The following is a 130,240-nucleotide window of genomic DNA, read 5'->3' on the forward strand; positions in this document are numbered from 1 at the left end:
ATCACTACTTCATCAATACACAGATCTGCAGTAGACGTACACAATCACTACTTCATGAATACACAGATCTGCAGTAGACGTAAGCAATCACTACTTCATGAATACACAGATCTGCAGTAGACGTAAGCAATCACTACTTCATGAATACAGATCTGCAGTAAATGTACGCAATCACTACTTCATGAATACACAGATCTGCAGTAGACGTAAGCAATCACTACTTCATCAATACAGATGTAAGCATCATTATAGATGTAAGCAATGTATCAATACACGTACTACTTCATCAATACACATATCAGCATTATATGTAAGCAACCACTACTTCATCAATGCACAGATCTGCAGCAGACGTAAGCAATTACTACTTCATCAATACACAGATCTACAGTATGCTTAAGCAATCTCTACTTCATCAATACACAGATCAGTAGTAGACGTAAGCAATCACTACTTCCATCAATATACAGATCTGCAGCAGACGTAAGCAATCACCATTTCATCAATACACAGATCTGCAGTAGACGCACGCAATCACTGCTTCATCAATACACAGATCTACAGTAGACGTAAGCAATTACTACTTCATCAATACACTGATCTGCAGTAGACGTACACAATCACTACTTCATCAATACACAGATCTGCAGCAGACGTACGCAATCACTACTTCATCAATACACAGATCTGCAGTAGACGTACACAATCACTACTTCATGAATACACAGATCTGCAGTAGACGTAAGCAATCACTACTTCATGAATACACAGATCTGCAGTAGACGTAAGCAATCACTACTTCATGAATACAGATCTGCAGTAAATGTACGCAATCACTACTTCATGAATACACAGATCTGCAGTAGACGTAAGCAATCACTACTTCATCAATACAGATGTAAGCATCATTATAGATGTAAGCAATGTATCAATACACGTACTACTTCATCAATACACATATCAGCATTATATGTAAGCAACCACTACTTCATCAATGCACAGATCTGCAGCAGACGAAGCAATTACTACTTCATCAATACACAGATCTACAGTATGCTTAAGCAATCTCTACTTCATCAATACACAGATCAGTAGTAGACGTAAGCAATCACTACTTCCATCAATATACAGATCTGCAGCAGACGTAAGCAATCACCATTTCATCAATACACAGATCTGCAGTAGACGTAAGCAATCACTACTTCATCAATACACAGATCTGCAGCAGACGTAAGCAATCACTACTTCATCAATACACAAATCTACAGTAGACGTAAGCAATCACTACATTTGTACGTCATCAATAAAGATTTCTGTGGCGGACGTAAGCAATCACTGCTTCATCAATACACAAATCTGCAATATATGTAAGCAATCACTACAATGCACAGGTCAGCAGTAGACGTGAGCAATCACTACTTCATCAATACACAGATATACAGTAGACGTGAGCAATCACTACACAGATCTACAGTAGATTTAAGCAATCACCAATTGATGAAATCATTAATTGATGAAATCTCAACTTCATCAATACACAGATCAGTACACTCTCATTTTGTAATTCCCTTCTCGAGTGTTTTTGTCCCGTAACTATTCGTTTTGATTAAATAAACTGTGGTTCATTTTGATATCTCGTAGTTATTTTAACAAGTGCCTATTCACATTGACAAGATCGGGAACTCATTTATTGACAAGATTACCCCGGGAAGATTACCCAATTAGTTTTGAGGATTCTGTTATATCCCGCTCGGACAAGACAAACTATTCAAACTCGATTTTTTTTTGGTCATTTCTGACAAGAATCTATTAATTTTTTTAAACGACAAAGCAATCTTATCAATTATGATGAATTTCTTGTCATTTTGATGAGAATATCGGATTCATAAAATACACATTATTTTTCAGACAAGCGCCCACAAATCCTATTACCTCAATTTTCAAGTTGGGGTGCAACATTCCTTCTCATGAGGTGCAATTTTATAACATATCTCACATCTGTATTTTACTGGTGTTGTCAGAAAAATAATGGTTTCTTTAGATCAGTGTTGATGGGTGGAGTGGGCATGAGATTGAGGCTGTCATTTTAGTCACCCACTTTTGAGGATTTACAAATTGACATATCAGATCCTACTGTCTGTCCAATTAACCAAAGCTGCCGAAAAACATCCAGAACGCATCACAAATGTTCCAAAATATGACCAATGCCAACACCTCAATGTTGATGGGTAAAGTGGGGCATAAGATTGATGCTGTCATTCTGGTCACCCACCAGTAAGGATTTGTGTCCTAACAAATTGACATCCTAGTAAACCTGTCTGAGGATCAGATAATATCACATTCAACACATAATAAAGAGACTTTTGACACACAATATTGACAGAAAACAGTTTATACCATTTAATATCTGCAAATTACAAGAATTAGAATTACTACATCGATCCACTAAGTCATCAAAATAGTGTCTACTTTGGCCCACTGAGTGTAAATACATACAGAGTGACACATACTAGTAAATACTACAAAGTACATGGCATGTATTCTTGAAGGATTCAGGTGTTTTCTTTCTTTGTTTGTCAGTTTGTTTGTTTGTTTGTTTGTCAGGCAGTCAAGTGGGAACAACTTTCCGCCCACAAAGCTGGTCTGACAAGTTATTTGAAACTATCTTCCGTAAAGATACAATTCCATCAGTCTGAATTATGATTATAAAACAGACATAAAATTGTTAAATTGACATTAACTTGTCACAACTTAAGATATATATATGTACTGCTGATAGCATGACAGGATAACACATATCAGAATATAATTGACCACTATTAAAGTAAAAAGTAAAAACCAATCAAACATTGGATAATATTTCAGTTCTAGTTCATAATAGTCACCATGCTGCTCAGACTGTACATTCATGAATGAAATCATATAATTAGCATGCAATTTTTATCTTGTATATATACAAAATATTGGAAAATACTGCTTAAAGATAAAATATAAGAAAATATTGCACATTTTCAAGAATATACCAGTCGTATCAATTGGCTGGATAATGACAGAGGCCAAACAGCGGATATACAATGGAGCAGGTTAGTCAGATTTTTTATATAATATTGCTTCTCATTTTGTAGTTTTACTTTTTGTTTTTACTATTTGTTTTTCTTGACTTGAGATAAAATCAGAGTGCCCTGCCTGCAATATTATTATGCAAGATATATATGACAACTCTCATAAAACCGAACAAGTAGATTATGTGACTCTGTGCACAATCTTCCTCATGAACATTACAGGATTATCTTGTCAAATTATTTTTATGCAACATTACCATAAATCATTGAATTTTCCCCAATTTAAATATTTTTGGAGTACATTATCCTGGGATACCAGCACACTGATTACATTACAATCAGTCTGTTCACTAACAAACTTAAACATGAAATGATATCAAAACAAAGAAAGTCAGGTCTCTTGTTTTAAATTTATGTGACAATTATGATAATTCTTCCAACTATTGTTAACTTCCATCATCTACAGCTTCTACAATCTGCTTGTCAAAATTCTGATGTCCAATTTCGAGACAATTTGCTGTGCTTCAAGAATACATGTCCAATTAATTAAGGGGTTCCTGACATGTTAGTGCATTATTAATGCCAATATGCAAGTGTTGTAGGACGTTGTATAATGATGATTTCATCACCATTTCAGTGGATAGATCCATGATGCAATGGACCACTGCATCTTGGATATATGTGACCTGCTGTTCCCACAAAATGAGCGTAAAGTCACAAGTTGGAAGTTCCGAGATGTTCCAACTGTTGAGTTGATGTTCTGTTTGCAAACACCTGCATTGGCAGTGACATGTCCTTTGTAATTAGGGACAGATCATTGAATACAGAGTACAGCATATTATCTCCCCATTCACAAAGGACATCGCACTAACTACAGGTGCCTTCAAACAAAGAATGGCAACTCAACTATTGGAAGGTCTATAAACCACCAAGTTGCGATTTTTTACGCTCATTTTGTGGTAACAGGTCGCATACCTGAATCAACTGATATGATACACATACCTACACACACTGTAATCATTCAAAACCAACACAAAGTTAAGATGAGTTGAGGGACCTTGCAATCAGCTGAGGTACTTACAACACACAAACTCTTTGTGAAAATTGTCTTTGGTTGCACTATTTTCTGAAGTTGGGCAAGAAAATAACAGAGTCCTTGTATTGATTGCAAAGACTACAACTCATCAACAGTGTTGCAAAATGGTTCCTGCTAAAGCTTGGCACTTAACACACATTGTGTGTTATTGTGAAGTTGATGTTTGCATTTAGTACATTTCATATCCACATGAAAAAGCATGTCACAGTACCCCTTGTTTTTCTATCTATGGTTGATTGAGGGCTTTACTAGTTACGTACAAAGAGCTGATCAAATTCATTTCACGACTTATTAGTACACTTTACCTACGCAAGGGATTGTGATCAGAAAATTGAGGGGTGGGAGGAATTTGCATTTTAATATATGGTTCTGAGGAGTTAGGATGCACAGGTCAGTAATCACATCTATTGTTAACCCTCAGTTATTGTTAACTCAGTGGATAAATCCCAATGTCAATTTTTTACATTGGCAAGACAGTGAGTGACCTATCTGCGCATATACCGCAAACATTCGCCTAATGCCACTATAGGCTCCCTTGACATAACTGGAATTTTAGACACAAACTAAAAGTGCCCTCCCATATTCCCACCAGCAAATAAGGGCACATACCCTTGTTGAGATTTTTAGAGGAGGTAGCTCATTATTTGCACATGAAATTTACCCTAAGGCAAAGGAGCCCAGGTGAGCCATTAGGGGAATGTAGTTTAAGGTATACCAGGAAAGTTGAAAAGAAGGAGGAAGAACGGAATTATATCCTTGAGATAATCCCGTGAGGTTATCCTGTCGCACCTATTCATAGTCCTTTATTCTCAAGTAGTTACACATCTACTTGAAAGTAGCCTTTGATGTGATGTGTGTTGCCGATCACGGTTGATTAATTTTCACTCCAGAATTGAAACCATATCCAATGTTTCTATAGATAATTCCTTGAAAGTATGACACGTGTGTGTTAAGTACCTGATGTTGCTCTGCAGGGATACCACACGTGGATACTATAAGAAAGAAATGTAGTTTTGTAAAGATTCCAAAAAATCCGCCCATTTTGGAACATATATTAATTATTTAGGAGAGTGTTTTAGGATTTTGTTAGAAACGGATGATTTTTGATCATCTATATTTTATTGTTTTAATGTATTTTCCTGTCATTTCCTGCAAACCTAATAAAGATATTTTGATAATTGAAAATAGTCTGTATCATAAATCGTAGAGGTTGAAAGCGTAACCAAGCGTGCAAAATTATTATTTGCCATGGAACTTCGGTCATATTTTATTTGAAATAAACTGGATGTTAGGATCTGCATGCATGGTATGCATAGTATTGATGGTATACAGACACTGACCTTTCCCTAAAACTAGTAAGCAGCAACTTGTGTATCACACGCGTCATGGGTTCGAACCCTTTTGTTGTATTTTATTGTTAAAACCTAAATAGCGTGATTGCTTTTGAATGAGCGGCAACACACATATTTTGTTTGAGGATAGCTGGATCTATCTCCTTTCTTTACATCTTCTCTGGGTATACAGAATAGTATAAATGAGCCAATGAGAACCAATGTTTGGAAACTTTGGATTCAATAGAGCAGACAGGATACATAAATACCCAAACTAGAATTTGGATTGATAAGATTATGAAAATTATTTTGATCCCTGTTACTGGCATTGCTGGGGAGATGATGGGGAGATGCCACTGAAGAGAGTTACACTTAATGTGACCTTATGGATTATGTTTATGAAAACATGGAAGGTCAGATTGTTGACATGGAGGTCACTGAACTGTGCATACTATGATTGGACTATTTGCTGAAGTAGATACAGGGTGTCAGTCACAATGACATATTTCAGTGGTCAGCTTGATTTTGACACTCTATACTTTTTAATCTACATGTACTTGATTCAAAATGGCTTCTCCAGCAAAATATGATCCAATAATCTCAACCTCAGTGACAAAATTCATCACTCTGCACATCACCACTATAATTCTTAAGATATTGCCATTTCATGACAAATTATTATAAAAACACACATGGCCAGCAAGTCACTTCATAGGAGTCACTTCATAGGTGTGTATCAGGTCAATGAACTTTGTCTCTTGGAGGAGATTAACAACGACTCCATCAGAGTCAGAGTTATTACAGCACTAGTGTAGGAATTGTGATTAAAACTAACTTAATCAACAACAACATTGGTTCTACAATAGCAACTGCTTGCTTAAATAACAAATAATACACAATTGCTTAAAATAATTGATACATAAAAGTACCAACTGATTGAGGTAAAATATTCACAAATCAATGATAATAAGTATAAAATCATTTATCAATGATTGACACAAAAACATAAGGTAGGTAGTAAATAGAACACCAGCATGGAATATATAGAACCTTGGCATAAAGGAAGAGAGATTAATTCAAAATGAGTGAGTGCGTAGAATAGCCTTCCTGCGTGAACAATCTACTATATTTTTACCTTGCGATTTCTACTGAATTTCCATCACCATTTGATTATACATATACTTGACTTTACCAATAACTAATTGTTTATAGAAATGAGTTCTAAAAGGTTGTAGAGAAAAATAGAAGATGGCAGTTGATATATACTACAGACCTGGATAAAGGGAATCTATTGAGTCATTTTATTAGTTTTCATTTTTTATATACTTTTTTGGTTGTTTTGGTCGATTTTTAATTATTAGGAGGCTTACAGTTATGCACAATGATATGATAATTATCATAAGGGATTACAAAATTCATAATTTTACAATCTGAATTTTTACAAGACATTTTTATTTTATACACATTAGTCCATTTTTTATGTGGGGCCTCAAATTGAACCTTGTGGTACTCCCCATGCATTTGTACAATAATTGTACTTGGCAACACAAAATACCTAGTCTTTCCAAATATTCTTCTTTTTAACAGCGAAGATATAGAATGTGCATGATACAGAGCATTATTTATATCACAAAAATACAAATGTTGACAATTTATAGTTGAAAGCATCCTGATATCAACGTATAACAGGAAATACCTTAAAGCATTTTGTGGGAAAGTATCTAAATTTATCAACTGTTTTCATGATTTATCATGAATTATCAATATGATCATTTCTGACAGCTTTCATCCTGACCATTTTGCTAACACTAGTATTCAATTTATAATAGTGCAACAGAGTGCTTATCTACAGTGCTTGATTAGTATCAACAATTTTGTTATACTGTACTTGTTTATTCCTCGGTTAAAAGAATGGGATGTTCAACATGCACCTTATGATCCAGGTCTGGACCAGGTCCACATGGACTATTATGATTCAGAATACAAAGCCCTGTGAGCCATAACACTTGAAGATTTGCTAAGCAAATGGGAGATGTAGCATTTTATCTTGCAGTTAAACTGTATTAAAAGTGAAAGGGCTGATGCATCAAGGATTACATCAAACTGATGTGATGTTGTAAAAGTTGATATTACACTTTTCTTAGCTTGGCCTTTCTGATCTTTGCGGTACATCACCTTTTGGCATGCATCAGAACATTTCAATAGCTTCTTTCAAATGTTATGCACACATTGCGCACCTTCAAATCTGTTAACAATATGCACAGGTGGGATATATCGTAATGAAATGGTGCAAAAACTATGAAACAATGTGGACGAATATCACATAGATATTTATAATAATAATTATAATAACATAGTTTTCATTCACAAACACAAAGTGAGGATTATTAAGTGTGTATGGGTGTTGCACGCATTGATTAGTCCAACTAACAAGCTTGCTGTTGAGTTATACCAATGCACTAAGTTTACAATATACGCCTATGCAGAATTGGGACCATAACAAGATTCCTTTGACGGGACTATTACAACAACTATACTGTTGACAAGTTTTACTACATCCATTAATACATCTACTTCAGATTTTTTATTGAATTTGATACTTTTTATTGACTATTTATATAATTTTATAATAATATCAATAAGAGACTACACACCAACAAAGTTTACAAAATGCACTTCTTAATTCAGTAAAATAATCATTACCTCATTGTAAAGGAATGACTGTATCCTGCAGAGCAGGACTGTAAAAATCGGTTCAACCGTACCCCACCCAGCTTCCATTATAATACACTGATAAGACAAGAAAACATTGTATATTACAATAGCCTATTGTTTCTATATCAATTATAACAAGAAAGCATCATATAAATGCTAATAGACTTGACATGCGATATCTTGTATATACAAAAGTTTATGTAATAGCATAAGATATTTGTTGAAGCAAGGCTTTTTAAAGTCGGCTGTTTTAGGGCCAGCCGTGATTACACATGCATATTAAAAAATCAGTGTTGATCTATGCTACTATAGGGTGCATGCATGAGTGTGAGTTGCACCACTGTGTACGTACAAGATGGTATTAAAGCCTAACATTCGTTGTTGGGATTTTGAGTACATTATGTATATCTAATTAATAAATCAAAGATCCACCCGTCCCTTCCCACATGAAAACACTAGTGATATTCAAAATCTTACCACATAAACACCATAACATGAAAATACAGTTATATAACATTTAGTTTATTTCAAATGCCACAATATGCACCCGGCATTTTAAATTCTTTGTACATGAACATTAAAAAATCAAAAACAAAAACAACACAAGTACATGCTAATTTTATGAGCAGCTGGGGAGATCAAATGATTTTCTTTCCCAAATTTCATACAAAATGAGCAAATCATGAATATTTACAGCTTTTAATGATTGCCTTAGTGCACTTGTTTGATGTGACAAATATAGTTTTCATAAAACAGCGTTAATGATTATATCGCTACACTTGTGTGTGATGAATTATTTCCCAATCAAATACACACATCATTTATTTACTTGTACTTATAAAAGCAATTTTTTTGTAGTAAACCTTGTTTGTGTGTTTCAATTATGTAATGTTTTTTTCTGTGAATTTGTGACATGTCAGTCACATAGATGTTTGGCCACTCAGTGATATCACTACGCCACTATCTAATTTAAATACTTCTCAAACATACATTATTTAGTTTATAATGCAGAACACTTTAAGAAAAAAATAAAGCAAATAGTACTATAAAGAAAATACAATAAGAAAATATCAATTTTTGAGTAAATTAAGCATCATGAGCATTAAGAACAATCTTTAAAGAAATGGCAAGACAAAAGATTAAATAGTATATATAATACAGCGCAAAAATCTTTGGTAAAATATACGGCCAACGCTACAATAAACATACTCAAAGCAGAACATAAACTGCTTAGCAGGCAATATGCATTAGTTTATACCCTCAAATATACGGTATATAATAAAACAAAAAGCAAAATAAAACAAGCAAAATTCAGTTTTATTGCATAACATACATTGTTCTCTTGTCATGGGGACATGGTAAAATAAATTAAACATGGTCTTGATTGCTTTGGTACAAAATCTTTTCAGTTTTGGTTATATTTAAGTCCAATTTCACAATATAGAAAGCTACTATTACCGTAACAAGCTCTCTGGATTTCATATACTCAATTTCAGTTAAATGTGGAAGCAAAACAACTGCTAAAGATTACCAATTAGACGTACAAAAAAACCAATGGAATGAAATTATTGTGAAAGACTTTAAAATGATTGATATGGTAAAGAGACTATGTCTGGCTCAATGTATGGTTCTTTCTAACATTAATATGCCAAATTACAATGTGGTTGCAATTTAAATAGTAATCAAATTTAATGTGTATTTTAGGACCACTTTATTTTTTACTGCTAAGTGATACCATTATACTGTCAAGCAACAAGAAGGGTACGAAATAACTTGATTCCCACGATAACCTTAACTAACTGACATGAGGTTCACAATGTCTTTGACCAGCCACTTCTTACGATTCCAAACGTGAAACTAACTAGAAGTATTATGTACATAACACTTATGATGATATTGCACATTGCATGAAGAGAATTGGTAATGTTATGTTGAAAGAGGCTGGCCCAATACGTTGCAAACTATAATAACCTAAGAAGCTTGCAAGCAAAGAAATCAAATTATATTAAAGCAATATCTATTCATAACATTTAGAGAGCAGAACAGAGAGGATTTGGTGGATATGGGACTTCACCTAGCCAACTCTACAATGCCGGCATGCCCACACAATTTGCCATCTAAATCCACCCATCCCATCCTCTGGTTCCGTCCCAAATTGTCAATATTAATGCACGGGTGCTGTATAGACAACATTACATTAGAAATCTACATGGAGAAATGAGGGTTGAAAATGAACAACACTACAAAATTGTGAAATTTTGTCACTATACCAAGAGATGTGATTGGCTTTTGTTTTGACGCAGTGTTTGAAACATTTTTAATATAGTTAATACAACACTTGAGGGATAGAAGTGATCATGACTAGGCCAGTTGCACCAGTAATTTGTTGTTGAATTGTGTAAGAGCAGAGCAGCTTTTCACATGTGTGTACTGGTTCAGTCTACACTAGTTCAGATATCTACAATCTCTCAATTCCTTGTATTGCCTTTGGGTTCTCCTTGACTATGCTAACTACATCAAAACTAGCCAAACTATGACCATATTTTGGTAAGTGCTCTTGAGAATGTCCCTCAAAAATTATTGTTAGAAAACAAAAATCTCCAAATTACGAGGTAGTGGTGTTTTTCAGAAGGTTAAAAGGCTAACTATTAAGCAGGTTCCTAATAAAGCATACAGTGTGGCAAATGCCTCGCTCGCAAGCTGTGATGACAAACATCTACAAATGAGTGCAGGCCTAGCCTTAATATATGTCATTATGTGTACCCCTGTCAAACAAGCCTATAACCCTGGTAAAGATACAGAAAACATGTCCATCAAACATAAACACTCCATATACAATCAAACAGATGTTCACCAAACACTTGACATGTATACAACTTTATACACAGCTGATGGACACCTCATTCATATTCCATCATAATTCTATTAATATAAGCCTGCTGCCTTCCAGAAGGTTCACACTGGAACCTGATTATCCAGCTCCTTGATTCCTATCAATCAAGCTATAGATCTCATAGCAGTAAGCCTGTTCATCATCTTTGGAGTACCTTCGTAGTTGGCCTCAAAGCTTCCCACCATGGGTCCTCTACAGCTCCAAGTTTCAGCATGAATTTGTAAAACATAGTTTTCATAAAGGCCTATAGCTATTATTAAATTACAACACTTTCGAAGAAACAAGCAGTAGACCTTTTTGGTATACCGTTACCGAGCGTTCAACATACATAGTACTAATGTCCGCATAACAATGTCCGCATAGTTAGGGATACATTCCCAAAGGCTTTCAGGATATACCAAAAAGGTAAACTCCATGTAGTCCACTGATTCATGTTGTTTTTGTTACCCTGTTTGAATGACCTCCGGTATGTGACCTTTGACATACAAGTCAAATATGAGATCATGATTCAATAGAAATTTCTAATCTGCATGAAAGTAATATTTTACAAAACAATATTTGCAATATAAGATGTAATGATATGATTACTTCATTTTAAAACCATTTGTATAAAATGGCTCACACCTTCAGTATCACTTACAACTTTGCAGGCCTCTAAATGCAAAACAAGTAAAGCACAGACTATTAGAACAAATTACTTCTGTGGTAGGACAGCAAGAAGCTGCTATAAAGGATCTCATTATGATGACAAAAAGCAGGTTGCTTTAAAGTCATAATCACATTGTTACTCCAATACATATCTTTCTATTCAGTAAGAGACTACATAGCATTTATTTTTCAAACCAAACCAAACAATACTAACCCTGTATTGCCTTCTTAACCTTTTTCCCAAAATATACAAATCAACCTTTTCCCAACGGTTTTTCTTAATCAAGTTTAACATAGGTGGTAAAGTTTCATAATCTACTACTTAAAACAATTAAAAAATACTGTACAAAGGATAATACTACAGTTGTTAAGGATTCAATTTGAATTTTGTGACACTGAAATGCCTTGATCAGTATCAGCGACTGGGCTTTTAAAGGCTATCATATGAAAATATCATTGAATAGTATTCTTCACTTCACAATGCAATTATTTTTTAGTTCCAAGCATAATTTTCAGGCAAACATTCTAAACAGCACTACCAATTTATTTCATTATTTAAGTCAACAAAATAAAGAAAGAGTTGCTGTGATTGAGCTTTTTATTACAATATTTTGTTCTTACTATAATGTATTTACTTGTTTATAGTATAATTAGATATAATTTATGTTGGCACTTAAAATAAGACATCTCAATTACCTTCCGTATAATTTCTTTAAATAAAACAACAACTTTTTATTGTTTAAAATTTGGCATAACCATTTGTTTTGTACAACTTTTCGTAATACAAAAATGTATTTTCACATTTTTTCCATACATTTTAATTTCCAATGCCTAACACACATACCACATCTGCCTAACAGCTACCAAAGCTTCTATTATACATTGTTTTTTGTAATATTGAATACAACTGTGGCATTGTCAAACAAAAGCTTCTGATTTTCATCATTTATTTTTCTCAATCTTACAGCCTATAGATTTGAACTTCCTTGGTTTAATATGCCTATCCAAATATAAATATCATAATCTTGCTTGAACAGTATTCACAGCTTTTGCAGTTGTGCTATACAGGTGGCCTACCATATGGGCAGTGTTAACGTTGGACATAATTACAAAAACCTAACCAAAATAAAGGTACTCTATATACACACTATACAGCTATAACTGAGAATGACAGCTATTGATAGATATCTGAAGTAAAGCTACAAAATATATTTCCACTGAGGTATAGAAGAGAGACAGGAAGAAAAAAAATAGCAAATGATTGTTTTAGTTCCTTGGTTATGAGATATAAAAATGAACCAACTTCATTTTGTGATCAATTTTTTCAATTTGGGGATCGTTTAACCCATAAAGATTTATTGACTACTGAACTTAGTCTGCAATGTTCAACATATTCCATTCAGCTCAATATAACTTTATATTTTTACATGTTAACAAAGCAAACATGCTGTTAAAATTGTCTTTTCCCCTCATTTTCTCTAAACCTTTCTCTGATATATTTTCTATTTAAATTCATTGTTAAAAGTGGAAAGAATACTGTTTCTGCTTAATACTGTGGCTGGAAAAAATTCTACATAATTTACACATATAGGACTTTTTCAAAAATAAAAGTAACCTCTGTAGTGCTTTCTGATCCCTTTCTATCCATTCATGGGTTCATTTAAAGATATACATGTATACACTGTTTTAAAGCATTCTTTCTTTTGAAAATAAAATCAATTTGAGCTATACGCAACTTTACACATAGGCCACAGCTTACCGATTGTTATTTTAGATCCGAAATTGTTTTTGTAGGGTATTAATGCAAATTTTAAAACAGCACAAAATGTGATTTTGCAAATGTACAATGAAATTGAAACTATTCTAATAACCACACTAAAGTTTGTCTTTCAAATGAAAATAATAGCAAGTGTTCTTTGAGAGTCTTGTCTTATTACCATCTATTATAAATCCAACTTTTCTTATACAGTTATCAGGCTCACTAATTAAATTGAAAATAAAAAGATTGTCAAACAGCAAGATGACCTAGGCCTGTATAAGAACCACAGAATTGTGTATGCAAATTCAAATATTAGATTAATAGCCTATAAAGTGCAGTAAGAGTACATGACAATAAGCGTATCGGAATTATATATTACTATATTTGTCTTTTTTATCTTTCTTTTATTTTTTAGAAGAAATAGTGACATACTAGATACAAATTTAAAATTAGAAACATACCAAGATAAAGAGTTTTCTTCTTTTATTACAATAAACAGTTTCTACTTTGTTGTGTACTCATACCAAGTAGAACCCTGTACTCTATTCATGAATATGCAACTCTAGAGTATCAACTTATACCCATGATTATGTGAAAGTCTGTCCGAGTAATACAGATTTAGTTACTCATGTGTCACGACTATTACAAGTTGTACTCATGTGTAAATGTTTACGTTTGAGATTGTAACAACAACATCTTTACAGATTGTAGAGAAATGTCACTACTTTTGAGTATACATGTATATAAATCAGTATGATCTAGAGTCAATGTGAGTATGAGTATGTCATACTCTGGAGTATGTCACACATTGTAAAATTTTTTTCTATATCTTGGTATGTTTCTATAAGACAACACATTTGTAATATCAGTTGAAACCATATAGTATGCCATGAAATATATAATAGTATTTACATAAGACCCACCATCTTGTTGTGTACAATGTAATGCTATCATTTAACCCACACAATATTTCCATTTAATCTTATTTTCAATTTGAAGAAACCAGTGACTCTTGCTTTGTGCAAAGCACTGATTAACAAATTGAATAAAGTCAACTGTCCAACTTTTGAAATGCATGTGTAAATAACACATCAGTCATTCCCACACATCATCTAGTTATGTTGCTTATGTAGTCCTGCAAGTAGACCAACGACCACTCTAGCATGTACAACCTGAATAGACCTTAAATTCCACAACATTTAACACAGTTAACATTACACCTGAGTTGCCCAGAGAAACACTACATCTATATTAATTTTTTTTTAATATTTTGCATTTTATTTTACAGAGAGATGTTTTACCAATACGCAAAATAAAGCTAGTCACAAATCCGCTGTTATCAATAGTTTCATTACAATTGATGAATATTCATTACAAATGATGAATATTTTAACATTCTTTGGAAAAAGAAATCATATGATGGATACACAGGGAGAACCATTTCCCATGGTTTCAACATCTAGCTAGTATATTCACCAAAATAGTGTTCGATTTTTGGTTTACTTTAAGCATTTCCAATATATGGTATCTATAAAGAAAAGAATTAGGGCTTCTAATGCTCAAAAGCTGGATTTTACAAATATTGGAAATGTGTAAAGTAATTTTCTTTTGTTTTAATATACATGTGCAGATTGACTGTACAAGGCTTTAGGATATGAAGTGTATATACATATTTCAATTGTTGTGTTTTGCATACATGTACATTGGCCTGCATGCTCATGGACCTTGTGGAAAATTTGATCTGAAAATGCTCTGCACTTGTATCAAACAGCAGTATCAGTGATGCTTATTTTATATTCTTTTGTGCCTAGCTTTCAGACAATTGCTGCCTAGAATCATATTATGATGCCGCCAGTACAACCAAGGGTTTCTTGGCAACTTGCTAGTTGCCCACCAATAGTACCTAGTTACATCAAGGGCCATTCCACAGTGTGTGTAACCAATAGTATGTCACCTCTCTTGTACATGAAGTAAGATACACAGTATTTAATATGTCAAAGTCAGTACTTCGTGTCTTGTACTTGGCATGCAAGTTTTAGGATTCTTATGACTTGCTTCAAGTACGAGCAAGAAGATTTTTAAAAGTGTACCTACTCTGTCTCAAAACCCTGGAATGGCCACATCTCAACTTTCTGATTTGAACATTTTGATATTCTTATCTCAAATATTGTATGATGCTCTTTCGTCCAATTTCATCAGATGGTGCATCTTCATTGACAGTAGGATTCAAAACCTTCATAAGAGCCAAGTCTCACAGATCCAGATGGTTTGCACTGGAAATATGATTTATGTACCCGGTAGAAGACACTCCATTACTGATTTCATAGCTCCATCTAATTCGGTTTAGAAGAACATACATACAATACTGTCTTACCATCGTTATCTTTTTACAGGCTATCTTGTTGAGATTCATGCTTGTGACAACACAGTTTGCACTCATTGGCCTTAATATCCGCCCTGGCAATTAAGCTGCTTTTGGTACTTATGAATAACAGTCATTATCATTACCCGTATATAAATTAATAGATTCACAAGGCAGCTACAAACTGGCCGTACATCGGTGGTGTTTTTTCCCATCTAACAAGATGATTACTTGCCAATAAATACTGCAGCTACTATGTGAATCAAGTTATTGACTGTTTGTGTGTTTTCCAAGGTTTTCATTCCCCAAACCTGAGTAGCCTTAGTCAAGCCCTTCACACTCTACTTCTTCACATCTTACAATATGCCGGTAAAATCAAGGCTTGGCACAAGGCTAACTCTTCATACACTAAACTTACCAGAATCGGAGGAAATACATCTGAAAAACAAATTGTGAATTAGTATCACAAAGTTACTAACATTCTTCTCGTGATTCTGGACATTCCATAACCATAACAGGTCAAGGTACAGTTGTATTTTATAGTGCAACAAATCTTATAAATTGAATGATTCAAAATGGGCATATTCTTGCAACACTAAGTCACAATATACCATTCCAAGAGTTCAGCTACATACTTTACTTATATTGCAGGCATATATACAATTTTTGTCTTTCATCACAAAGCTTATATTCACAATGGTATATATTACAAAGAGAACTAAATAATCACTGCATGCCTATATATAGCCTCAATACCAAATGCCAAAGTTCTGAAAACCTGTATAAAATAAACCCCTACCACCAACAGTCAATCCCATTCTGGGTATGACATTACGTGCCCTTAGCTTGCTCAATTTAAGGCCAATCACAAACTAACCAATACAGTTGTTTAGGCAGTGGGTACTGGGACACATATGAGGCTGGCAGTGCTTATTTCATTACTCAGGGTGATCCAAAATGTCATGAACAGATAGGGTTTAAAAAATAATCTTACACTGCTCGAGGTCTTAAGAACAAAATTGCAATTTGAAATTTAATATCATACACAAGTAAGAATATAGAGTCAGAACCAATTGTGCAAGTGTTTTTACCTTACGAGAAAAGTTTTTCTCATCAAAAAGTTTCTCTTCATATCAATTTGTACATCAAAACAATTTGCAATGACTAGAAGTTATGAAATAGAAACACTGATTGATAAGGACTCTTTATACTTAAACAGACCTCAATAAAATACACAGGTCTAGCTTGCTATTAAACCTAACTATGGCTACAAATTGTATGGTAGTACCCTATGTATACATGACACATAAAAAGGCTTCACAATAGATCTACAGAGCGCCTATACCTTAGTGTACCAATGAGAAGAGGATCATGGAAAGTATGGTAACCAGTGATAGGGATAGTACACTTGCTCTATCCTTGCCAGAGCCATCTGCAAGAGAAAAGTAAAACAAAACCACATTATATAGTGACACTTCCTAAACATCATGAACACAAGGTTATAATGTGACTGGAAAGGAACAAATCAAAAGATTGGACAAGTCCTAGAAACAAAATTCCATTAGAAATGAAGGGAGGGAGATACAATGCTCTTATACATCAATGTTATTTTGACCCACTTACTGTTTTGTTACATACACTAGGTAGGCTACATGTAATGTTTACAGGACTTCACCAATCTTTTGAGTGGTTCCATGATCAATCATTACAAATGGAGATGAAAATTCCACATTGACAAATTTTAAGTTGTGGAAGTTTCACCTCTTTATTGCACTTTGCAGGGGCTATTATACAGTTGAGTCCATACACCCCCTATGGAAGACAAAGGCTTCCACCACACACCCCTGTGTGAGAGATTAAGGTCATGTCCTCCACATGGTGGTGTATGGATTTCAACTGGAATAGCTAGTGGTTTAGGCTTTGAAGCAAAATGTATCTCATCTTTGACTTGTCAGAAAGATCAATTGAGACTTGTGCATAAAACACTACTGCTAATACTACTGATCTGCATTAAGGGCAGTGCAAGCAAGTAAAGGAATGTGTGCAATCAGTCTTTTTTCAGTAGTAGGGTTTAAGAGGGAACTTTTTCCAGGGTGAGGATATCAGATACTAAAGAGTTGATGGAAGTTTGGATGCTTTTTTTTTTTTTTGGAGGGAGGGGGTCCTATCCTAGGCTATGATATTAAACTTTGCCTTGTATCTATTTATGACATCAATTTCTTCTACAAAACATGTAACATCAAGCAAGAGTCAGGGATAACTTGTAAGCAAGGGGCAACTTTGTTGTTAAAACTTGCATCTGGTTAATCTATGCTAAAATACAGCCTATGGTGTTAAAATAATATAGGTATATTCAAAATTACCAATGTTTTAATCAAGACCTGTTTCTGATGCTTCTTGTTTTGATAACTTCTCTATACACATCCAAGTATGACAGCAAATGGTTCACTGTTACAAGTGCCCACAAGGGGCACAGGGGTGGGGTGGGGCATGCCGCGCACAGTGTTATGAAAGTCAAAAGGTACATGAGTGGAAGACATTAATCAAACTACCAAAAACATTGCAGGTGAGAGCACAATAGTGAAGTGTTGAAGTCACAACTTAGTGAGTCAAAAGGTGTTTATATAGTATTTGGCATAAGTCAAGAATACCCTCCACAGTCCACACTCTTGTGTTTTTGGGTTAACGTTTTGGTTAAGGATTTGAATAAGGGGCTTAGGTCATGTCAAGGTAAGGGTCAAGATGTATGGTTAGGGTAAGTGACATTGTTTAGGTGTACAGGCTATTGCATATGGGTGTTACACAAATATTTGTTATATTGATCACTTTACAGGAATAGCAATATAATTGAAGTGATGCACTGCTGGTGTCATTACTTTAAATGACAAGACCTTCTCAGACTAAACCCAATAGCCCCAAATACAAATATCTATGGCTTTGATGAAAGGTTATATATGATTCATTGCTATCTGACATAGATCAAGGGATCTGGCCTGCAACCTGTATATCTCTCTTAAGTCTCTTTTGACTCGGTGATCAATTCAATAACAACAATTATTCATGTAAACAATTGCAAGATATCACAACTGAATACATTAATTAGAACCATCTCATTTCAAATCAAACACATGATGACATTTTATCACCAGTTTTGATAATTACTTGTATCCCATTATGCTTTAGGATTGAAACTATAATACATCATAATTAAAATTTACAATGATATGGTTTCAATTCTGATGCTGTGTTTTACAGAGGATGGGCACACAATCAATAGACCATTACGGTAATTGCTGAAATCTAGCCTTTGCCAATTTAACCCTAAAAAGTAATTCTCACGTTTCATAATACGATGCACCGCCAGCGGTTGCTTTTGCAAGTCCAACTTTTGACCACCGGAGTCGACATCGCCATTCTAAGCCATCATTGTATTTTTACGCAAGTGCGATAATAATAATGTTAAAAACAGCTCCACAAAGGATTCCCATGGATCTACTATAATAATTGTAAATTGTTGTTTTAATGTGCATTCGCTTATATTGACATTTAAAACGCTAATAGCATACTGATATTGTGTTGTATTTGTATTATGCGGGCTATGTCTACATTTTCCCGGCATTTTCCCATGATGCACTGCGTATTTTGGCCTTGGTAAAGTAATCGCCTTCCGCTGGCGGCGCATCGTATTATGCAACGCGAGAATTGTCCATGTGTACATGGTTACTGCGCAGTTCAATGTGCCAAATCATGGGGCAGCGACAATCTACATGTATGCATCGATTTGCAAAGGATTCAGGCAATTACCAAACAGGTCAATTGATGGCAAGGTAGCAGCCATGCTATTCTGAAATGTGGTATTTGTGCTAATTCGCTTGTCTTGTGTGGTGCACCAGTGATTGAGTCATAGAGGGATATACAGACAACCATAGCTAAACCCTTGATATGGGCAGAGTGTAAAATGAACTGCTGACAATTCAAAGATGGGATTTACATCTTGCTTCTATGCCTACAACATAAAATAGAATGAAATAACCACAGTGAACAAGTTCAACCATTTATTTTAAAAACATAAAAAGTGTCAAGAAATGTCATATGGTTGGTCCAAAAACAAACAAAAACCCTTTCATGAATATGATAGCTGTAACCATGATAAAAAACAATTTAAAAACAATGATGATAAACATAAACCCATTAAGAGAGATTAAATTTTACACACCATTGTTTAAAATCAGACCTGGGACCAAAATTATTTTATTTTATGTTAATATATAGTTTCTTGTAATAAGTAAAGAATTATGTTTTTCCAATAACTACAGAATTTATTTAGCCCCTATTCTTAATTTGCCAATTTATTTAGCCCCTATTCTTAAGTTGCCATCAAATGAATAAACCGTAATGTTTAAAAAAAGCGCATCAAATGAAACAAACTGCATACACACTTAAACCTAAATTGTATATACCACCACACAAATTGAACTATGCATTTTTGTGGATGTGGGGTGGGTATGTGTGTGCAGGGGTGAATTTGACTGTTTCAGGGGTTGTGTGTTAAATTGCAGAGTAAAAAACTATCCAGGCAGTATGTATACCCATGACAAATCAATAATACAATGTGGCATTCGGAGATATAAAAAATATATTTGAACGAAAATACAAACCAAGAAATATTCATGTTATAATGAAGAAAACTGATTGGTTTAAATATAATTACTTTATTCATTCATGAAAAAATTTGTTTGCAGGCAATAATATGCTAACAACAAACTTTGGGTATCTACAAAGCTGCCAGTAAGATGTTAGTAATTTGATGTTTCATGTCATAAATGCATGATTAAGTGGCTTTCATATAATTATATTCTCAGATATTAAAGTTTCATAAAAAGATTGTATTTAAAGATTCATCTATCCTATTTTATTTTCAACAACATTCAAATTTCATTAATATATCTGACTTCAAAACATAAAAACAAAAGTTCATGCACGGCAATGAAAAGAGAACATTTTTTATCAGTCATTGCAATTAGCATCTCATCATTCATCAAAAATGCTGCACAATATTAGTCAAATAAGCTTAAACATCAAATCATTATTTTAATATATACACTATGCAAAATACTCTTATTTACAACAAAGAAAAATAACTTGTAAACATTTTGGATTTATTTTTGTTCAATAACGTTCCTGACCATTTGAAACCTGTTAAAAACGATGTAAAAATACAATAAATCACATTCACCACCACCATATTAATAAACAGATAAAAACAAGCAAGTTTTCAATTATACTTTTAAATTAAATTAAATAATCAAATAATAGTAAAGGCCAAAAATAAATAAAAACATAATATTAATAATACTAACGCAAACTAAAAATATGGGTCAAAACTAAGAAAAAATAAAGTAAAAACTAAAAACTGAACTGATATAGGAGGGATAGGATTGAAGAAAATTGAGATATTTCCTGTAATACATCATTCTTGTTATTTAATTAGTTCACCTGTAAAGCAAATATTCCTTGACACTACATATATTATATTTACATATATTATATTTACATATATTATATTTACATATATTATATTTACATATATTATATTTACATATATTGTATTTAGGGGATTCTAAAATACAGGGGAAATCATATGATAGCAATTAAAACATCTAAAACTCACCGAAAATGAGACAAATAAACCCAAGGCCTTTTTTAAATAAATTGTTACTAAATATGTGGGTATACACAAATAACGAGGTAATTGCGGAATAAGGGGCACCACTCTTTATTTATTTACCAATCCTAGTACTAACCCTTATACTAACTCTATCCCTAAATTCTTACACTATCCTAACCTTAAACCCTAACTTGGAGAGTGGAATATATAAATATAAATATAAATTAATATTCATAATTTGTGACCAATTTCAAAGTAGTAGGCCTATAATTATTACACACATGGATGTTTTGTAAAAGTTCACATGAGATCAAATCAACCAAAAAATAAATAATAATGCCATATGAAAAACCAATACTACAAAACTAATCAAATGATTAAAGCCATATTGGAACATTTCCATAAAAATAGATTTGAATTTCTTTTTGATTTACTGTCAGATATGTCCCCTTTTAATTTTGAGCCTAACAACTGAGGTCAATCAAAGAAAACTGAAATTTACTACCAGCGCCAATGTGTGTTATTCCGTCGGTCGTGCTATGGTAAGATCCTTTGATGTGTCTGTATGATTGTTTTGCACGCCATGTACGTACAGGAGTATGCACTGTGTTATGAACATCGCATCCATTTTCAATTAACATTTCCATCATAATAAAAAAACATCTTATTAAGATGGTTTATTCAAAATCTCGGATTTTGATAAAACTACAGTCTTGATATTTGCATGGTATCTTAGTTTACTGAAGTACATTACAATTGTGTAAAAAACAGAATTTTAAACAATATTGAAGGCGTTCTCCATCAGCAAATGTTACAATATGGCTTTAATGGGATGATAATGGACAATGCTTTTTAAACTTAATTTGTAATACTTTCTAGTGCCACAGATGGGCAGAATCCAGAAAGCTTCAAGCATATAGGGTTGCACACAAACACTCACTAACTGCTGCACAGGTTTGTTGCCACTTTCATCAGATCTATCAATTTCAATTTTGCAATTGCCTGGTTCAAGCTAAAACAATTAGTGGTTGACAGATTATTCTCAACACTGATTGCAATTTCAACAACTCTTCCTATACCTTTGTACAGGAGCCAAGCGTTGTTAATCGGTAATGAATCCACAGTTCAGTAGCGTATATGTGATGCAAAGTTACACATACGCATTACGTGTGAGCGCGTATACTTTGTCATACCTGGAACTTATGCATAAACACCACAGAATTCTGTGGTAAACACTGCAAGTTGAAGTCAATAAATATTGCCACTTTATTCTTTAGTTTTACTGCTGATATCCCGCTGATATCAACAGAGAAATCACCAACCTTCTTGTATAAGGTTGAGTGGCAATGACAAATGGAAATTCTGAATGAAAGAATTAGATAACACGCTAAAGATTGTCTAATTTGCATGATTCTTTCATTCAGAATTTCTGTTTGTTTGCAAGTAGTTGAAATTGAGTGCAGCCAACTATAAAAAAGTACAACCTGAATGTCATGACAATGATACACAGACAACATGGAATATTTTATGCCCTCAGGAAAAGAGTACTATTTGATGTCACCTTGGGCCAATAGCCTCTCAAGGCAGTATATATTTGTATAATAAGCCTTTTGCAATTCCAGAACAGAGTGCACTGTGGGTAATATCCATGAAATAAATTGGAGATAAACACGGCGACTCATGCCGTATATATTCAACGTAAGTGAACTTTGCACTTTTAACAAATGCTACCTCTTGTGTTTTTCACATTCTTTGGTCCAAGTGTCTTCTCAATACTTGCATATACTAGCAAAGTATTGATTGTGATTGTTTCAAATGGCTAATCTTGTAAAAGACATGGAAAATCACAGTGGATTCCCTTTGAGTCGCAATTCATTCACACGGCGGTCAATGGGAGAGATTGTTTCTGTTTATCTCTCGTCGAAGAACTGTGTGATGATGTCTGAGCATGCGCAGTTGCAAATTGTGAAAGGGCTTATTATAAATGGGGTGCAGCTAGAGTCCAAATGAATGATATGGACAAATTTAAGAGTTGAAAAAATAAAATAATATCTGAAATATATAGAAGTGAAAGATGAAGTGGCAACAAGCTGGTGGCAAATTGTTCAAGGTCATACTACTTTGGATGAATAAGTTTTCCAATTGCAATGGGAGGCTTGATCTACATGCTAAATCTAATATCAGCAAGTTATCTTGACACAGGCCCGGCAGTCAGTGTTTTGCCATAGGTATCAAAATTGAAGGTACTATACTGTAGGTACCGGTACTTCAGACATGGAATTTGAAAATTTCTGCTGAACAAAGACAAATCATAATATTTTTACCCAATAGCAAATGTGATAAGATTGAATTAAAATGGGATGCTGTACTTATCACTCTGAACATTTAAATTGCCCCTCCCATTCACCCCACATAGGACATGACCTCAGATAAACTTTCTGTATACTAATCTACTGTTTGCAATTACTAGGGGTGGTACACAAGAACACATGTATTATCTACAGGTTAAATACATTTCCCTCCCTTGACAATGGTATTTGATTCCCCGTTTTGTTCAATATTGGGAAAATGAGTTTAACATAATACATCTACATTACATTCAACACTTTTGTACTTTTGTTTTGCAGACACAATTTTTTATAACAATTGGAATGTCCTACATATACGTACTGTTGCAGCTGCCATCACTCGTGCCACCTATAATCAGACCGCAAAAGACAGTGACCGCGAAAGACGGTGACCGCGAAAGACGGGTGACCGCTAGTTAGTAGTAATTACTCAATCACTTGGTGCCTCAAGCATAGCAAATTTCTTATTGACTGTCATAATACATGTCACCAAGTGCTGCAGACAATGTCCATTTCCAGCAATTCACATCTTGTGTAAATCATTCAACTGATTTAGATTATACTGTCCCTGGCTTGGTGACAAAATGATCATCTACATGTAGTCCTAATGGAAGCCACTCATTCCCAACTCAATTACTGTCCCTGGCTTGGTGACAAAATGATCATCTGGGCCTAATAGGAGTCACTCATTCCCCAACTGATTCATACTGTTCTGGCATAGACAAAATGTTATCTGGTCCTAATAAGAGCTACCCATTTACCAACTGAATCAAAACCTACCCCTGGCTTGGTGACAAAATGTCATCTGGTCCAAATGGGAGCTACCCATATACCAACTGAATCATATACTACCCCTCGCTTGGTGACAAAATGTTCATTTGGTCCTAGTGGGAGCTACTGACATTCCCCAAATGAATCGTATACTGCCCCTGCAAAAATGCTCATGCACCTGGTCCTAGTGGGAGCTACTCATCATATGCTACCCTTGGCATGGTGACAAAATGCTCATATGGTCTTAGTGGGAGATACTCTTTCCCCAACTGAATCATATACTGCCCCTAGCTTGGAGACAAAATGGTCACCTGGTCCTAGTGGGAGCTACCCATTCCCCAACTGGATCATATACTGCCCTTGGCTTGGTGACAAAATGTTCATCTGTTCCAAATGGGAGCTATCCATTCTCCAACTGAATCATATACTGCCCCTGCAAAATGGTCACCTGGTCCTAGTGGGAGCTACTCATTCCTCAACTAAATCATATGCTACCCTTGGCTTGGTGACACAATGCTCATCTGGTCCTAGTAGGAGCTACTCATTTCCCAACTGAATCATATACTGCCCCTAGCTTGGAGACAAAATGATCACCTGGTCCTAGTGGGAGCTACTGATTCCCCAACTGAATCATATACTACCCCTGGTTTGGTGACAAATGGTCATCTGGTCCAAATGGAAGCTACCCATTCCCCAACTGAATCATGTACTGCCCCTGCAAAAATGGTCACCTAGTCCTAGTGGCAGCTACTCATTCCTCAACTAAAGCATATGCTACCCCTGGCTTCGTGGACAAAATGCTCATCTGGTCTTAGTGGGAGATACTCTTTCCCCAACTGAATCATATACTGCCCTTGGCTTGGTGACAAAATGTCATCTGGTCCAATAAATAAGAGCTGTCCATTCCCCAACTGAATCATATACTGCTCCTAGCTTGGTGACAAAAATAATAATCATCTGGTCCTAATGGGAGCTACTCATTTCCCAACTAAATCATAAGCTACCCTTGGCTTGGTGACAAAATGCTCATCTGGCCCTTATAGGAGTCACTTATTCCCCAACCGATCATATACCTCCACATCAAAGGTCCTAACTTACAGTAAGGTATATTGCAAAGGACTACTTGGATAAACTTGATGGACAACAGGTATATGATACAAGTATACAATATTGTTTTGTCAGTGGAATGGGACTTTTAAAGAGGTTTGTTTTCCCTAAATATTTTTAAAATGTTCCTCCTTCAAAATGGGGGCAATGAAAACAGCCTTCCAAAGAATGGTAAAAGGTTCAATATTTTATTTCCTTTAATCCGGACCTAATCAGTTGAAAGAAGACCATTTCTGCAACTCTGACCTGAGTTTTACCAAGAGGAACATGCATCACAATCTGCTACATTGTCTTCTTAGATACACTGGTATTTGTTGAATTGTCATCAAACTTAACCAAAGAAATCACAATTCCTTGGACTAGTTTGATGAGAAATCAATAAATAATAGGCTAGAAAATTAACGGTCCTGATAAACATCTTCAAGTGTCTATTGAACCATTATTTTCATTTAATAAACAGTGATACAAAAACTGTGTCTTTCAAAACAAAAGCATTAAAGTACATTTATTTTATTTACACAACTTTTATGTACAACTTACATTACAAGACACATACATGTATATATACATGAATCAATTAGTGAAATGTGTTAAAACATAGAGTGATAAGGTACAGCCACAAACACAGCCTGCTGGTTTTATGCACAGTGATTGCAAACAGCACCAACAGAAAATAACAGGACATTGTGTAAACAGCAACTTAAATTAGCGAAGAAAACACTGTCAAACTTAAAAGTTCAAAAACTTTTAAAATGTGGACATTGCAAGATCAATTTTCAATATTTGGCAAGCTTTGTTTCTGTCTATAATTGCAAAATGCTATCATTACAGAGAAAGTATCAATTTAAACTCTTGCAGTGCATTTGTGTTGTGTTTTAACTATTTCCCATAATTCAGCATAAGCTTGTAAAGAAAAGTGCCTTGTTATTGTTAGTCCAACCAATCGATCTAAGAGGGGCCCAGAGAAAGACTCACACTTACAATATGTTTCCACCCTGTATTTTGACCCCCTAAGAATCTTCACATTTGATAAGGCCCTTGAATTTTCAAACAAATTCTGAACATACAAAAAATTTAAAGGTAATATTATACTATGTTCCACAAAGACAAGTAGGTAGTGGCGGGGAAGGGTCGTACTAACATGTTAAAATTTCACATTTGGTCAGACTGTTAAACAAAACCTACAAACACAACTAACTATTTTGACTTGTAGGACAATCCATCCACCAACCTAGTATACCACAGTGGCATACATACTCCCACCCTCCACTCCCATTGCATGTGAATTTAGTATGATAATCACAATTTCAAGTCTCTTCTATGGTCCCAAGACCCCTCCCTTCCATCAGCTGCCTGAAGCAAACTCCATGTAAGTGGGAGTTACCCCACCCCCTTAAAAATATTGCGTATGCCACTGCCCCATCATAACCCACCAAGTCTAACTTGCTGATGTTAATATGGGAATTAGTATCGGCACTCACTAGCATAGTGGAGAATCATCAAAACAAAAAACATCCATTTATTTTAGTTTTCATACTAATCAAAATATTGTCTATATCTTCAACAAACAAATTCAAAACAGTTAATAAAAAGGAAATAATGAACTAAAACAGATAGTTGATAGAAAAATCACTGATAATAATAGTATATAATGCACATGAAATTTGGACATGCAGTTACTGAGGCCGGACATACCCTCTGTATCTTGTGTATCTTTCACGGGCATCTTTGTCTTATATGTCACTGTTCGGGTGTGGTAGCTAGAGACATGGTTAATAAGGCAATACAATGTAAGAGTTGAATTAACAACATGGTTGCAGTCAAATCAAATGTTATGCTATCAAATTGAACACAATCGCAATGAACTTTGATAATTAGTTTAGTTCACAGCAACTGCTTTTTATCAAGGATTGATATATCTTTAGTTTTCCTCACAAATGCATATGCAAGGGGATTATTAAACCAAATTTACTTAGCATCTTGTTCTGATTCATTTCTAGATTATAATTTTTCCAATGTCCACCATGCATTTATGACAAAAATCTTGGAAGTTTAATACACATTTATGAAATCATTTGTAAACATATTTCCTGAATTGAAAACAAAATCCATCTCTCTTTTGTTTACAAATTAAAAGTTAAAACCAAAATAAAATTAAAGAAGCATCTTTACTGGACAATTCTATTAGATACACATAGCAGAAAAAATAGAACAAAATGTGCACGCACATTTGTAATAAATAGCAGGGTCTACAGAGACGATTTAAGCACTATAGAGGCTAGATAGAGCCAATGGTTCATGGAGCTAAAAGCAACTAATTGGGTTTTTTGAAACAATATGCAATTTGAAATCTGCTTTATATTGTCCATTTAAAGGAACTAATTTGCAAGAAAATACTACTGAATTCTATGGAGTTGTAAAATAACATGCAATATTCCCTTACTTTATGATCTAATGTGTAACAACATTTGTGTATCTACTTTGGGTGATTCTAAATATCATTTCTACACAAGTAAATATCAACCTGAAAATAATTAGATTAATTGATCATTACTCAATGGTTGATTAGTAATTGAATAGGTGTCAACATAACATTGTTTTGGATTACAAATTGTGGTTTCTTCTTTTGAATTTTTGTCACTGTTTTAATTTAATTCTTTCCACTTACCAATTACTTCTCTTTCACCAACTGTGAATAAAAGACACAAAACAAACACAAGTCCAATATTAACAAGAAATTAAGCTCCAAGTCAAATTTATGACTTTTTTGTCAAGTTTTCAAGTGTCAAATTAGACATTTGAAATTTTGGAAAAAAAGTTTGTGTGACTGTTTACAAATGGTAAACAGTATTGAGGCAAATTGCCAAAATACAAATGTTTTTGTAGCAATAGGTGCTCTCCTAAATCTTATGGAACAAGATATTATTAAAGCTTTTTATTGTGTGTGTAATACCACAGTTAACTTATTTCATGTAATCTTTGAACTCAAGTACCCAGATGGCCATACCACCCACTTTTCTCCCTAAAATGGGCTATTCCAGTTGAAATCCATAAACCCCTATGGAAGAAATGACACACAGAGGGTGTGAATATCAAATGGGGTTACCTGTATGGGCAACTCATTTGAAATATGCACCCCTCGTGTGGGAGATTAACATCATGTCTGCCAGAGGAGGTGTGTGGATTTCAGCTAGAAAAATCCAATGGTTGTAACTTATTCCGCTCTGGCACAAACTTGCCATTATGACGTGATTGGAAAACACCTTTTGATTTAACCAAGCACAGGCTTCTGTGTTGGGATTCAGCAGCAGCCTATGCTTTATGACAAGTAATGTTGGCAAAGGATTTGCAGCAATCTATCAATTTTTAGCAAAAACTTGCATTGCACTTTCAAGAAGGTGAATCTGAATCGCAGTTCCTTAAGTTTTGCTCAGTTGTAGGAATCACTAAATTTTGACTTATCAACTTTACAAAAGAGAAGTCCATATAACTTTTGTACCATCAATTTCATTATCAGTACAAAAACATATCTTAGCATTGTAAAGGTTGGCCATTAGATAGCTTGTTCAGTCTGTTTCATTTCCATTTTGTTGGTTTGTGGTTCTTTTATGACTGCATTCATCTATATTTAATGATTGAGGAGATTCACTCATGTAACTAAACTTTAGTCCAGCACATGTTCCGTAGTGACGTCTATTTTGACACTTTTTTGCGACTATTTTGCGACTGCGACACAAGGGTGCCAATAAACTGCCCTTGTACACATGCGTCTTATGCTCTGTGTGATTAACTTTGTGTCAGATTGGATACTGCGACCAGCGAAATACACACCTATGTTGCTACAAAACTTGAAAAATGCATCTCTGTTGTCATTCTTTGTTTTTGCTTACTAGATATTTGAGATTGAAATCAATGTCTCAAGTAAACACAATGATTATTGTAAGCACAAAATGTTTGCCTTGGCAAGTTCTCCTTTAATAATTTAAGGGTACTGGTTGAACATTGAGCAAAAAAATGTCGTCATTCTGAGCAACATTGCAAGGTCCTAGAAAAGCTGGGGATTAAATCAGATTTGGAAAATACAGCAATCAGATTCACCTTTCAAAAAATAATAAATATATTTAACATGGTAGCAAGCAGGATTTTACACTTAATTCAACCCATAAAGTGCAAGATCATGCCTAAAATCTCATTTGCATGCAGACAAGGGGTTACCTTAGTTGCACAGATACTATGGTAACAGCTATTTCTAGTTTTCTACAATTTTTATAAGTTCCATTACTGTACAAATGTGGTTTCAAAACTTAGCCACCTGCCAAATACAGCATTAACTCCATGTGCACTACGGTACTAAAAGCTATTTTGATTGGTTACAATGAGGGCTGTAAAATGTATTGAGCCAATGAGAGACATAGACAGAATAGTCATTAGGGCTGAAGGGTGTTAAGCTTAAAATTGCTAAGAGATCTAAAAGCTTTATTTTGATTGGTTACTCATAAGATTGTGTAATGTAATTAACCAATCTGAGGCACTGTAAGAAAAGCAGTAGAGTCCATGGGGTTAAGTGTTAAATATTGTTTTCATATAAATTAATGTCTTTTTTAAAGTTCAAAATGACTGCTTCATTTATTCCACACTTCAGTAAAAAAAGTGTGATATGGTAATAATAGGGCTAAGTTCTAACACCATCTAAAACACTATATACTCATTACAGTTTACTTAAACAAATTGTTGATATGAAATTTAACTTAGGCATGCACACACACACCCCCACACACCTGCATGTTTTCACAAGCCTCCTATACAGCATAATGTGGACTGTGCACTGACATTTCACTATTGAAAGCGTGGACTTTTGTGGTAAGATATGATATTTAACCGCCAAATCGTGGAACTGGTATTACACCTTCCATGGGGGACCTTTACCCCATATGCATTATTACCGTGTCTAGCACCATCTGCACTCTCTTATGACCGTGGATGTTCAGGGTTGCTGGGGGTCCGCACTTTGTGAGTAAAATGTCATAAGGTGGGTCCACATTTGTCTGTGAAAACAAACACTCTGCCACACAAACACCCTCTTCCATACAAACTCTCTCTCATACTGATTGAAAACATCACCAAGATATATTTATGATACTGGAGTATTTACAGATGATTATGTTTGCATAAAATTAAAACGTTTTGAAAAACTATAACTTTATTTTACCATTATATAATAACAAAGATGTCTTTCAAACAGTAAACCTACTTTAACAACAACAGAAATATATGTGTAGTTTTACCTAGATGTACTATGAAGACTTTGACCCATAACCTGTGCATCTACAATGTACATACTTACTTTGCAATGAAATAGTCGCAGCACTGGAGCCTCTTTCGTTTGAAAATTGGCACTTATATTCTCCTGTTCTGTTGCTATTAACTACATTAATGTTGAGAGTAGTATAGGTTGTCTCATCGTATGGGTCCACTTTTTCTGATGGTAATTGGTGGACCACATCAACTTGGTACCCGTCAACATCGCTGCTCAAAAAACAAAATTAGGAAACACATAAATTGAAGAAAATGAACAAAAATAATAGTCATAACCACATGAATTGTAGGCAGTCAAGTTAGCTCAATCATTAAGGCGTTCGACTATGGTGTGAGAGGTTGCGAGTACGAACCCTGGCGGTGCCCTAGTATGCTCTCGTGGAAAAGTTGAGTTAGCTTGAAATTCCCCTGGACAAGGAACTTACTGCTAATTGTCTTGTTGTAACCCGTACAAAACTCGGGGAGCTGATCCTGGTTGCGAAGGTTATTTGTGGAATGTCTAGGGTGTGCGCTCTTGTAGCAGCAAAGTCCCTGATTTGTTGTTAAATGGTTTATGGAATGATGTGATATGCCATAGTGGTCAGCGACAACCTGTAAAGTGTGCTGAGGCTTGTGGATCAATGTCTAGGCGCTGTGCCTGTGCGTAGCGCACTATAAATCACTGGTTGCGAAGGTTATTTGTGGAATGTCTAGGTGTGCGCTCTTGTAGCAGCAAAGTCCCTGATTTGTTGTTAAATGGTTTATGGAATGATGTGGGGCCGTAGTGGTCAGCGACAACCTGTAAAGTGTGCTGAGGCTTGTGGATCAATGTCTAGGCATTGTGCCTGTGCGTAGCGCACTATAAATCACTGCACTTTTTTTTCTTTCTTTTTTTAGGGTTGAACACATGATTATGATGGATTAAAAACTAATGTTGTCTGCAATTATTCATATCTCACATCCATCATAACCAGAAGACCAATTGACCTTTTCAGTAAATCCCATAAGCCTTTGCAGGTAGACCTGTGATGTCGCCATGCCAATATCCAATATCACTCTGCACGCTGCTAAAAGTGTTGTTGGTCATCTTACAGAATTATGTTGATAACGATCAGTTAAAAAATAGAGGCACTTTGCAGATCTAATTTAAAATTTCTAGATCCAAACTGAAGTCTAACTTTTTTGGTTATGGGGTGAGCTCCCAATAACTGGGTTTAAGTAAATACCATGATGGTGGATTTTTTACCTTTTATTAGGAGCATATCAAACAAAAAGATAAACAAATTTATAGGCAATTAATTATGCTCAACAGGATATAAATTACCAAAGCGATCAAGAACTTATGATCTTATTTACCGGTGAGTGACTGTTCCCTACAATTAATTATGCTCAACAGGATATAAATTACCAAAGCGATCAAGAACTTCATGATCTTATTTACCGGTGAGTAACTGTTCCCTAGCAACTTATTTTGATAGTGACAAAGTAGAATTTGATTTGATCGGACAAAGCCCCAAACCAAAATTAGGACACAACTTTGCGAATCTTGACTGCAACTTTCTGAATGAATGCTGTACATGATCAACTGTATAACTATCTCACATGTAACAATATTTTTAATTCATGTCAATCAGGCTTCAGACGTAATCATAGTATTAATACCACTCTATCAGATGTGACAGATCATATATTAATTAACATGAATAATGACAAAGTTACAGGTTCAATCTTTTAGATTTAAAGAAGGCCTTTGATACTGTTAACCATGACCTTCTTATTCAAAAACTTAACTCATATGGTATCAAAGGTAAAGCTCTAATTTGGTTTTGATCTTATCTTAATGGTAGATCTCAAGCTGTAAATATAAATTCTTCTCTATCAAACTTTAAAATTTTGATATTGGTGTTCCACAGGGCTCAATATTGGGACCCTTACTATTTATAATATTTGTGAATTCATTACCAGAGGCCGTAAGTAGTAGTTGTAAGTGTGTAAACTGCACCTATTTACACTACTTTTGGTACTGAATTCGATAGCAACTTTATCAATTTCTGTGTAACAAGGTCACAGTATCACTTACTTAATTAGAACTTCATCTAGGTACCACAAGACATCATTAGTAGACGGCCTTGGGAAAGCCATTGACTTGCATGTTAGTGATGCTGAATCACCATCTGGTATCTTCACTTCTGGATTTTCATCAGTGAGTGCTGTAACTACAGGTTCATCTGAAAGCATAATCATCATCAAATGTCAGTTACAACATAAATGGCCCATTCAGTGATTTGCTCATCCGGACGACCATAAAAATCAGCAAAATTCAGATTTTGGTACCTTCGTCATTTTTATAGATCCTGCTAGTGGTTCAGCCACAAGCTGTGTATTTAAGACAAAATAAGGAATTTACATGATTCTGTAATTTAAATACTGACAGTATATAAATTAGCTACATGTATTTGAATGGGGCTTCAACTTCATCAATACTGCTGTTTTCTTTGTTTTTTGCCAATTTTTTTTCATTTCAAAAATACCAAATGACAATTTGAATGACTTATCCTTCACTTTTAATCAATTTATAAACAATTTCAATTTTTTTAACACTTGAGCTGGGATCACTGAGTGGGCCTTTAAAGAACACTGTATTGTTTGAAATAGTCACCCCCTAATATAATTCACTGATCAAATGCAAAAACCTATGTGACTGGACAGGGTTATATTACAGGGCTCAACTGATTATCGGATCGGAGATCGTATTGGCCCGATATTTGCAATATCAGTATTGGTATCAAGCAGGTCGGAATTGACATTGTCTCCCTTCACAAGGTAGTCATTGAGCGAATGACCTTGATATCTAGCTTTAGCATCATACACCACTCTCACAGGCGTTGTCTTGGAGTCTTTGACAACAGCAAAGTGTGCAAGGAACCACATCTTTCACGGTCTTGTCTTAGTTCCTCTTCTGTTACACAACAAGCCATGCCTCTATCTACCTGATCTATCATCTGTTTAAAGTAGAATTCCCACTCGTTGGGCCGACTAGAGAATTGATTTTCCAAACTCTTCAGATGCTTGACAACATACGTATAGTTATCAGGGAGATCACTTGGTGGTTTCTTCCATGGTAGTTGTATTTCATAGGACATTATCTGAAGTGCTAGGATCATTATTACAGTTTGTTATCCTTAATATGCAAACCACAAACTAATGTTTACCTCTTCATCCATCACATCACTTTTTTTTTCAAATTAACTGTGAATGATCCTAATGATCCTGGCACTTCAGAATAGGTCCAGTGATTTTCCAAACTTGCTGAAAAATTTAAAAAAAAAAAAGAATTGGGGTGTACATGTACTTACAATTCATACGAATAAATGTAGTTTTCTTTTGCTCTGATTTAGCTTTGGGTACACCATTACTAGCAATGCACTCATATTCTCCTCTATCTTCCAGTGTGATAGCTGTTATGTTGAAATGAATGCCTTTCTTGAATTCTCCTTCAATGCCATTTGGTAATCTATTATTTGGTCTTGTATGTCGCCAGCGGATATCTGGTGTTGGACTGCCACTGGCTTTGCATGCAAGAGCAACATACTGCCCAGCTGTGGCTGTTTGTATAGCTGTAATGTTGTATATAGTAGGAGCAGCTGAAAGTAGGAAATAAGAATGTCAAATGATACAAACATTATGGCCTTTTATTATTATCTATTTGCTATTTACAGCAGATGCACTTTCTGTTAAATAATATTTCATTTCATTTCACTAAAAATAATGCAAATAACACTCATACCTTGAGAAATCAATTGTGAAAGGGATGGCAGAAGGTAGGTGGAAGAGAGGAAGCTCTCTTGACCTTGTTAACCTTGACATGAGCTCTTACATGATTGTCATGCTTTAAAATGTGCCAAATTCAGCCCAATTTTGGCAACCCTTGCCCTAATGATCATAAGTAACTGACCTTTAACCCAAAATTCATGTAACCATAATGTTTACCGGGGGCACTCACTAAAAATGGGTGATGGGGATGTGCGGCCACATTGACCGCCATTTTTCAACTCCCACCCAATGACCCCCTTTTTTGTTTCACTGATCTCCCTCTCACCCAATGACCCTCTTTTTTGTTTTCCTGTCACCAAGATCCCTTTTTTGCAAACATTTCGGGAAAATTTCTGATAATCTTTCATTGAATGACCCCATTTTTGTATTATTTTTTTGAATTTTTGAAAATTTTGTATCAAATTTTATATCTTGACCCAAAATTTTTCCAGTCTTACTGTCGAATGACCCCCTTTTTTGATCAGATTTTACCCAGTCTCACGGAAAGACAGACTTTTTTGGGGACCTTCTCACTGAAAGACTCCCCTTTTTCAGTGTCTAGGTGTCTAGGTTCTCACCGAAAGGCCCCTAGTTTGAACTGCTGTCCATACATCCCGTCACCTGGCATGTTTATACCAGAAGTCTCTTTACAGATTGCCAGCCATTTAGCAAAATGAATCTATTGACCACTGTGTAACCTTTGACCCCATGCTTTGTACACATTAGGCGTCATCGATTGGGATACTTCCACCATGGGGCGATTTAAATTTAAAAGATATTATAACAGATAAATGTTGGACTGTATGAGTACTGGTAAACAGTTTGGTTGCATTAGGATTTAAACTATTCACATGAGACCTAATTTGAACCAAAAGTCTTAAAAAATATTATTTTACAAGGTGATCTCAAATGACTTTTGACCTCATTATATGACCTTGAACAGCGGCAATAGATTTGAGTTCTCAGTGCAGTTTGGTTGCAATATAATTTAAGCTGTTCATATGACACCAAATTTTAATCAACAGTCTTGATATTTTACAAGTTGACCACAAATGACCTGCAAATTAGACCCCCAAAAAGTAGCCAGAGTTTCAGACCATGACCCACCTATCCTGAAAATCTGAAGTCAATCTGCCTATCCATTCACGGACGGACATAAAGAACTAAGGAATGGAATTATATGCATAAACAGTGCCTCACGGTGGATGCATAAAAATGATCTCTAAATAACCTAAAGCTATAAGTTTAATAACCCTTATATGACCTTTCACCCCTATCTGTGTACAACTTAATCCACCAGCCATCTACACTGCACATGTAGGCCTACTGTGTTTATGCTTCGTATAGTGACGACTGAATAACTTACAATCTAATCTAATAAAATATTCAATGTGACTTTAGTTGTGCACTATATCGTGACCGACAAGCAGCGCCCGTGTACTGCATCGCTGTATGGCTCCGTTGTGACAAGATCGCACTTTGAAGTTCTAAGAACAACAAACTCGGTCAAAAGGTCAATTTGGACACAACTGCGCATGCTCTATGCCACAGGAATCCTGTTGCAAAATATGTCACTTTTTTTCCACATAGTTTTCTCAGTCGTCAATACAGAAGGTTAACGAATGAGGGCAGCAGTCTATGTACAACTTAGGAGCTTGGGTCAGTACTTCTTGTGGTCAAGTTTGATGGAAGTACAAGTGTCTGTCACTACTAGCATTTTAAACAATTGTTTGACAACAAAAGAATCAGCAGAAGAAACAGATTCAACAGCTCGACAGTATATTAGACTGAGGTACCACCTGATATACATATGTAATAAACAAATAATTTCTGTGAGATTTCATCAAAAATAGGCATGACTGCTGAATGTAGGTCGATCTCTAATAATAGGCCTGCCCAGCACATAGTAGTATGTATCCCTCTAGGTCCGGCACATATACTCCACTCTATAGCATATGTATCCCTCAAATAGGCCCCAGCACATACTCCCTCTATAGCATGTATCCCTCAACATTTGTCGGAGGCATTGTATTTAGTGTTAGCTTTGGATATTTAATTATCTTCTTATTTTTCACCCGATTAAGGGTAGACGAGGTATTGTTGGTCGAAGCAACCTAAAAATCGATTTTCATTATCTATATCAATATATTATTGAAAATTAATGCCTTGATGCTTTGCAAAAGTTCATTCTACCAATCATATACTTTGCAAACTTGCTTAATTTATTGTTGTTAATGAGTTATGTACGTTTTACAAAAGTGTTGTTGTTTCAGCCCTCTTTACAATGTAACTCAAGAACCGCAGCACCTATAAAAGTGTATGTGATATTTTAATTCTTCTACACGCTCGCTATGAATTGACCAATGCAGTTTTTGCCAAAACTCACTACCATTCCTAAGATGCTGTGAAAGTTCTACCAAATCACAACAGTTTAAAATAATTAATAACCTTAAGTCAGGTGGAAAATAATTAAATTTCTAAAGCTAATGTTAAATACGGCGCCTATGCCTAATGAATAGGCTCGGTACATATACTACTCCCCTCTACAGCATGTATCCTAGGCCCAGCACATATCGAGGGCTTAGAGCCAGAACTAGCTATGTCCATTTGTTTTCTCAATTACATGTTACTAATTTCGGCAACAAATGTACGGTTAATTCTGCCCTCCATAATAAATGCAGTTAGACGCAAGTGACCATGCATATACCCAAAAGTCACTCACATTTTCTTATGGAGGGCATAACCGTCCATTTGTTACTGAAATGATCGAGTAACATGTAATTAAGACAACATATGGACATAGCTTAGTTCTGGCTCTAAGCCCTCGATGTACTCCCCTTATAGCACATATCCTTGTAATGATAGGTGCAGCACATACTACTCCGGTACTCCCAGCCCATGTATTCCTTTACAAAATATACATACTTGTAACAAATAATGTGACAGATTCTTTTTCAGATGGATTTAAATTCTGGCAGGAGTAATCTCCTTCATCAGCCAAGTTCAAATTGCGCATCTCTAAAATAAACTGTGTCCTCCCACCAGTTGTCTCTTCTTCTGTCACGCTATATTTGGCTGTGTCAGCCGTGTAGTACTAGCGGCCCAAATGCTAACCCCTCTTTTGGGCCATTCCATAATGGTCCACCAGGTCCAATAGCTGCGGGTGTGTTAACCGTGCATACCAGTGAAATGGAAGCGCCATTGTCCACTCTTATCTGCAAAGAGGAGTAAAAAAAATCATAATTACTGACATTATATGTATAACAGTCCCATAAACCTGTTCAGCTTAAAAGCTGTTAGGTATTCCTATAATGAAATTTCATTATTTCTTATAATCAAATCAAAGTTACTAATAAAGTACCAAGTACTGAAATTGGGACAACAAAAGATTGTTTAAACATGGGGTAATAACACTAATAGGTGGTATTTGAATGCTTTATGCACATGCAACATAGATATGTCATTCCTGGCATTCAGGGAATTAAGGTGTCAAATTATCAAAAACATGACTGTTCTCCAGTGAAGATTTCTAAGCCGGATAACAGAGAGATCCGGATAAAAGAGGTCCAGATAAGAGAGGTTGGACTGTACTATATTATTATTCCAGCATCCAATTTTTACTGTTATGTCTGGTGGTCTTGAAGAACATAGGAATCTGCATTGGGACCATCTGTATGAAATGACTTTTAAGTTCATATCTCAGAGCAGAAAGTTAAAAAATAAAGATGCCCAATTACTTTTTGTTACTTGCTATTTTCAAATTAGTTTCCTTGGTGTTCAATTACCAAGTGCCATTTACATAAAAAATTTTACAAAGCTTCCAGTTAGGTGACGAAAAAAAGAAAACCTGTTCTACGGGCGGACAGACCTTTCAAATAAGGTCGGTCTGGCTTTTTTTTTGTTTTTGAAATGACCCAAAAAAATCACCAAAATCGGTAAATATTTGCAATTTGGGAAAATGCAAAAAAATTTGTTCCTGAAATTGGCGTAATTTGGGTCGGTATTCATTTGTACAGGAAAATTTTATTCCCAATTTGTTCAAAATTTGGGTCGGTCGGGCCTGCAGAACATGGTTTTCTTTGTTCGTCGCCTTAGCTCCTTTTTTTCTAATATAGGCAATTTCTGCATAAATGTCTTTTGAGCATTTTGAAGAAAATTTGGCAACAGTTCTTATCTGCTATTATTTATTCTTTGCTACAAAGCAATAGTTTTTGTTGGAGTCAACCAGCTTTTTTTCTCATTTATATAATTCTCAACGTTTAGTTTCAATTTAAGCAAACTGAAGTGACCAAATCTTATTTTATGTTCACTGAAATATGGTCTACCTATGCCTTCTTTGTAGATATATGTATGTTCACTGAAATATGGTCTACCTATGCCTTCTTTGTAGTACAGATTTACATTATGTCACTGACACCTACAACAAATGGAAGAAGATATTTTTTCACAAGTAAGACCCAATGTTACAATCTTGGAAAATATAAAATTAAAACTACTGCAATACTTTTCATTGATTGTTCCTTCCAATAGGTTTTAGATCACTGGTTCTTTAATTCTAAACCAATTTCACTGACATGACTGATGCAAGTTATAAGCTTACTTACACCATATCATTGATAAATTGGAGGAGGCGTTTATTAGAGGGGAAGCGTTTATTACAGACAATACAGTAATTGTTTTTGTTTACAATATACAGAGCGAACATAACTGGTAGCTTATTCTTTAGCGGTTTGTATTGCCAACATTAGACAGGCGCTGAAATCATTTACTCTCATGGAGTGCTTCTTAAAGCAATGAAAGTCAAAATTGGAATTTACACACATAAACTTGTTTGGAGCACCTAGCACAATCAACTGCGGACATTGTTTAGAATGCATTTTTATGTTATTTCCAATCCAGTAGTACTGTCTGAACTATTAAATAGGCATTTACTGTGCATCCATGGTTACAGATATACCTCATATGGGTGTCCTCGATTGATGGTGTTTACAAACAAAGCACACAAACAGACTTTTAAGTTATTAAAATATTATAATATTTGCAAATAAGCAAATATTAAAATATTTGCTTTGACCTCAGTTTGTCTAAACCCTCACTTTGATGGTGTGTGTATAACCATAAAAAGCACCTTGGTTGCAATCCACACATGCCCCTACACACACACCCCACACGCATATACACCCCCCCCCCCTCAGACACACACCCCCCACATAATATAATAGATATCATACCTGTCCATTTGTGATCTGGCCAGAATTGGATGTAATTTCTATGGAACAGTATACTGCAATGACAAAAACAAGAAATATAACATTAATTTCAAGGAAATTATTTCTGCTAGGAAATAATCATCAAAAGATTAGACTTACCTGCACCCCAAAATTGCAGATTTCTTCCACATTTCAATGAATGTCTGATCAACTGAATTGTAATGTATCAAAAACTGATTTCAACATGAAGCAATATGTGAATTTGACAACAAAAGTGGCTTCCTCTTGTTTGGTTCATGAGCAGTGCACACAAGACGAATACGTCCTCTATTATCGTATGCGAGATATAACGTCCGCAGTTGGTAGGTAAAATTTCATACACACAAAAATATGCGCATGCACTCATTAAAATCTCCATAAATGTGAATGAGCATTATACACATTTCTTGAGATTTTAACAAGTACAAAATGAAACACTTTAAAGCAATAATATGCAATTTGCATTAAAAATAGATTTTTCCCCCAAATATTTTTTCCACAAATTTTATTTTTGGGTTGTACAAATGAGGTAAAACAGAAAATTGCAACTTCAATCCAGCACCTAATCCACATGTGTGTATCAATGCATTGGCGAATAACACCAAGATTCTTACTGTAATTAAAGCATTTTAGGCTTAGTCTTTAATATTTAGTACATCATTGGGGAAAAGTAAAAATCTAGACAAATTTAGGGCGTCGTTGTGAGCAAATCGCACATTAAGATTTTGGTTATGAAGCATAGCAAAACATTTCCTGTACCCTTGCAGATTTCTCCTCATCTAAATAGTATAGCATTTGTTTCACTTTCTCTTCCCTTCTTCCTTTCTGCACATAAATTCTTCCCCACATAGACCATGCAGCATGTCTTACTCACAATGCACTACATTTGAAAAGAGTAGCTGAACATTTCTCACAACAAAGCCTAAGGCTGTCAGCTTGTTCATGGGAATTACATTAGAAAATGTCACAACCTGTTCACCTAAGACTCTATTAGCTTTAAGTAATTCTTTGTGCTACCTATCATGTGATTTCTTTCATGATTAACAACACAGTAGTTTCAGCACTTGCCACATTTTACAACTCATGCATGATTAAATCTCTTTTATGAAAATCCAATTCCACCCTGGTCCACAAATTTTACAATACACCTGTGTCCCTCTCTTAAAGTATCCCATACAAAGATACTCAACAGACCAAAAACTTATATTTCTTTAATTTATTCACAATGATATCAGCCTCCGCCCTTCATGCACACAGTTTATTGATCGCGAAAGCCCGTTTAAAAAATCCGACTATGTACTTTTTAGTAGGCCAAAAATTGGTTTATCTTTACATCTAGAGACCTGTGTTAAAAATGTTAACCGCAATTCAAAGTGAGTAGTCCACTTGGGAAGCTAGCAAACAGAGGGAGTATGGTGACTGAAAAGATCAGATGTGAAAATCTATCAATAAGCCCAATCGCCATTGTAAGTTGTAACTTTCGGCGTTTGAGAGCAGTTTTGGGACACTTTGACCTCTGAAATATCGGGGAATTGCTGTAATTATTATTAATAAATTTATTATTGTCATAAGGTTATCATTAAAAATATTCAAATAATTAATTTATTCAATAATAATGTTTTTTGGGTTTGTTTTCATTCTTTTAAGGGTAGACGAGGCATTGTTGGTCGAAGCGACCTAAAAATCGATTTTCATTATCTAGATCAATATATTATTGAAAATTAACACCTTGATGCTTTGCAAAAGTTCATTCTACAAATCGTATACTTTGCAAACTTGCTTAATTTATTGTTGTTAATAAATTATGTACGTTTTACAAAAGTGTTGTTGTTTCAGACCTCTTTACAACGTAACTCAAGAACCGCAGCACCTATAAAAGTATATCGGTGATATTTTAATTCTTCTACACGCTCGCTATGAATTGAGCAATGCAGTTTTTGCCAAAGCTCACTACCATTCGTAAGATGCTGTGAACTACCAAATCACAACAGTTTAAAATAATTAATAACCTTAAAACATTTTAGATTATATTTTGTACACACAAAAACCATGCAATTTTTCTGAATTTTCCCGATAGGTCAGAGGGCAAAGTGTCCCAAAACTGCAAAAACTGTCCCACAATGCATTGCAAACTTCCAATGCCAATTTGGCTTATTGCACACAAATTAATACAAATCAGAGTTTTATGCTTAAAAGTAATAGCCAGAGTATGCAAAATGGGCAAGTGGACTATATGGAGAAGTCTAGATATGCTCTGGTCTGGTCCAGCAAACCATTTGTTGGCACTTTCATCTCATGTTGGGTACTATACACGAATACCACCATATGAACTGTGGCTCCTAAGCCAAACACTGTATCTGCCATGCTTGAAATATATGATATCCTTGCATCAAAAATGTATGCATCATAGCAACTCAGGGCAAAGGGCATAATTAGGAGAGTCAGGTCGTTGCCATCCCATACCAACAGAGGCCTGGGAGCTGGACATCTTGTATTTATTTAGCAATATTGCATCGTCAGTTTCATCTTACTGCTTTAATACTATGCAATATTCAATTGATTGCAGTATTTTTGTATACTAGGATGGAGGTCAGTAACAGTTGTATATTATGATAATGAGGCTGCACCTGCTTACAGAAAAATTGACTAGATAAATTATCTAAAATTTCAAATGATGATGATCAAGATGACTATAATGGTAGCAAACGATTTGAGTATGTGTTTCCTTGACATCTTACCATTTTGCTTTAGTAGAATTATATAAAAACATGTAGGACAGCATTTCAGATTGTTTTCATCTAATAAACCTGATAAAACTAAACAAATTGCCCATAAATTTAGACTCAAGTGGGGGAAGAAACACGCATTGCTTACTAGAACATACTTTAAAACATGAAATTTGTGCGTTTGCAGTTGATTGTGAAATTTTCATGCACACAAATAGTTTTTCTTCCTAAAGCAAATAATATATATCTCTTTTGGAAGCAGGAATGTGTTACTACTAAATCAGCAAGTTAATTCACTTCATACTTAATTGCTATTTGAAGTCATTAAAAAATCAATAGAATATGACTAAATGTGTTTATCAGATTTAATCCACTTTATTTAAGTAAACATTTGGCAGTACTCTGATTTCATATGGGAGAGAGTGTGAGGAAGTCTCATAAAATTAAAATAGGACACAAGATTATACCAGAGAAGATGAGCTCTGATTATACAAATGGTAGGTAAGTAAATCTGTACCCACTAGAAATAAAGGAGAAAAGGGTATAAAACAACAGAAAGAAGAACAGAAGGAAGAATGAAGGACAGATGAAAGAAAGAAGGAAGGAAGGAAGGAAGGAAGGAAGGAAGGAAGGAAGGAAGGAAGGAAGGAAGGAAGGGTGGAAAGAAAGCAAGCAAGCAAGCAAGCAAGCAAGCAAGCAAGCAAGAAAGAAAGAAAGAAAGAAAGAAAGAAAGAAAGAAAGAAAGAAAGAAAGAAAGAGAGAAAGAAAGAAAGGTCAAGGGAAAGGTAAAGGGAATGAGAAAGAGAGAAAAAGGGAATGAAAAGAAAAAGAAACAACAAAAACAAACAAAGGTGGTGGAACAAGGCAGAAAAGAACAAAAACAAAAGACACATACAAAACACAGCCTATGTCACATATTTGGCAAGAACATTCCTGAAGAGTTGTGCAACCTGTTACCATGTTGCATGTACAGTACATTTTGCACAACAAAATGCACAATATTGTTGGATGGGAACTACCAATACCTGCTGCACTGACACGCACTGTGCACTACTAATTGTGGCTGTTTATCTTTTACCACAACCTGATCACCTGTCACAATTTCAATATTATGATTGCATCAAATCATCTAGGCAAGCAAATAGTACATGTTTTTGTTTTCATAATGCAATCACCCACCCTCCCTGTATATACGATTAACCACTAGCCCTTCATTATATGGGTGTGCGCATATACAAGCACGTAAAATACACACACAGGTCATGTCCAGATGCATTTATTATATCTGCTGTAAGTGACGGAGATGGAGGAGGTAGAGCGTCTCTACGAGTAAGCGGGAGTACATGTACGTACATGTCCACGCTCAATTGCCATACGTGTCCGATGGATGATGCTAAAAGCTAGTGCAGTGCAGCCTGCTGGTTCTCGTATAGTATTGTGATGCAGTCAAGTGCAATGCACAGTGTTGTATTGAATGGGTAGTACCTAGCTCTTACAATGCTAAGTCATAGGTATTGGTATTATATTAGCTTCATGTTGACCACCAGGTTAGATTGAGAAAAATACCATGTTCTGCAGACTAGATCCATGGGAACAGATCATGTACTATACACCTGATCCGTGAACTTGTCTTTTTTAAAGACAAATTCTTGTTGAACTTGTTCTCCATTTTATGTATGAATTATCTTTTCAGTACCCACAATAATTAAACCTTGATAGTTGAAATTTCATGTTAGATGTGAAAGAGAGGAATCAATACAGTCAATGTGAGGTCATTTTCGTGCCATTCATTTCAACATGCTCGTAGACACCTCAAAACTCTATATGAGCCAAGCTTTAATATTCTCAAGACATGCATAATATAACTAATACTTCAAACCCCTTCAAACTATAGAGTCTATATCGAAGGTTGAGAACCAGAAAGCCTCAACTCGTAATGACCAGCTGGCACAAAATGACCATAAAGTTGACAAAATAACTTTCAAACATACTCTAAAATCAAGTCAAACATTAATCGATTATGTATTGCTTTCATAAATTCAAACATTTTTCAACCAATATGATACAAATCGGGATCAGAACAAGCCTACATTATATTTCAATATTATCAAACATTCCAGGTTGATGACTTGCCTCTTGCAAATGTTTATTTCTTTACTCTGTATGGAAGACAAGAAAGCAAAGAAAAAGCCTTAAGGTACTACACATAATTCAATAATATAAATCAAGCAATACCTATATAGTGAGTTAGTAATGGGATTTTTTTACCATTTTGATATTTTGTACTGTAAATGTTTTGCATAAAGAATAGATTTTTTATTATAATACAAAACCAGTTAATTTTCTGAAATCACATTACAATCAGTCCTGTTGCCCATTTAGAGGTGGTAAAAAAGATGTCAATATCTAGAGCCACTAGAGCCTAGAAGTTGGGCAAAAGGGGATGACATTAACAATTGGCAAATCTTTGTTGTTTTATTTTTTAGTTTGTTTATGTTATGCTCTCTCTCACAAAATATTTCTCATATCAAGCAAACATTATAATTTATATATTCTCTCCTGATCTGCAATGTACTTGACAGTAAGCTATTCAAAATTAGGTAGTACATAGGGAATCCTCAGAAGAAATTAAAGAAATTCAATTAGTTGCTACATTGGTCAATCACTTTATTCAGACAGGCCTGTCCTGCATTAAATAGCATTACCATTGACTATTCACTCTGACCTTGCAATTTTGTTATAATGCATTAGAATTGAAAAGATTAAGATAACAAACAAATGTAAAATGGCATAGATTTTCTAATTGGCTTTTAAAACACTGGATCAGCTTTACTTCCAGAAATATTACACATTTTATATTTGTATTATCAGAGATGCAAATGGGTAATTGCTAAATTTACTGAAAATCAAACTGGTATCACCTCCTACGTAAAAAATGTTTTTGCGCTGTTTATGGCGATATATCATCATCCAATCCCAGTTATGTAAAAAACAAAATCCAGTAAGGTATGGAAACTTGTGCATTCCTGTATTATACACGTGGGCCATACACAATTATTGCTACTCAATCAATCTTGTTATTTTAACATGTTTAACTTAGAACTAGAAATACCTTTAATGTAATATTCCAATGAAATGAGAAGCAAACAAAGTGAGAGAAAAGCATCAACAAACTCAGTAATTCTACAAACACCCTCACACAAATCAATCAATTAAAAACATTTTAAATGCACACATTTACTCACTTAATGTCTGAAAAAGTCAAAGAAATATGACTAAATTGAAATACAAGCAAAGTTTTTAAAAAGGGTCACAAAATTATAACCTACAGCAAATTCTACCCCGAAATGTACAAACTGAATAGCCCCAATTGGGTCAAACGTGATATTTATAAGTACATCAAATCTGTAGGTCCTCTTATACAACCACTCAAAGTCACATGCATATTGCATGGCATTTAAATCCCATACTACAAACATTTATTTATGCGTCGTATATATAGAGTTGTTGCTGCTGCCTTGCTGGGTTACTTTTAAAAGCCTTTTAAAATACCTGTTTCATGCATATACCATACATTGAGTTCTACTTTTCACTGAAATTGCCTACGGAATAAACAAATCGTCAATGTTTAAACAAATCGCCTTTTTCTTACGCACACATGTCCAGAATTTTTACCGCTCCCCTCTTACGGACGCTTTATGCGTAACATACAATGGTGAAAATTATGAACAGTCACTTCTTTCTAATTAAGTTTATTTCCTAGTTCATTTATACTTTTGAAGCTCTGAGTTCCAAACCCGGTGGGTTCAGTCTTCACTGACAATGTGTACGCATGATGGTTCCAATTAGGGGTACTTTTCAAGAAATGTCCGCGGAATTTTCGAGGACAAAATTGTTCGCGATTGTCCAAATTAGGGGTGTTTTGGAGCAAAATTGTCCTTGAAATGAAAAATAGGGTGTATTTCTAGGACTTTCGTCCTCGTTTACCGCTATAATTTTTCGTTATTGTCCTCATTTCCCGTGAAATAGGGGGAAAATTCAAAAGCGCCCTTGAAATGGTAAAAATAGGGTATTTATTTCAGAAAATGTCCTTGATTCCTCGTGATAAGGGGGTGAAATGAAAATGCGTCCTCAAAATGATAAAAATAGGGAGGTATTTGGGGCAAATTTTCCTTGATTTCAGCAGTAAAATAGGGGGTAAAATTGCTGCAAATGTCCTCGATTCCCCGTGAAATAGGGGTCATTTTCAAATCCTGGAACGGTCATACGTCCTACCTTTAAATACAAACTGAACCCACCGGGGTTCCAAAATGATGATACCAATATTCATACCCTTTCTTATTTGACCCAATTAGCACACAACACATTCAGCAGGGTCATTTCAAGGGGGTGCATTTATGTCACATGTTCTGAATGTCAAAATTGACATTTCTATGCAAATCAATGCTGTAATTCACGATAATAAAAATAAGAAGTGTAAAGAAATGTCAAGGCCATGGCCATGATCACCACTCATGTCCAGATGGTTTTTTGTGATTTAATAAACACATCTGACCAATTACATGCTAAAAGTACATGTAAAAAGGTAGCAGAAAGGGGGCGCTTAAAGAGATTTAAGTCAGAAAAGTCCACAAGCATGAAATGTTTGTGTGCATGAATATTTCACATTTTGCGAGTGTGGCTGATTTGCGAGATTTTCATGCACAGAGATATTTTTCTTCCGGTAGGCCTATGGGCTCTGGTAGCAACGTTTGCACAGTATTTTTTTTGTGTGGGACATGAGCGCACATCAGACATATCAAATTACATTCTGAAAATATGAGGAATGTCCTTCTGATATCAAATAATTTTGGTATTTTGAAATTTGCGATGTTGAGGAACAAAATTAATATCAATGTTACAATATTTGGTGACATTTTAGTCTCATCCCAAATGAATCCAGAGACATATCAATTGATTTGCCAGGTTTAATCATGGAAAACAGATGATGTCACATATGGCAAACTTATTTCCTAAATTGCATTATGCATTAGACTTTTCCTGTTGAAAAATTCAGTTTTTGAAACTGATATTATAGTTTAGGCAAGTTTGTACTTCATATCATTACAGTCACCTTTCCATTATATTTGTTATCCAAAACAATTGAAATGGATCATAATAATGGTCTTATGAATAGCAATAATATTAGAAGAAATACTACTGTTAAAAAGACTTTATGCACATCAGTAAAGCTTCAGTAAATCTTTGTTCTGATAAATGTACTGGTACAATGTAGAACAAAAATTGTTTAACATGTGCATTACAGTGTACACTGTCCACATAGCATTGGCTGAATTATATTGTATACATATAATTTAAGCACAGGCTACGTAGGACAGTATCATGGTGACCTTCACTCACACAGGCAATTTGTCAATGTGAGTTTGCTATCTACTGAAGATGAAATACTCATTAACCAAATGGCTTCACTTTTGTATTTCTCATGAGGAACATGTTTGAAGGGTTCCACTAATAAGATGTGTGTATATTGGAAGTGACATTGTGGACGATATACTGAAATGGCACATTGACTAAAGCCTTTTCAGTCAGCATGGTCAGTGTTGTTTGATTTGGGTGGGATGTCTGAACCCAAGGTGCAGGGGTATGTCTGCCAATGCAAGCAGCATACACTTTCATGCCCTATTGACCTTTTACAAATGGCAAATGCAAGTATTCTTTTTCTTGAAAAGGGGAGGGGGTATCAAAAAGGACCCTGCCTATATATGAGGTGTAGTGAGTGAGTCACATTACTAGAGGGGTACCAAGTCTTCTCTGACCATTTGACTCCATCAGGTGTGTTGGCCAGTATTTGAACAAGAACAAGAACTTATTAAGGGGGTACTGTCAATATTCAAATTTTCACTCATATCCCCATGCCTGTATGCCTTATACGTAATGATTGCATGCAGATGCTAATAAAGGTGGTACAAGATGCTTATTGGTAACTTTAAGCCAAATACCACATAGATTACAATGTACAATGTCCATGTAATGTATGGCATCTTGTTTTGAAACAAGACTAAGAGATGCAAAAATCCTAAAATGCTATATATTTAGCACTCTAGTAGATGTGACATCAAGCCGAGGATCCAGGGAAAATATGGGGACCAAAAGTGAACCAACATTTTGATGGTGATGGAAACTGACAATCCCCTTACATATATTCTGATTTGCTATCTACTGAAGAAAGCATTCTCAAACCAAACCAAACCACTTCCATATATCTCATCAAGTATGCTACAGCTCTAATACATGCAGCATACTATGGATGCCATAGTGCACCACACTATAAAGTGGTATTTCTATTTCACACCCTGCTTGAAAGCTGTCCAAAATGTATGTATATTTATGTTGCCTATATAATGTTAATATATACATCTTAGATGTGTTGTTAATGTATATGAGTATGAAGATACCCAAAATATGTTGATATATGTCTCTGGTCTCTTTCTTAATCACAAAACTGCTATTCCTACAAGTAATACTACAGTCTTCCACAAATGGTTTCAAACAAATGTGAAACTATTGTTTTTTGAAACAAATGGTGTACACTGTACATGTCATGCACTTATATATGCAAATGATACTCCATGGTGGTTAAGAATACATACATGTTTACATACATGATCAGGCAACACCCAGTGGGCGTATGTCCTGTGCATTATAAGGTTCACAAAAAGTTGATCTATTTTAATCATAACATGTAGATGGGATCCATCAGTTTCAATTTGGGATTCCCGGGGGCACTGCCATTACAAGGTGGACACCATGCTCATGTATGGACATTCAAAATGGACCCTAAACAAGTAATTATCCTTCGATCACAGAATACCCTAAACAAGTATTTTGTCATGTTTTCCCCACCCTAAACAAGTATTTTCAAATCAAGTCTGAAATCATACCCTTTTCAAGTAAGCCTTTGCTGGATGAATTCCTGTTTATGTCGTGGAGAACCACCGTATGTTAGCCTAAGTTCCCAGGTCAATATCGCGCAGAAATATGTAGAGACAGTGAGCGTAGTACCTTCTCCTGTATGGGGATTATCACTAATTTATCAGGGGTCCCGCTATTGCTCAATTGCGACAACTCTCCCAGAGTCGCTGCCTCGCTGGGTTAAAAATAGAATCATAGAATGTAAACAGAAGTCGGGATTGTCACCGAACCGGGTCACCGGCAGTCCGGCACAAAACACGATTAGCTACGATTGATTACGACCAGATTATGTCTCAAATGTTTTATTTTCATGCATAGTAAAATATATACCCTTTAAACACATCCAAGCTGTTGTAAAAGTATACCCTTTTTTCCCGATTTTGGCAATTCTGGCACCCTTTGCACTGTACGCGCGTACATCGCCCATCCGTGAAAAACTACCCTTTTTACGCGTTTTTTTTACACGAGCATGGTGTCCACCTTGTAATGGCAGTGGCCCCCCGGGGGGATTCCAAACATTTCATATACCAATAAGTTTCATATCCCAAGTGTCAAAACATACAGAGTCTATATACTAACAACTTCCCATGTGTATTGGTGTGTGCTTTCATACCAATAACTACTAATATACACAAGAATCTAACATGATTTCCAAAATCACTAATGTAAGAAGTCATTATGGAGAAGTGCTCAATCCTATTTTATGGTTTCGCACATGGTAATTCACCTTATCCTACCTGGATCATACCTCCACTTCACCGTAGTACTAATACCTGAACCCGGGACCTGAACACACCTGACTTACTACACCACTTACAAAGTTGGCCTCTTTATGTTTTTGAAATAACATCATATTCCTTATTTTATAATGATAATGACAATGACCTGATATACATTATAGATATATAGAAATGGACTTGCAACAGAGAGCCCAGAAAGGTTTGACGGATATGATAAAGAGATGTGTATCCCAGGCTCCCAGCCAATGATAACTCATTAAATCTATGCTAGCTTCTTAAATCCTCTGGAGGAATTTACGGAAGATGGTACATCAAGGTATGGCATAACAGTAAAAGCTATATTGTAGGAGCACATCACAGGATATATATCAAGTTGACTGGATTGTCTATTTAACAAATATTGGTCTCAATGCTCACTTTCATACTCACTCTGTTTTTACTAAATTCACAAACCAATTCTATAAATACCAGTATTCTATCTTGGTGCTATCTGAAAAAAAAAAATTCTAATCATTCTACATGTAATATACTGAAGTTAGTCCAACTTGTTTATTCTATATATTACCTGCTAGGATGCTATGATTTTGTAGTACAATGGCAGTTGTTTTTGGCTGCTGCTGTTGTTTTTCTTCATCTCCATGTATGATTTGCTCATTATGCATTCATTCTTTTTAATATTCCATGATCTTATTTCTTGTTAGATTTTTTCTTTCAGGATACACATCTGCCAAATTATGTCACAAAGCCACTGAACCATTTCCCACATGAACACCCCTACACTGCTTCAAACTGACATTTCTTCATACCAAGCCTCTGTATAACATACACTTTAAACATCATCATTGGAAAAGTGTCGGGTTATACTAGACCACTTAGCCGAATTAGAAACATTGGATGAGGGAAGTAAAATATGATACAAATACAATTCAAGAATTAATGTATGTTATGCCTGAATGGCAACACCAAGTACACTTTATTAAACTCTGAAGATTTCATGTTGCAAATTACCTAGCCAGTTCAAAAGGCAAAGACATACTACAGCTGCCACCTAGAGCTGTATTGTGTCAAACAAGACATTTCCTAATAATTGAAAAACAAAATCTAGTATCTTATTTCTTTTGTTTCATTCATTGGGTCTTTTGGCTTCTTTTGTTTGTTTGATTTGTTTTGTCTCTATAAATCAACCATCTTTTGATGATATTGCTTAGTTACACCATTACACACAATTGCTCTTTTCTTGTGCTTCTTGAAGTTCGCAAACATGCACACGCACCAAAAAAAACCCTTCCAAAGTACCCTATTTTCAAATCACACATCCCAACCACAAGACCTGCTTACCTGAGAATACAACCAATGAATTACTACAAACCCGTAAGATCCATATTGGCTACTCTAATTTTTAAGGGGAGAAAATCCAAAAACACACACAAATCCTGACAAACCTGTAAAAAAATTGTCACCCCAGAGCAGCCACAAGCCTCTTCTCGAGATTCTGCAGATCCATTTTTGAACACTCCCATGACAACATATTTCAGCTATGTGACCTGAATATTCAAAATTGGGGCAATGTCTTAATGCTTCATCTGTTAACATCTAATACTACATAATACTGAACATACCAGACACATTCACTGCTGTATTACAGTTTCATACTTTTCTGGAGTCAACGGTTATGCACAATATGAAAACGTTTTTGCCCCGGAAGCAGAGTTTTGGATTGGAACTTGAAAAAACTGAAATCCACAAGTAAGGTTTCAATTATATTAAAATTGTATAAAAATTAACACTATGAAATATCCAGTAAAAAGTATAGGAGTGAATATTAACATTAGAAACATATAGCTCAGTCTTCTGTGTATACTAGTAGAGGGGGACAACATACAAAATCTAAAACATATATATGAGTGCAACCAAAATCCATACTGACAGTAAAATTTTTCTTCAAAATTTATAAATCTTGAAACTATGAAGATGTCTTTTGTCATATCGGGATTATTTAAGATGCATATCTGCTGACATTTGATCACACAGGAAAGGAAATACAGATTTTTATTCCAATGATGACACTCTAGGGGGAAAATCAGGAAATGCTTGTCTGGGACAATACACAAATTTGTAGAAATATGACTGGGCAGGCATCCTGAGTGAAGTGTTAGGAGGTCCTATGGCAAAACAAAATTGGCAAAGAATTGTACCAAGAGAGTTGGCATGGGAGTTATTGTGTAAAGCAAACACAATAATAACAATAGGAACATTTAAAAAAAGTGAGAAAATAAATTGACACTATAGTATTATATTACACTTGGCAACTTGTATTTTGCAAAAAAGAGCAGCTCAAGCAAGTTGTGACAAATGTATGTGTCAGCCAGCTACAGTATATTAAATGCATCCAAAAAACAAAAATTTCCTTTAAGTTGATTTCTTACTAGTGTGGACTGAATTCAGCACGTATACCACATGCATACATTTACATTACATTAAAACACCTTAACACGGTCCACAACATGGCCACACATACTATAAAGTCAACTGAATAATATAGAATACAGGATCCAATGTTTATGCCCTCAACGCATAGTCGCAAATGTCAACTTGCTATAAATATACAAAATTAGTTTTAATGACTACATTAATTTACCAATACTGTTCTAATGACTGTGTTGTGAGGCTAGCTATAGCAGCTTGATTTCAATGTAGGATCAGGTGATATTGAAGAGAAAGATTGATTTGCTATTATCACAATATCAATTATTTATTTTAAGGCCTCTATCGTTATGTTTTAAAAATCAATTCTAGTTACATTTTTGTCTCATGATTTAAAAAAATGCATCCTGAATGTCATTTTGCTAGAAATGAGTTGTTTTATTGTTATAGTTTGTGTGTGCTGTATATTTCTACATTCAAGCACTGCTTTTCTGATCATTGGAGCATTTGTGCAACTATTATTAATTGTGATATTAATGTAAAACATGTCTTTTATTTGCCGAAGGCATGCCAATAAATAGTGTGCATATTTTGCTCGTATTTTTAGAATATTGGTTCCCAAATCTTTCAACACCATTATGTGAACATATCAAATCAGTTCTGCAATGCATTTTATTTTCACATTTACCTCAGCTACATTTGTGCCAATTTCTGGCTCCAACAAATTATTTTATTTTTATTTTTTGTTTGTATCTTTTGTTCTTCAATTCTTGTAGTTGTATAACATTTTAACAACATTGAATAAAATACAATAATAATTAAAATGTATAGACATTACCATACTCCACTGACTAATATAATTTATATTCGAAATATATACCATGATCAAGTTGGCTCAAACTTGTAACTGTACATTTTGTATTACTACTGCCTCACTGTTTCCATTCCTTGCAATACATTTAAGTTCTGCCTTAATATGTGAACAGAAGGAAAGTATATTTTTCAGTGATCTTTCATTAACATTTACACCAATTCCTCACTCAACCATTACATAATATCTAGATTTACACACTCATATTATATGAAATTAAATCAACTGCATTTATAAGCAAGTTGGTTGACTTAATTATGACAATCTGGTTTCCAGGATAAAATAGCAAAGCATTACACAGTTCAATGCAAGGACAATGTTACAGCATCTCAGTATTTACAAGGTTGATCATAGAGCTCAGATGGTTTACAATCCATAACAATATTCAAGACATGGTTTTACCTTGTAAGATTATTTTAAAGTTCTGTTCACGACTAGAGAAGTTATCTAGAGACCCACATGTCCAGAGTTCAAATCCGGTAAAGGACTTGGAAATTCTGAGGCCAAGGTGGAGGGATAAAGCAATTGAGATGAAACTGAAAGGAGGGGGCAATTGTGTAAATGGTATTTTAACCAGAAAACACACATATATAGAAGCATGATGCCAGATACATGTATCTTCATTAACCTGCAATGTCAAAAGAACTGGCTTCTATTATTAACACTACTAAAATCTGGAAAAAAATACGGTTGAAACGTCTCTTGACACCATTTTGATTAATAAATGTAAGAGATTATCTTACATGAGATATTCTGTGTCAATTATAATCAATTTAGCATTTAACTGACGGTGGGATTTGGTTACAACGAGCCATCTGTCACAACCAACTTACAATCTGCACATTCATTAATTTGCTTTGCAATCTGCATGATTAACTTCTTTCTTTTTTAGATCAAATCATATCACAATATTAATATTGGTATATCAATGCTTTTAAAATAACCATACTATTTTGCAGTTTGGGACAAACAAAACAAATGGATGTAATTCTGACAGCCTGTTTAACTGATAAATATTCAATTTTGCTGTTTAAAAACCAGAAGAGTGAGATAAACAAAACGCAGCCAACATATATCGCTGATAAAGATTTTTGTGTTTATAAAAACCCTGTAAGGATAAGCCAAATGCAGAGTAAAGCGATTGCAGACACTATCAAAACGCGATCACAGACTGGTGTTGTTCAAATATGATGCAAACAATATTAATATTTTTCAATATCCATCCAAACACCCTGCCAGCCTCATCTCTATGCAATTATGTATGAGTTAGTGCATTAGGTCAGTGTATCTCCTCAAGACAACCAGCTAATAGCATTCACAAATTCTTCCTCTCTATATCGCTCTTAGGTGGTAACGACTGCACAAGGATTTATTTTTTCCTTTTTCAGGTCTGCAATAAATCCCATCTAAATAAATATAGACCTTGCAGCTGGTGGATGCAAGGGCATAATAATGTGTGTGTGTGACTGTTTGTGGATAATACATATTTGAAGACTATATATCAAACATTGCGATTGCTGCGAAAGAACGAGTAATAAAGATCAAGCAGAAAAGACGCGGGGAAGTAATAATAATGGGAGACAACTGTGAGCAAAATACTGAAATAAACATGATAAAAGTGGGAGATAGAAAAATGAAAAGAGACAATTTGGAGAAAGGAAGTGACATGGAATAACAAGATATAGAGCGATAGTTTCCCTACATAGACCAGACCTATACATAATATGTGACACGATCTGGTCCATGGGGGCCAAAGGCGGCAAATTTGAAACTGAGATAAAGGTAAAAATATGGAGTAAAAAACAATAAAATATATAAGAAAATAGACTTCAAAAAACTTCATAACTTTAGAACCAAGTATGCTAGACCTTTGGTAGTTTCAGTAAATGATAGCCTATTGTATGTATAGTGTAATAATTACAGTAACTCAATTTTCAAAAATGCCTCCTTTGGCCCCCATGGACCAGATCGTGTCACATATACATGTATGATCACTCATTTTTATTTTTGTGGTACTTGCACTGCATCGAGTCAAAAGTACAAAACTTGATGTTCTGCAAAAATGTGCAATTCATTAGTATGGTGTATATGGAGAGTTGAAATCAAGATGGAGAGTATAGATTTTACCAAATCATAGACAGCATTATATTTCACATGTGGATACTGTACGTGAACATGTGACATCAAGTGAGGTCATTTCAACCACTGTAACCAATCAGCACTCAAATGACATCAAAGTGATGTCCCGGTTCACGTACCAGGTACACATGCAAAATTCTAATATGACATCAAAGTGATGTCCCGGTTCACGTACCAGGTACACATGCAAAATTCTAATATGACATCAAAGTGATGTCCCGGTTCACGTACCAGGTACACATGCAAAATTCTAATATGACATCAAAGTGATGTCCCGGTTCACGTACCAGGTACACATGCAAAATACTAATCCTATCTGTGTATATTACATAAGCCTATGTGCACTACTTGTATGTTTGTGATGTCTGTTTGTCTACTCCCTGCAGTGTGTTGCTTATCTTCGAGTTTCGAGTCTCGAGTCAAATTTTCGAGTCTCGAGTTTCGAGTCTCGAGAGTTTTATACTTTGAGTTTGAGTCTTATTTTTCGAGTTTCGAGTCTCATATTTCGAGTTTCGAGTTAAATTTTTCGAGTTTCGAGTCTTATATTTCGAGTTCGAGTCTTGTATTTCGAGTTTGAGTCTTGTAGTTCTAGTTTCGAGTCTCATATTTCTAGTTTTGAGCCTCATATTTCGAGTTTCGAGTCTTATATTTCGAGTTTGAGTATCGAGAGTCAAATTTCGAGTTTCAAGTTTATAATATCGAGTTTGAGTCTCAAATTTCGAATATCGAGTGTCAAATTTTCAGGTTTTGACTTTATAATATCGAGTTTCCAGTAATACAAAAAGTATTTAAACAAACAAAACAAGCAATCACAAAACATATTCACAGACATACATATTAACACACATATTCACAAAAACGGCCATTTTCACGATAATGAAATTCACAACGGACCCTTTCTAATGGACAAATGACATTCAAAACCCACTCATATTATTTCTTGGTCAAAATATTATGAAATGGGTGAGAAATAGCTGATTAAATTCTGCCTCCTAGAGAGTTATAATCGAGACTCGAAATTTAGACCCAATTTCGAGTCTCGTCATTTTAAAGAAAACTGACCTTTTCTAATGGACAAATGACATTTAAAGCCACTCAGAATATTTTTTGGTAAAAAATATTATAAAGTAGGCGAGAAATAACTGATTAAATTTGGCCTCCTAGAGAGTTATAATCGAGACTCGAAATTTAGACCCGATTTGAGTCTCGTCATTTTAAAGAAAACTGACCTTTTCTAATGGACAAATCACATTTAAAAGCCACTCATAATATTTCTTGGTAAAAATTATTATAAAGTAGGCGAGAAATAACTAATTAAATTTGGCCTCCTAGAGAGTTATAATCGAGACTCGAAATTTAGACCCGATTCGAGTCTCGTCATTTTAAAGAAAACTGACCTTTTCTAATGGACAAATGACATTTAAAAGCCACTCATAATATTTCTTGGTAAAAATTATTATAAAGTAGGCGAAAAATAACTAATTAAATTTGGCCTCCTAGAGAGTTATAATCAAGACTCGAAATTTAGACCCAATTTCGAGTCTCGTCTTTTGAAGAAAACTGACCTTTTTAAAGGACAAATGACATTCAAAACCCACTCATATTATTTCTTGGTCAAAATACTATAAAAATGGGTGAGAAATAGCTGATTAAATTCTGCCTCCTAGAGAGTTATAATCGAGACTCGAAATTTATACCCGATTTCGAGTCTCGTCATTTTAAAGAAAACTGACCTTTTCTAATGGACAAATCACATTTAAAAGCCACTCATAATATTTCTTGGTAAAAATTATTATAAAGTAGGCGAAAAATAACTAATTAAATTTGGCCTCCTAGAGAGTTATAATCGAGACTCGAAATTTAGACCCGATTTCGAGTCTCGTCATTTTAAAGAAAACTGACCTTTACTAATGGACAAATGACATCTAAAAGCCACTCATAATATTTCGTGGTAAAAATTATTATAAAGTAGGCGAGAAATAACTAATTAAATTTGGCCTCCTAGAGAGTTATAATCGAGACTCGAAATTTAGACCCGATTTTGAGTCTCGTCATTTTAAAGAAAACTGACCTTTTCTAATGGACAAATGACATTTAAAAGCCACTCATAATATTTCTTGGTAAAAATATTATAAAGTAGGTAGAAATAACTGATTAAATGTTGCCTCCTAGAGAGTTATAATCGAGACTCGAAATTTAGACCCAATTTCGAGTCTCGTCATTTTACAGAAAACGGACCTTTTCTAATGGACAAATGACATTCAAAACCCACTCATAATATTTCTTGGTCAAAATACTATAAAATGGGTCAGAAATAACTAATGAAATTCTGCCTACTAGAGAGTTATAATCGAGACTCGAAATTTAGACACAATTTCGAGTCGCGTTATTTTAAAGAAAACGGAACTTTTAATTTACAAATGTCGTTCAAAAGCCACTCATATTATTTCTTGGTTAAAATACTAGAAAATGGGCGAGAAATAACTTTTTAAATTTTGCCTCCTAGAGCGTTATAATCGAGACTCGAAATTTAGACCCAATTTCGAGTCTCATCGTTTTAAAGAAGACGTACCTTTTCTAATGGACAAATGACATTTAAAAGCTACTCATATTATTCCTTGGTCAGTTTTCTTTAAAATGACGAGACTCAAATCGGTCTAAATTTGAGTCTCGATTATAACTCTCTAGGAGGCCAAATTTAATTAGTTATTTCTCGCCTACTTTATAATAATTTTTACCAAGAAATATTATGAGTGGCTTTTAAATGTCATTTGTCCATTATAAAAGGTCAGTTTTCTTTAAAATGACGAGACTCAAATTGGGTCTAAATTTCGAGTCTCGATTATAACTCTCTAGAAGGCAGAATTTTATTAGTTATTTCTCGCCTACTTTATTATATTTTTTACAAAGAAATATTATGAGTGGCTTTTAAATGTCATTTGTCCATTATAAAAGGTCAGTTTTCTTTAAAATGACGAGACTCAAATTGGGTCTAAATTTCAGTCTCGATTATAACTCCTAGAAGGCAGAATTTCATTAGTTATTTCTGACCCATTTTATAGTATTTTGACCAAGAAATAATATGAGGGGGTTTTGAATGTCAATTTGAATGTCATTTGTCCATTAGAAAAGGTCCGTTTTCTGTAAAATGACGAAACTCGAAATTGGGTCTAAATTTCTAGTCTCGATTATAACTCTCTAGGAGGCAGAATTTAATTAGCTATTTCTCACCCATTTTATAATATTTTGACCAAGAAATAATATGAGTGGGTTTTGAATGTCATTTGTCCTTTAGAAAAGGTCAGTTTTCTGTAAAATGACGAGACTCTAAATTGGGTCTAAATTTCAGTCTTGATTATAACTCTCTAGGAGGCAGAATTTAATCAGCTATTTCTCACCCATTTTATAATATTTTGACCAAGAAATAATATGAGTGGGTTTTGAATGTCATTTGTCCATTAGAAAGGGTCCGCTAGAATTTCATTATCGTGAAAATGCACGCTTTTGTGAATATGTGTGTTAATATGTATGTCTGTGAATATGTTTTGTGATTGCTTGTTTTGTTTGTTTAAATACTTTTTTGTATTACTGGAAACTCGATATTATAAAGTCAAAACCTAAAATTTGACACTCGATATTCGAAATTTGAGACTCAAAACTCGATATTATAAACTTGAAACTCGAAATTTGACTCGATACTCGAAACTCGAAATATAAGACTCGAAACTTCGAAATATGAGGCTCAAAACTCGAAATATGAGACTCGAAACTCGAAATATAAGACTCGAAACTCGAAATACAAGACTCGAAACTCGAAATACAAGACTCGAAACTCGAAATATAAGACTCGAAACTCGAAAAATTAAACTCGAAACTCGAAATATGAGACTCAAACTCGAAATACAAGACTCGAAACTCGAAATATAAGACTCGAAACTCGAAAAATTTAACTTTCGAAACTTCGAAATATGAGACTCGAAACTTCGAAAAATAAGACTCGAAACTCAAGTATAAAACTCGAAACTCGAGACTCGAAACTCGAGACTCGAAAATTTGACTCGAGACTCGAAACTCAAAGATAAGCAACACACCTTCCTGCACACATGCATGGACGATGCGCTTATGAACATGTGAATCCACATACTGCAGATGAGACACCTCCCCAGGCTGCTTGCAATTACCTTTGACTATGAAGAATTCAGGTTTAAAGGACACTATCATTTGGGATTGTCTCAGCAGTATTTACCTAACACCCCATTTATAATACATCTATGTAGCCTGCAGTAGTTTGGTCATGGTTGCATACATACCAATTACCACAGGTTAAAGAGAAGCCAAGAAACATTTGGTTGTTTAGTTTCACAGTGGTTTCACCATTCCATGGTTTCACCCTGTGTGTTCTTTGGCGAGTGACATGAAATCTTTCCAGAGTGCTTTGCTATATAGCGCCTATTTAATAAGATGCCAAAGCCATACTCTTTTTAAAATCACTTGGCAGTCAATAGCCCCTACTCTAGTTATCATGTCCTCATGAGCAAAAAATAAAAGTTTAGTAGAGCTGGACTTGTAGTTCTTCAGGAACAACATGTTTAAGATATAGCAAATTATAATATAAAAACCATCAAGAACCTGAATATAAATGCAATTATTGGTTTCCTTGAATTATTTCCTATCTTTGTAGGCCTATTATCTGCAGGTATTTAGGTAAATGGCTTAACTGAATGTAGAATGTGGTGGGTGCGAATCACTATTGTAGTCAGTTCTGTCTGACAGGCACTCTATTCCAGCATTGCTTGTAGACATCTCTTCTACATCACAATTTACTTATTTCCCTACATTATTTGCAACATTTGTGCCTGCTTGTTCTATCCGTATTCTAATGCATGAACCAAAGAAAATCTTATTTTTAGCATTTTTGCATAAACTTAATGTATGTTACAATTACATATCATTCATTTCATGAATATCCTAACCTCACATCCTATGACTGAAATACAATGATAGTCAATAGTTATGGTAATGAATGCCATATTACACCTATCAAACCACACCACACACACTAACTCCTATCTACTATATAGTTTTACCGCAATGATGGATGACACAGCTTGCAATTATGGCAGGTTATAAATACTCCTAATTAACTATTTAAGAATGCACAGTCTAAAATATCCCTACTGACATCAAAATGTCCATCCTGGTTATCTCCCTCAGCTATTTGAGTTACACAGATTCGCCGTAGTAAAAGAGTGAAAACTAAAACCAAGTCATCAAATTTAAAGGTATAATGTGTAGCTTAGCCTACTGGATTACTATGTAGAATTCAGGTCATCTTCAGTAGATAGCAAGGTGTCTTTAGCTTCAAAATTATTTTTTTCCCTGCAGTTGTGGTATTGACAAGGATCATCTTTCCTTTCCTTCTAATTTATTTATTAATTTTATTATTATTTGTGTTTTTTTTAATACTCAAACTTTTCACATACAAGTAATGCAACCACTTATGGCTACAAACTAGGGAAAGGACAAACAAGTTTTAAAAAACAAAAGATTATCAGTCACATTCTTATATCCCTATTCCATTATTAATTCATTTAATTAATTTTTCATCAACTGGGAAAAGGCAAAATAATAAACATAACAAGTAAAGACCTAAACTTGATCACAAGGTACTGTTAACAACCAAGAAAAAGGTCGCTATACGCGAGGTATGCTCTATCCATGTAGAGTTGTAATTTGCTACATATTGATTGAATCGTTATTTGATGATTTCGGACATTTTCTTTTGGTTATGGAATGAGAGCTGCTAGGAAGAGGAGCATGCTAGCATTCATGTGACGACGCTCAATGTGTACATGCTTCTGTGGATTGAGTGAATGGTAAACATTCACTACAAGCCAAAATGGCAGGCTCATACCCAATGACACAATTCATTGACCTCCATACAACAGCCATAGCTCAAAATTTGACCTCAAGTTGTAGAGTATGATTATAAGTATCCAATATGTTCAAATGCGATTCCATGAATGTACCAACATATTAGGGTTAAAGAACTGGGACTGACAGATGAGCATGTATGAAATCTTGGTGACAGGGGAAATAGAGGCAATGCAAATCTTTCTTAGTGATGATATATACTCGGCTTTTGCAGATGAAATCCATACACCCCTATGGAAGGCATGAACTTATGTTCCACAAAGGATGCGTGAATTTCAAATGGGGTTACCTGAATGGATGATTTCATTTGAAATCTATACCCAATATATGGAAGATTAAGGTAAAGTCTTCCATAGGGGGTGTATAGATTTCAACTAGAATAGATTAAAGGAAATGGTGAGAATTCCTTCTACTCATGCCTGAGTCCTGTGGAAAAAATATGCTCACTTCTCTCATGTGGAATCAGATTTTACATATCTTTGCACACTGGGAGAAGACAAATAGTGAATTCATTACCAAATTAGATGACTAAAAAGACATAACTTTGGCAAGAAATGTACACATGTGTATTGATGATTGGCAAAGTTCATTTGGTAGGAGCATAGCTACATTTTTGAAAGCTATTCGGTATTTCAGTTAACACATAGTTTGAAAAGGGGACAATGAATCAGGTAAAATAGTAAACTTCATGGCATTCTCATGGGGAAAATATTACCAAATTAGATGTAGACACTGGACACACACAACCCCAAGACATTATGGTTCAATTTTCATGATTTTAGGATAAAAAAAGGTGAAAAACTACATGTAGAAAAGGGGTCACTTCAAGACATAGACAACCTAATAAACACATATTTCAACAGGAGACATCAGAAATTACACCAATTATTTGACAACTTCTGAGTTTATACCATCAAATTTTGTATGGTACATGTATGAGTAAACATCTTCTGCTGATGTACCTATAAATCTTGCTATAATTGCCTACACTTGACATAAATTATGCTCTTTAAATAAACCCAATTGTCTCATTATGGTATTAATGTCAATGATAATATATTACATTTCTGATTGTGTGTCATGTTATAATGGTTAACTTTCAGGAGATGAAACAAGCTTTTCTATTGGGAGGCAGATAGCTTTCTTCCAAATAAAAAAAATACAGTATGGTTCCTAATAAATGCCCCGGGGCATTGCATCTTTCAGGGGGCATCTATTAGAGGCAAATTTTCAATGACAAAACATAGGCAAACTACTTACGTGCGCTTATAAATATACCTGGAAATGACAATATATCGCCAGGTGACCTCTGGTTGTACTTCCGTACTTAAACATGCAACTTAAAGGGCATTTCGTGATCCACAGCCTCATCCCCCCACTTTTCTCAAAGAAAGTTGAGATTTTTATATCACTGGAAACCTCTGGCTACATAATGTTTATGTACAAAATATTTCTTGCAGATTAATTCGTTTTGCAAAGATATCGTGAAATTTGAATTTCGTTCTGGTGCACCAGAACGAAATTACAACGCATTGTCTATGGAGCAGTGTAATACACATAATCATGCATAACTCACAAACGCATAAAATCGGAAGCAACTGAAATTTTGGGAATAGGCTTTTTTCGTTTTTATGTACTGAAAAATGTCATAAAAAGAGGATGCTAGGATCACGAAACACTCCTTTAATTGTTGCAATGGTATTTTCAGCAATCTGATCGCAATAGGTAAGCTTATTTACTCGAGGAAGCATGATCATTTCTGCATTTTTAAAGCATTTTGTTCGAAAAATATGAGAGGGGAGGTGTGTATTAGAGGGGGAGCGTTTAATAGAGACAATATGGTAATGTTGGTAATTAACCCAGCATACTGCATGTGTACAAGGGAGGATATATCTTAAAGCGATTGATGAATGAGGTGGGTGGTTACATGCAATGAATGAATCTAAATTATGCATCAAATACCAGACATATCATAATCTGACATTTATAACATGTACTTTTACATTTTAATCATGATTATGTTGTATAACAATTCCATATGTCATACTATTAATAGTTTTTACCCATCCTCATCCACTATTAGCACACCAGGTGCTTGAGTCACTCATTATAGCAAACACATAATAAATGTTTTGCACAAATTTAATTATCTGCTACACAACATGTGTATGTACTATTAGTTCCGCAATCAAACGTGCCCAGTCCCGATGCCCAGTTTACAAAATGATCCACATGCAAAAGAGTGGTGTAGACCTGTAGACCTATAGGCCTATTATACTTACAATGGAGAAAATATTGTACTGCTGCCAAAGTACAAACTATTATCAGCAACCTGCTAATTTTTAATTTTAGAATAAAACATTCTCTTGGAGCTATTTTTTTTCTCATTGTATATTCTATTGTGTAAAACTGGTAATACATTGGGTACATTGGGTACCAGCACAATCAAACATAACAAGTAACTAATAGATAAAAACATTTTTTCCTAAGAATATGCGACAGGGTATGTCTCTCTAGCCAATTTATGTGGATGTGTGCCATGGATACATTCAAATATACTGAACAAAGTCTAGTTGAGCTACATTGGTAATTAATAATGAATGCATCTGTCCCAGTATGTGTACCTACTGTTGAAAGATGGAATCTAGCATGGCTGGTACATACAGGACACATCAACACACTAAATAGAGAAAACAAAATGGCAGTGAATCATTCACAAATCTTAAAGGAGATCAAATGTGACAGACAAGTCCCCCATCTCAAGGGGATAAATAATTAATTACAAGTTTAAGTATGAGTCAATGTTAAAGTTAATCAGACCGCATGTATAGCTGATGCAATTAGGTATACTATAATACCCTGCAGCTCATTGTTGAGTGCCAATTTATCTAAAATGCTGGTTTAAACATTTACTGACAGCACTCATTCATGAAGACACTAAATAGTTTTTACAATAAAATAATTATTTATTAATCTGGAAAGTCAAATTCTTGCATTTTAATGCAACCTCAGTCATACCAGCTGTGTCAAAATGCTTGTTCTTCATCTGTTGTCCATCTGATTTTGTGTGTGTGTGGAGGGGGGTGTTTGAAATGCCTGCATCTTCTTCTTCCTATACGCACCATTGGGTAAAAATATAATATATGAAGTATAAAGCCTGGTCATTTCAAGCGGATCCAATGGTGGGTTTGTTTTCAAAAACACCAAAAACGGATGAAGACCAATCATTTTGGTACAGCCTGTATCAGTATGTTGATCGATTGTGTATAAGGTTAACAAAAAAGTTTGTTTCCTGCAGGTTATTTTGCTTGATATGCATAAATTATGCAAATTAGGTACTTAATTACCATATTTTGCGACGAAAACCTGCTAAAATTTGGAGACTACTAATTGCCACCACTCCACCAAATTGCATCACAATACGCCTTACCAGTTCCGAGAAATTGCACTCGCAACCTTGGACGGACGGACGGACAGATGGACGGATGGACAGACAGACGGACAACCAGGAAACATACCTCCGGTGGAGGCATAAAAATGTTCACATAATTTTTTTTTTGGCATTAAAATATAATTTTCTGAATTTTTCAAATAATAAAACATAATGTAGTAAAAGTGCTTTAAAAAGAAAATGCATGTGGCCTACAGGAAATAAGCTAATTCATTTTAAGCCTAAGTAATTGCCTTTCTATAAAGACACTTACTACTGTGATAAATAGAGGTTCAATTATACAATGCATTATGTTTTTTATCTGCATTCATCATTAGTAGACCAGATTGGCTGCCTAGGCAATGGTGACGCCCCTGGTAACATTAATAACCATAGCAACTAAGCTCAATTTGATATCCTGAACCTTAATGGCAGCACAGATATTGGAACACAATTGTGTTCCAATATCTGTGATGGCAGATTGATTCATATTATTATGACATTCATGTTTATATACTCAACTTTCATCAAAACAAATTAATGGATAGTGCCTACAATTCATCATTAAAATGGAATTTTGAATTACGTGTATTAGCTTTTCTTTATAATAAACCAATCAACTTAACTTCAAAAAGTTTTCAAAAAGTCTTAGCAACAAAAATTCCACAATAATTAATAAAATTAATACTTCTCGCTAATTAAATAATATGAAGTGTATAATTCTAATCCGAACCAAGCATTGTGGATTGTTACATGGAAAACAATAGGTTGCCAGTGGAAGCGACATGATGATGCTGGCTCAAAGTGTTACCTGATTTCGCTGACTGTAGCATAGTCACACTGTGCTGGGTATCACATGCCCAGGCTATCAGATCAGACTGGTAAATACTTGAATAACTTGCTCCAATGCAGCTGTTTAGCATGCTTTTCCCATCATTGTACATGGAACAACCTTTCAACTAAACACTTGATTTAAAATGCAGAACAGCCCTGACTTCACTTCAGTTGTACTCTTCACTTCAATGCGTGCTGCTAATACAAGGCTTGGAAACAAACATGTATGAAACATGAATATATTAAATTATCCACATTTTGTTCAAAGGCTATAGAAGATAGCCAAAATAATACATAGGTAGATTTCTTGCAGCTTCTATCATATTTAATATGTAGGTTTATGGTCAAGCTTTGTTACTTAGCAAAACCAAAACTTACTCAGACCCTAGTAGTGCTGTAGTCACAGTTGATTATTAGGCCAAGTAACAAACTATGCCAATTTCCCTGCCCACATGAAGCAATAAACTGGGTTTTTTTTAATTCTTGACTTCATAATTAGTTATATAGCTTAATTTAGTAGCCAATGAACATTTTAAAGCAGGTTTTGAGGTCAACCTCTTGTGAACATCAAATTTAATCTAATGGCAAGTAATTTGACTATTACTACACAAACTCAAATTAATTGTACCATTATGGTTATTCTGCATTGTCAAATACAGGCAGCCTGCTTTTAAGTATTAAATCTTTTTACTTGGACTTATAGTTAAAGTGGGGACAGATCTATTTTTGTGAAAATAATAATAGTATGGTTAAGTGAGCACAATCCTGCAATTCGCTTTTAATTTGGGATTATTTTTTACTGAAAATGTCTCAAAGATGTAGCAATACAGAGCACACATCCACATTTTTTTCACCATGCATAAAGTCTAGTCACACACATACATGCTTCACTAATTCTGATTTATCTCAGACATACCGCTACACATAATGATTTATACACTGCTCTTTGACTCCCTGGCAACGACTCAAATATTAATGACTGTACTTCACATCACGCTCTGACAGTTTAATGGATGTTATTATGGTATTTGGTTACATTTTAATGCAGACAATTAACCTGGACATTTTGTTATTGTACAAATTCAGAACACACAAATCATACTGCCCTAATTTAAATTTTAAAGTTTATGGATATGACGTGTGTGAAGCATAATGCTTACCAACTTAAAATGCACAGGTTTTGAAATTGGAAGGTTTCCACATAAATTTATGACATCTATTACAGACGTTGATCCACAAGCCTCAGCACACTTTACAGGATGTCGCTGACCAGTACGGCCCACATCATTCCATAAAACATTAAACAACAATACAGTGACTATATGAAGTAGGGGGGCTACCTACTGCCTGCTTATGTTTATATTTGCCTTGATGAGTAGCTATCTATCTACTGCTGACATTGATACTGTTGAAATAACTATCTACTGATGATATTGGTATTGATGCAGCAATTATCTGCTGATGAAATAGCTATCTACTGCTGATACTAGTATTGATGAAATAATTATCTACTGCTGACAATGGTATTGATTACTGTGATCAAGTAACTACTTACTGCTGATATAGGTATTGATGAAGTAACTATCTACTGCTGAGTATTGATGAGGTAAATATCTACTGCTGATATTGGTATTGATGAAGTAACTATCTACTGCTGATATTGGTGTTGATGAAGTAATTTTCTACTGCTGCTGAGTATTGATGAGGTAAATATCTACTGCTGATATAGGTATTGATGAAGTATCTATCTACTGCTGAGTATTGATGAGGTAACTATCTACTGCTGATATAGGTATTGATGAAGTAACTAACTACTGCTGATATAGGTATTGATGAAGTAACTATCTACTGCTGATATAGGTATTGATGAAGTAACTATCTACTGCTGAGTATTGATGAGGTAAATATCTACTGCTGATATTGGTATTGATGAAGTAACTATCTACTGCTGAGTATTGATGAGGTAAATATCTACTGCTGATATTGGTGTTGATGAAGTAACTATCTACTGCTGAGTATTGATGAGGTAAATATCTACTGCTGATATAGGTGTTGATGAAGTAACTATCTACTGCTGAGTATTGATGAGGTAAATATCTACTGCTGATATCGGTATTGATTAAGTAACTATCTACTGGTGAGTATTGATGAGGTAAATATCTACTGCTGATATTGGTGTTGATGAAGTAACTATCTACTGCTGAGTATTGGTATTGATGAACTAATTATCTACTGCTGAGTATTGATGAGGTAAATATATACTGCTGATATTGGTATTGATGAAGTAACTATCTACTGCTGATATTGGTGTTGATGAGGTAAATATCTACTGCTGATATTTGTATTGATGAAGTAACTATCTACTGCTGATATTGATGTTGATGAGGTAAATATCTACTGCTGATATTGGTATTGATGAAGTAACTATCTAATGCTGATTCTGGTATTGATGAGGTAATTATCTACTGATGATAGTGGTATTGATGAAGTAGTTATCTACTGCTAACATTTGTATTGATGGGGAAGCTACTTACTACTGTCATTGGTATTGATGAAGTAACTATCTACTGCTAATATTGGTATTAATGAAGTAGCAATCTACTGCTAATATTGGTATTGATGAAGTAACTATCTACTGCTGATATTGGTGTTGATGAGGTAAATATCTACTGCTGATATTGGTATTGATGAAGTAACTATCTACTGCTGATATTGGTATTGATGAAGTAACTATCTAATGCTGATTCTGGTATTGATGAAGTAATTATCTACTGATGATAGTGGTATTGATGAAGTAGTTATCTACTGCTAACATTTGTATTGATGGGGAAGCTACTTACTACTGTCATTGGTATTGATGAAGTAACTATCTACTGCTAATATTGGTATTATTATGAAGTAGCAATCTACTGCTAATTAATATTGGTATTGATGAAGTAGTTATCTGCTGCTGACATCAGCATAATGATGAAATAGCTATCTACAGCCAACATTTTGGCATTGAAGTGCATGTAGCTATCTACTGCTGAATTGTATTTGAAGTAACTCTATCTCCTGCTGATATTGGCATTGAAGTATATCTACTGCTGATATTGACATTGAAGTATATCTACTGCTGATATTGGTATTGATGAAGTAACTATCTGCTGATGATATATTGTTATTCTGTCAGTCAGTGTTCCATAACTTGACTATTTTGTGGATATGTCTCCGACTCCATCTGACTTGGAATGAAATATTGCTGTTAATAGAATTTGAAATAGCAGCCTAATCTTTTCATGAAAAAGTTCCAACTTGTAGAATAATGTCCAGTTTGATGTTCCATCAATTTCTGCTCAAGAAAATGTTAATCCATGGTATTAAACCAAAAATGAACAAAAACTGTAATTTTTGTATACACCTCAAAGCAAAGTTTCACACCAGATCTGGTGAGTATGAGTGATAGATGGGGCAAAAGCTTGGATCTCCAAATGAAAGTTATCTACTGCTGATATTGGCATTGAAATAGCTATCTACTGCTGATATTGGTATTGATGAAGTAGTTACCTAACTGACATTGGTATTGGTGAAGTATGTATTGGCGATCTCAGTATTGCTACTCTACATAAATATTTTAATTTCTGAAAACCTTGTCTTCTATTAAAAGGAAAGCTTTTAGGAACTTAGACTGAAGTCTACAATATCTCCTGAATCCAGATACACATATTTATATTACTACAGTTCATAAAGCATGTATCATGGCTTGACCCTCCCATGCATTTGACCATTCAAACATGTTCAAATACGACTATTGCATAGGAACTTGACCAGCTATACATAATTTCCTTAAAGTTAGCCCTACACGACAGACTTGGTCTAGTCTAAACAGCTAGATATGTAACAATTTTCTGCAAGTCAAAAAGCCTGAATCGAGGTTAGAAAATCTTGACTGTACAACTGTGATATGATGTAATATGATTCAAGTACCTATTGGTTCTGTTACTCTCTAGTACAGATGTCAGTAGCTATCTTGGTTATGTTATATCTCATATCAACCCTCAAAGAAATAGAATATCTGCGGCTAGCAATATACCAGAGATTGGCCATGTCTGATACCTAGCTCAGCCATCATCACATGATGCTATTTCTTATGTCTTTTATTACACAATAACAAAGCCTGTAATTTTGTTACATCTACTGCAGTTCCCTAAATTTAGCAATTTTTCATTTTGGAAAAATTAAGCTTTGCTCCAGCACATATTTATTGCTTTCTACTGAAGATAGCAAATGATTAAAAGTGTGAAGCCTCTGCTCTCTCACTCTGTACCAAATGCTCACCTTTCAAGTGGCATAGTTCACTAAACCACAGAGGTCAATGTATGATATGTACAAACAAATGGAGGTCAAAGAACTGTGTCTTGACAGATGAGCATATTTGATATCATGTGTGCATCAATGGCTACAAAGTGAGCACCATCTATGGTGTTCAGCAATATATTATATGGCTATGTTGTTTTTAGCCGTATAGTGGTAGATTATCGCTTGCTTTCTACTGAAGATATGAAGCGATTATAAAAAAAAATGTTTTCTATTCCACATCTATATATATCATTACAAGCAGAGATCATTTAAAATAATCATTTAACTGTCTTTGTTTGCATATAACCTAAGCATAACCCAAACAAGTTGTTTTAATTACTAAAAGGAAAAGATTGAATAAGAGACAGAGGTATTATCATCTGTATCAATTTCTATAAAATATGCACCCAGTTATAGTTTGTTGTTCAGCATATTTCAGGGGCGGATTTAGGGGGGGGCGCGCAGCCGGCGCACGCCCCCTCTATTTTTTGACTAGCACAGGGCGCCGGTAACTTAAAAATACAAAATTGTAAGAAATTTAAAAAAAGGAACAAATTCGCCATGAACAGCAAACAATGGGCCAAAACCGTTGAGTTTTCGAGGGGGTAACCCCCTTTAACACATTTTTTTCGTCGTCGACCAAAAGGCGCCCCCTCTATCAAAAATTTCTGGATCCGACCCTGTATTTTACTAGTACATAAGTTGTATTTGCATTTCTGGCTCACTGGTGTTTAGTTAGTAGCCATTGATGTAAAATACTTTCACCTATCTGTGTTGACCACTTGCTATCTTCAGTAGAAAGCAATAAAAAGCCACAGCCACTGTGTGTTGAATGATAGTTCATCAATTCTTCAATAATGCTCCACGGGTCCATTCATGCATTGTATTTTGATCACTAATATTTTCCCGTAAATCTGAGTTCTTTACAACCCCCCCCCAAATCATTCTTTCTATACAGGGTTAGAATACCAAGTTCATACATTTTCTGTAATGAGGAGTTATGGCTTGATTCCCTCCTGAATAAGTGAATAATATGCATAATTAATACACCGTGAAAAATTGTGCACTACAGGTGTAAAATAACAGGAAAGGCAGTACTGTCCTTAGTGTACATGTACAGTGTACATGGTGTATGGCCCAGGTACGTGTAGTATCTGAGCCCAGCTAACCAGGCATAATTTGACAGGAAATCAAAACACAGAACTGTTCTACATGTAGGTTGCAAATGCTTCTTTCAAGTTCCATTACATATTTTTCATGTAGAATCCCATATGCAACACAAAGTATGTTGAATTATGTGATTCTCTATAGCACATTTTTCAGTGTAAAAATTGTGTCATCTCATTCCAGCTGGGAAATTGAGCATGCTTATACTATATTCAAACTGAATACCATGGACAACTTTGAAATCCAATTTTTGAATAAGTCACTTTACACAACTTGTCACATACAAAAATGTGGTTTGAAATAACAGAATCTCCTACGCATGTTTGGATGAAAAAATTTTGATCTAGGTTCGGTCAAACTGCTGAATTGGGCTGGACACAGGGTAGTTGTAGAAATAGTCTATTTCCACAGCTAAAAGACAAACCAACCTACATGTACCAACAGTAATATATGATAACAATCTAGTTTGGATTAATTTTTTTGTTTACATTGTTCAGCAATTTGTAAACCCAACCTGTTTAAACCTTACGTGATCAAAATCTAATTTGGAATAATTCTCTTTTAACAATGTTTGGCAATTGAAAGCCACTTATGCTCATAAACTGGATGCAAAGAAGTGTATTACGCTTCTATATGTAGTTGCTGCAATTATTAATTGTGTTTCCATGGTAAACCTCCTACGGGGCTGAACATAATTACCATTTTTACTCCAAAGGCATTTATCTGGAGCAAACAAAAAAATATTCAGCTTTAAACATTATGCTAAAGGAATTTTTAAGACTTTCAATTTTTAATTTACTTGGCTCCTGCTCTTACAGACCTACTATATGCATGTGAAACAAACAAAATCCTTCAAATCTAAATATAGTCATTTCCACACATTGCATACTATAAACCAATGTTTTCAAAAAATAATGTGCATTGTGCAAGTCATTTTTACATTTGGTTTACATTGTTTATTTTACATAAATGTAAATAAAAATGTACATCAGGCTGCAACAGGAAAAAGGGTGTTTTCCTGTAAACGCAACAAATTTGACTGATTCCAATTAAGTGTAACTGTAGTGCTGTAATCGATTGTCGTAAGTATCGATAGTCGGAAAATACATAGACTTCCGACATGTCGAAACACTCAATGTCAGTATCGATACACAAACGACATGGCACACATGCTTAGATTATCTCAAATCAGGTCTCAAATTACCGTCAAATACTCAAATTACCGTCTCCCATGCATGATCCATGTAGTTTTAGCTGTTAGGCTTCAATACACTTGTTGTTAACTTGTTTCTGGAACTTACTGATAATAAAATTGGTAAACTCAAATCCGTGTTTCAAACTGCGTGAGTATCGATAATAGTATCGAAATGTCGGATGTTTGCCTCCCGACATATCGATACCCAGAAAGCTTATCGATTACAGCACTAAGTGTAAGTGAAAACAATACAAACATGCCAAAAATCAGGTTTGAAAATTTGTTTTAAAAAACCCACCAAATTCATTTAAAATGATCGCATATTAGGCAGCCAAGATAACAAGTGTATTTTCTCTTTCATTTTACCACTTTACACCTTAAAATGGACAGAAACCTTTTCTGGCAGTTGTTACTAAAAATATTCCATAATTTTTAAATTTGATAGCAATCATTATTATGGCTTTAAGAGTTTTGAGTGAAAGAAAAAATAAGCTGCTAATATTATCCAGATGTAGAATAAATGAAGATGAAATAAATAATGCAAACATCCCCATAGTGACGGCAGACACGTGTCACGGACTAGTATAATCTACTTAAATGGAATGCATCTATCTTGCTACACTGCATTACAGGAAATTTTTGCTCAATTATATTTTTGTGACTTCTTTAAGACAAAACAGGTATTTAGCTAAATACAATGTAATATTTATCAGATTAATTATTGGTTGTATTACAACTTACCTATCATGATAAGGTGGTTAAATGATCTCAAGTTAGAGCGGGAAACCAATGTTCAGACAATCCTCACATTTATGCATAATTTTCAGATATTAATCAAATTGTTTACATATGTACATCCCAACTAATATGTGTCACACATCAATTTTCTAAATGTTAATATTCATATTTTGAATTTTGCAGTCTCAAAATTGATCCAAAACTTGTGAAAATAAAGACCCTTGGGAATTTCTTGTTCTTTTCTTTCTGTGTAAGATGAAGCAGATAGAAATGTTGGATAAATTTGCAATCCATTCACTGAAATGAGATGTTTTATTTAAGTGAATACAAGATAGCACATCAAAATACTTCAGGATGCTGCTTATGCCAACATTAAGTCTTCACGATATCCTCTCAACATGTATACATTCCACATTGTTTATTTATTGCATACATTTGGTACTTCTAAAAATAAATCTATTGAGACAATAGTATGTGGAACTGAAGCAAAGCAAACAATGTTTGCTGTACACGCCCCCCACACACACATCCCACAATTGACAAATTATTACTTTTTCCTAATGACAACATCCATCCTGATTTGCCTTAAATGCATTCTTTAATAGAAAAAAACTTCTGAACTTGCAATTTCACTCACTTTTGTTTTGTTCTGTCTGTGATTAGTTTAAATTACCATTGAAGTCAAATTATCAAAATTCAAAACCCAGCTTATTCAAAAACACACAGATGAAAGTGACATTGCCTACAGCAGCTGAAATCCTAAGGGTAATCTGGTACAGTTGGTTGGTTATTAGCTGTGTTCACATTGTCGGACATAACTTGGTTGGCGCAAGGTGTTAGGAGTAGCGGTAGGTGCTTCCAGGAGTAGTGGCAGTGTGAGCGATGGTGAGCGTAAGTTCTGCACCAATCATGCGTCCGACAATTTACTCCTGACAAAAGTCAGGAGTAGCGAGCTAGGTGTAATGTCCACCATGCGTGCTAGTGCAATGTGAACATTGCTATGCCTAGCACACAGTGTAAGTTTGACCTTTTTTGGTTGGAACTAAGAAATTACATTTTGTGTGGTTGAAAAAGGTCACAGAAACACAGGAAGTGGTAGCCAACGTTTACGCCGACCAGAAAGAATGCTTGGTGGAACTGGTCGGCATAGTGCTAGTAGTAGACTAGGTATGGACATGCGCATGCGGTATAGGAGTAGGGAAAATATTTGTGAAATTTTTATCAATGTTAGCGTAAGTTTACGCAGGGTGCATGTAGCTCAAAATGTGAACACGACTATAATGTGTGTTCTTTTCCCTAGATATACAAATGCACCAGTAGTTGATTGACATTCTTAAATTTTATAAAAAAAAAAAAATTTGAGAAACCTATTTCCCAATATTCAAATTTTAAAAGTATGTAATACAACAGTATTTAGTAGCGACTGAATTTCCCTATAAGATGCAGTACATGCCAGCATTGAATTTATTCACATGTCATGAAGCTTCATGAGGTTGCCAATAACCTTTCCCACTTGCCAACTTTTACCTGGAAGAGCAGGTTTCCAGATGCTGACAGGCGGGCTGACAGATTGTATAATTGCTCATGGTGCTAAGTTAGACATGAAGAGGGACTTGATACATGTAGTTTCTACTCCCTATGCTTCAAGTTAAATGCTGTGATTTGCTCATTATTATATATTAAATCGTAAAAACCTGCTTTAATATAAACTGGCTAATTGATTAATTAATTGATTGATCCATCTTGATCGATGGATTGCAATCAATTATATATCAATTCAATTGATTGAAATGTTATCGAATGATAAATTTAGTTGATGGATAGAAGCCCCTACCTAATTTGCTTCTAATTCAATTTATCAATTGTTTGCAATATTCAAAACTGGATTATGCCTGAGTGCGTATCTACCAGTATGGACTAGGCACCATATTTTCCAGTTCAGTTTGATTAACACTTCATTTGATGTCACCAGTTCTGATCTGTCAATCAAGCAAAACATATCGTTCATTAACCTGCTCTATATATAGAACACTGATGACCACCATTTTCATACTTGTTCTTTGCAACCACAAGCTGGGTTTTTCCCCGTTTTTTTTCTTTCATTTTTTGCTTGACATCTCTGCTAAAATTGAACTGTCTATGAACTGTGTGAAGGGACTTGCTCTGGCAGTTAACTTGCATTAAGGATGATATTAAGCGCTGGCTTTCTGGCTTTCAGAGTTAAAAATAACACCAGAGTTAAAAAAAGAAACAAGTAAAACGCGACCAGACTCAAAAATCCCTCGAAGGGAGAAACTGTCACCGCAAACTCTGGTAACAAAATCTCATTCTTACACAGGGTGAAATTGATTCATATAGCTGCAGAGGAGACAACTCCCAACTTTGTACACGATTTATGACCAAGATGAGATTCCTTTTCCAAAACTGCAAACACAATTTTGTTTTCTAATAGCCTATCGCAGTTCAGTTGCAATTTGTAATAATAATTGTGTGTTCCTATGTTTCTGTCTATAACACATGGTTACCCACACATAATCTTCCCAACATAATATCAATTGCAAATATCTGTACGGCTCAGTAGCGATTTAAATCTCGCATGTATTTTTAGAACGCCATTATTTTTTAAGCAATCCCAATTTTGTCATGGGTAGTGAAAGAAAATATTGCCTGTAGGTATACCTCAGGAACATATTCCATAGTGCCTATCTACCACAGCACTGCTTCATATCCCCAGGGCACATCAACGCAAAATCCAGATTCATCTTGTATGCAATGCGCATAGTGTACATTCAAACTCTGCATCATCAAAAATAAACTTGAGTGTAAATTATGGGCATCCACTGCTTGTGGCCTCCATGTACACAGCGGTAGACTAGTGCGGTGTTTTAATGATGCGTTGTTTTGAGAACGTGAAGCATCAGAATAAGTCTGTAAGGTGACCTACATGAACATTATAAACAAATCCACACCGTGCTCTGGGCCAGTCTTAACTATGATATTGCCATCCCATTGAAGACATCACTCGCTCAACAAAATCAATTTTGCATTTCTGATCATACTGAAGTTCAAAAGTTATTTAATTGTCTGCATAAAAAAAAACCATCATTGTACAAACACAAGTATATCAATTGCACTCAGTACGTCAGTGATCATCCTCTATTGTTATACATAGTCGTGCTAAAAGTCGATCGATACATGTTGAAATCAGCATAATTCAGAAATACACCTTTTTGCTTTGAAATTAATTTTGTTGGTCAAATAAAAAACAATAATTTTATTTCAGTAATATCAAATAAAAGCATGGCACATGGATATACCTTTTTTTTTATAAATCCTGTTGTTAAAATTAAGCATGACATTGTATCTGTTTCAGTGTAAGATTTTTGATTTTTATAGGCCTCAACTTCACACATGAGCTTTTTTTGGAAATAAAATTTAGCTTTTCAAACTAATAATAATACAGTGCCAAAGAAAGATTTTCCCCACCTCTATAACGTCGTGTGGGATGGGTCTATATAATATAGTTTTGTCAGAATATCTGTTTTGATTTCACCCTTTTTTCAATTGGGACTGCCAAAATGTCCAACTCAGTACTTCATTTCTAATATAAACAGCAGAAATAATCGATATTTCTATTGTGGCTTACAAAATCATCCATGGGTACATTCGCGAGTTGATTTTGACAAAATTGTTAGTCGAACTAGAAAAATGGCGCAATCAAAACCGAAATTCTGACAAAACTATGATACATAGCCCTATATGATGTGCTTTAGAAAGTTGAGAAATATCTTTCATTCATAAATTATGTTAGTTTGAAAAGCAAAAACATGAAAATCAAAAATCTTACACTAGAAGCCTAAATTTCATACCTAAGTTTAACACCAGGGTTTGAAAAAAATATACAGTACCAAACATTAGTTTTTTCCTGACATTTACTGAAAAAAAATGAAAATTATTGATTTTCATTTGGCTGAGAAAATTAATTTTACAGTGAAAAGGCGTACATTATTATTGTAACTCAAAATTTTGCTCATTTCAACACCAAATTTGATTGTTTGTATTGCCTCATTAAATGACTGAGTGAGCCTCGTATAACAATAGCTATCGATTCACTAGTGTTCTGTGTGATTGTAGTATTTTGGAAAAGATAAATCCACAATCATCTGTAGACGTCATTTTGATTTGTACACATTGCATATTACACGTGGATAATTGCACCTATTATGTTAACTGGTTATGGTTCAATTTAAACGTCATCGCTCAATAACGTGGGGTCGATGGCCATTTGCAAAATACAATATATACCCGTAACCACCCGGGTATAAGCCCACCTTCAGGTATAAGCCCACCCCTTTTTTTCAAAACATTCTGGGAACAAGGGTGTACTCGGCTATAAGCCCAGTATGAAATTTTGGCCAAGTTCTTAAATCAAATCAATGCTTTTCTCTCACATTTAAGAACAAATATAAAAAAATATCAGTTGATAATTAACATTCCACACTTGAATTTTAAGAAATTGACATAGATGATAGAAATTACTGGTACATTGGGCATATACGGTATATACAAATTTATTTAAAGTCTAATCCTCCGACACTACTGAAAAGAAAATTAATTTGGGTAAATGCATCATTCTTAAATACAAATGCCATAAGACACATTGATACACACTGCCATAATGTATGCATCTTCATATTCACAATGCAGGTGTAAATTGATGAGATAATATTTCTTAGCAGTGACTGCCATGAAGGCAGTCAGTCTTCATCTCGGCCATTTACAGATTAATAGCATATAGCATTATGTTTTCACAAGCTTCACTCTTCCCATATCAAATTTATCTTTAAAGGAATTATTTGTTACAACTTTTGAGTAAAAAATATGACTGTGTAGCAATAACTTTGAAATACACACCAAATCAGACCATCGAATTAAGATGATTTACAATGCAATTTACAATTAAATTGTCTGTTGCAATGTACATGTCTTTCTGAGTGATAAGCGGTAAGAAACAATTGACGCATTGTTTCTTTAAAATCTTATCCTTTTTAACTTTTAAGTTAACAATTAATTTAAAAATTGTGGAGTGTGATTTTATGACAATTTGGAAAATTATTTTGAGACTTTTCGTACAAGGTAAGCATGGTAAGGTTAACTTTAGCATAAATAACTCCACTCTAACATCCCATGTTCATCAGCTAATCCTAATATATCCTAATACAACCTTAATCCTAACCTTCTAATCTAATCCTAATCTTATATGATGTCTACATCTAAGTAAATTAGAATAAAATGCAATTATATGAGATTCTGTTACAATAATTTGCAATATAAACATGATCTTAAAGCCATATTATAACATTTGCTGAGGAGGCGCCCCCACTGAATTTTTTTCAAATTCTTTTTTTCACACGATTATAGTGTACTTTATTAAACCAATATACCTTGCAAAAATCAAGACTCTAGGTGGTGTAGTTTTGTCAAAATCCGAGATTTTGAATAAAAGCGCCTGAATCAGCGTTTTATTATTACGATGGAATTATTACTCTAACGCATACACGATGTTCATAACACACAGTACGCATTACGGCGTGCGGACGGTGATATACACAACAAAGGGTCGTACCATAACATGACCGAAGGAGTGGTACGTATTGGTGACATGTGCGCTGGTAGTAAATTCCAATTTTCTTTGCTATGCCGTAGTTGTTTGGCTCAAAAATAAAAGGGGATATATCTGACAGTAAAAGCTAACATTTTATGGCAAAGAAATGCTAATCTATTTTGTTTGAAAATGTTATAATATGGCTTTAATTTCTGAATACTAAATATTTTATTTTGTTAATGATCCTTGCAAGTTGATGGTGACCCAACATGATTTTATGAAAATTTATGTGATGAGCTACAGCAAAATCCACAAACTTACATTTTAGGCAAGTGCTTTATGAATTGCCCTGTACAGCATTGGGTAAAAACTAACCCTGTGCATGTTTCAGCTGAAACATTCAAGGAATTAATCAGCCAAGAAATGAATAGAACCACAAACATAGTCATGCCATGTTGTGTTTAGGTTTCACCTGAAACCATTTAAACACAAATGAAACATATATGATTGCAAGACACCATCCTGTAACATGAGACGCTCATAAATTTATCATCATCATTTAGGATGAGAAAAGTCAGCTAAGCCGCAACTCAGAGGCCTCAACAAAGTGCAATTACAAATAGAACATCTCAGGCCCTGGACGGAATTCACAAGAGCCTCTCAAAAATTGTATTTGAAGGATTGCATGCACTGATTCATCAAATGTTTGGTATTAGCAATGAACTACATCATAGAAAAAACTTCAGATGTTTTGGGTGATTTGTTTCTGTTTTACCCAATGGGGATGCATGTTGCATTTTAAAGCAATATTTTAATATTTCCATAAGAAAAAGAATTTCATTTTGTTTTCACAAAATGTTAGTTTTAAGTCAGTTAGGTGAGGCCAAAAAAAAAATCACTATTTTATTTTACATGTAATACCAGCATATATTATGCCAATGTGTGTCACTCTGTTGATGTGACTGATGAGATCCGATGAGAAAATAATTAGAGTAGCTTATAAAGGACAAGTCAATAGAATTACATTGAATACTTTTTTGCAGGATAAATTGATAAAATACTCTCAAAAATTGAGATTTCTTTACAGTGTGCCACTAATTGACAATATCTTTTATGTGACCAGGGCTCAATGTGTTAGGCCTATAAATTTCAGGTCAAAATATACAGGTCATGATGCACGATGGTCCGCTTCAAAATATTGGAAATAAATTGAACAATTCTTTGGATATCGAGTCACAATATCATTAAAATCATGTAAAATATCTTAAATCTGTCTTTAATTTGGCTTTCCACTTAAAACCTTTAGCAGGCTACATTAGCAAATTTACATTGTATGTTTAATAATAATAATTTTTTAAAATTTTGCTTACATTTGTACCAATGCAATCTACAAATAAGCATGTTTTAAATAATTTGGGGAAATTTATATTACTTGTCTGCAAGAAAAGAGATAAATATTTAAGTGAATTGTAATAAATTATTTTATTGTATTATCAATGTATTTTGGGGCCGGTGGCCTATACTTTAATAAAATCCCCTTTTGAGAACAAAATTGAAATTTAATAATGACAAAGTTGCAAAAAAAATTAATGTTGATGAATTTTATGCTTTTCAGAATGATAAATCACTGAATGGGCCATTAATTTAAGACTAATGCCATCCATCCATTTATCAAGAAAGATGTTTTTTACTTGCACTATAGCATGCATCCCTACTCTGTTTGATGGCCATTACATGGACCTACTTTCCAAACATCAAATGCCATCATCAATGTGTTCTCCAGATGTAAATTTTCATATTAATTCTATAGGCAGATTGTTTTTCTCAGACAGACATGTAGTGAAGTGGCAAATACACATGTTAATCACAATTGGGAATGTATGCAGGTATTGCAGATGTGGTATTGGAAATACACTAAGGGTCAAACATTCAAAGCTCTTAATTACAACAAATTTTGAATTTTTATAAATTGACATCAAATTAGTTGGTTCATGATACTGCATTATTTAGTTAGAGACATGCAGACTGCAACCGACACCTAAGTGACATTTAGTAATGGATTAGATAGAAGCAGTATCATTATCTTTGTTTTAATTATTTATTAGGCCTACCATATTTTACCTGATTAGCACATATTTTTTCATGTGTCAACTATTTAAGCGCAATAAAATTAGTCAAATGTCTGAATAAATTTACCATCACACCTTGTGACTTAGGAGCTTAGGATAAATGACTGATTTTGATGTGCACATTTTGAATGTTCCTGTGTGTAAATTGCCTGATTTTACTTTTAGTTCATCATTTTAATAAGTCCCCCTCCTAACAAATGACTAAATGAGGTCAAATATGGTACATACATGTATAGTATTAAAAAGGTACATTGTACTTTTTCTTTAAAATGAAACACATTTTCCACTGTAAGTCCTCCATGGTCAATTAAATTGTATTCCATCTCAATTCAAGCTTACATCACTTTAGCTAGCTACATGCAGCAAGCTATATACTTACATGTATATAAGAAGCTTGATGTGAGAAAATAACTCCTCATTTTCATAAAGATACAAATTAATGTAATTAAATGGAAGGATTTTTAATCTTAGGACGAATGTTGTGCAATATGTGTTGTGAATTGAATAGTGCCTATACATGTATGTCCCTATGTCCAATACTTGGTGGGCGTGTCACCTATCCACCAATATCATAATATATTGGATATCAGGCATTTAAAGCATAATGCAGAAGGCTATATACTATTTCACTGAAAATGTACATTTGCAAAGAGAAGTTTTAGAGGAAATAGATCTAGGCTATACTGTAATATAAATCCTTCTCTTTAAAAGCTTTAAAATAGTCTGATCAATTATGCCTTGCTATGTCTAAAAAAAGATTTGACATAATTCTCTAAATTTGAGCCAATCACCATGATTACAGTGAACTGTAACACAACTCCTGGGATTTCCATTCATATTACTTATTCAATCTCTAGATGTAGACATCTACAAGTGGACTTTGTGTAGCTGCCCCGGTAAAATGACCCCGGGGGGATCACTCACATAAATGGTCTGTACGCATGCGTGACCAAAAAAAACAAGTAAAAGGGGGTGTTTTTTTTTAGGCAAGGCAAGTTACGCGTGTGACGCGTTTAGGGTCTAAAAAACAGTGATTTTCAAGAATAAGGGTAGTTTTCTGAAACTGGACAACTTGTTTAGGGTACCTGTTCAACTTTATGGTAAATTATGAGTCCAAAAAGGGTACATTTGTTGCATTTTCACCAGCCAAAAACTCATTAGGGGGTAAATTATACACTAAATTACCTTATTAAGGGGCTAAATTTGCTGGTAGGATAAACATCGTTTAGGGGGTGTTTGAAAAAGATTTGGTCACGCATGCGTACACTGTCATATTTGAGTGGCCCCCCTGGGAAAATGACCAACAGCAGCTTGGCTATATCCCGGTGGGGTCACTCGACTTGCAATACTGACCGCACGATCGTTACCAAAATCAAGGAAAAAGGGGTCATTTTTAGGGCATGTCCGCGGACAAAATTGTCCGTGAAATTGGAAAAATAGGGGTGTTTTATTGCACAAATGTCTGCGAAATTGAAAAAGGGGTTCTTATTATTTTCTCCTGATCCCGTGGCCAGATAAAAAAATCACAGGTATAAATTTGGTTTCCTACTTTGTACTCATCCCGTGATCAATATTGTTCTCGGTTCTGATTTATATGCAAGGGTACTACTTGAATTCTGTGATGCCCGTGTTAATTACTGAAAAACATTCATTCATAGGCCTAAAATCCCTTCCTTGAAATGTTGAAATAGGGTCAAAATTGCAAATGTGTCCTCGGAATCTAAAAAATAGGGGTGTTTCAGAGTACCATTTTGTCCTTGTTTTGGAGTAAAAAGGGGTAAAATTTCATGATTTGTCCTTGAAATCGACTGCAAAAGGGGGTAATTTGTACTTGTGGTAACGGTCCTATGCGTCCCCCCTGCCAGGGAGTGACCCCACCGGGGGCTATATACTCTCTATATCCGGATAGAGTACAAATAACACACTTGTTGGCTTGCTGGCTAGGCTGGCTGGCTGGCTGGCTGGATAGCCATTAAATGCTGCATGTTATTACTTGTCTTGTTTTCACCATCCTCCCAGGTATTGTCAAGGTGATGCTGCTCAGGGCATCCCGGTTTTGGAAGAAAAAAAATATTGGTGAAATATTGATTTCCTGGCGTAGATAAATGAAATACCCATCTTTCAGATTATTGTTTTAGCAACATGATAATATTAAATTAGGATGCAAAAGTCATTTAGATGGGGTTTCAGCATTTAACCAATTAAATCAAAAGACAGATAAGAATTAATAATTAAGAGACATAATTTGTTTACATTATTCATCTAAGAACTACCGGCACCAATAAAACATACAAGCTGATGTACATGTACACGGAATGCCATTTTATTAACAAATTTGCTTCATTGTTTCCAAAGTATTTGGATGTATACAAACTAATATATACTAAATTTAAAATCCTGGTTTTCTTCAGATTTCAGATTGCGGTACTGTTAATGGTATACAATGTATATGTACTTGCTGCTCTCACAAGACCCTTCAAGTAGAGAATACTACACTGCATATTTTTTGGATGATCTACTTTTCTGCAGGTTTGTACACTTGACAGTGTCAATTTTCCATGCAAAAATAGTCACATGATGGTCCTCCATGCGGAAGTAATCGTCTCATTACGACTTAACCTATTCTCATAACATCAAATCGAGCTAAATAGCTGTTGCAATCAATTATATCATGAAATATTCATCATGTCAACCAACAGTGAAGTGTTGCCGGCAGGTTTACCACAACAGATTATTTCTATCATTTTGGAAATGGTTTCAATTTGATTGGGCTCCTAAATGGTTGTTTTCCTTGTGAAACCTTAAACGGCTTAACTGATCAAAGGTGAATATGATTCATTCGCTATCAACCATCATTATCATTTTGCATTGCAGTTACTTTATAAATCCTTCATGAATAATTTAAACAAAACACCAATGTGGCAGAAAAATCTATGCTGTTAAATCGCCATCCAGTTTTGTAATTAAAAATCAGCACTGATCGTGTCTACCCCGTTTTATTAATAGCTCGTTTAATAAGTCGGACACTGTGCTTTGTAATTTAATTAGGTTTAAAAAGGTGGGGAGGTTTGCAATTTGTTTACGTATTAGAACCTGATTAATTTGATCACTTTTTTATTTGATTGACAGGTGAACTACCGGTTAAGTAAATATTTAGTGGCAAAAAAAAACTTAATTTATATGAGTCAATCATATTATTTTGCCAATTGTTGTAAAATATTTATGAATTTCCATTATGGTGTCTTTTTACAATCCGCAAGATGTTCTTGAATTCAAAGGTCAACTTGATTCTTTTACTAAATTAATAAATTTCAATCAATTTTATGTAAATTACATCCATTTGAGAATCAACATTACATATTACAGAATACATGAATTTTGAATCGGTTTTATTGCACTGGTAAATTACCTTTGCCACTTGCTTAGTATGCAGATTGGGCATTGAGTTAGAATGAGTAACCTAATACATTTACAGCAAGGGTAGGTTCACCTATCTCTGGCTCTTGGCAAGGTATTGGGATGGGCACCATTAAATATATGTCCTCATATTATACTATTTTAGCTTTTAAATCATAAAATATCGTAAACTATTTTAGCTTCAAATGGGTAAGTATTTGTGTGCATTTGTTAATGACAAGTTATTGCTGTTTTAATATTCTATAAGCAAAAACGCTTGATTCACTATGCCTACTTCACATATTTTCACCAAAGTCCACTTCTATGGGATCTATCTATCCACACTTGGAGCCATGTTGCTATGTATTTTTCGGATATATTTGAGAAATCCTCACACATTAGTCTAATAAAATAATCCGTAAGACAATCTCCTTTGAAAAATTTTCCCTACTACATCCATATGTAAAAAACATTGAGCTCATTTTAAATTTAAAATAATGATTTTTGTCATGGGTATGGCAAACAAAATTAGGTGCTGCAAAGTAGAATTGGTAAAAATATGGGCTTGTATCAAATAAAATATTAAATAAAAAATGCTTCACCGGAGATGCTACCAGTCTCCGGCCGTGATATCTAATGGAGCATCCTTAGTAATGGTCAGGGAAGCTGGGAAGCATTCTAATCTGTAACATGATAATGACCATGGTTTACTTTGTAGCTATAGATTTAAAACGGAAGTGTGGCTGGACTGGCTCCTGAAATTCATCCCAGGTCTTAAAAGTTGTTTATACTGATGCAAGATGCAATGGTGATTGCAAATCTTTCTTGTAGTGTTCAAAATTAACTATATTTTTAAAGGGATAGTTATAGAACCAAATAATCAAAAAGCACATAAATTGATCAATTTGATCATAAATGCTCATGATTTCAAGCTTTTCATTTTTAAATGCCAAATAACACATTCTCACCATGGTTTCAAAATTGGACAGCCTCTACAGTACATGTACCCAAGAATGTAAATATATTAGTAAATACTATCATCACATGTCAGATATTGTCTTTCTTACAAATAAATGTAATATTAGATTACTTTCATGTTCCAAAAATGTCAAAACCTGAATTTTGGTAAATATTTTGATTGTGGCACAAAGTGTCCCTTTCAAACTACAAGGAACTCAAACTGTCCAGGCTTATTCTACTCCCGATTCTAGAAAAAACAGCACTGATTTTTTTGGGTAAAAAATAAAATATCCTGTTTTGCCAAATGAAAAACAGCAAATATTATAAAATTTGGTAAACTTTTGCAAGGCCAAAAAATGCAGCCGTTTTTAGTATGTAACTATCAAGCGCAAAGACTTGTACAACAACTAATTTCAGGTTATGCATTCTAATTTTTGGAAACACATTTTCAAATCATTTTTACAATCAATTACCACAATATTAACATTTAAGATATAAAAAATACTCAAATATTTTAAGTGCTTAGACTTAGTCTAAGCACCTAATTAGTAATTTTGTGACTTGTGTATAAGAAAACAAGCAAAATTTCATGTTTTTGGCTTATTTTCCCTGAAATTGCCAAAATAGTAAACTTCAAATTTCAAATATATTGAATCCCAAAAAATCTGTGCTGTATTTTTCTGGAATCAGGAGTAGCATAAATACTGCTGTTGATTCAAGAACACCTGTTACTAAACACAGAGGATTTCTTCCTAAATCTGTTCCTGCAACTCTAAATCTACAATAACATACCAGGATACTACACCAATGCTCACTGACCACCGGTATATCATGTAGATTTCTTCCAACATAAATAAATTCACTTAACCCTACAGGAACAAGTCACGACTGAATGAGATATGACAAAGACTTGCACAAGAACCACTGAAACAAGAATGTGCATTTTCCTTATTTTTCTGAGCTGTAAGATCTGGCTATTCACACAAATAGGATTAACATTTGAACTGCAAGTTTGCTTGTTTTGAGAGACAAACCTGGATTGGTATGCAATTGGTGATCACAGTTCATACAGTGAATATTTTTGGGCCAGCGAAGGAATATTAGACAAGTCATCATTTTTACACAGACTCATTAATTAGCACTTGTTCAGTACCTATATGGGACCATGACAATTACCCCTCTCTGACATTACAACATCCACCAGTCGGCGCCAGAGTCGGTGCTCTGTGCCTCGTTGGCCACCCCTCTCGAGCTCTGCAATACGCGCCTTGTTGACCGCTTCGTGGCCATGCGCGCCTGATGGAAATACATGGAAAAAACCTTTGTAATATATATGACTGAACTAATTAGACAGATTTTGTCAAAGAACCTGTATGAAGAACCTACTATAGATTCATCAATGGAATCATGATCATTCTGCGCGCACATAGCAAATTGACACAAATTCAGTTTACTATTTGCTTGCTTGCATGTCATACAGGATTGATTTGATCTGTTGTGTGTGAAGCGATAGAACCCCAGGGATGAATTATACTTACTCTACCATGACTACAGGTGTCATGTGAGGATCACCTCAAATTCATCTTGTGCAATTCAAAACAAGATTTATTCCTTTTAAAAAATGCCCCATTGTCACATTAAAAATATTTATCTATCTGTCAATCTGTGAATGTTGTCACCTACCCATCCTATAGATGACAAAATGCTGAACAATTTCTGCATGTATTTAAAGATACTCTTTGGTTATTTCATTTTAAGCGTACAAAATAGGTTAAAATTTTAACAAAATTATATTATTACAATGTATGCACATCTCAATAAAAGTCTAGTTTACCCATTTATTGTTCATTTAATACAGGGTATCTTGAACATGAAGAGGGTCTCTAGCCATGATGACAAAAACTTTTGGCAAAAATAAAAACATCAATCTGAACTTTTACCACTCACAAAAGTAATTTATATTCTACCCCATTCCCATTCTAATACCAAGAGTAATTTGCACTCAAAAATGGCCCAATTTAACTCGAAATTTTATTCGAAACATGGACCCATGTCCAAGGATTTTTGCAAAAAAACTACCCCATTTTTACTGTTTTGGGATGATTTTTCAAAACATGACCTGTGTCTTAGGGTTCTCTGTGAAAAACTTACCACCTTGCTTGGGGATTTAACGGGGAGGGGGGATTTATTGAGAAAAAACATAGAAATACCCCCCTCATTACTTCAGGGATGCATGGGTATTCATTTCACACAAAATATGTGTGAAACACTGAAGAGGTCACACACTCACCTTAGCATATCTTTGATTCTAACCCATTTTATTTCAAATGTCTCACTACAGTATCACTTCATCTGTTTTCACTCATCATGGCATATTAGTTTTCTTTTTAATGATCATGATGATGTCCATTTTATCCATGCACCATCACTGTTGACCTTTTTCCCATCACACAATCCTCCTACTTTTTTAAAAAACATTTATCATGCACTACAGGTGTATTTAATAAAGTGACTTCATTTCACTTCAATGTTTTAGTTTAATATTCCAATTATTCACCTGACAGCTATGAGGAATGGCTTCCGCCATGCCAAAGTCCAAATTACCTAACAATTCACCATTTTGACACACAATATATGCCATTAACTCTATGGATATATCATATGATACCGAATCGATGATGAAATCATAGCGCACAACAACTCAGGCACAGCATTTCAGAGGGTGATACTCCCATATTATTTTTGACTTTAAAAATATCACACTGAGCTCAAGGCTTATGGTACTTATATGCTGCATGACCAGATTCAATGTAAGCACCTAATTCAACTCTTCCCTTCATTATAAATTTTAAGTACAAGATAAAAGTCAAAGAAATTTGTTTAATTTTTATTTAAATTTTAATTCTTGAAATTCAGATTGAAACAAAAGCATCCTAGTTTGAGAGTTTGATTTGTAATACCATAATGTAGTAAGTTGTGTGATCAACAAACAATTTTAAGCTCTAATGGTCAAATATTTCATCGTTTCAACAGGAAAATGTCTGATCTCAGGAACTTTATTTCCAAATATCGTTGGCATATCGTTGCAATTACCTTCGCCAAAAATATTTTGATTTTGTTGTTTCAAATGAACTATGTTCAGGAAGAGACTATGTGGTCGCTTTTTTGTCTGTCTGTCTGTCTGTCTGTCTGTCTGTCTGGATGTTATATAAATATGTCATTTTACTTGATCCCATTGCATGCTCTTCTTCTTTGTATGATTGACCAGTCAATCAGTCAGATGCAGCCGTCCAGTCACAGGCCCTCAATACATGCAATAGATGGGCCTCTATGGGAATTACAAAATGCTTTATCAATCTACTACTACCTGTTCAATATGCTAGTGGTAATGAGATGTCGCCACTGTGCACACACTCACACACGTATTGTGCGTGGATATATACGTATGTGTGAGTATAGCAGTGCACCCATACATACACCTGTCTCAGCAAGTCAGTCTTATACTGACATTAGGTATCCATGCAAGAATAATGCTTGCATAATTCGATAGTGGTGCACCTTTGTGAATTAATTGAAATTTAAGTAATCATAAATTGTTAATTTGTCTTAATATCTCCATAACTTCACATGGCAAATTCTGAAGTCTAAATACCATAGGAATGGAAATTTCCCAGAGCATTAATTTTTGTGCTTGTTTACGCCCACCACATAGCTACCGTAAAAATATAAATGTTTCTATAATGAATTAGGTCTATCTGTACAAAAATTGCAAATTTAAAAACAAGCAAAGTAGTTCAAAATCAGCAAAGCGTGAATTTCTACAGTAAGAGTAGCATTTACTCTGTTTTGTTCTATTTGCATTGTCTCAGGCAGTTAAAGCAGTGCTTTCTGAATCACAGTATATATGCCTATGTGTAGAGATAATATTTGCTTGAGGATGATATTGGAACTGATCAATGATGATGATCCTACGCTAAAAATAGCACAATTTAATTGCGCAGTAAATTTATCTTCTTGGATGTGATAAACGTTTTTGCTCCGTTCTTTGATTTTTGTAGTAATTTCATTTTTCATTGCTTTTTTCCAATAAACAGCATTTAATTTCACAATCTATGTTAATGTGTGAAATTAAGAGCATCACCAAAATTGTGTTTATCTGCAATATCATCATATTTTGCCCTATTGTATATTAATAATGTTATAACAATCATCTATCTTGCCGGTTATGCACATGCCCATGCATCTGAGTTTGAGCGATGGCACCTGGGGTAATGTTTGGCAAACAGATCTATTTATAAACTCAGGATGAGGGAGCGGTAGTCGTTTAGTTGAGCTCAATCAATGAAGTCAATTTGTATAAAAATTGTGCCAGCTTTGTTTGTTCAGAAGCATTTTTTTCTGTGAGAGAAAATAATGTCATATATTGCATTGGCACAAACATGTTGAGTTATGTTGATGAGGCCATTTCAGAGATGCCAGTCACTCAACTGCAAGTTGTTAATTAACATATCCAAAAATGACACTGAAAATATCCTGAAAATGTACCTTTTCCAGTCTGTACAAAATATAAACTGATCATAATTTCCTGAAATCAGGACATTTCTTGCAAACTGGCAACTCTGCATCTTCCAATGAATAAAAATTCTATTCAAATAACTTGGCAATTGTCATTTAGAATATTATCATACTAAAAAACAGCACCGTTTAAAATATTTTGAAACCAGCTTGGTATGTATTTTCAGGAATGATATATGTGCATTGTATGTTTCTACATTCAATAATGCATGCATCAATCCTATAATAATTGAGGAGTTGAATGCTTGGTGAAATAGGAACATTAACCACATTAAAGCTTGTTACAGGAAACACAGTTTGCAACCAAACATGGCCATTGACATATTTGTATTTGGGGCTGTGCAATAATTATGAGCCACCAGGGGTAAAATTCCTAACAGCCTGCCAAAAATCCATTGCCCCCCCCTCTCGGCCTGCCAAAAATCGCTTGCCCCCTCTCAGCCCGCCAAAAAATTGTTTGCCGCCCCTTTACACATGCCAAATTTTTGGGATCCCAATTTTCAAACCTTAAATGGTCTAGATATATGTTGCGAGCACAGCAAGCAGGAAAGTTTGCATATTAAAGCATTCCGTACTGTTTTCCTAAGCCTTTTTAGAGTGTTTTATTGAAAAGGTGCCCCATGAATGTGTGCCAAAAGTCACTTCAACCACCCTTTCGACTCGCCAAAAATTTCTTGCCCCCCCCAATTTTACCCTCCCCAGGGCTCATTTATTGCACAGCCGCTTAGGCACCAAGCCAATTCCTCGGGTTGTGGTGCAGGTAGCAAGCTAATTACCTTTGGAGGTTGTGGTGCAGGCATCCCCATAGGTTAACAATCAAGGAGCTGAAAATTTGGTGAAAATGCTTGCTAAAACTAAACCACTGCATTAAAAATTAATAAAAAGAGAAGTACACGTCCCCTTAATCCACACTGACACCCCCTTACCATACCTTAACTCACACCTTTAATCACCCTGAAACCCACTTAAATGCCCCTTAATCACCACCTTAATCCACCCTGACACCCTTAACTACACCTTAACTCCAACCCTAAATCCACCATGACACCTACCTTAAAATGCCCTGACATCCCCCTTAACCCATCCCTTAACTCACACCAGGCATGTCGCAAGCCCCACTTTTTTGCACTTTGTGCAATTTTTGCACTTATTTGAACTTTTTTGCAGTTTCGCGTAACTTTGGGCACCCCCTTAACCCCTTAACTCAGTGGCGTGCGCAAAGGGGGGGGGGGGGGGCAGGGGGGCACATGCCCCCCACTTTTGTTGGTCATTCAGGGGAAATTCGGAGGAAATCAGTCATTCCACTCGTTTACACTCCTAATCAGACTCCATTCGGGGGAACTGAACAACCTGCCCCCCCCCACTTTCAATGTGCTGCGTACACCACTGCCTTAACTCACTACTTCAATACATACACCCTGATACCCCATAATTATCCCTAAACTCATCCTTTAATCTACCCTGATACCCCCTTAACTCACCCCTTAATCCATCCTGACAACCCCCTTAACTCACCCCTTTTATCCACACTGAACTCCCTTAACTCACCCCTTTATCTACCCTGAAACACCCCTAAATCCACCCTTACACCCCCTCAATAACTCCCACATACATAGGCACCGAGCCAATTGGTTTTTGAGGTTAATTGTAGTGCCATTACTATTAGGTTTAGACTTGGCTTCCTAGAAGATATACATGTCTGTTGTCAAGGAAATATTCATTAGAAGAATATCTTCATTTAATAATATGATTTGTAAATTTCCTTGGAAAGGATGACTGTCATTTAAACTTAATATTCCGTTTGATTTATCATTAATTTTCAGTACTATTGCTACAGCTGGGAGCCAGTGGAAGGCATCATCAATCTTCTTTTGTCATACTATTGTCATGCACAATGTACCAAAGTTCCTTCCAATATCACCCAGCACTAAAATAGTGTTCTTTTAATTTCATGAACATTTAAAATACAACATGTAGGTTTCATCTGATTCAATATATATCAAAATGCCAACTCCTCGTGCACACATAAATTATGATTACTTCCTACACTGTAACATTTTCTAATGGAAATTGGATCAATAAACATTTTTGGTAAATTACGCAATATTGATAGCATAATATTAGTCATTCATAATTGTCAATAATCAATAACTTGGAAGTTCAACCAATAAATGGGACTCATGTGTGTTACATACAAAATTGTGGTATCATTTACATTATGTATGCATTTGTCTTATTAAAATGTTTGTTTTGATGTACATCAATTTTCCCAATGATCCTGAACATTGTCATCAACAACATCAGCATCACCATGTTTATTACCATTACTACATCCAACACCAACAATGCCAACAGCAACACTGTAATAATAATAATACTGAAATACTCAATTAAAATACTTGGTGAGATTTAGTTAGGGTTCAATTGAATATTTCCAAACAAATTGTTCATACACATAAATTAGTACACTCGATTTCATCTTGTAATTTCACTTTCTATTCTGACTACATGTACGCAGGTAACACAGCTGAAATGATGTGGAGCTAGGTGGCATACTTCCCCTGGGTAAAACATAATTACCCGTCCGTCAGATTTAGATACACTGATGCTACCATACGTATGCATTGTATCCATTACTAAACTAATCTGTGTCACTACTCATCTTTTATCTGTTAATTAACTTTGAGACTCAGCTCAAATTGTTTATTTTTAAAACTTCAATCTTTTTAATTTTTACAATAGTCTCTTGATATTATTGGACCTATATGTATTGTATAGTAGTAGGCATTCTGTCTTCAATTTACAAACATCACATTGACAAATCAGGAACTCTTTCATATTTCTTTAAAACAGTGCAGACAATCAAGTGATAAAGACATTGATAAATGCCAAAGAAAGCTTTGCCCAAATTTCTTGTTACCATTTTGATGAATAATTACATAATATTGAATGGCTTTGAGTGTGATACAAGAATATTTTTCTATCGAGTGCAATATATTCATGTATCACAAGAAAATAAGCCATTCAATATTATTATTATTATTTATATCAGGCTTTTGCTATGCGGTAAAATGAAAATTTAAGCTTACCTAGCCACCGGGTTTAACCAATGTGTATTGTAATGTAATCTTACCCCGGAATCATACCTTTTGACCTTCTTCTTTTCTGCTCTTTACTCTTCAAAGACAATTTTGGAATAATTATATATATAGGTTTATTTGTAGGCCTAGCTGTGGATTATATTTCCTAAGGTTATCATCATCCAGAATTGCCGCGAATTAAATTTGTGATTTTACTTGTTTATACGAAATCTCCTAAGAGACGTTACGGTGTCTGTATTGTTGTGCTGTTGTATCATGGCGTGTGTTGGTGCTGTCACCACGGTAACGCATGCGACTTATACGAGATCTGCGTACAATATTTAAAAAATATTGTATTGCATCCGGTATTTTGCAAATATTGTACAATATACAGTTTTATTGTATCGCTCAAAAGCCTGATATAAATAATAATGATAATTACCATACAGCTTTCTGCTTTATGTGTCTGATACAAATGAACAGACCATATCATTGCCATGGTAGCAGCAGTTATTTGTGAGCCAGCTCTAGTTCACAATATCATTGTGTGCAATTTAGCTAATTGCTGCTCTGCAATTAAGATAGTCTAACAAAAAGCAAAATAATCTTAACTTGTGCATATCACTTGCAAGTATTGCAAAAGAATCCACGGCATGGGCAAATCGAGTCTTGGCATGTTGGCCTGTTTATAATATAGCCAACGGGTTTTACCATTAAGCAAACTATAACTTTGCATATTAAGTCAGTCATGAATTACCCTAGCATTTAGGTCTAGGTCCAGGGACACGCCCAAATCCAAAACAAATATTAAAAAAAAAAAATTAAAAAAAAAAAAAACATTTAAATTCGAGTATAGTCCCACCCCCAAATTTTGAAAACATATCCCCTAAGAAGGGAACTAGGAATTAAGGAACTAGACTACGGATCTTGTTTGGATCCCACTCTTTTCAAGAAAGTTAAAACCTTTTCCCATCATGTGGTTGGAGGTGGCACCATAGATAAGACATCACATGGGATCTGATCAAAAAATATACATTTTGGAAGGTAGTTTTTAAAAAATTTCTGTGATGTTAAAATTTTGTGTTGTCTTGTTATTATCATTTATATTTATTATTTATTTACTTGTATTATCTATCTATTTGTGATATTATTATTTTTTGTAGAGATCCCTTGTACACATAACAATAAAACATTTCATTTTATTTTATTTCAGCGATCACAACGTTATGCAGGTTCCTCCCTCATTTCAAATGTTGGACTACATGAAAAGCATGAAAATTAAATACTATGAAAGTAGAAAAAGAGAAACCCTTCTGATCCAGGGGGGGGGGTGGTCCAGGTTCAAATATACCACACAATTTGTCACCAAATAAAAAACAAATAGCCAATTGGCTCTAAAGATTCATTTTAGCAGTTCTGTAACTTGTAAATTTTTGGACTGTAACAATAATATTATTGATAACACAACCCAGAACCCCTAAAAATCAGATTACCTTTTTTATCAAAACCAAAACAATTTCCACAAACTAACCCTTCTTCAACTCCCATGACCATTTTAACTAATTTTGAATATCAGCAATAATTTCCACAATCATTTCAATGCAGTGCAAACCAACCCTCTATCATCATGATACCAAATTGGTATGGATGGTATAAATCTATATATATTTTATTGAAATTGAATTCTAGATTTAAAATTCTTTTTAAACTTCTGCTTTATGTTTTCAAGTGCTCTCAGGGCCGTGCCCCCAATTATCTTTGTGAGCTTCTTTCAGCATATGCTCCCGGAAGAGAATTGAGATCTTCTTCTGATAAGACTCTGCGTAGTCAGCCTAGGGCACATAGAGGATCTGGTTTAAATACCTTCTCTGTCTCTGGTCCAAGGGAATGGAACAAACTCCCTAAAGCCATCAGGGAATCTCCATCAATTCCAGTTTTCAGGAAGAAACTGAAAACTCACCTTTTCAGTTAGCTTCTTTCTTGTTCCGCTGTGTTTCTTTTTTCCCCCATCCTTTCTCCTTGTTCAGCGCTTTGATAAATTTTAAAGGCGCTATATAAATACCTTTATGTATATGTATGTATGTATTCTCTGTCAAAAGATTGCAAAAATAGCTGCTGTTTACAATTTCAGTTTTCATTTGAAATAGGCAGGCCCGTAGCCAGGATTTTTTGTGGGGGGGTGCTGATTTTGATAAAGTGGACTTTTTTTCCAAAGGGGGGGGGCAATTTTGTGAAAAGTGGACTTTCTTCCCTAAATTTGGACATTTTTTGACCAAAGAAGCTTTAAAAATCCCATTTTTTGGGCTAGCTACGCCGCATCTCCCAAAATGGCTACGGGCTTGTACATACGTGTAGGGGAAGGTGGGGCATAACGGACCCCCGGGGCAAAACGGAACCACCTGGAAAAAAAGGCCTTGGCAATACTGCCGTCTATGCAAATTATATTGAGGAACACAAGTATGGCTACGAGGATTTACAACAAAAATTTTATCTGAAACAATCCACTGACATTCGAGCAAGATCGAGTCAAAAAATTACTACCCGTCTGGTGTAAGATATGTAGATGTTTAATGCGCTGGAATTTTACTTCATTAACTTCAGATTCCCAAATAATTGTGTATATTGTAAACACGAAGGTACTAGCCATGAGCTGTATTAAGTGCATGGCCTATATGCTATGATGTATTATGCATGCAACCAATTTCTAAAAAATCGGGTATGGGGCAAAGCGGAACCCTAGGTGCGGGGCATAACGGAACAGGGTTCCGTTTTGCCCCGGCGCTTTTGTCCCACAGATGGGTTCCGTTTTGCCCCAATTGGACATAACTTGTCTTCACTCAAGGAACTGTAGGCGTTATCTAGGGGCCTACTCGAACATGGTAAACACTTCGCTGAAACATAGACATATAACTAGACCTACAGATAGAATTAATGATTAAAAGTTAACCACTTACTCCACAGAGATGGTAGGCCTACTGAATATTTCTTTCTAATCAAATATTGGTCATACATATTATAGGCCTACTGGCCTATAAAAAGTTAACCACTCACTCCACAGATGGTAGGCCCACTAAATATTGTAACTGAATATAGGCCTACATATAAATAGGACTAGGGCCTACCGATGGAACAACTAATATAAGTTTGCACCCAGGGTGCCGTTTTGCCCATAGGGGTTCCGTTTGCCCGATAGTGGGGCAAAACGGATTTTTTTTGTTGAAAATATTTCTTCATTTTTACCAAAAATTGTAAGATTCAAGTTATATTGGTTAATGGTATATTAAAGGTAAATACAAACTTCAACTGAATATATAATTTTTACAGTCATATTACTTATGGTGACGTCACAGAGCATCCTCAAAGTTAAGTGTTCCGTTATGCCCCACCTTCCCCTATAAGGCAGCATTGGCAGAGATGTCATAATTTCATTCATATGAGCTAGGAGATACTTTTGAATAAAACATGAAGGAGGATATATCTGTAGTTATTGACTTCAGGCTGGAGCATGGAAGGAGGATGGATGGAGACGGCAATGTGAAACTGAGTGGGCATTTATTTATAATACATAGTATCAAATATTATTGAGTTCTAAGGTCATGTTTGATGAATACCCAGGTATAAGCATCAAGTCATTTCAATGAACACTTGCTCATAATTTTGTATCCCCTTGCTTTTGTCCTTGCTTTTTGAGGACAAAAGCAAGGGGATGGTAGTGGAATTTCTGAATGAATTCAAAGAATTTTCAAAAAGCACAAATTAAAGTAGACACTGCAATGAAGCCCCATCAAACCCTCAAAAAGATACTGGTCCACCCAAAGAACAAGAGAGACAAGCCAAAGACAGGCAATTGTATAAATTATGAGATTGGCTGCCAAAATGCGATCTTAGTTATGTTGGTGAGACCTCTCGTTTGTTCGGGATTAGGCTAAGGGAACATCAAGCGGAGGTTAAGAAAGCGAATGAGAAAAAGTTCACTCTGTCAGAACGAAGGGCATCAGAACAAGAACAAACAAAGTCAGCCATATCTGATCACGTCGCTAGGGCAAATCATGTTGTCAACTGGGAGGACTCCAAGATACTTGGCAAAGAGCATGTCAGAAGATCCAGAGAAGTACGAGAAGCGATGGATATCAGAAAGAGGGGGGAAAAGACCATGAATAGAGAGGAAGGCACTTATTTCCTAAGTCACATATATGACCCACTTTTACAGTCTGGAGACAAGACCAATCACAACCGGAAGTCAGTTTCCCGGGAAAGTGGATCAAACTTACAGGTTTTGTCAAGTGAAAATTGCTAATTGATATGTTTTACAAACCTGATGAAACTATTCACTAAACATTTTTGTGTACATGACATGGCAGTACAAAATATACCTGGTACAAGTTGCAAGTCTTTCACAATCCAGCAACCATGTGACTAGTGACTCCTACACGCCCCTCTTCATCAATGCATTGATCATCAATCTAAGCACCCTCAAATATCAAGTACAATAATTTGAGAGAGAAGCCCTCATATACACTAACTACTTCCTCAATTCAGTACTAGTGCAATGCCATTCATGCTATTTACAATGGATAAATTGACATCAATACCGAATGACCCATTTACAAAGCCTGCAGTGCTAGCTCTCTTTTTTTCCTTTTCACCTTTTTTTTCTCTTTGATCTCTATTTGACAAATTTAGCTAAAATATACAACATTGAATTCACGAGGGAATTTAACAATGGTTTGTAGTTCAAATAGCTTCAAATCTCTCTTTTTTTGTACACCTAGACATGTTCAGATGGTTATAGAATTCTCTAGGATAGGCCTACTTGAGAACTGTTATTCCTAAGTCAATCCACGACTGTGTGTCCACACGACTCCATTCAAGACTGGAATCTTCAAGTTTGCGATGCTAATGACATAAGCTTTGGAATTACAATCGGATGCTTACTGTGACCTATCTAATGATGCGCCTGAATTAAATCATAATTAAACCAAGGTCATAGGTTAAGCTCCGCAGAATTGCAAAATAACTTGTTCATATACAGTAGCACTCAAGAACCACTTGAGGATCACTCTGGGAAATCCCAAAATCAACTTTCATGTTGATAAATTTGAGGCTTTCATGTAATTTTACACAAAATAGGGTTAGGGTTATAGGGTTAGGGCACAAAGTTTTGGGTTATGATTAGGGTCAGGATTAGGATTAGGATTAGGATTAGGCTTAGGGTTAGGATTAGCTTGCATGAAATAATTACATGAAGGATTGACCAAATCTGGGGACAAATTTTTGGGATTTGAATCATCAAGACAGTTCAAACAGCGGATGTCCCCAAGTTTTTGCTTGAAAACCAAGTTGCTTAAGCGAAAAGCCCTCCCTGTGGACGTGCTTTAATATTATGGCACCAGCTAGTCCATTGATGCCCAAATTTGTGCAATTCTTTTCTAGATGGGGTTAACTTGATACTACAGGTCATGTTTCCTTAAGGCTCTACCCCTAGACTATAATAAGAATTTCTTGTTGAACTTGGCTAAGGATTTGGCAAACAGAGTTTTTCAACACCCTTGCAGAGATTACCTCAAATGGTGAAGAAATTCTGCACCTCCCACAGTTACAAACATGGTTACAAATTTTGAATATTTTATTTTTACTTGTATTTGATTTATTTAATTTTACTCCTTGTGTTCATCAATGAATCACCCGGATTTTACAGGTGCGGGACCCCAACGACAACCCCATCTCCCCCCCCCCCCTACTTTACTGCAACAAAGTTGATATTTGGGCTTCAGAAGAAAACTGGTTCCTTCCAATCCCGTCAATTCTTAGGCATGAGATATGCTTCTGTCTGATACATGTAGTATCAGGGGCGTCGCTACACCAATCAGATTGGGGTGTACAGCTTTTCATTTTGTTCCATTTTTTCAGCCAGTGCGCTCAAGAATCTAAAAAGTGGGGGGGTAAGGGTCAAAAAATTTCGTTTTTTTTTTTCATTAAAAACTACTATTACAGTAATAATACTGTATAACAACTACCACCACAGTTGGCAACTACCATACAACAGTCACTTTTTGCCAACAAACTTAAGAATTGGGGGTGTCTCAGCCTCACCCCCATACCCCTCCCTCTAGCGGCAGCCCTGGATAACTTTCATTGAATGGAAAATAATGTGTGTCAATCACTGGCATCAAAATGACTTACTTTTTTTATGGACCATTGAAAAGTAACAAAGACTAGGAAAGTGCCATGTACTGTACATGTATACAGGAATGATTGTTCCCACAAAGAAATTAATTCAATGTTCATTGAATTTCCCATTCAATAAACATTGAAACAAGGAAACCTCCGAAATGTATGTACAATTGGCATATGGACTCTTAATTAAATAAATAAGACAACCAAAACATGACAGTTGCAAATTGCAACTGCAATTGCAAATGTGCCCCAAAATGTATAATGATAATTTCTATACTGCTATAATGCACCTGTCAAATGAAATCCCCCCCCCCCCCGGACCGAGCCTGGGCAATAGTGGGGACTTACATTGTAGCCCTGGGATGGTCCGGGGGGAGGGGCTGCAACTGACAGCCGCAATTATTTGTTGCCAGGAGTGTATGTATTGCCTTTTTGGCATGACTGTATAATTTGTATCACAGATTCCCCTGGTCATCAAAATACAAGTTTCCCCAAGCTGCGGAAATACTACATGTAAATTGTAATATGGCAACAATCTTCATAACTTCTTGTTTATGAGTAAACACTTTATCTTCATAGCAACTAAATTATTAGGCCCTCCTACATATGTACATATATTTGCAGTCAAAAATGTTCACAATTTCATTGAATAACAGTTTGATAACAACAAAATTTCCAGGACAATCTGACTATCCTAAATTTACAAACTTAAAAATTACTTGTGTAATTTAGTTCTAAAGAGTTTGGATTGAGGATATTCAGTCTAGTCAGAGCTTAATCATGATTGGCAATTGACATTTAAACTTTGAAACATTGAATGAAGTGAGATGTTTTCTATTTCAATTCATCATATATTATTATAAAAGAGATAATTTAACTACACTTTAACAAAATGTTTGCGCATTATTTTTTGTGGGACATGAGAGCACATCAGATGATCAGACATATTGAATTACATTCTGAATATGTGACCCATCACATCGAAACAGACCACTTCGCGGCCAGCTTCATTGGCAGATAACAATGAAAGAAGACGGAAAAATATAAAGAAAATAAAAATAATTCAGAGCTTGTTTTGCCTCATAAAACATTTTTACTGTATCTGATTTCAACAAGGTGTCATTTTCAAGCTAAAAAGCAGCAGATATTCTAGGCTTGTTATCGACACATGATTTCTAATTCAACACTTCGTCGGAAAAAAAAATACGACAATCGACACATGTCGAAACTCGTAATGAGATTTAAAAATGCTGAAAAACGTCAATAGATAAGCTTAAAATCATGCCGATATGAGTTACAATTGCCGACTTCTGGTGTAAACATACTTCCTGGTTTGTTCTACTTCCGGGTTCGGGTCAACTTTTTGACTTTCCGCTGAAAACATGATTGTACGGTAAGCTTATTCGGACAAAATACTAGCATGGACATTTCTTTTTTGTTTCTTTTTGATATGTGTCGTAAAGTGTCGAAAAAGGGCAATTTATTTTGACATGTCGGATTTAGGGTCTCATCGACGATAATACGACACATACGACAGTCGATAACAGGCCTAGTTTATTCTAGAGTTTAAATCTCCATTTTCATTTCTGCCGCGAGGTGGCCTGTTTCGATGTGATGGGTCACATATACATAATGTCCTTCTGAATCTGATATCAAATAATTTCAATGTTAAAAATTCGCAATATACAATTACCGTACTGACGCGAGTATAGTCCCACCTTCGAGTAAAGTCCCACCCCAAATTTTCGAAAAATTTCAGAAATTAAAAAAAAAAACATTAAAATTTTTTTTTTTTAAGTTATTTATTTTTCGGCTTTGGAGTGTCCCAGGACCTAGACCTAAATGCTAGGATCATTCATGGTTGACCTAAAAAAAAAAAAAAATTCAAGATATTTTGTATTTTTAATATGAAAATTGATAATTTGTATTCATGTCATAGTCTATTAATGATTTCAAAATGCATTGAATTTGAATGCATTTTGAAATCATTAATAGACTATGACATGAATACAAATTATCAATTTTCATATTAAAAATACAAAATATCTTGAATTTTTTTTTTTTTTTTTTTTTTTTTTAGGTCAACCATGAATGATCTAGCATTTAGGTCTAGGTCTAGGACACTACAAAACTCGAAAAAATAAAAAACTTAAAAAAATTTTTTTTTTTTTTTTTTTTTTTTGAAATTTGAGTATAGGGTCAGTCCATATCAAAACAGACTGAGTGTACACCCACCCTCTTGGATTATGCTCTCCTTTGGCTCAGGGTACCTTTCATGGACCCCTAGGTGAGGTCACAAGAAAAAATTCAAATTCAATTTAGTTTCGAATGGCGGGCCATCTAAGTTTGGCGACCTTGACCAAAATTGGGAATTTAAGGTGTCCAAATGACAAAGCGCTCTCTTTGAGAGGCATTTTCTTCTTAATTAAATCAGTTGTGACCCTCTTTTTGAATGTGGTCACTCACTGGCTGTGTCTGAAATGCCTAATGCCAAAAAGATTGATTTTGAATTTCGTTGGGATTTCAGAGGGGTCAAAATCAGCACTTCATACTGTTCAATCAAATTATCTTTGATTTTGAAGGACCCATGATAATGTCACAGTGCACTTATAGGTCCTAATTATGTTCAGAATGGATTAACCATGTGCCAATGTCTATGAGCAATTCAAAAAAAGAGAAATTTCTAGACCCCCTACAGAATTTTAGGCCCCACTAAAGTGGTTCAGCCACAAATGGCACTTAAAGTCGGCAAATTTTGACCCCTAATAACTTTAGGTGTACACCAGATATGAATTTCTAGTCTTTTGCATCTGAAAGAATGTAGTCTAATGTTACTAGGAACATAAGATTTGTTTTGTATTTTTGTGTTTTGATACTTTCAAAAGGTCGTTGACCTATGAACATTTTTCAGTCATAGCGCCCTCCTGAAAGGTCTGACACATAACAAACTATACATTTTTGGAATCCTCATGACCATACGAGTAATTTGATATATTACTTGACATATTGGGAGCATTCTGAAAATTTGACCCCCATAACCTGTACTTTGCATGTGCATCGTTGCCAGGAAGTGCATTTTTGACCCCCTTAAAAATCCATACAGAGGATTAGAAAGTAGTTTTTTCTTATTACTTGACTCAAGAGCAACTTGAAATATCAGGATAAATAATACAAATGGCTATAAAGTGATCAAAAATATAAAAAATATCATACTAAAATTGGCATTTTGTACCGTATCCTGTATGCATGGTATGTTAGGCAAAAATGACTATTTTTGAAAGCGTCAACTTAATACTAAAACACAAAAAATACAAAACAAATCTTATGTTCCTAGTAACATTAAACTACATTTTTTCAGATGCAAAAGACTAGAAATTCATATCTGGTGTACACCTAAAGTTATTAGGGGTCAAAATTTGCCGACTTTAAGTGCCATTTGTGGCTGAACCACTTTAGAGGTGGCCTAAAATTCTGTAGGGGTCTAGAAATTTCTCTTTTTTTTTAATTGCTCATAGACATTGGCATATGGTTAATCCATTCTGAACATAATTAGGACCTATAAGTGCACTGTGACATTATCATGGGTCCTTCAAAATCAAGATAATTTGATTGAACAGTACGAAGTGTTGATTTTGACCCCTCTGAAATCCCAACGAAATTCGAAATCTATCTTTTTTGGCATTAGGTATTTCAGACACAGCCAGTGAGTGACCACATTCAAAAAGAGGATCACAACTGATTCAATTAAGAAGAAAGTGCCCTCAAAGAGAGCACTTTGTCATTTGGACCCTTAAATTCACAATTTTGGTCGAGGTCGCCAAACTTTGATTGCCCGCCATTCATAAGCGAAATGGAATTTGAATTTTTTCTTGTGACCTCACCTAGGGATCCATGAAAGGTACCCTGAGCCAAAGGAGAGCAAAATCCAAGAGGGTGGGTGTACACTCAATCTGTTTCGACATGGACTGACCCTATAGTCCCACCCCCCAATTTTGACAAATGTTCACCCAAAAACGGGGTGGGACTATACTCGCGTCAGTACGGTAATATTTTTTATACTTAACGGCATACAAATCTAACATTCGATATGTACATTTGTAGCTGGGAAGAAAAGCTGATGATCATTTAAAAACTTTGACTTTTCGTATATATTAAGGATACACATATTTTTCCCCAAAAGACCTAAAAATTGCAGGTCTTTTGGGGGAAAAATGTTTATCTTCAATACAAAAGGTCAACATTTTCAATGATCACCGGCTTTTCTCCCAGCTACATACACTTTTAGTATAAATCAGTAATTTATAAATTTTACCTGAGGACTGTTAAATATGAAAAACTACAATAAAAATCAATTTTTAATAATTTGCCATAAAATGTGTTTTATTTCCATAATTTCAACACAAAAATCAAAATTACTTGATATCAGGACATTCCTCGTATTCACAATGCAATTCGATGTCTGATGTGCTCTCATGTCCCAAAAAATACTGTGCAAACATTGCTAATTATGCTATCCGATCCCTTACGTAGTTTTTTTCCCCAAGTGTCCGACATGTTTTACAAAAGAAGATACATACATCATAAAAACTTTCATAGAAAAATTCCACAAAAACTCACTTGTTTTCAATTAGTTTTGGCAATCATGTCTGTGCCTTCTCAATGATGAATTGAGAAAGGCAACTCATAAGATTGTAAACTGTATACATTTGTATACTGGGTACATATTTTTTTCTTTCTGTACACTGCCAATGCACTACGCGAATCCATATGGATTCACCTGGTTGATGCTTTACGAGAATCTTTGCGCGAATCGATTCGCAGATTCGCGTCTGATTTCTGAGCCTTCTACAAAGAAGTTGAAGAACCAACCGTTTTTTAAAGTTCTAGTAGAATAATTTTACAGGAAATGATCTAGGCTTACAAGTATGATATAAAATTGGATCGGTTGAGCCCATATTTATTGGTCGAGCTATGAGTTTTAAAATATTGGACGAGACGTAGTCGAGTCCAATATTTTACAACTCATAGCGAGACCAATAAATATTGGGCCTAAAGCATCCAATTTTATCATTATTATGTTTTGGATCCAATATTATCACAACTTGGATCCATCAAAACATAATAATGATAACAATTGATTTCATTCTCAGGAAGTAATGATAGGCCTACATCCTGTACATGTAATTTGGTTTTAAACTTAACTATTGTATTGAGGGTTTCACTTGTATATTATTGGTACAATGTGAACTTTTGTAACCCATCCATTTGAATAGAGCTCCTGATATGCCAGATTGTGTAACACTAGACATTTTAACCAACTTTGAAACATACAGTATCGGTAATCTTAATCTTCCATATGTACAGCTGGTGAGAACTTGTATTTAAAGTAAAGTCAAGGGGGGTGTTAACTTGGTATTTTTTATAACAATTTCCATTAAAAACATCACTAGTACCGACTAGTAGTGCTGCGACGCTCCTCAAAATACAGGATTTATAAACACTGTAAACATTGTACAATGGCCTGCTGCCACCCTGGTGTGGTTACTCTGGAACTTACTCGCATAGGGGCAATTCCGTATGAGAGATGGCAAAAACAGCAAAATTTAAAGTTTATCAAACCTCTATGAAATTACATTTCCTGTGTGGACAAATTCATAAATTGTAAGGAACTGAAAACCGTTTTGGAATAATTTAAGTGGTTTTCCTGAAAATCCGATTTGAAATTTGAACATTTTTTTGGCTTGACTAAAGGACCCTTGGCTAAATTTTACAAAATTCAATAAATCCTTGAATCAAAAACTTATTCTTATGTATACTTTCTATTTTTACATGTTTTAACCCTGTGATCTTATTTGGAAAAGCACTTTGTTCAAGTGGTTATGGTATTTGCAGGAGAGAATTGCCAAATCTGGCCATTTTTTGTTGTAATTCCGTTACCGAAATATGAAAGAAGTTTTCCTCATGAGCTTATTTCTTGCTGAATTATTCTGTAATTATAAATTCTCTTCCTTCATCAGTCTACTTAAAGCCTAAAACACCAATTTCTGAAATAGTTCAACATATTCCTATTAAAACATTGGTAACGGAATTACATTGGTAACGGAATTACATAATTACAACCTGTTTTCCGGAGGCTACAGTTTGATCAAGTAAAGGATTTATAGGATGCTTTATCCGATAAACTGAGCCAGGACTACAGAGTTTGAAACCAGTGACCATAAAAACAAAGATTGACTTAATAATTATACATGAATGTCGCCCACTCCCATTAATTACCATGAAATTTTACATTGTTTTCCCACATAACAAAATTTGTTAGTAGGTATATCCTCCCAATAGTTTTCAGTTTACCATACAGGTGACTTCTATTTTGGTTGATATTAACATTGAAGTGTTAAAACAACCATATCTGATAATCTGATGTTCAAGAATTGTGATTTTTCCAGGTAAACTTACAAGGATGTAACTCCATTTTCATTTTTGTAATTCCGTTACCGCTGCCTATTATTAGACCTATAAGGTTGTGTATGGAGTACCCATGAACACATAACCCCCTAAAATCCTGCCAGGATATAGTTGACACGATACAAACAATGACTGACTTGCATATTGGCATGTATACCATGTTATTTAAAAGAACGGTGTCTTGTCGTTTTCCAAATAAGCATTTTAGGAGGTATATCCCCTAAAAGTTTTTAATTTGACAAACAGGATTTGTATTATGGTTGATATTAAAGTTGGTAACATTTGAAATGTTAACACATCCATTTCTGATGATCTGATGTTCAAAATGTTAAAAATGTCAATTTTTCCAGGTAAATGTCTGAAAATGTAATTCGTTACCATTTTCGTAATTCCGCTACCGCTGCCTTTTTTGGGGAAAAGGTCGACCATGGAAGTATCCATAAAAATGTAACCCAACAAAATCCTTCCAGGGTTTAGTTGACACCATACAAACAAAGAAGGACTTGTATATGGTCACCACTCACCATAATTACTTTGAAATTTTATGTTGTTTTCTAAATCAACAAATTTAGTAAATCAATTATGGATGGGGTGTATAGGGGTAAAAAAAGGGTGATGTTTTAAATTCCTTAGGGCTCCAGCTTATTTGGTGCAGTAGGATCTCCTGAGCAATTTGATACCATTTTCATTGAAATTGGCCAAAAAATGAGTTGATGCAGCCCAAAAAACAATTTGGAGAGGGGGGTCTGTGGGGGTCTGACAATTACCATTTCGCGTCGAATGTCTATGTAACTTTTTATTCTATGTCCTATTCTACTGATTTTGGTGCTGTTTTCTATGTTTTTGGGGTCAAGGAATTCAATGAAAGTGGTTAATTACATTTCAGGGTACAATTTATATGTGAAATTTTGTATTTTCCATTATTGATATAGTTTTTATCATATCTACAGAAGTCACATGACCAAATTTGAAATATAGGTGACTTGTATTATGGTTGATATTAAAGTTGGGAACTTGTGAAGTGTTAACAAAGCCATTTCGGACAATCTGATGTGTAAGAAATGTTATTTATTGTGGTATATTTCAGAGACGTAATTCCGTTACCATTTTTCGTAATTCCGTTACCGCTGCCTTTTTTGGGAAAAGGTCTAGTACTGGAATATCCATAAAATATAGTCGAAACAATTCATGCCAGGTTATAGTTGACACCATAGGTAATAAAAATCAAGATCAACCTAAGGCCAATACCTGATAGATTTTATAGAAATTCTTTTGAAAGTCAAGGGAAAAATAAGCCCCAAATTTGTGCCGTAATTCCGTTACCAGTACTCTTTGGGTCTAGGATCTTTCCACATGCAGGAAGTTTCCAAATTTTTATTTCTATATGATAGCAGAGGTATCATCTGACCTGATAAAAGTTACCATATTCATTTTGACCATAATACTAAGCCACAGCATTTAAAACTGGGGCCAAAATTTCTCTGAATTGTAATTCCGTTACCGCGGAATTGCCCATAGGTATGCAGTGATGTGCCGCTCTAATGGGTCACATTTTCACAAGAAAAAGCCCTAAACATGGATCCCGATTTGAAAGAAAAAAACTTGCATTACAATCCGCAGTCTCAGTTCAAAGTGCATCAATTTGTAGGGATCGAGATAATCATTGAAGACTCGCCACAGTATTTCAAAGTGGGTGAACTTTTGCACTTTGTACACATGCATATTATTGGTCTTGATGTCTTCTGAACACTTGCAGAAAGACCAAGAAACTACTGATGATCTAGCTAGAAACTGAAAGTACATGTTTACCCCGATAATCATAGGTATGGTATGGGGGAATTCCCTTTTAGGTGCGGTTCATCACATTTAATTAATAGACTCAATGGAGGAGTTCAATGTTTGATAAATGAACTGTCAGCTCCCACAAAAAATACTGTGCAAATGTTATAGAGGATGTGCAATAATTATGAACCCTGGGGGAGGGTAAAATTGGCGGGCAAGAAATTTTTGGCAAGCCGAAAGAAAGGGGGTACCGTACTTTTATTTTGCATACTTTTGCCTTGAAACCGGTCAAAGTGTTTCTAATGTGTTCTAATGTATTATATAAAGCCCCCCACTAATTTGCATATTTGCATAATTAATTCACTATATAATACATTAGAACATATTAGAAACACTTTGACCAAGTTTCAGGGCAAAAGTATGCAAAATAAAAGTACCCTGAACGGAAAGCGATTTTTGGCGGGCCGTTTGGAAATAATTATTGTACAGCCCCTAATATCTGATTTCTTATCGGTCCCGTATAAGGGGCTGTGGAATAATATGAGCCCTGGGGGTGGATAAAATTGAGCCCTGGGGGAGGGTAAAATTGAGGGGGGGCAAGAAATTTTTGGCAAGTCGAAGGGGGGGGAAGCAATTTTGGCAAGCTGAGAGAGGGGCAAGTGATTTTTGGCACACATTTTTGGGGCAACTTTAAAATAAAATGCTCTAAAAAGGCTTAGAAAAATCGTACGGAAATGCAAAAATATGCAAATTTTCCTTGCTCGCTGGTTTGTAAATTGGGATCCCAAAAATTTGGCATGTGCAAGGGGGGTCAAAGATTTCTTGGCGGGCCGAGAGGGGGGCCAAAGATTTCTTGGCGAGCCGAGAGGGGGGCAAGCGATTTTTGGCGAGCCGAGGGGGGGCAAGCGATTTTTGGCGAGCCGTTTGAAATTTCCCCCCCCTGCCCCGGGGCTCAAAATTATTGCACATCCCCTAAATAGGCCTAACCTAATTTGACCCCCCGGCCTCATAATTATTGCACAGCCCTAATATCCGATTAAATAACCTGCTATATAAAAGTAGCCCGAGATACTCACACCTCCGTCACTATGATTTCCACTGTCCTTCTCCGTACGAAGGTCTGATGTCTACCTTAAACCTTTCCAGGGTACACATAAAATACCACTTTTTCTCATATAAATACCACTTCCTACCATTCCTCACATGAAGATGAGACTTTAACAAAATGTATTTGGTGCATGTTCGTAAATTTTGAGCACATTTGAGGATGTAAAAGACCAGACTTGTGACTCTTATCGTCGCCGTGTTTTGAATTCTTCCTATAAATAGATGCCGTCAGTGTGACGTCATCACTGCGACATGAGTTCAGGGTGCCCTGTTTCTACGTACGTACGGCATTAAATTGCCCTATGGTGAGGAAGGAACAACTAGGGCCATGTTGTTTCGGGTAAATATAAAAGGTGCTCCTAGCATAATTGCATGCCAAAAAATTGCTTCCCCTCCCCCTCTCAACCTGCCAAATATTGCTCCCCCAACCCATGGTTTCCAAAGAAAATATCCCCCACCCCCCACAATTTTACCCTCCGCCTCCCCAGGGCTCATAATTATTGCATAAGCCCTCATCAGTCAGTCAGTACATGCATTACATTGCCATGCCAGTCAAAGCGACTTGAACCATTGCCAAACTCGGCTAGTACGGTAATATAAATATGAACCATCAATTTCATACGTGCCTGCTGTGCACGCCATAGGAATCCATCCGAAACCTTTTATTGCTCATCTATTTCACGTCTTTGGTTACCCAATCTAAATAATCATTCCTATGCATTCTCATACGTTTATTGCAAGGTGGTATCCACAAGGTTTGCCATAATTGTATTTAAGGATTTTATTATTTATTTAAAGCAGTTAATTTGAGTTTTCATCAACAACATCAACATCATCATCTTCGACTACATCATCATTGGTATGGAGCAAAACTGAAGGAAGAAAATGTACTCACCCAAACAAGGCCCAAAAAATAGCACCAACGCCCAACTTGAAGCCCGCATTCTCGATTTTATAATCCTGTCACTTTTAAGAAATATCCTTAAATCGCTGTCACTCAATATATAGTCCAAATACGATCGAATTTGTCAAAAATTAGTCCAGCAATTTTCACCTTTTCGATACAAGGCGTGCTATTTTCATGTTTTTACGTACGGAAAACTCCCCCTCAACCCTGGGAACAGTGTTGCTAAATCATCCGACCAAAAACAACTCCCATTTATCGCTATTCACTCCGTTTAGTTTGGGCTTGCCGGCTGAATGATTGAAGTATAAAACACCTCATTGGGCGTTAAACAGTTTTATTTATATCGCGACTTCACCAGCGAAAGTAGTTTGCGTTTGTCCCTAATACTAACGAACAGTTCTGCTATATTGAACAGTGTGTATGTTTCGCATTTTACTCTGAGTAGGGAAAAGCTGGGAAAAGTGAATTCAAAAAGTGAATTCCCACGGTCATGGCGGTTTTAAACAAAATTTCACAGAGGACGGAGTTGGAGGATGATCTCGGCAGGACATCAACCACAACACCACTTTTTTCCATAGCTATCAATATGACATGGGTCAAACTTTGGGTCAAACATAACCCGGGATTATAAAAGTGATGATCTCCCGGATGAGAGAAAAGTTTGCACAATCTACAATGATGATACAGCTCAACCCCTGAGCTCAACTGATCATACTTTTCCTACATTCGACCTTGCATGATTTTTGAGTTGACACAGTCATGAAAATAACTATACTTGACAGACCATTAGTAGCCCAGTTCTGAACCTTTTCATTGATCATTCCCCGGTGGGGTCACTCCCTGGCAGGGGGGACGCATAGGACCGTTACCACAAGTACAAATTACCCCCTTTTGCAGTCGATTTCAAGGACAAATCATGAAATTTTACCCCCTTTTTTTACTCCAAAACAAGGACAAAATGGTACTCTGAAACACCCCTATTTTTTAGATTCTGAGGACACATTTGCAATTTTGACCCTATTTCAACATTTCAAGGAAGGGATTTTTAGGCCTATGAATGTTTTTTTTTCAGTAATTAACAAGGGCATCACAGAATTAAAGTAGTACCCCTTGCATATAAATCAGAACCGAGAACAATATTGATGAGTACAAAGTAGGAAACCAAATTTATTCCTGTGATTTTTGTATCTGGCCACGGGATCAGGAGAAAATAATAAGAACCCCTTTTTCAATTTCGCAGACATTTGTGCAATAAAACACCCCTATTTTTCCAATTTCACGGACAATTTTGTCCGCGGACATGCCATCAAAATGACACCTTTTTCCTTGATTTTGGCCCGGGGGGGCCACTTGTATTTCAAGGTGGACACCATGCTCATGTATAAAAACAAGTAAAAAGGGTTGTTTTTCAGCACTGGGCAAGTACAGCGCTGTACCTGTTTAGGGTGTCCAAAACGCCAAAAATCAGGAAATAGGGTATACTTTTCAAGCAAAATACTTGCTTAGGGTACCAAAGTTTAATGGCAAAATAAACAAAGGGTGAAATAGGCTATGTTTGGCTTCTATCAGAACATATCTTAGGGTAAAACATTAAGAAACATCAAACTACTAATATTTAACAAGAACCTGAACATGAATTTTTACTTTCTTAGTATTAAAAAAATGGCAAAATACTTGTTTGGGGTATGTTTTGCACGCGCTGAGTAATACTCGTTTAGGGTGCGTTTCAAGAGTCCATACATGAGCATGGTGTCCATCATGTAATGTAAGTGCCCCCCCCGGGGATTTTGGTAACGATCGTGCGGTCAGTATTGCAAGTTGAGTGACCCCACCGGGGATCATTCATAACAATAGGTATCTGATGGATCAGTGAAGATAAGAAGGGATTATACTATATCCGTAACCTTGATATTATAGTACATCTCGAGGAAAAAGTGCAATGGACATGTTTTCATTTTATGTTTCAAATATCCCGCGCATGAAAATTGAGTATTTAACCCAAAATGGAAAATGGAACAATTTATTGGAAATCTGTTTTAACAGATTTTTTTGACATCTTTTTCTGCACTGTATTTATACCTAAATTAAAAAATTTGATAAATATTCAAAGAAAATATAGGTCATCCAAAAAATTTTGATTTTTACACATTTTGGGGCAAAAAAGGAAAAATAAGCAAAAATATCAAAATCTGTTTTAACAGCTTCATTCATCAAGTCATAACAAACGGCCTACATGCTTAATTTCTAATAAAATATTGAAATTGTGAAAAATATATAGGTATTTATTGATTTTCATGTTTTTCTTGCAAATATGCTAATAATATGCAAATTATGAAATTGCAAAATTAAGTTTCTACATAGCATACATCTTTCAAGTGTGATGTTCAAAATGACAGACATCAAAGAGAGATTCGATGAAATGTAAAGGTGTAGTAACAATTTTGGCATGGACTGTCTGGTTAGGCAAAGTACGGTAAGTTGAGCTGTACGTCAATCCGTCTTTACAAAAAAGGGGGGCACATATTTGTTTTGACTTTACCCCCCCCCCCAGCAAGTAGGCCTATGATCATTTATAGGCATAGGCCCTACATTATTATTGATAGGATCATAGGCCTAGTGAACAAACCACCAAATGTGATCATAGTAATTAACCTATTACGCGACAGACGGACAGGGGTCTATAACTTTAAGTAGGCCTAGAGGCAGAGGCTGCAGAAAATTTGGGGAGGCATCAATATGAGGACTTCCACGAGGGGGTGCAGGAGGGATGTCCCCCTCCCACGTCGAATCTTTTGAAATCCAACCATTAGGCCATATAAAATTAATATTTTGGTTCTCGTCCAGAGGATTTTCATGAATTGATGAGGGAGGGAGGTGTTTTTTTTTTTTTTTTTTTTCAATGTAAAATCAGCATTGTCAGTAGTTTTCGGTCTTTTCCAACAGTGCTTGTCAAAACGATGAGGCACTTTTTTTTTTTTCAAATGTGAGATTCTGAGGATAAACCCCTAGAGTACCACAAAAGACTTGGAAGTGGTCCTTGTTCTCTAATAGTAATAAACTTATTTATATGTATGAAAAATTCATAAATCATTCCAAAGTCTAAAATAATTGAAAAATCTATAAAAAATAAAAAAATCTGACAAATCCCAGAAAATGAGGAGGGAGGGGACGAGAACCAAAACATTAATTTTATACGGCCTTAACATGAATTGTGTCATTTTACCTTAAAATTATGAATTTTAGTTTATCACCATATAAAATTATGAATTTACCCGAAAATTATAATGATACACAAATTAACGGAGAAGTCTACCCCCCCTCCCACCCCATATAGAGACACTGGGAGAGCTCGTGCCATCGTGCGGCGGAGCCGGTTCGAACACCGTCCACCCCAAACAATATGATCTGAATTCTGATTGAAGTTACCAAAATGTGAAAAGTGGAGAGGCACGGTCCCCGTCCATCGGATTCCACGTCAAATTATACAAAAAAGAAAGAAAGAAAGCAAAATTTACAAAAATTATGTAAAATCATAGAGTAAAATCAGTTGATTTTCATCACTGTCGCCACCCTCTGAAGTGTAAATGTTTGGCCAACAGCAGCGCGCTCCCACTGCTCCCACCCTTTCATTTTCTAACTTAAAATACAGATGGCGCTATTGCTGGCATGACGAATAACAGCATCTGAACAACCATGATAACAGTCATCCTCAAAACCTGGTCAGAAGTTAGCTTTCCTCGAAATAGCTGTAAAAAATAGGCCCGCCTATAAAGTTAAAGATGATATCAAACTTATTTTTTATTTAATGTACTATGTAGGCCTATAGTATGTGGGCTTATCATCTGGAAGCCATGCAACCATTTGTTCAGTGATCATGATCACTGCTGTTTCTGACCATAGACCCGGATTTGGATTCCTTATGACCAGAGGAGTAATTTGGTATATTTTTAAAAAAGAATTGGGATAATTTACAATTTTTACCCCTGTTTAATATTTAATTGACCCCTACCAACATGCTTGCCAATGCCAAAAGCACTTTCAAACCTTTGTTCTAAGATTTCGGTCACCAAACATTAACATATTACCCGGTATTGTTCTTCTAATGTCAAAATCAGATGAAGCAATGATTGAGTGTGAAAATCTTTTGGTGTTTCCATCATACCAATATATTTTTATCTTTGACTTCTTGTTAAAAACCGTTTGTCTGTCTTATACATTAGTATACTGTCATAATTATTTTCATTACTTGCCATTTATTTAATGATATTTGACATGTTTAAAGTGTTCAGTCCAAATATGCATTAGGCCTACATTGCAAAATTGCATATTTTGATAAGTTATTTTAGTAGGCCTATGCACACGCAGAGTTTGGAGTTGGTATAACATCTCTTTATGGTTTGCTGCATGATTTGTAACAAATCATTTGATCATGTATTATGGTTAAAAACAGGTTTATTTTGTCTTTTTAAATTGCCTATAAATACCCTGGAGCACTCCCATATAGCCCTATTGGTTACGCGTAATAGAACCCCTTAAAGGAGTATTTCGTGATTCTAGCATCCTCTTTTTATGACATATTTCAGTACATATCCACGAAAAAAGCATATTCCCAAAATTTCAATTGATTCCGATATTGCGTTTGCGAGTTATGCATGATTATGTGTATTACACTGCTCCATAGACAATACGTTGTAATTTCGTTCTGGTGCACCAGAACGAAATTCAAATTTCACGATATCTTTGCTAAACGAATTAATCTGCAAGAAATATTTTGTACATAAACATTATATAGCCAGAGGTTTCCAGTGATATAAAAATCTCAACTTTTTTGAGGAAAGTGGGGGATGAGGCTGTGGATCACGAAATGCCCTTTAAGTTAGCTAAATCTGCCACCCAATGACCCCCTTTTTATCAGCTTTATACCAAATCTGCCATTTTTTGTGCGCTTCGCGCGCATTTTGAACGATTTGAAAATTTTTGTAGCAATTTCAGCTGCAAAATCGTTTTGCCCAGACAGTTACCCTTTCACGATCAACGACACCCAATTTTTAGGTTTCACCACTGAATGACCCCCATTTTTTGGAACCCCCACTGAATGACCCCCTCTTTTCGACAAAAGTCGCCACCGATAGACCCCTAGTTTTGTACTCCGGTAGGCACAGGTACGTCACTTTCATATTCGAGTCGAGTGCCCCCAGCTCCCCCTAAATAGTCCTACTCGGGCTGCTAAACCGTAGTTACTGTACGCTTATGAGAGCAAGGTAGGCTTTCCAGTCCCTGAATATCCTCACAAAATATACTCGTATAGTCATTGCATTAGATAATCGATGACTGACACGATTCGACCACAATGTGAAAATTTCAATACACATACATAGGCGTAGATCCCGGTGTGATGAGGGGAGGGAAAATCCCCCCCTATATTTTGCCAGGGGGATGGTCCTTATAATTATCCCCGGCCCCCATGTTGACGCCCGTATGTGAGCTTCTGACCAAATTTAACCCCGTGTCTTGTGTCAAAACTTGGGTACCACAATACTTTAAAGGAACCTCTGTACACAAAACTTCGAGGGATTGTTCCTCTTTGGTTCATTTTCAATTAAAATCAGTATACAGGCATTGTAATTACCCCAGTTAATAACACAGGATCATCTGGGAGTACAACAGACACAAAGTAATGTTCATACTTGCACATTTTGTACTTAATATATTAAAATATTTGGAGTCATTGAAAAGGGGTGTCTGGAAATCTTCTCATTGAAAACCTTGAAAAAGGGGGTATTTTTTACCCTGATTTTGTCAGTGATTTGGCAAAAAAAGGGGGGTAAAAGCAATGAAAAATCAGTGAAAAGGGGGGTTTTGAAAAAAGGAAGAACACACATGGTTACCACTTTTTATGTTGACCTGGGGTACCGGGCCCCGTGTTTGGCCATTTTAGCCCCCAAAAGTGCCAATTTTTGCGCGATTCTCTATATCATATGGGAATTATACTTCTTCATAACATATTGCCATATACTTCTCCCTAGATCATATACTGCTTCCTATATCATGGGCGTATACTACTCCCTATATCATATGGGCATATACTTCTCCCTACATCATATGGGCATATACTTCTCCCTATATCATATGGGCATATACTTCTCCCTACATCATATAGGCATATACTTCTCCCTATATCATATGGGTATATACTACTCCCTATATCATATGGGCATATACTTCTCCCTACATCATATGGGCATATACTTCTCCCTACATCATATGGGCATATACTTCTCCCTACATCATATGGGCATATACTTCTCCCTACATCATATGGGCATATACTTCTCCCTACATCATATGGGCATATACTTCTCCCTACATCATATGGGCATATACTTCTCCCTACATCATATGGGCATATACTTCTCCCTACATCATATGGGCATATACTTCTCCCTACATCATATGGGCATATACTTCTCCCTACATCATATGGGCATATACTTCTCCCTACATCATATGGGCATATACTTCTCCCTACATCATATGGGCATATACTTCTCCCCTACATCATATGGGCATATACTTCTCCCTACATCATATGGGCATATACTTCTCCCTACATCATATGGGCATATACTTCTCCCTACATCATATGGGCATATACTTCTCCCTACATCATATGGGCATATACTTCTCCCTATATCATATGGGCATATACTTCTCCCTACATCATATGGGCATATACTTCTCCCTACATCATATGGGCATATACTTCTCCCTACATCATATGGGCATATACTTCTCCCTACATCATATGGGCATATACTTCTCACTACATCATATGGGCATATACTTCTCCCTACATCATATGGGCATATACTTCTCCCTACATCATATGGGCATATACTTCTCCCTACATCATATGGGCATATACTTCTCCCTACATCATATGGGCATATACTTCTCCCTACATCATATGGGCATATACTTCTCCCTACATCATATGGGCATATACTTCTCCCTACATCATATGGGCATATACTTCTCCCTACATCATATGGGCATATACTTCTCCCTACATCATATGGGCATATACTTCTCCCTATATCATATGGGCATATACTTCTCCCTACATCATATGGGCGTATACTTCTCCCTACATCATATGGGCATATACTTCTCCCTACATCATATGGGCATATACTTCTCCCCACATCATATGGGCATATACTACTCCCTACATCATATGGGCATATACTTCTCCCTACATCATATGGGCATATACTTCTCCCTACATCATATGGGCATATACTTCTCCCTACATCATATGGGCATATACTTCTCCCTACATCATATGGGCATATACTTCTCCCTACATCATATGGGCATATACTTCTCCCTACATCATATGGGCATATACTTCTCCCTACATCATATGGGCATATACTTCTCCCTACATCATATGGGCATATACTTCTCCCTACATCATATGGGCATATACTTCTCCCTACATCATATGGGCATATTTTAAAGTTCGTGAAAACCTTTATAGCAACTCTTATAAGTGCAGCTCTACATTATTCCGTACTCTCATTCAACCAATCTTAAGTTACGGCAGTGAAATATGGGTGCCTTATTTATGTAAAAACATTAATGATACTAATTTTGTAAATATTTGTGATAAGCCTCCTGGCGAAAATGTACATATAAAATTTTGTAAAACAGTACTGGGTGTTCATAAGAAAGCTACAAATAATGCTGTACGTGGAGAATTGGGAAGTTATCCCATTCTCATTACTATGATTGCTTTAGCTATAAAATATTGGTGGAAACTTAATTTAAACTGCATGTTAGGTTCAACCTCTCTTGTAACAAAGGCTCTGATTGATAACAGGAAACTAAACACCTTTTCTTGGTCCACCGGCATTATGAATGTTTTGAAACTGATTGATAAATATGACATATGGAATAGACCTACCATGATTAATATAAAAGGCTAATTTTAACACATTAATTGTAGATAGTCTAAAAACTGTTTATAATAATTCATGGTTAAATGTTGTAAAAAACCATCAGACTAAACTTCGAACTTATTGTCAATTCAAACGTTCATTTTCATTAGAAAATTATGTTACATTATTAAAACGTAGGCATAGATCTACTTTTTGTAAACTTAGAATTAGTTGTCATAAATTAAGGATTGAAATGGATAGATATGTTTCACCTAAATTGCCTCTAGAACGGAGAATTTGTAAATATTGTAATCTCAATGAAATTGAGGACGAATTTCATTTCATTATGAAATGTTCCTTATATAACGATATCCGTAATAGATTTATGACGTTAATAGATGATATTTTTGTTACAAACAATTCAACTGAAAATGATAAGTTTCTTCTTATCTTGGGTGCCAATGATTTTGACACCACCAATGCAGTTGTCAATTTCATTTATACTGCATTTGAAAAACGGGATTTAAATAATAGGCCTATGCCTAGTTAATTTATATTCATGATATTCTTTATAGTTGTAAACTGTATTGTTCTTGTACTTTATTTGTATTATATATATCGTATTATTATATATGTTTTGACCATATCTTGTTGTAAGATGAATGTCAATAAAATCTGATTCTATACCGTAAAATGGGGCCGGGTAACTTCGGTCTTTGGTAACTTTGGTCGGTCAAATATATTTTTTTAAATGGTCAAATTTTCGTACAGCAATATTGTTTTTAGTCATATTTGGTGTCAATTTGTTAAGAAATATGTATGGAAGAAATAATAGTCGCTCATGTGTAATTTCCTTGAAATTTACGAAAAAATCGGGATTTTTGACCAAAAATCAGCATTTTTTTACATTTTTTTCAGAAAAAATAAAAATCGATATTTATGAGCAAGGATGTGTGTTTGATTAATTTTGCAAGGTGTCAAATGTCACAAAAAACAACAACTTGCCCATATTCAGCGAAGATCAATTTTTTGATTTTTTTCCTTCATGGAATGTAATACTGTGACCAAAGTTGCCCCAAAGGCGGGGTAACTTTGGTCAGGTCATTTTGAACCCCTAGGGCACCCTTACAAAATTATTAAAAAATCTTTTTCAACTTCAAGGTGTAGAAGGGAACCCTAATGTCACAAAAAAGAGTTAATTAGAAATATAATTGGTTTTGTTTGGAAGCAGTGGTTTAAAAACTCTGAAAAGTGCCCAAAGTTACCCCATTTTACGGTACTTCTCCCTACATCATATGGGCATATACTTCTCCCTACATCATATGGGCATATACTTCTCCCTACATCATATGGGCATATACTTCTCCCTACATCATATGGGCATATACTTCTCCCTACATCATATGGGCATATACTTCTCCCTACATCATATGGGCATATACTTCTCCCTACATCATATGGGCATATACTTCTCCCTACATCATATGGGCATATACTTCTCCCTACATCATAGGCATATACTTCTCCCTACATCATATGGGCATATACTTCTCCCTACATCATATGGGCATATACTTCTCCCTACATCATATGGGCATATACTTCTCCCTACATCATATGGGCATATACTTCTCCCTACATCATATGGGCATATACTTCTCCCTACATCATATGGGCATATACTTCTCCCTACATCATATGGGCATATACTTCTCCCTACATCATATGGGCATATACTTCTCCCTACATAATATGGGCATATACTTCTCCCTACATCATATGGGCATATACTTCTCCCTACATCATATGGGCATATACTTCTCCCTACATCATATGGGCATATACTTCTCCCTACATCATATGGGCATATACTTCTCCCTACATCATATGGGCATATACTTCTCCCTACATCATATGGGCATATACTTCTCCCTACATCATATGGGCATATACTTCTCCCTACATCATATGGGCATATACTTCTCCCTACATCATATGGGCATATACTTCTCCCTACATCATATGGGCATATACTTCTCCCTACATCATATGGGCATATACTTCTCCCTACATCATATGGGCATATACTTCTCCCTACATCATATGGGCATATACTTTTCCCTATATCTTGTGGGCATTTACTTCTCCCTACATCATATGACAGCGTTCAAGCTTTGACTTACGTTTGGCGGATAAACTGTGAAAAAAGTATTTAGGGGTGAAACAGTCAAAATTCTTGATTACTTAAATGTTTCTAGGGGTAAAATGTCACATATTTAAAAATGTTGGCGCTTAAACCCCCTTAATTTTCATTGATTTTGAGAAAAATTCATTCACGAAAGTGGCCGTTTTGGGGTGACAAAAATTTTGACTTGCTAATTATCATATGGGCATATACTTTTCCCTATATCATATGGGCATATACTTTTCCCTATAACATATGGGCATATACTTTTCCCTATATCATATGGGCATATACTTTTCCCTATATCATATGGGCATATACTTTTCCCTATATCATCATATGGGCATATACTTTTCCCTATATCATATGGGCATATACTTTTCCCTATATCATATGGGCATATACTTTTCCCTATATCATATGGGCATATACTTTTCCCTATATCATATGGGCATATACTTTTCCCTATATCATATGGGCATATACTTTTCCCTATATCATATGGGCATATACTTTTCCCTATATCATATGGGCATATACTTTTCCCTATATCATATGGGCATATACTTTTCCCTATATCATATGGGCATATACTTTTCCCTATATCATATGGGCATATACTTTTCCCTATATCATATGGGCATATACTTTTCCCTATATCATATGGGCATATACTTTTCCCTATATCATATGGGCATATACTTTTCCCTATATCATATGGGCATATACTTTTCCCTATATCATATGGGCATATACTTTTCCCTATATCATATGGGCATATACTTTTCCCTATATCATATGGGCATATACTTTTCCCTATATCATATGGGCATATACTTTTCCCTATATCATATGGGCATATACTTTTCCCTATATCATATGGGCATATACTTTTCCCTATATCATATGGGCATATACTTTTCCCTATATCATATGGGCATATACTTTTCCCTATATCATATGGGCATATACTTTTCCCTATATCATATGGGCATATACTTTCCCTATATCATATGGGCATATACTTTTCCCTATATCATATGGGCATATACTTTTCCCTATATCATATGGGCATATACTTTTCCCTATATCATATGGGCATATACTTTTCCCTATATCATATGGGCATATACTTCTCCCTATATCATATGGGCATATACTTTTCCCTATATCATATGGGCATATACTTTTCCCTATATCATATGGGCATATACTTTTCCCTATATCATATGGGCATATACTTTTCCCTATATCATATGGGCATATACTTTTCCCTATATCATATGGGCATATACTTTTCCCTATATCATATGGGCATATACTTTTCCCTATATCATATGGGCATATACTTTTCCCTATATCATATGGGCATATACTTTTCCCTATATCATATGGGCATATACTTTTCCCTATATCATATGGGCATATACTTTTCCCTATATCATATGGGCATATACTTTTCCCTATATCATATGGGCATATACTTTTCCCTATATCATATGGGCATATACTTTTCCCTATATCATATGGGCATATACTTTTCCCTATATCATATGGGCATATACTTTTCCTATATCATATGGGCATATACTTTTCCCTATATCATATGGGCATATACTTTTCCCTATATCATATGGGCATATACTTTTCCCTATATCATATGGGCATATACTTTTCCCTATATCATATGGGCATATACTTTTCCCTATATCATATGGGCATATACTTTTCCCTATATCATATGGGCATATACTTTTCCCTATATCATATGGGCATATACTTTTCCCTATATCATATGGGCATATACTTTTCCCTATATCATATGGGCATATACTTTTCCCTATATCATATGGGCATATACTTTTCCCTATATCATATGGGCATATTTTCCCTATATCATATGGGCATATACTTCTTCCTATATCATATGGGCATATACTTCTCCCTACATCATATGGGCATATACTTCTCCCTACATCATATGGGCATATACTTCTCCCTACATCATATGGGCATATACTTCTCCCTACATCATATGGGCATATACTTCTCCCTACATCATATGGGCATATACTTCTCCCTATATCATATGGGCATATACTTTTCCCTACATCATATGGGCATATACTTCTCCCTACATCATATGGGCATATACTTCTCCCTACATCATATGGGCATATACTTCTCCCTACATCATATGGGCATATACTTCTCCCTACATCATATGGGCATATACTTCTCCCTACATCATATGGGCATATACTTCTCCCTACATCATATGGGCATATACTTCACCCTACATCATATGGGCATATACTTCTCCCTACATCATATGGGCATATACTTCTCCCTACATCATATGGGCATATACTTCTCCCTACATCATATGGGCATATACTTCTCCCTACATCATATGGGCATACACTTCTCCCTACATCATATGGGCATATACTTCTCCCTACATCATATGGGCATATACTTCTCCCTACATCATATGGGCATATACTTCTCCCTACATCATATGGGCATATACTTCTCCCTACATCATATGGGCATATACTTCTCCCTACATCATATGGGCATATACTTCTCCCTACATCATATGGGCATATACTTCTCCCTATATCATATGGGCATATACTTTTCCCTACATCATATGGGCATATACTTTTCCCTATATCTTATGGGCATATACTTCTCCCTACATCATATGACAGCGTTCAAGCTTTGACTTACGTTTGGCGGACAAACTGTGAAAAAAGTATTTAGGGGTGAAACAGTCAAAATTCTTGATTACTTAAATGTTTCTAGGGGTAAAATGTTACATATTTAAAGATGTTGGCGCTTAAACCCCCTTATTTTTCATTGATTTTGAGAAAAATTCATTCACGAAAGTGGCCGTTTTGGGTTGACTAAGACTTGCTAATTATCATATGGGCATATACTTTTCCGTATATCATATGGGCATATACTTTTCCGTATATCATATGGGCATATACTTTTCCCTATATCATATGAGCATAATACTTTTCCCTATATCATATGGGCATATACTTCTCCCTATATCATATGGCAAATTGGTCATCTATAACCAAGACAAATACTTGTTTAAAAGGCTCATTCTGTCTGGCCTTACGTATTTACTTGTTTAAGAAATTGACACTGAAAACTTCGTATTCCATTTGAATACCTCTTGCTGGTGATTGGTTTATTACTGTCAATAACACACATCACATACACTCACAAGACAAAGTTAAAGATACATAGGAAATGCAACTGTTGCTAAAGTTTGTTTGGCTTATAAGGCCAAAAGAAAAAGGTTTGTCTCAAAACTCACGAGTGGTTTGAAAACAAATACGAAATGTGATCTTTTTTGTCTTTATTCCCGACGTGCTATTTTTATGGTATTTTGAGAAAAAAAATCAGATTTTCGCCGATTTTTTCCGGAAAAAATTTTGTTGTTGAAATAATTCCGCATTTCTTTTCTTTTCTTTTACAAATGTGCATGCGAGCCTTGAGACAAAACTTTTTTTTGCTTAATAGGCGAATATTGTCCGAACTCAAGCTCGCGCAAATTCAAATAAGCATGTGCTAGTCACACATTATGCAACGCACAACTAGCGGAAGTGCTGCACCCAACTACGTGCACGCCATTCTTTATCAATACATATTTACGAATTGTAATTTTTTCGCCTATTATAAGCCAAACAAACTTTAGCAGACTTTCTATAGGCCATTTTGCTTCAAGACAGTAACGTCCACATATGATATACGCAAAATTAAAGGTGGTATATCTGTAGTAGGGCGTAGTCACTTTGTGCTGCATCGCGTGCTGCAGATACACTGCCTTTGATCACACATATCAAACTCGGATGCTACTGCCTCGAGAAAGCCAAACGGATTGTACATGTAGTGTACAATTCTCACTCAAGTTAATATATTGACTCCTCATGAATACTTTGACTTGTCCAATGTTAATATCAAATTGAAGCCACTGAGATATCGTCATCTCCAATTTCCCTGTATAAACATCACTAAATAGGTTGATTTATCATGTTTATTGGTATACATTATGAAAGATTTCTTTTGAACAAAACCAAAATCATCAACAGCGAGTAAACGGTTTTGTTCAAACGATATCTTTCATAACATGCCATGAATCTATTCATCTGACCAGTGGAGGTCGAAACTGTTGCTTCTTCCTGTCAGTCACCCAGTTTCCTCCAAACCCAACATCAGTCGGCATTGGAGATGAATGGATGCTGATTGCAGACCACCAACATCCACACTATGTATGTTGTGAGAACTATGTTTAAATTCACTTTCCTCAATATCCTGAATAAAATTTCAGGATCCTTAAGGGGTCAGTCACCCACCTTTGCACAGAGCATATCAGACCAGTGGCGTAGATTTCTTCTTGACATGGGGGGATGGGGTTAGAAAATATTTCTTGAATTAGCACCTTTCATAACACCTTATTGTACAAATACACACGAAGGGTGCAAAATATTTTGGCATATTGAAGCTTAACTTGTGAAATATGGTGCATAAGTGGAATAAATTTGTGCAAATAAATTCCTTCCAGCTACATACACTTAAAGTATAGATTTGTAATTATAGTCCAGAAAAACAAAACTACATTACATTACAGCTTTAACTGTTTTGTAGAGTCATCATTAGATTTTGTAAGTTTACCTTTTCATAAAATTTGCATTATATCGCAAATTTAAAGAAAATCTAAATGGTTTGATATCATCTGGACATTCCATGTATTCAGAATGCAATTTGGTATGTCTGATAAAATTACTGTGCAAAGGTGGGTGATCAAGCCCTTAGAGCTAGCTGCCCCCGACACCCTGCCTTTGATGCCCTGTTACTTACACTCCAGCATTTGTTAACAGCCAATCAATGTGCTATTCCAGTTGAAATCCATACACCCCCTATGGAAGACTTTTAATCTTCCACACAGGTATTGTAGGTTTCAAATCAAGTTCCCTATTCAGGCAACCCCATTTGAAACTCACACTCTTGTGTGTGGAAGATTAAGGTCCTGTCTTCCATAGGGAGTTTATGAATTTCAACTGGAATAGATGTTAAACTGAAGTGAAATTACATACAAGGAAATGCTCTCATTGGATGATATATTTTCTGCATAACACAGGAACATGCATTATAAATACCCTATTAGGCATAAAATGGTACTGATATTGATAGAACTGTTTTGTTTTTGGTTCAGAATTTCATATTACATGTAGTATAATTAAAGACAGAGATAAGAATTTATCGCGTCTGACGTCATCTGTCAATCAAATTCGAGCATGGTTTGTTTACAAGTGTCGTGATGATGACTCGCTGAACGGGGCGGTCCAACCGGGCGCCTTATTGTTAATTTTTATAGCTCTGCCAATGTTGGCAAGTCAACATACAGCTCTATAATGACAAAAGGATACAACTTGCATAATGACTATACAAAGAAATGTCCAAAAATTGCTGTTTCCACTGATTTCTACATACACCCCTACCATCCTGCGCCAGCTAGCGTCGACCTCGAGTATTGCTATAAAAACTAGGATGTCCAAAACAATGTTTAATCAACATACTGAGGAACAAGATGGCAAATTTTGAGTGTGTTTAGCAGTGTACGATACTCAGTACAAAATATACTTAATTAATATTAAATTATTATCAATGCACAATGGCAAACGTTTCTTTAAAATGCATTTGGCATGCCATTGTGACCAAGTGCATACACCAAGGCTGGTACTTGTTTGCAGCTAGATCCATGGTAGAGAGTATTTGTTATTGTAGAGTGATAAACATTAAAACAAGTCTAACACCATGATTGAAAACTGCAGGAACTCGGCATATGCATGGTTTAATTTGGAAAAGGGATGGTGATACTCATGTGTTTGGCAATTTGTTATTTATGCAAGTGGTAACAAAACTTATTGAAACATTCTTTCTTGGCCATATTCACAATCACACATATCAAATGACAAAAACTTGTCATTCCAAGGAAATGTGATAATGCAGAAATACACAACAAGAAAGTAAAATAAACCAACCACATGTTATGGACACAGTGATCATTCCTTAAATTTATAAAATAATGCAATCAAATAATAGAATAGTATTATACAATTTACAAATAAGATAAAAGCACTGGAAAATATTTCAGATTACATACATACAAACAAAATGCTCATTTGTTTGGTTTTAAGAAATAGAATACATTATTTGAATCACAAACACAAAGCTGCAAATGATACAGGGTGGTCAAAATATTATTACCATCATTCAAAATTAAGACATTTTAACCACCCTAAATGTGTAGTAACAAATAATATAAACGTTGTCATATAAAAAATATGTTCTTACACTACTGTTTATTCTTACCATTTTCGCTGTAGAAGTGATGTTATCATAGAAATAGGGTAAAATTTTTTTTGAAAACATCGCACTTCACTAGTACGTTTGCGTGGTAACTCTGCATTGAACCATATCATGCTGATCACTCGCACCTGTAAAAGAGCAGTATTGTATTCAATCTTTGATTGCAGATATACACAGGTGATGAGTGCAACCTGCTTGGAGTGCAGTGCGATATATTCAAAAATTGTTTTACCTTATTGCTATGGTAATTAATCTGATTATTACATCACTTCTTCAGCAAATTGGACTAGCACTTTAGGAAATCTGATCTTCTCACTGTATTTTGACATTTGCATTCTTATACCATCTTGAAGGGTGGTTTGATCCGTCATATCATCCTCACTTATTCCCCTCAAAATTTAGGGGTCAGTAATACAATTGACATCAAGATTTAAGGGCTCATTACAGAATTGAGGACATGATTGATTGTTTATGCCCACCCATGTCCTCAAATCAATGAATGAACCCAACATTCAGTGATTCATCAAATGACATAAAATAAAATGTGATCATCAAAAATGGAACACTACATAAGTTGCCAAGAGAGATGGACTTACCCTACTACTGTTATTTTCACAAGTTTCTATTGTGATAACTTTTGTGAAGTCAACACACAAAAATTTCTTTTTAATATAAAGTTAAAATAAACTTGACGTAAATTCCGCAAAATTAAAAAATCCTAAAAATTTGCAAAAAAAATCCCCCAAACAAAACCAAACCCAAGTACATGAAAATAACAGCATTACATTTCTTGCACAGTGACATTGATCAACACAGTATAAGCCTAAAAGATTAAAATAACACATTTTAAAAGAAATTTTCTGCACAAAATGATTTGTGCATAAACATAAAAAAAAAAAGAAATATTCCTATTATACAGCAATAGATCTGCGCTGTTCTTGATGTTCTGAATGCACTGAATCCTAGCTAAAATTGTGTTAATATTATCTTGTCCATGGGCAGGAAAAACCTGTGTCTTTGGTCCTTGAACATGTTTAAAACAAAATTTGAATAGGTTACACATAGGTTTTGATTTAAACATGTTCAGGGGCTAATGACACATAGGAGATTTTTCCTGCCCATAGATATCGGCAGAAATGCAAGACAACAAGAAGCAAGCATAATTATTGTATGTTAAATTTTTGCTGAATTACAGCAAATACGGAAAAAAACCACGGCTACCGGACTGAATGAAGTACTCATACAAAATGATACAATATATCTAATTTGTCGTAACATAATTTAATCATATTGTAATAATTATGTGCATATCCTTTAACTGTGCATATATTAGGCCTAGCAATTCTGCTTGTGTAAGAGTAATACACAATATCTATTATGTTAATTACAACTTGAATCATTTGTTTTTCATTTGCATAATTTATGTAAAACATGTTTATTTACTACTGATATGAATACAAATATTTATTACACAATTACGACAAAGTTGTTTGTTGTGGTGGTTGCAAAATGTGAATACTTAATAATTTATATATTCATTGTTCATCATTTATTAGTCGTATAAAAATACATTATGATTGCATAGACAAAACAGACACCATAAACATTATTTGGAAGACTTGACAATTATTTAAAACAACCATTGCATAGGTCACATTTAATTTGCATAAGGTCACACCTAATTTGAATACAAATTTGATACATGTTAAACTGATATCCTGGCCCAAATAAATGGTTCTCTTCTTCAAAACATCAAAAACAAATTTCAGATGTAAATATCCTAATTCATCAAACAAATATACATGTAGACTGTATGTATCACTTGTTGAACAAAATGGCACAAACAAAATGCACACACGTTACAAAAGAATTAACTCTAACACCCATAAATACCACAATGATAACCACCACGTATACATGAATCTCATGTGATGTGATGATGTAATCACCTTGCATGCTATATGCTCAGGGAATCGCTGGCAAGGCCAGCGCAACCCCTGTGGCCTTCGTCAGCTAAACACACGGGGGGTCTAGCATTCATGTGTTAATGTATTGGCTTGTATGAGCATCTAGTGTTAGTTATATTAACAACTGGGATACTCATCGATCCAGAACAAAAGGTACTGAAATAATTGACAATAGGGTAGTATACACTGTTGCCAATACTGCTAGTTCAGTTTATAAGATAAGATCATTTAACACGGCTTCATATGACTATTTAACTTTAGATCTTGGTTTTGGACATTGTTTGAAAGTATGTTTTCTTTACGAGTTGATGACGCAACATGCATCAATAGGTATTGGATGGGTTATCAATGAAGTGTCTCTCCGTTGGCTAAACGTAATAATTGATATTTGGTGAGAACTGGGAGGTTTTTGATTTGCCACGCCTTACACTGTTTATAAGGTATCGGCAACACTGACTGAGCGAGATGGGTTCAAATGAGGTTTTCTTGAGGGGTCAAATAGATGTGGCCACACTACTGAAGAAGAGAACCATTTTATCGGACATGTGATACCAGTTTGGTTAGGAATATTATAAGGAAGGCTTTTCAAATAAATCTAGATAAATCTGTAGTGTGATCTGGAAGCAGATTGATCTAGATTTGAATGTGTTACATACTTACATGATGTTGCAGATATCATTCTACATTACAATGTATTTGAGAGAAAAAACAAGTTATTGCTAAATTGGCATAGTCTAGTCTACATTTTACAAGTGGCAGTGCATTGGCTAGGATACAAAAATGTATATAAAAGAGCCTAAGAAAGAAATTCTAAGTCCTTTGTTCTCCTGGCAGGCTACTTAATCGTAATTATTATCTTTCTTCTATCCCAAACTTCATATTGATAAAACCCAAACTCATAGCTTCCAAAAGTCTATGATAATTTGCTATTGCTTTTGCAGTATAAGATGGAATAAGACCTGGGTACTCACAATGTCAATACAACCTGGTCCTAGCACCTAAACTCATATAACTGCATTTTTCTTAAACACCCAAAACCAAACAGGTCTCTGATGCAACCAGCCTCTCTTTTAGTTGAAGTACACAACTAATGAAGTCCTGCCTAGGGTGGAAGATTTAGTTTATATGATAATAGTTCTGTTAAGGTATATCTTGAGGCAAACTTACCTGAAGAACTAAAGAACTTAGATGTTCCAATAAGGCTTCAACATACATAATGAGCCTCATCAGAGAAATGTCATCAGGCAAATACTAAATAGTTATACTGTTTGCAACAATCTTTTTCTTAATTATTTGTAAGACTAAAACAATAATAAAATGTGTATGGTACATACTTTATAACTCAATACTTAAGCAACATAATGTTAAAATTTGTATTGACCTGAAAATAGAATTTCTAAAGACTTCACATGAATGTCAAACATTCATCTCTGTATGTAACAGGATAAATCGACATATATATTGGCAGTGCACAATGAAGTGTTTTATGTTTTGTTTTCAATAACAAATGATTTCAAAATTGTTTAATTTTTGTCTCAAACATTCAAGGTGTGTGACCCGATTGACATCCTCATCCCTCACCAAAATGCAGATTATGGCATCAGGTGAAAGATATTCTCAAAACCCCAATAACATTATAGGCCTGATATATTTAGTAGTATGAACACAAACATGGTGATTACCACACTGGAAGTCGTGTACTGTTCTATGGGCCACTGTGATATCAATTTTTGTTTCTAAAATCCAAACTGCTGGTACAATGTCATTGAAAACTTGCAATAAGAATGTCTGGGTGATGGGCCTCAATCTGACAAACACCAGACGTTACAATCGGATCAACAACCTTTACTAAATATAATTTGACACCAGACAGGGATACACTGGCAAAATTACGTAATAAATCGGATTAACTACCATAGAAATAGGTGAAAACAATTTTGAATA

At 35.1% G+C, this 130,240-nt stretch overlaps 1 protein-coding gene across 3 annotated transcripts; it reads right to left on the minus strand.

Annotated features, from left to right (window-relative positions):
* Positions 1 to 6,973: 6,973 nt before the first annotated feature.
* LOC140170026 (limbic system-associated membrane protein-like) lies at positions 6,974 to 110,045 on the minus strand. Of its 3 annotated transcripts, XM_072193342.1 has the most exons (9): positions 109,797 to 110,041; positions 40,100 to 40,152; positions 37,794 to 38,083; positions 34,412 to 34,699; positions 33,136 to 33,283; positions 31,105 to 31,286; positions 28,429 to 28,449; positions 27,456 to 27,520; positions 6,974 to 17,298 (listed from the first exon to the last, which is right to left on the minus strand). In XM_072193342.1, exons 3-8 carry the CDS (start codon positions 37,882 to 37,884, stop codon positions 27,501 to 27,503), a joined length of 750 nt encoding a protein of 249 aa, XP_072049443.1. In that variant the 5' UTR covers positions 37,885 to 38,083; positions 40,100 to 40,152; positions 109,797 to 110,041; the 3' UTR covers positions 6,974 to 17,298; positions 27,456 to 27,500. The 3 variants fall into 3 exon arrangements, with proteins under 3 accessions (XP_072049443.1, XP_072049441.1, XP_072049442.1); XM_072193340.1 differs by lacking the exon at positions 27,456 to 27,520 and having other exon boundaries at positions 109,797 to 110,043; XM_072193341.1 differs by lacking the exons at positions 27,456 to 27,520; positions 28,429 to 28,449 and having other exon boundaries at positions 109,797 to 110,045.
* Between the last annotated feature and the right edge of the window lie 20,195 nt (positions 110,046 to 130,240).

Source organism: Amphiura filiformis, chromosome 14, assembly GCF_039555335.1.
Source record: "Amphiura filiformis chromosome 14, Afil_fr2py, whole genome shotgun sequence".
Lineage (NCBI taxonomy): Eukaryota > Metazoa > Echinodermata > Ophiuroidea > Amphilepidida > Amphiuridae > Amphiura > Amphiura filiformis.

Coding starts and splice junctions, on each gene's coding strand:
- LOC140170026 (XM_072193340.1), bottom strand. CDS start 37,884: ATGCGCAATTTGAACTTGGCTGATGAAGGAGATTACTCCTGCCAGAAT. Junction 28,450..31,104: donor TGCGACTATTTCATTGCAAA/GTAAGTATGTAC, acceptor TTTTATTCACAG/TTGGTGAAAGAGAAGTAATT. Junction 17,299..28,428: donor TGGTGAAAGAGAAGTAATTG/GTAAGTGGAAAG, acceptor TTTCTCTTGCAG/ATGGCTCTGGCAAGGATAGA.